The sequence below is a fragment of the Phascolarctos cinereus genome, unplaced genomic scaffold (genome assembly GCF_003287225.1).
Source record: "Phascolarctos cinereus isolate Bilbo 61053 unplaced genomic scaffold, phaCin_HiC Scaffold_9;HRSCAF=440, whole genome shotgun sequence".
Taxonomy (NCBI): Eukaryota; Metazoa; Chordata; class Mammalia; order Diprotodontia; family Phascolarctidae; genus Phascolarctos; species Phascolarctos cinereus.
This window is the reverse complement of record NW_027556402.1, coordinates 142339417-142483595: the sequence shown is the minus strand read 5'-3', so window position 1 is coordinate 142483595 and position 144179 is coordinate 142339417.

Genomic DNA, 144179 nt, shown 5'->3' with positions numbered 1-144179 from the left:
AATGGAACTTTGGTAAATAGCTGCAAAAAGTAGAGAGTTATGAATTGGGGAAAGGTAAATAAGTTGTATTTATGAATGTAATAGAAAGTTACTCTGTTGTTAGAAGCAATAAGCATATTGAATTCAGAGAGACATGTGATTACTGATATTAACTGATGCAAATCACAGAGAACAGAACCAGAAAAATTTCATATATATATATATATATATATATATATATATATATATATATATATATATATATAATTACTATAGTATGAATGGAAAAAATAATCATAACAAACAAAGTGAAAGCATTAAGATTATGATAAACAAAGCTTGTCCACAAAGAAATTATATGGGCAGTCTCCTCTCTTACTTCTTTGGAGATTTTTTTTTAGTATGGGAGGGAGAAGTGTGAATGTAGGACACTGCATATAATGTCAGACCTCTTATATATTGGCTAGTATTACTACCTCTCCATTTTTTAAATTTTTTGTTATAAGGGATGTATCTGGGATGGAGAAGAAGAAAACAAATTGCAAATATTGGTGATGCAAAAACAAAAGATATCAATAAAATTATTTTAAGAACCATTGAAAGAATAGCTTGAAAATATTCTAAAATGGACAATGCTTGCCTGGTAAATAAAAGGTTCTTTCAAGAACAAATGTTCATTTCTTTCCTGAAGCATGTCATGTTGGGGAGTCTTTTTCTGATCCAAATAATGTAATTATCACCTTATTATAAATACAGATTTCTTTTGCATCTAACAAAAAGGCTTCATTGATTGTTTAAAGCAAATATAAAAAAAGGGGAAAAAAAGGAAATCCCCTAATTAGTTAGGTTAGCCAGGAAAACAATCAAAATTGAAACTATCTACTGAGGATTCTGAAACACAGCTTCCTAACCCTGAATCCACTTTGCCTTCTAGCCATTTGGCAGGTCAAAAATATTATTTCCTTGCTCCTTGGAAAGGGGGCCTTTTGCTCATCACAATAACATATTTCCTTTCACAGTTTTCCATTGATGCAGACACCTGACACATCCCTAGCATAATTCTTTTGAGGTAGTTGCTTAGACATGTATTCAACAAATATTATGAAGTGCCTCCTACATCAGTCACTGTTCTAAGTCCTGGAGGAATTATAAAGTTAAGTGTTACCTGCCCACATGGAGAAGAGGTAATGCTGAATTTTTAGAGACTAAATAGAACACAAATTAGACTCTGTTAAGGACATAAAAAGAGATTAAAAGGCAGTGGTTTATAGTGGATGGAGAGTTCAGAATATTTGGGTTCAAATCCTGTCTCTGACACATGTTGGCTTTGTGACTATGGGCAAGTCACAAAGGCACAGTAGATAGAGCTCAGGAAGATCTGAGTTCAAATGCACTCTCAAACAATTACTATGTATGTGTGACCCTGAACAAATAACTTAACCTCTCTCTGCTTCAGTTCTAATCGAAAAGTGGAAATACTAATACCCCTACCTCATAGGGTTGTTGTGAGGATTAAGCGAGGTAACATCTGTGAAATACTTGGCACACTGCCTGGCATATAGTAAATGTTTAATAAATGCATGTTTTCTTCCTTCCTTTCTTCCTTCCTTACTTCTTTCCTGTCTTCCTTCCTGCCTTCTTTCCTACCTTAAACCTTCCTATATTCCACCTTCCTGCTTTCTTCTAGGCAATCCTTTAAGACTACAAATTACAATGAAGCTGCTAACTTTCATTCATAGAGGGAGTTTCCTTAACTGGGAGCTCTCTATGAATGGAAATTCTAGGTACAGTCTCTATTTCTATATCCAGTCTCACTATTTCTAAAGGCAGACCAAAAAGAGAGAGAACATACTTTCAAATGGAAAACATCAAGAATGACTTCATAGAAAAAGTGAATTTGGGCTGAGACTTGAAGAATGTGTAGGTTGTCAAATGTGGTGGGAGGGGAAAGGTCATAGAACCCTTGACTAAGAGCTGGGAGGGACCTCAGAGTCTATCAAGTCCAACCCCCTCCCCCTTTTTGTTTGCAAATGAGAAAACTGAGGCACAGAGAGGTTAAGTGAGTCAATTGGTCTCTAAAGATAAAGTTTTGTAGAATTTAATTTAATAAAGCCTGCTTATTTTCTTCTTGATCATTTATCAAGGTTTCCCTGGATGCATGCATAGATTATTCTAATAAACCTTTTTCCCCCCACAGAGATTAGAAAGTAGCATGTGGTTTGGTGGTTATTGATATTTTATCACTAACTGTTTTTTTTTAGTTAACAATGCTGATTTTTTTTTCTGTTTGTCAAACTGTTTTCATGTATCTTGAGAATAATTCTTCCCATGTTATTAAAACTTGTTTCACCTCCAACTCACTCCTCTCTGTTTACTTGCAACTATTGTAACTATTGCCACTATCTTTCTTTTATTTAGTGTTATTTCTACTATATCATGCAACATTCTCTGAAATTGGAGTTCAAATGTAATAACTTCATTGACATTGATAGTGTGGAGTGTGGGTGATTTATCAGAGTAAAGATTTGGCAAGACCTTTACAATTTTTAATTTGTTTTCCTTCTAATTTTATTCTCAAACTATACTGCAAAAATATGAATTTATTTTGGTCAATTGTGAAGCTTTCTTTAAACATGTTTAAATTTGTTTTATTAAATGTGTGCTCATAATCATGTATCATCTTCCCATGTAAGATATACACACAAATAAACAAATGAGTTTATATTCTAAGTTTACATTAGTTTTGGCTACTACGTCTTTTTGGAAGAAGTTCTAATGTTTTATGGTTGAATAAATTTCTGGTATCTTTTGATATTGTCTATGCAATAATTGATTTATGTTGGTTAAATTTGTTTAGGAAAAGATAATCTCTGTAAGCATCTGGTTTTCTTTAAATATGTAAGATTTGAATACCTTAACTGAGCATCAAATATTACTTTTATTCTTTCTTTTAATTCAATAGATTTTGTTCTTTGCTCTAACAAATTGATGGTCTGACTATACACTTACAAATGACATTCCATCTAACAGCTTTGTGCCTTTGCACCAGACTAGTCCCTATGCCTGAAATTCATTCCTTCTTCCTCTTTATCTCATAGAATTCCTAGCTTCCTTCTAAGCTCACCTCCCAATTTATGTCTCAGTTATGCTAAATATTTTTTCATTCACCATGCAAGCATTGCTTACTGTAACATTCTTATATATTTTTAGAACATATGATTGAGACACAGTGACTTTCTCCCCAATTAATAGTATTTTATTATTTTCCAAATACCTGTAAAGACAGTTTTCAACATTCACTTTTATATGATTTTGAGTTCCAAATTTTTTTTCTCCCTCCCTCCTTCCTATCCTTCCTCCCCAAGACAGCAAGCAATGTGATATAGGCTATACATGCAAAATCATATTAAACATTTTCCCATATTTGTCATGCTGTGAAAGAAGAATTAGAACAAAGGGGAAAAATAATGAGAAAGAAAAAGCAACCAAAAAAAGAGAAAATAGTATGCATGCAGTATGCATCTGCATTCAGACTCCATAGTTCTTTCTCTGGATGTGGATAGCATTTTTCATCATGAGTCTTTTGGAATTGTCTTAGATCATTGTATTGCTGAGAAGTGCTAAGTCTATCAAAGCTGATCATCACACAATGTTGCTGTTACTGACATAGTGACTTTTGACATAGTTGAGTGCTAAACGTGGTTTCTTGGGGGTACGATAGCAGCCATGTTCATTGCGGTGTATTTCCCCCCCTTCCCTAAAGTTTTAGTTGCTTTTTAGACAAAAGAGAAAATGAAAAATTTTGTGATTAATAGTTTAAGATAGTAGCCAATGAATGGATATACAAATGCTTATCTTTACTATCCTTGCCCTTAAATTAAAGCATGTCACCCCAGTCCATGAGCTCTTTTGTGGGGCATGTTATCACAGTTATGGGGTCTACAAGCTGTCTTCCACCTACATTAGAAAGATGGTACATGTGAATATCACTGAACCTTTGAAGTGGTGCCAAGGTCCAATCAATCATCCAAAGGTGAATAAATGCTTTGCTATTACCTAATATGGTCAATTTTGAGGGATTCTTTGGCACAGCTTGTGTCAGTGTCTATTATCTCTACAGAAACCTTAAGAAATCTCTATAGATTAAGACATTTTCTATACCTATAGAGACAAAAATGGTCACTTGATCTTGAATTGCAGGGATGTAAAGCAAGCATGAAATCAAATCAATGTTTGAATCATTATTCTTTAAGATGAAAAAAATCTAGAGTTTGAAGCTGTCACAACAATTGCCTAATTTTCCTCATGGGAGATATAGGGGAAAGATTCTGGATAATTATCTAAGGCAAGACCAGTTGAATTGAGACAATTGGAAATTTACACAAAGTCATAGAATTTTCTTAGCAAAATAACAGCTGACAGGAAGCAGCCATGAAAGAGGTAGAGAAAATATCTATACCTACAACTTCCTCTAATGTTTTGGTATAGAACTAGAAGCATATCCCCCAACCTGATTTATTTATAAAGCATCTCGGAGTACAATGTGAGTGATTGCAAACTTCTCTTATTTGATAGATGTCTTCAAATTTCTGTGGACAAAAATTCCATCATCTTGCAGCCAACATGGTGGCTTGAAAAAAATATTGAATACTCTATAGGTAATCAAAAACAATTTTAATAACAATAATGATAAAAAAAGGAGAGAGTAGAAATAGCACAAGTGACAATGAAAATCCTTTAGGACAACCCCTTTCTATCTCTCCATGTATTACAGGATATCTCTCTCAATTTATCAGATAGAAATAAAGTACAGTCTAAACTGGCCTCATTCTACCACTCAATTGGAAATGTATCCATCAGAGACATTTCCTTCTGTTTCACATGCATACATTCTGTGAAAAATGTAATAACCATAAACTGGGAGAAATGGTATTTTGCCTCACATACTAAGGTCAATATCTCTGGCTTTCAGATAAAATATGCTTTCTGGCAGAATTATCATTTCCAGGACATGATAAGCCTGAAGCCTATGACTATAAATGTCTACATACCTAGTCATCCTTTGGAACTAGTCAAAGATAAGAAATATGCTAATAACAATAACAATAGATAAATTCAAAAGGGTACATGGAGTATAACTACTCTAAAATTTTAGTTTCATGGATGATCTCTTTGGGCTATGATGAATGAATGAAAATGCATTTGTTAAGTGCCTGGTATATACCAAGCACTGTAGTGAGTTGTAGGGACATACTGTTCCCTTCAATAACAGGAGAAAACACAGGGAGGAAGTAATATCCAGGGAAAATAGTTTTGATATGGGGGGGTCATAACACTGGAACCATAGGCAGTTATTAACATGTTTTTCAAGAGGCAATGTTAGTAAAGATTTGGTTAACAATAATAATAATAATAACAATAACAATACCTGGCAATTATAAGGCCCTTTAAAGTTTTAAAACTATGCATATATATATGTATGTAGATAGATAGATAGATAGATAGATAGATAGATAGATAGACAGATAGATAGATAGATAGACATAGATACCCTAAACCTTGTGAAGTAGGCACTATTATTATCTCCATTTTACAGAGGAGAAAACTAAGGCCAAGTTGACTGAAATTAAATGACTTGACCAGAATCATATAGTTAGAAATGTGTTGGTAGGATTCAGACTCAAGTCTTTCTGACTTAATGTCCAACACTGGATTTGTTGTGCCACTTAAATTATAGTTCTCAAAGCAAGAGGTGGAAAAGATGGACATATGTGTTGCCAGATGGCAGGAGAGAGAGAGAGAGAGAGAGAGAGAGAGAGAGAGAGAGAGAGAGAGAGAGAGAGAGAGAGAGAGGAAGAGAGAGAGAGAATGGATTGAAGAAGCATGATCCCAGGGCAGGAGTTGAAGGTGAGTGGCTTAGCATGATCTCTGTAAGTCCTGTGTGGAATGAGAGAACAGCAGCATCAGAAGGGCTGAACAGAATTGAATCCCACTATGCTCCAATCTTGGTTGGTAGTAATTGGCTTTTTAGAGTACTTTAAGTTTTTCATAATCAAGTATGTTATCACATTTAAGCCTAACAAATGGAAAACATGCAAAATCTTTTGTAAACTTTAAACGGCTATATATACAAATAGTTGCTATTGACAATAACCCTGTGGGATGGATTCTATAGGTGTTATTATTCCCATTTTATAGATAAAGAATGTAAAATTTAGAAAAGTGAAAGCAATTTACCTATGGATTCAGTGCTAATAAATCAGAGAGTTGGGATTTGAATCAAGATTTTCCTTACTCCAATCTATCTCCTGTCTCCTTAATTTGGTCATAAATTGTCTGGGAGAAATGATGCCTTGTACCCTCTTCTGATACTTATCTCATCACAGACGTGTCAAATTATTTTGCAAAACTTATCAAATTATTTTTGAGGAACTTGATAGATTAAAAAAATTAATGTGGGGGTAGAGCCAAGATGGCAGAGTAAAAGCAGTGGCTTGCTTGAGCTTTCCCCCAAACCCCTCCAAATACCTGTAAAAAAATGGCTATAGACAAATTCTAGAGCAGCAGACCCACAAAAAGACAGAGTGAAACAAATTTCCAGTCCAAGACAACCTCGATGATTGATTGGAAAGGTCTATTTCACCGTGGTGGGAGAGGAGCACAGCTCAGCATGAGCGTGCAGGCAAAGACCAGGCCTCAGCCAACCTGGAGCAGACCTCAGGGGACTGAATGATGGGCAGCTGTGGTGGTTTCTAGAGTTCTCAACCCACAAATGCCAAAGGCAACTTAGAAGGTCAGTAGGAAAGGTCTGTGACTGTGATGAGAGAGAAGCTCCATCCCAGCCCCAGTCCTGGCACTCTCCTGGGGCTGTGACTGCTTCCAGAGCTCTGGGCCCACAGGCCGAGGGGGAATCAAGTGGCTGATCAGAGGGGGATTGCAGGGAGCTCTTTGCTTGTCCTGAGACAGAAATCTCTTGTTTTGTCCATGCCTGGATCTGGGTCAAAGTTCTGGAGGGTGGTCCTGGGGTGAGGAGGAGCACTAGCATGGTGTACCTTATAAGTGGAGGTAAAGATGGAATCCTTCTCACAGTTCCAAGGCAGAAAAGAGTACTTGTGGTCACTCATAGACCAGAGCACAGGCCTTGGAAGAACTGAAAATTTACAGGTCCCTAGAAATATCTCTGAAAATAGCTGCACAAAACCCCAGAAGCTTGGGATACTACATTCTCCACACTGGGAGCAGACCCACTACATTAACAAAGAGTTTAAAACTCAAGTAACTGGCTGGGAATATGAGTAACCTGCACAAAAAGTCAGACCATAGAATCTTACTTTGGTGACAAAGAAGATCAAAACATACAAACAGAAAAAGACAACAAAGTCAAAGCTCCTACAAACAAAGGCTCCAAGAAAAACATGAATCAGTCTCAGGCTATGGAAGAGCTTAAAAAGGATTTTGAGAAGAAAGTAAGAGAAGTAGAGGAAAAGCTGGGAAGAGAAATGAGAGTGATATAAGAAAATCATGAAAAACAAGTCAAAAGCTTGCTAAAGGAGACCCAAAAAAATACTGAAGAAAATACCACCTTAAAAAATATCCTAACCCAAATGGCAAAAGAGGTCCAAAAAGCCAATGAGGAGAAGAATGCCTTAAAAAGCAGAATTGGCCAAATGGAAAAAGAAGTCCAAAAGGTCACTGAAGAATATACTTCCTTAAAAATTAGAATGGAGCAAATGGAAACTAGTGGCTTTATGAAAAATGAAGACATTGTAAAACAAAACCAAAAGAATGAAAAAAATAGGAGACAATGTGAAATATCTCTTTGGAAAAACAACTGACCTGGAAAATAGATCCAGGAGAGAGAATTTAAAATTATTGGACTATCTGAAAGACACAATTAAAAAAAAAAAGCTAGACATCATCTTTCAAGAAATTATCAAGGAAAACTGCCTTGATATTTTAGAACCGAAGGGCAAAATTGAAATAGAAAGAATCCACCTATCAAAGAGATCCCCAAAAGAAACCTTCTAGGAACATTGTAGCCAAATTCCAGAGTTCCCAGGTCAAGGAGAAAACATTGCAAGCAGCCGGAAAGAAACAATTCAAGTATTGTGGAAACACAATCAGGATAATACAAGATTAGCAGCTTCTACATTAAGGGACAGGAGGGCTTGGAATATAGTATTCTGGAGGGCAAAGGAGATAGGATTACAATGAAGAATCACCTGCCCAGCAAAACTGGGTATAGTCCTTCAGGGGAAAAAATGAACTTTCAGTGAAATAGAGGACCAGAACTGAATAGAACATTTGACTTTCAAATACAAGACTGAAGAGAAGCATGAAGAGGTAAACAGGAAAGAGAAATCATAAGGGAGGTTGAACTGTTTACATTCCTATATGGAAAGATGATATTTGTAACTCTTGAGACCTTTGTCAGTATTAGGGTAGTTGGAGGGGGAAAATTACATGTATAGATAGATTGATAGATATAGGGAACAGGGTAAGTTGAAGATGGAAGGGTAATATCTGGAGAATAAAATTAAGGGATGAGAGGGTTATACTGGGAGAAGGAGAAAGGGAGAGGAAGAATGGGGTAAATTATAAGAAAAAGCTTTTACAGTGGAGGGGAAGTGGGGGAAGGTGAGAGGGAATGAGTGAATCTTGTTCTTATCAGATTTGGCTTAAGGAGGGAATAACAAACGCATTCAATTGGGTATGGAAATTTATCTTACCCTACAGGAAAATAAGGGAGAAAGGGATAAGAGAGTGGGGGGATGATAGAGGGGAGGGCAGATTGGGAAGGGGGTAATCAGAAGCAAATACTTCTGAGGAGGGACAGGGTCAAAAGAGAGAGAGAATAGAATAAATGGGAGGACTGGATAGGATGAAGGGAAATACAGTTAGCCTTTCACAACATGACTGCTATGGAAGTATTTTGCATGACTACATAAGTATAACCTGTATCAAGTTGCTTGCTTTGTGGGAAGGGAGGAAAGGAGAAAATTTGGAACCCAAAGTTTTAAAAACAAATGTTAAAAATTGTTTTCACATGCAACTGGGAAATAAGATATACAGGCAATGACATATAGAAATCTATCCTGCCTTACAGAAAAATAGAAAGGGAAGGGGATAAGAGAAGTGGGAGGAGATAGAAGGGAAGGTAGATTAGGGGCATTCAGAATGGATACCATCTCAGGATAGGGGGAGGGATGAGATAGGGAGAAAATTTGGAACTCAAAATCTTGTGGAAGTGAATGTTGAAAACTAAAATAAATGAATGAATAATAATAATGAAAAGAAAAGAAAAGAAAGGAAAAGAAAAGAAAAGAAAAATTACTTTGGTAACTGAGTGAAGGGCAGATTGGAGTAGGGAGAGACTTTAGGCAGGGAGACCAATTAGAAGACTATTGAAGTAGTTCTGCCAAGAGATTAAGGAGGGCGTGAATGAGGGTGGTGGTTGTATGAATGTAGAGAAAAGGGTCTGTGTATAAAAGAAGTTGTAGAAGTAGAAATGCCACTTGTCAATGGAATAAACATGTAGAGTGAAAGAGAGTAAAGAGTCATGTATAGTAATGTGGCTGTGAACTTAGGTTATTAGTGGGATACTAATGCCTTCAACAGGAACAGAGAAGTTCTGATGAGCAAAGGGTTTGGGGAAAAGATAGTGAATTCTATTTTGGATATGTTGAATATGAGATACCTATGGAATATTCATTTAGAAATGCCCAATAGGCAGTTGGTGATGCATGAAAACATTTCATGAGAGGGACTATGGATAGGCATACAGATATGAGAATCATCTTCATAGAGAAGTTCATTGATTTTTTGGTAGCTGATAAGATTACCAAATTAGAGAGGTTAAAGTGAAAAAGGAGAATGGAACCCCAAACAGCCTTGGGGCTCTACAACCAGTGGACTTGGCAAGACACAGTTATTTAGCATCGCTGGCAAAGTAGATATTAGTGCTATTGTTGTCCTTCCTACATCTTAGTAAATAATTTTCAAAGAGATTGCTCTGGCCATCCTGGTGATGAGTTTCTATAAGCTTTTATAAGCTAAGATGGCTCTCAGGAAATAGATCTATAGTTCATCACTGAACCAAACTTTAAACTCGCCAGCTTCACAGTATCTGTCAGAACTTATGGCCCATTGGCAAAGCCTAGGAGAATTCAGGGTCAGGTCAATGCCACCATGAGGCAGCCAAGTAGGACTTGAGTGGAATGAATCTCCTTAGATCTATTGGTTTTAATAACCATTCTGAATTCAAACTTTGTTTTATGGTCATCAGTACTCCTATGCTTTTCTTGAATTGTAGGGTATATGTGGAGTATCTGGTACTCTAATAAGAGCCATAAGGTGATAATGACCTCAGGATAGTCAGCTTATAATTAGCTTCATGACATAAGGAAGAGAATAAGTATTCGTTAATTACCTACTATGTATCAGCTGAACAGCTAGGTGCTGCAATGGATGGAGCACTGGGCTTGGAATCAGGAATATTCATCTTCATGAGTTCAAATCTGGCCTTAAACACTTCCTAGAGGTTTGACACTGGACAAGTCACTTAACCCTGATTACCTCAGTTCCTCATCTGTAAAATGAGCTGGAGAAGAAAATGGCAAACCACTCCAGTATCTTTGCCAAGAAAACCCCAAAAATGGGTCAGAGAGAATCAGACGTGACTGAGATTACTCAGCAACAACAACAACAACAGAAAATGTGCCAGGCTCTGTGCTAAGAACTTTGCACATATTATCTCATTTGATCCATTTGACCTCTGGGAAGTAGGTCTTATTAATATCCCAATTTTACAGTGCAGGAAGCTGAGGCAGGTAGAGTTTGAGTGACTTGTTCAGGGTTACACAGCTGGGTGGTGTCTGCGGCCACATGTGGACTTGGGTCTTACTGAGTTCAGGATCAGCTCTGTGTTTCCTGTGCCACCTCGCTGCCTCTGTTTTCCTCAGAAGGGAGGTCTATGTGGAAACCCGGTATAAGAATTCTCTCTTGGCACAAATAAATAAACAAAATGACCATAGGGAAAAACCAGATCCTTGCAAACTGGGCATAGTGGGTAACCAACAATAGAAAGTTCTAAGAAATAAATAGGTACACTGACCCTCAGACTGCTCTTCAGGACATAGGATGTTACTTTGGGCAGTTACATGGAATTCCTGTCACACATTGCTTGACAACCCTGACTTAATAAATCCTCTATGTTGCTCCCTAATAACCAACTCACTGCTATCCCCTCCATATTCTGCTTAAAGAGAGAAAAACATGAATCCCTGAAGCCCATTCCTGAGGCAGCTAGGTGGTGCAGTGGATAGCAGGCTGGAGTCTCAGATATTTCCTTTGCTGTGACAGTGGGCAAGTCACTCGACCTGTGTTTGCCTGGTTTCTCAACTGAAAGAGATAGCACCTACCTCACAAAGTTGTTGTGAGGATCAAATGAGATATTTGTGGAGTACTTGGCACTGTGCTTGGCACACAGGAAGTACTTACTAAATGCTCATTTCTTTCCTTCCCATTTCACCTTTACTGTATCCTTCCTCAAACCTGAACCTTGTGGAGAACACCTGGAAATTTAGATTTGCCTTTGGAATGAACAGACACTTATATAATAAATATAACCTAAGAGAAAAAATAAAGTAAGAAATGTAAGAACTTATTTACACAATGAAAACTTGGAGTCTGAACATATTTTAGATGAATCACCAAAGTTTTCTGTTCCATCTCTAATCCTATCCCAATTTGCTTAAAGACAGTCACATATTTTAACAATAGTGGTCCCTCCATTCTGTACATTAGAGGGAAGAGTTTTCATTGCTTCCTCTGTGTTATATGTCTTCATATTTTCTAATAAATTGTAGTGGAAGAGGTGTTAGGGATAGAAAGAGAGGATAAAGGGTCTCTATCTCTACGTACAGGTTACGCTTTCTGTCCTTTGAAGGTTAGGGACGTTAAGCTTTTGGTTACCAAAACGTCCATAGGGTTTTAAGAGACTCTGTGACAATCTCTCAGGGGCTAGCAAGGGACAGAGGTCAAATTGAAATACTCCAAAAGGATATAAGAGATTTGGGTCCTCCTTGCACAAGAAATAGTGATTTGAAGGTATAAATGATGAGTATGCAGTGATCACTTCTGCTAAATTTTAGTCAGAAGATAAATAGAAACCTCATAACACTGAACTCTGTAGGACAAAATAAGAGGTCCTCTAATGCCCTCTTGAAAGCTACATTGGAACCATTTTTCATGTACATCAACAATATTTCCCTCCCATCTCAGAATAATTAGGGAGAGTAGAAATCATTATAACGTCAGCCCTCCCCATTATTGAATTGTACCTACTCAATATGAAACTGCCTAAAGCAATCTCTGAATGTAATGGTTCCAAATGTGTCTCCTTTGGAGCCCACAGAACCATCCCACTGTAGCCCGCAGGTTCAACACAAGGCCCTTTCCTCAATTAGGATTTAATCACCTTGGAGAGCAGCTGAGAATTTCAATCATTATTTTTTCTGAGGCCCCATCAATCTTGTCTATTGAAGTAATTTGATTTTTCCCCTTCCTCTAAAAGAATACTAAATCTTCTTAGTGGTGAAAAATGTGGTGTGGGATAGTGGTGGAAGAAACTAATTTTCTTAGAAAATTTAAATACAATACCAATTTTTTAAGGTAGCTCCATTTTGCCTGCACCTGAATGTCAGCAACAGACAAGGGTACTTCTACTGATAATAAAGAATTATTAGTGTGAATTGCTGCTGTTCAGGCCAAACTTAGCTTGCAATACACATTTTCTGCTTGGTTGCCTATGACACACCAATATTCTACCACTCCGGGTTTCTGAACATGGTTGATGAGGTAAAAAAAAAATATTAAGAAAAGATAAACTCTTAAGGATGAATACCACTCTAGGGGCAGCTAAATTTAATTCCATTTTTTTTCCCGTATGAGATCAAGGAAGAGGGTTAGGAATACATAATGTTAACATAGATGAAATAAGACATTTTTTTTTTATTCATTTAGGTTTGGGCAAAAGTTCAATTACAACTGACCATTAAGTCCAATAATTAATTCATTGCTAGTAGTCATGAACTAGTGAAGGTCAAAAATGTCCATTGAGCTCTCTAAAAGGCCTCATCTATTCTTTGAAGTCACACAGGTGATGCAATACAACACCAATCTTCACAAGAGAGTCTAACAAGAGTGAAACAATCAGGTTTCATTTTAGACCATCAGGAACTTTAAGCCAGTAGATTCCTACAGTAAGATGGAAATTTAAGAGATTATCTGTTTCATCTTCCTAAATTGAAACAATTCTGTATTTAAATCATTCTGGACAGAGTGAAGCCCAACAAGACTTATAAGACTTATAAGGAGGGAGATTCTGTAAACCTAACTCCATGATTAGCAGTCACTGCTTGTCCTAACCTAAATCCCCCCAGGCTTCAGTTGAAATCAGTCTCCTCCCATTCAAGTCCAGGGGTAGGGTACCTAGGGCCTCGAGGCCCCATGTGGCCCTCTAGGTCCTCAAATGAGGCCCTTTGACTGAACCCAAACTTGTATGATGTTTCCTGGTTCTGCTTATTTCACTTTGCATCAATTCATAACAAGTCTTCCCAAGTTTTTCTGAAATCTGCCTGCTCATCATTTCTTATTGCATATTTCTTATTGCATTGTATTCTGTTACATTCATATACCACAGCTTGTTCAGCCATTCCAAAATTGATGGGCATCCCCTCATTTTCCAATATTTCACCCTCATAAAAAGGGCTGCTATAAATATTTTGTACATGTAAGTCCATTTCTGTTTTTTATGATCTCTTTGGGATACAGACCTAGAATTGTTCTCCAGAATGTTTGGGTCAGTTCACACAACTCCACCAATAGTGCATTAGTGTCCCAATTTTCCCACATCCTCTCCAACATTTATCATTTTCCTTTTGTGTCATATTAGCCAATGTGATAGTTGTGAGGTGGTACCTCAGAATTGTTTTATTTTTGTTTTACTTTGCATTTCTCTAATCAAAAGTGATTTAGAGCCCTTCTTTATATGCCTATAGATAGCTTTGATTTCTTGATCTGAAAATTACCTCTTCATTTATCAATTGGGAAATGACTTGTATTCTTATAAATTTGACTCAGTTCTCTATATTTGAGAAATGAGGCCTTCATCAGAGACATTTGATGTAAAGATTGTTTCCCAGCTTTCTGCTTTGCTTCTAATATTGGTTGTGTTGGTTTTGTCTGTATAAAAGCTGTTTTTAATTTAATATAATCAAAATGATCTATTTTATATTTTATAATGCTCTCTATCTCTGGTTTGGTCATGATTCTTCCCCTCCCCCTAGATCTGACTAATAGGTAGGCTATTCCTTGCTCTTCTAATTTACTTATGTTGTCACCTTTCATGTTTAAATCATGAACTCATTTTGTGAGTTGTTGGTCTATACCTAGTTTGTGTCCTATTGTTTTCCACTTTTCCCAGCAGTTTTTGTCAAATAGTGAGTTATTTTCCCAAAAGCTGGGGTCTTTGGGTTTGTTATAGTCATTGTCTACTGTGCCTTGTGCACCTAACCCATTCTACTCATCTACCACTCTATTTTTCAGTCAGTACCAGATAGTTTTGATGATTACTGCTTTATAATATAGTCTGAGATCTGGTATTGCTAGCCACCTTCATTTGTATTTTTTCTTATTAATTTCCTTGATATTCTTGACCTTTTGTTCTTCCAGATTAATTTTGTTGTTATTTTTCTATCAGATAATTTTTAATTAGTTTGATATCTATGACACTGAGTAAGTCAATTAGTTTAGGCAGAATGGCCATTTTTATTGTATTGGCTTGGCCTACTCATGAGCAATTGGTATTTTTCTAATTGTTTAGATCTGACTTTGCGTGAAAATTATTTCGTAATTGTATTCATAATTCCTGAGTTTGTCTTGGCAAGTAGACTCCTAAGTATTTTATGCTATTTACAGCTATTTTAAACAGAATTTCTCATTCTATCTCTTGCTACTGAGCTTTAATGCTCACATAAAGATCACATTTCTTTTGAGGTACTGCAATTCTGTTTCAGGCATTGAGCACAGTGCCTTCTTTTATGTGGGCGTGCCATACTGGATGGTCCTTTACCAATGTCTGCCACATCATGCAATCAATTTGAAAGTTCTTCAGAGAGAACTTGAGAGTGTACTTTTATTGCTTCTTCTGACCTACTCTGGCATTAAAGTTACCCAAAATCATACGCTTGTCCTCTTTCAGCACATTGATGATGGGAGTCTCCAGGTCTTAATAAAAATTTTTTTTGACCTCATCAGTGTTTGTTATGATGGGAATGTATGCTATGATCATGGTGGCATGGCACTTTCCTGCAAGTGGCAATTGCATTGTTAGGAGCCCGTCATTCACTCCTTTTGGTTGGCATACAAGCTTGTTGACTAGATTAGTTTTGATTGCAAAAGGTATGCCAGCTTCATGGCATTCACTTTCACTGTGGCCACTCTATAAAAAATGTGTATTTAGCTTTGACTTTGGTAAGCTGGTCTTCATTTGCCAGCCTTATTTCGTTTAGGGCTGCTATTTGGAGGTGATACCTTTTGAGTTTTTGAGTTCAACGAGAGCTGATCATCTTTCAGGTCTATTGGATTTTGTGTTGTTCATAAGTGTGCACATATTCCATGTATCAATGGTGAGGGGAATCATTTTTGCAAAAGGTTTTATACTTTGTTTTTGCGTATTTTGAACACAGAGTGGGATCCCCACCTATCATGGTAAGCAGGCCAGGGTTGGGTGAAGCAGACAATTTTATGGCCCCTCTTCTGGCCCCTTCCTCATGCCAGGAGGTTAGCACTGTGGTCCTTCTAACAGGCTCCTCAGATACCTTCTAACAGATTGCCCATTACTACTGCTGCTTCAGTATAGTAAGAAGATGACCCTATGGCCTGGGTTGGCTGTTTTCAAGGTTGTGACTATAGCTCCCAAGGTATCCACATCTGCTGCTTTGTCACTTGCCTGTCACTGCAGGATTTTGAGATAAATAAAAATGGTAAAAATAGTATGAGTGATGTCTTTTGATTTGTGCATAAGTTGAATTTAAGTGAGGCAGAGTTGTGCAGTCATTAACCTCACTCTCTCTTCCAAAGTCATCAATGTCCAGTGGCAAAACAAAAGTCAAGATGTGTGGTGATGGCTTGGGATATAGTGGATGACCTTGACTGCCTCCATGTCTAATCAAGCTCTAAGTGTTCCACAGCACCTGTCTAGCTGCCTTCATTGGCATTAGAAAAATTGTCCTCATCTGCCCATTCCACAGGTTCAAGTCTTCACATGCTTGGGGTAGACAACCCCTTAACTCACTGGCAGGTTTGAGACCCCTTGCAGCCATAGCTGAGGTGAATCAGGTGGACAGCAACGGTGGAAAGTGGCCCTGAAAAGGGTTTGACAGTTCTCACATCAGAGGTTTTAGTCTTCCCTGAACACACCCTGCACCTATTCTACTTACTGCCTGTATGATCCTGTACAATTTAATCTTTATGGGTCTCCTTTTCTCCTTTAGTAAAAGAGAAACTTGTTTATGAGGAGCATGGTACAATGAAAATAACAATGTCTGCAGTTACAGGATCTGGATTCCAATCATACCTCTGATGCTTTCTACCTATGTGACTTTGGACAAGTCAATTAACCTCAGTAAGCCTCCATTTCTTCATCTGCAAAATGAGGGGGTTGGATGAGACATCCACTGAGGTCCCTACTAGCTCTAAGACAACACTTCTTATGTTACTAAACATTGCTATCTCAACTCAGTGTCTTCTGTCTAAAAAAATCTATTTACTTTAACATTCATTTAACACTTTTTTTTTTGCTTCTCCAAATCAAAGCAATAATTTCTGAGATGTTATCTCTATTGGGACCTGCTGCTAGATTGCCAACTACAGGACAAATTTTGTCCCTGGGTAAGAGCAAGATCAAGTAATTCATTCTGAGAGGGCAGGAGTTAAAAGGAAATTGATTACAGGGGTTTCTTTCCCTCACCCTTCCCTTGATCTGCGACATCTCCCTCCTCTGCTCAATAAGATCTCCTTAGGTTTGTTCAGTGGTTAGGGAATAGTGAGAAAAAGCAAATCTATGTTGTTTGCAGGGCTTCCGAAAGCTAAGAATGGAGGGTAAAAGTCAAAAGGCCCAAACTCAAATCTATCTATCTATCTATCTATCTATCTATCTATCTATCTATCTATCTATCTATCTATCTATCTATCTATCTATCTGTCTACCTGTCTGTCTGTCTGTCTATCTACCCACCCACCTACCTATCTAATTAGGAAGCTAAGGGAAGGAGGATATAAAATAATTATAAATTCCCTTTAAAATCATTATCCTAGGTTGTGATGAATATATGTGTGTGTGTGTGTGTGTGTGTGTGTGTGTGTATGCATAGATGTAATAAATATACATGCCCTACTGTAGCTGTAGTATTTGGAAATGAAAGTAGATCGTTCTTTTGGACTCCTCTGGTGGTCAGACATACACTAAGGTAAGGAGGGAACTGGAGACAATAAATAGCCTCTTACTTGCAGTCTAACGTTTCCCTAGCATTCAATAGTATTTGACATTTCTCACAATCAAGGTGAAGGGGGAGAGTGTAAGTGATGATGAAAGGTGAATAGCAGGTCAAGGTTCTGAAAATGACTTTAGCCCCTGGTTCAATACGGGTGGCTGAGATAGATTAGAGTTGAGGTACATGCTACAGACTGGCAGGCATTGATAACAGCATTTTGACTTACCAAAGGGCCAAACTACTCTCATCCCCGCACAGGGCAAAGCATGTTACTCATAGAGCTCAGGCCTCTAGCTAATGCCAACAACATCCTTTTCACTAATATGCAGTTGTGAAGTTCCAATATGAATATTACATGCTAGTCACAAACTGACTAATGCTGAGTGTAAAGGGAGGATTTATGTGTCCAGATGTCATACTTACTGTCCTCTGAGATTTCTTCTGTCACATAATTAACTTTATTTCGGTTAATAATTATAAGCACTGTAATCCATTCTGATGAACAGAGTTAGACAGAAAATCCAGAAAAATTAAAAGCTCTGAGATAGCCTTCCCAAGCACTTTATTTTTTTTATGTGTTTTTAATATCCATTATCTCATTTATCCTCATAAGTCATGTGAGTAGCTAATTTTTTCAACCTATCAAGGTTTGTGATTTCATTAATTTAGATATTCTCTCCACCAAGGCATACAACTTCCCATAACTTAATAGATTTTTAATGAGTTGCGGTGGGTAGAAGTTTTATTATGTTGTAGCTAACCTTCTGGAAATGAACTTCTCCCAACTTAGCTAGGCAGGTTTCCCCACAAGAAGACATAATGACTTTCTAACTTGGTAGAATCCATAACACCTTTCCAGAACAAGGCACATATCTTCAGAAAGAGATCTAAGACAGCACAGAGATGAGAGGCAGGATAGTATAATGCAAAGAGGATTGGACTGGGAGTCAGGAGAGACCTGGGTTCAAATCTCATCATTTATACCTTCCAGTTCTGTGACCATGGACAAGTCATCTACCCATTCTGAACCTCAGTTTCCTCTTCTATAAAATTAGGCTAACAATAGCACCTACCTCACAGAGTTGTTGTAAAGATAAAATGAAAAATTATGTATCATATATATGTGCACATGAGTATGAACACACGTGCATATGTGCATGTAAAGAAAAGCAACTGTGAAAGCATCTAGGTAGTGCAGTGGATAGAGCACTGAACCCGGATTCAGGAAGACCTGAATCCAAATTTGGTCTCAAACACTTATTAGCAAACATTAAAGCACTATATAAATGGTGCTACTACTGCACTACTACTACTACTACTACTACTACTACTACTACTACTACTACTACTACTACCACAACCACTGCCTGCTGGCATTCCCCATGCATGACATTCCATGTCCTATCTCCACAGGTTGGCCCCCTCCCCTGCCCCATGTTGGGAGGTACTTGTTCCTTACTTCCACCTTAGAGAATCCTTCCTTTTTGTCTATTATCACTGTACTTGCTATGGTACATCCTGAAGTACCTAGTGTTTCCTCCCCCAAAATATAAGTTCCTTGAGGATAGAGACTATTTCATTTTTGTCTTTGTGCCCCAAGCACTGAGTGTAGGGCCTGACATATAAGGGCTTGATAAATGCTTAGTGAATGACGTTGTTTTTAGTTACAAAAATTGGAAACTCTCTGCTTTAAGGAAAGCAGGTTAGAGAACTATGGAACGCTTTTCAGAAGAGAAAAATGAGTCCTAAAATGTTTCCTAGCACAAGTGAAGGGGGCCAAGCATGCAGACTTTCCTTTACCATTTTACACTCTCTTTCCAAATGACAGGTTTGATTCCTTTGTATGAGTGAGTTCTGTAGGAATTCAGCAGCAAGATAGAGAAAACTGTCAGAAAGAAGACAATTGAAACTATGATCTTTGATGATACCAGCTATTAAAAGTACAACTACTGGACAGTGAATAAGTAAAGGAGCAATTATACTTGAAGAGAAGGATGAGGCAGAAGACACAGGTTTGACCTCTCACTATAATTTCTATGATTCTAGAATAGACTGTTTCCCTGCAAAAGCATCCTCCCTGTTTGCAGCCCTTTACCAAGGAGCCACAGAATGAAAGCTAAAATAACAGGAACACAATTCTCTATACCTGCTAAAGAGGAAGAGGGTGGATTAATTTAAAAATGAATACTCTATCCCTCCAAGGTGTATGTTTGGAAAGGGGAAAGAAAGGGGGAAAGCATCCTCAATCAAATAATTTTAACAAATAATTTGTTCCTTTTATAAAATGCATTTCATTGGTCTTTTGTTTTAACCTATGCATCCTAGTAAATAATCCTTTGTGACAAAGAATAAAATATATGGAAAAAATTAATTTAGATATTCTATAGTCAATCTAAACATTATATAAAAAAGGCTGATGCTTTATAGTCTATTTTAAACCTATAATGCCCCTGCCCTCAACCCATGCACATATACACACACACAACAAAGATACCAAGTGGTTTGTTGTCATTTTTTCATTTGCATTTTGCAGTCATTGTATATATAATTTTTGTGGTTCTGCTTATTTCCATTTGCATCATTTCATATAAGTCTTCCCATGCTTCTATTTATTCATCATATTTATTGTATCTTATGATAAGTAATACCTAAAAGTTCATGGGTAGCATCTAACTCTCTCTGAGAAGGTCAATATAGAAACCGGTACTATATGACGCCAGCAGATTTCTAGGCAGTCCTAGACAAGCATGGAGTACAGAGTAGGCATTCGTCTACATGGTGTGATCTGAAAATCTCCATAGGACTTGGACAAATCTTTCTCCCTTTGGATGTCCTGACATTCTGGCTACTAGTATCACCTTTCCCATTAAGATTGTTGCAAAAATTCAAATGAAAAATATTTATTAAGTTCCTTTTATGGGTTATAGAAAGATACCAAATCCCAACCCTTTCCCTTAAGAAGCTGACATTCTACTGAACACATGTTATATAAAATACAAATACATGATTACCTGGCAAAGGTAGTATAGTTTGGAAGCCATGGGTAAGAGTAGTATAGGCTAGGACTACCCAATAGCACAGATTAGCAATAATAAATTTGGAAATCATAGAGAAAGGGAATAAATATATGAGAGATAGGAGAACTGGAAGAGGGAAAGCCTGGAGTCTGGCCTGTTGAGGTCAAGTTCCAAGGAGTGGGAGGGAAGCCTGAGAGCACTGGGTGCTTGGGAGCTAAAAACAAATTTCTCCCACTCTGCAATTTTACTTAAGTTTAACACTGTCACTGGTGTTCAAAACTGGTTTAAACAAAATATTGTTAACAAGTCTATTTGTAGAATTTTTTTTCTCTCAATCATCTAAATCATCACAGATACCTCATGTCTTCTGTCAGGTTGTTCTATAGGAATGAGAAATTGGGAAGAAGTATATTATTCATATTCCAGACTGATTCTGAAGGGAGGAAATAAGCATTTATTAATTACCCACTATATACCAAGCAGTATGTTAAATGCTTCACAACAACCCTGGGAGGTTCTATTACCCCCATTTTATTGTTGAGGAAACTGAGGCAGACAGTTAAATAATTTCCCATTGTCTAGGATTGGATTTGAACTCGGGTTTTCTAAACTTGGCCCAGCACTCTATTACTGTGCCCCCAGCTGCCTCTGAAGTTGAGCACTTTTATCTCTTGCTTCTCTAACACTGAGTATGTTCTGTGTGGGCTCTCAAGTAGTAACATCAAAGCCTGGTCTTCCAAACTTTTGTGGCTCCTATTGGAGAGATGCAATGACAAGGTTGGGGAGAATCTGAAAAATCTAATACATTATCTATGATACTGCATCTTTACCTTTGCTCATTCAGTAAGAGAGCAGCCTGCTCTCAGCCTCAAAGATGATTCATTGATGTTGCATTGAAACACTGCTGCTACCACAAGACCTACTTGTCAGCTGGGCCACAGCATCTCATGGTTACTGAAAGATGCAGGGAATGTTCTTCTAATGAGCGGACTCCAATGTATTGTTTAATCTCCCCCAGGAAGATCATATTTTCAACCCTTGACTCTCATACATGGGGGCAGGCATTTTCTTTTTAAATCTGCCTTTGAAAATCTTCTGAACACTTCAAGGGAAGCCTACTGTAACAAGTAAATAGATAATTCTTTGGCTATTCTTTAAAAAAAAATGAAGGGCTTGTCTGTTTCAATTTGCTATTAAAATCCTGTAGTTTAATTAACATACACCCAGGTAGCCATGGTATGATTTGTGGAGAAAAACAAACATTATTCTTAGTATATTTCTTTTAAAAAACCCCAACAGATTAAATTCATGTAACTTTCTTACAATTATGCATACTTGCATCTATAATATTCACATGTGTGCATATAAATACTTATATATGCATAAATATAGAGGGAACCCCTTGAAGAATATTTTTAGCACAAGGAATATTGAGTTGAATTGCAATTTACACATATAGCTCACTGAATCAAGTCAGGATTTTAATTTTACTAGAAGGAAAGGAATTTCAATATAAGAGAATTCGTTAAGTGGTTTCTACTAGTCTTACTTCTGCAAGCATATAATAGTAGGGTTATTCAAAGCCACAATGTTATATTAGAAAGCTGGTGTGGGAAGTGTGATTTAAACATCTGGGATTTATGTCTTATCTTTTGTGTAAATTTTAATGGCCTCTTGTCACTGATTTTGTCTGTATGAAGGAAGGAAATTCACAATAAGCCATGTGATTTTTTTTCTTGGCCTGTTTCTACATCTGTAAAATTGGGGAGGGGAGTTGAATAAATGAATGAAATAAAATGCATTTATTAAATGTTTACTATATTCTGAGCACTGTGCTAAATGCTAGGGTTACAAACAGAAAAAAAAAACACAACAAGATGGTCCTTGCTCTTAAGGAGTCTTACTGGAGAACAAAAAGAACAGAGGGAAGTTTATCTACAAGAAAGATGGAAATTCCCAGAGGTCTTAAAGGTGCAATAGTAAGTCAAATAACAGTGTCAGCTGACTACAATACATAGAATAAGGGCAAATAGTCAGTCCTGAAAGATTTTAGGGAGCAAAAATCTGGGAGGTGAGGTCCTCTCATTAGAAGGTAAAGGATTGTTGATAGAAATCTCACCCATGCCCTGTGGGTTGTCAAGCAGCCTACTGGAAGTGGGAAGGGAAGGGTGAGGGTGCATCTATAGTGGCTGCTTTTCTAACCACCTGAATGTGTTCTGGGCTAGGCCCATGGCTTGAGGAAGATGTAAGGAAATATCTTTGGAGCATGGTCATGTCTGATATGTCTATCCAACAATCTTCATTGGCTCCCTGTTGCTTCTAGAATAACATAAAATTCTTAGTTTGACATTCGAAGCCTTCCAAAATCTTACTTCAACCTATTTTTCCAGATATTTCATATTACTGCCCTTTATACACTGTCTTTGACCCAAATTGGATTATTTGCTGTTGTGTGAAATCAGATTTCTATCTCTTATCTGTCTTCACGTAATCTGTCTCCAATGCCTGAAATAAACTCCCTTCTTCTCCCTCCCTGTCAAGATCTTTAATTTCCTTCAGGGTTAAATTCAGGTACTTTCTCCTACTCCAAGCCATCCCCAATACCCTTAGTTGCTAATTCTCTTTCTGTCTTCAAATTAAACTATATTTACTTACTGTTTATGTAGGTATGCTGTATCTCCCCTGTGGGAAAAAAGTAATCTCCCTGAGGTCAGGAATCAGGTTATGTTGATCTTTGCATACTTGTTGCCTGGCACAGTGCTTCACATATAGTAGATGCTTTATAAAACAGGTTTCAAATGAATCTAAGACCCCCAAATCTAGAACCCAACTCTGTAATTTAGGAACCAAGTTTTTTTTTCTGTTTCAGTAGAAAGCAAGCTAAAAAGTGGTAGTGGGGTAGAGAGTGGAGTTGGGAAATGTTATTATATGGTATTAGTAGAGACAGAAAAAGGCATATGATGAGAATAGCCAGCATTGGTCACATGAAGCCACAAGTAATTTTTTACACAATCAGCTCTTGTTCACTCACCATTGATTAGCAAGTGTATTATTCCATGAAACTGCGTCTCTGATGCTATTTATCATGAAGACTTTCTGGGTGTTTCATGATGTCCTATCTTTCTTATTCTTCCCTGTTAATTTGTGTCTGAAAGCTAGAAATGGCAGTAATCATGGTGGCAGGAAGAGGGCTTGGCTGTATGTATAATATTTTATAACATGAAATTATGCATGTATATAAATATAATTTATCATTACAATTATAGTTGACCACGAGATGGGCAAATGACTCAACCTATAGAGATGTCAATGGGTAAGAAAATACTATGCCCTAGACTTTGTGCTAAGCACAAATATGTGTGCTAAGGACATACAAGGAAAGGCCAAATTCTCCCTCTGTAAAAAAACAAACAGATAACAACAACAACAACAACAACAACAAAACAACCCAGTACCTGTTCTCAAGGAGCTCACAGTCTAATTGGAAGAGGAAACATACAAACAACTATGTACAAATAATACATAAAAAGGCTAAGTTAGAAAATCTGAGAGGGAAAGCACTAAGATGGAAGAATAGGAAAGGCTTCTTGCAAAACATAGGACTTGAGCTGAGATTTGAGGGAAGCTAGGAAAAGCAGGAGGTGGAAGTAAGGAGGAAGAGAGGTATAGGAATCACAGATAACCAATATATGAGTGGTAGAAACTAAAATAAAAAGTTGAAAAAAGAATAAAGAAATTGCCTCCTAGCAATGTGACACTGAAATAGGGATCCAGCTTATATAGTCTCTCCTCAAAGATTTTTTCTTTTTCTTTTTTTTTTTCCCAATTCAATGAATATCTATTATGCGTAAGCTTAACAAACATTATTAAACACTCATGCCTGTGCTAAATGCTGGGGAAAATATAAAAATTAAATAAGAAATGGGTCCTGTCCTCAAGGAGCTTATGATCTAATTGGGAGATACTCCCAACCCTGGTATTACTGTCAATGCCTGGAGAAAGGCATCTTGGCTTCACCCCTGATTTTTTTGGGAAGGCTTTTAGTTTGTCCCTGTTAGAGATAATGCTTGCTGATGGTTTTAAATAAATACTGTTTACAATTTTAAGGTAAACTCCATTTGTTCCTATGCTCTCTAGTGTTTTTAGTAGGAGTGGGTATTGTATTTTGTCAAAAGTTTTTTTTTCTGAATCTATTGAGAGAATCATACTATTTCTGTTGGTTTTGCTACTGACATAATCAATTTTGCTGATCCTTTTTCTATTATTGAACAAGCCCTGCTTTCCTGGTATAAATCCCACCTGGTTATAGTACATGATCCTTGTGATATATTGTTGTAGTCTCTTGGCTAGTGTTTTATTTAAAATTTTTGCATCCACATTCATTAGGGAAATTGGTCTATAGTTTTCTTTTTCTGTTTTTGTTCTTCCTGGTTTAGATATCAGCATCATACTTGTGTCATAAGAGGAATTTGGTAGGACTCCTTCTTTGCCTATTTTCCCAAATAATTTATATAGCATTGGGATTAATTGTTCTTTAAATGTTTGGTAGGATTCGCCTGTGAATCTATCAGGCTCTAAGGATTTTTTCTTACAAAATACCCTCTAATAATTGCTTTTAATTTCATCTTCATTAGTAGTCATTCTTTTCATCTTTGGTACTAGTAATTCAGTTTTCTTCTTCTTTTTTTTAAATCAAATTAACCAATAGTTTATCTATTTTATTGTCTTTTTCATAAAACTAATTTTATTTATTGGTTCTATTTATTAATTCAATTTTTTTAACTTGCAATTTTATTGATCTCTCCTTTGATTTTCAGGATTTCCATCTTGGTGTTTAATTGAGATTTTTAATCTTTTTACTTTTTCTAATTTTTTTTTAGTTACATGCTTAATTAATCAATTTATTCTTTCTCTCTTTTATTGATTTATGCATTTAGAGAGAGATGTCCCCTAAACACAGCTTTGACTACATCCCACATATTTTGGAATGTTGTCTTTTTGTTGACATTCTCTTTTCCGAAATTTTTTTCCTTTTTTTCTTCCCTCCCCCCCTCCTTGCCCTAAAGAGGGCTACCCCGAGAAATACATATATGCGTGCATGCGTGTGTGTGTGTGTGTGTGTGTATGTATGTGTGTGTAGAATTGTTCTATACATACTTCTGTTTATCAGTTCTTTCTGTGGATGCAGATAGTGTCTTTCTTCATATGTCCTTTATAGCTAATTTGGGTATTTATAATAGTCAAAATAACTTATTCATCAAAGTCTTTATTAAAACAATATTGTTGTTATAGTATACAATGTTCTCTTGGTTCTGCTCATTTCACTCTTCATTATTTGGTGCAAGTTTTTCCATGTTTTTTCTAAAATCATTGAGCTCTCACCCCAGGAAAAACAAAATGAAACAAAAAACCCTGGAATAGCTGAACTAGAAGAAAGACAGGGAACAGTAGTACAGCAGCCCAGCAAATGGGTCTCCCAGCCTCACCAAAAATAAGGGAAGCAGCACTACAAAGGACCCCAAGCAGATAAGCACTCTGGAGCATTCATCTGAAAGGAGCTGAAGAAAGCAACCTAGAGTCTTCCTAAAGTCCCAGCCTTGCTGATGCCAACCCAACACCAGGTAAGCTGTCAGAATCCTACAGCCTCCAACTGTCAACCAGGAGGAGATCCTGAAGCCTAGGTGGTACAGCAGGCAAACACCAACACCTGGACCTCCTTAGTGCCTCAGTGAGGGTGGGGGAACCAGTTAAAACCAGCTCAGAAAACCACCATGTGCCTCAGCACTATACCTCAAAGGAATCTCCCAGTGCATTAGCAGAAAGGAGGGAGGCAGTATTGCAAGGGGCCACAGGCAGATAAACACCCTGTAGCACCCACCTAAAAGGAGCTGAAGAAAGCTAAAGGAAAGGAAAAGCAGGCAACCTAGAATTGCCTGAAAGTTCCAGCCTTGCTGATTCCAGCCCAACATGAGGCAAGCTGCCAAAACCCTACAGCCCACAACTGCCAACATAAGAGGCCCCAGCACACAAAGCCAGTGACCAAGACCTAGGCTCCCAACACAAGAAGCTTGGGTCAGTGCCCTCTGTCACCCAGCAGGAAAGCTCAATCTCTTTAAAGGCCAGGGAATAAAGAAACCATGAGTAAAAAGAAATGTACCATAAATTCATATTATGAGAAGAGTGAAGATCAAAACAGAAATTCTGAAGAGGACAACATTGTCATCTGCAAAATCAAAAGGGAATATGAACTGGTCTGAAGCCCAAAAAGCCTTCTTAGAAGAGCTCAAGAAGGATTTTAAAAGTCTAATGAGAGAGGTGGAAGAGTCCTTAAAAAACAAAATTGGCCAATTGGAAAAAAAAGTACACTGAAGAAAACAAGTCCCTAAAAAACACAATTGGCAAACTGGAATAAAAGTACACTGAAGAAAACAAATCCATTAAAAATACAGTTGGCCAATTGGAGAAGGAAGTACAAAAACTAACAGAAGAAAACGATCTGTTAAAAACTAGAATTGGACAAATGGAAACTAATGACTCTGTGAGAGAGCAAGAATCAGTCAAACAGAAATAAAAAAAATGAAAAAATAGATGAAAATGTAAAATACCTCGTTGGTAAAATAACCGACTTGGAAAATTGATCCAGGAGAGACAATTTAAAAATTATTGGACTACCTGAAAATCATGATGAAAAAAAGACTCTAGCGAGTATCTTTCATGAAATCATAAGGGAAAACTGCCCTGAACTCCTAGAACCAGAAGGTAAAATAACCATAGAAAGAATACAACGTTCACCATCTGACAGAGATCCCAAATTGACAATGCCAAGGAATATAATAGCAAAATTCCAGAATTACTAGATGAAAGAGAAGGTGCTGCAAGCAGCCAGAAAGAAACTATTTAAATATCATGGAACCACAGTAAGGATTACACAGGACCTTGCAGCATCTACATTAAAAGACCGCGGGGCATGGAACATGATATTCCATAAGGCAAAGGAGCTTGGATTGCAGTCAAGGATCAACTACCCTGCAAAAATGAACATGATTTTTCAAGGGAGGAGATAGATATTCAATGAAATAGGGGATTTCCAAATCTTCCTGATAAAAAGACCAGAGCTCAACAAAAAATTTGATCTTCAAGTACAAGATTCAAGAAAGACATTAAAAGCAAATGGGACAGAAAGATACAATATGTTGTTAATAAGGGCAGACTGTTTACATCCCTACAAGGGAAGATAACACACTTGCAGCTCTTGAGAATTGTATTGTTATTACACCATGTTAAAGAAGTATACATAAAGGGGGTGGATATTAGTTGACTTTTATGTAATGATAAAAAAAACCCTAATCAAATAGGTTAAATGGATCCAAGTAAGTGGGTTAGTCTGGTCTTAGCAAATATACTGAGAAAGGAAGAGGCAGACAAGGATAAATTACATTACAGGAAAAGACAGGAAATCCTATTACAGCACAGGGAAAGAAGGGAGGTAGGTGAGCATTGTTTGAACCTTACTCTCATCAGATTTGGCTCAAGAAGGGAATAATATAATAAATTAGGTATAGAAATCTAATTTGCCCTATAGGCAGCAGGAGGGAAAAGAGGAAAGAAAAGGGAGGGGGGATAGAAGGGAGGGAAGAAGCAGTAAGGGTAAAGGGGAAGAAAAGGGAAAAGGATAATAGAAGGAAGGACACACTGAAGGAGGCAGTGGTCAAAAGCAAAACACTTGTGAGGTGGGAAAAGGAGAAAGAAAAGCATAGACGGGGGAAAAAAGGATGGAGCAAAAGACACAGATAGTAATCATAACTGTGAATGTGAATGGAATGAACTCTCCCATAAAACAGAAGTGGATAGCAGAATGGATTTAAAACCATAATCCTAAGATAAATAAATAAATAAAATCATTGAGCTCATCATTTCTTATAGCACAGGAGTATTCCATCATAATCATATACCACAATTTATTCAGCCATTCCATAACTGATGGGCATCCATGCAATTTCTAGTTCTTTGCCACCACAAAGTGAGCTGCTATAAACATTTTAGAACACATAAGTTCTCTTCCATTTTCCCTAATTATCATCAGAAAAAAGACCAAGTAGTGGTATTACTGGGTCAAAGGATATAGGTAGTTTAATAACTTTTTGGGCATAATTCCAGACTGTTCTCCAAAATGATTAATAAGTTTACAATTACACCAACAATGAATTAATGTCCTACATTTTCTACATCCCCTCCAACATTTGTCACTTTCTCCTTCTATTATTTTAGCCAGTCTGATAGGTATTAAATGACATCTCAAGGTTTTTATTTTTCAATTTCCATTTCTTTAATCAATAACGATTTGGAGCACTTTTTCACATGACTATAAATTGTTTTGATTTCTTCACTGGAAAACTGCCTGTTCATATCTTTTGACCATTTATTAATTGGGGAGTGAAGAACATTCTTATAGATTTGATAAAGTTCTTTATACATTTTTAGATATGAGACCTTAATCTGATAAACTGCTTATAATTTTTTCACTAAATTTTTTGCTTTCCTTCTCATGTTGGCCACGTTTAAGTTATTTGTACAAACCCTTTTTTGATTTAATGCAACTGAAATTATCCATCTTACACCCAACTTTGCTGTCTATCTCTTGTTTATTCATGTTTTTCTCCTATCCATAACTCTTATAAGTACTGTTCCATGTTCTTTTAATTTTCTTGTAAAAAGCTCTTATAAAATTTAATTTTCTTTTATTAATTATGGATTTTATGATTTGTTCTTTGATCCTCTTGTTCATTAAGATTGAATTATTTAATTTTTTATTAAATTTTAATCAATGCTTTTATGGTCCTTTATCAAATGTGATTTTTATAGCATCAATGAAAAGGATGTATTTAATATTTCTGCTTTTCCACATTTAGTTATGAGGTTTTTATGCCCTTATATATGGTCATTTTTTGTGAAGGTGTCATGTACAGCTGAGAAAAAGATATACTCCTTTTTATTCCCACTCAGTTTTCTCTAGAGGTCTCATATTTAACTTTTTTTTTTTAAGCTTACATTCTCTTTTAAAAATTAATTTATTTTAATTTATCAACAATCACTTCCTTAAGCTTTTGAGTTTTGAATTTTTCTCCCCCTCCCTCCCTCCCTCCCTCCCCAAGATGACATACAATCTAATATAGACTATACATATACATTCCCATTAAACATATTTTTCACATTAGTGATGTTGTAAGTAAGAATTAGAACTAATAGGAGGAACCACCAGAAAGAGGAAACAAAACATGACAGAAGATAAAAATAGCAAATAGTATGCTTTGATCTGCATTCAAAAGTCATAGTTCTTTCTTTGGATGTGGATAGCATTTTCCATCATGAGGCTTTTGGAGATGTCTTAGATCCTTGTATTGCTGAGAGGGGTTAAGTCTATCAAAGTCAGTCATCACGCAATGTGTCTGTTACTGTGTACAACATTCTCCTGGTTCTGCTCACTTCGCTTAGCATCAAACCATACAAGCCTTTCCAGGTTTATCTGAAGTCTGCCTGTTCATCATTTCTTACAGCACAATAGTATTCTATTACATTCATATATCACATTGACAATTGTGATTACTGTCTTTCTCTCCATTCTCCCCCCCCCATTTATACTTTTCTTTCTCCTTTCTCCTTTTCCCTCCTCACTAATATTTTGCTTTGGGCTATTACCTCCCTCAGTCCTACCTCCCTTCTATTAACCCCCTCCCTGTTCTTTCCCCTTTTCCCTCCTACTGCATATAGGGCATGTTAGATTTCTATGCCTAACTGATTATGTTATTCCCTTCTTGGGCCAAATCTGATGAGCTAAGGTTCAAACTATACTCATCTCCCTCCCTTCTTTCTCTCTGCTGTAATAGGATTTTGTGCCTTTTCCTGTGATGTAGTTTACCCTTGTCTGCCTCCTCCTTTCCTTTTCTCTCAGTACATTTTCTTAGTTAGATCAGATCAATTCACTTACTTGGATCCATTTAACCCACTTGATTAGATTTTTTTTCATTATTACATCAAAGTAAATTTATACCCATCCCCTTTATGTACCATTTATTATTATTATTATTATTACACCTTTAACATGGTGTAATAACAATACAGTTCTCAAGAGTTACAAGTGTCATCTTCCCTTGCAAGGATGTAAACAGTTTGCCCTTATTAGCAACATATTTTACCTTTCTGTCCCATTTACCTTTTTAGGTCTCTCTTGAATCTTGTATTTGAAGATCAAATTTTCTGTTGAACTCTGGTCTTTTTATCAGGAAGTTATGAAGTTCTCTATTTCATTGAATATCCATTTCCTCCCATGAAAAATCATGCTCATTTTCTCTGGGTAGTTTATCCTTGGTTGTAATCCAAGCTCCTTTGCCTTATGGAATATCATATTCCATGCCCTAAGGTCTTTTAATGTAGAAGCTGCAAGGTCCTCTGTAATCCTGACTGTGGTTCCATGATATTTAAATTGTTTCTTTCTGGCTGCTTGCAGTATTTTCTCTTTGACCTGGTAATTTTTGGAATTTGGCTACTATATTCCTTGGCATTTTCAATTTGGGATCTCTTTCAAGAGGTGATCAGTGGATTCTTTCTGTGGCTATTTTACCCTCTGGTTCTAGGACCTCAGGGCAATTTTCCTTTATGATTTCCTGAAAGATATAGTCCAGGCTCTTTTTTTCATTGTGATTTTCAAGTAGACCAATAACTTTTAAATTGTCTGTCCTAGACTTATTTTCCAGGTCAGTTGTTTTACCAATGAGGTATTTTATGTTTTCATTTATTTTTTCATTCTTTTGTTTTTGTTTGACTGATTCTTGCTCTCTCATAGAGTCATTAGCTTCAATTTGCTTAATTCTAATTTTTAACACATTGTTTTCTTCTATTAGATTTTGTATCTCCTTCCCTATATGGCCAATTTCATTTTTTAGGTACTTGTTTTCTTCAGTGTATTTTTTACCAGTTGGCCAATTGTACTTTTTTAAGAACTTATTTTCTACCGTTAACTTTTGTCCTTCCTTTTCCAAGTTATTGACTCTCCCTTGCATACCTCTCATGTTTTTCCCATTTTTTCTTCTACCTCTCTAATTTGACTTTTAAAATCCTTCTTGAGCTCTTCTCAGAAGGCTTTTTGGGCTTCAGACCAGTTTATATTACCTTTTGAGGCTCCAGATGTGGGTTTGTTGACAATGTTGTCCTCTTCAGAATTTCTGCCTTGATCTTCACTCTTCCCATAATAAGAATCTATCTTATGTTTCTTTTTGCTCATAGTGATTGCTTATTTCCTGGCCTTTAAAGAGATTTGGCTCTCATGTTGGGGAGCAGAGGGCACTGACCCAGGCTTCTTATATTGGGAGCCTAGGGCCTGGTCACTGGCTTTGTGTGCTGGGGCCTCCAACGTTGGCAGTTGGAGGCTGTAGGATTCTGGCAGTTTATCTGGTGTTGAGCTGGAATCAGCAGGCCTTTCCTTCCTTTTGCTTTCTTCAGCTCCTTTCAGATGGATGTTGCCAGATGTTTATCCACCTGGCGTCCCTTGGAGCACCGCTTCCCTTAGTTTTGCAGAGGCACTGGGAGAGCCAGTTGCTGTAGTGCCGAGGCACCTGGTGGTTTTCTGAGCTGGTTTCCATCAGTTCCCCTGCCCTCAATAAGGCACTTGGCAGTCCAGGTGTTGGTGTTTGCCTGCTCCCCCATGGGCTTCAGAATCTCTTCCTGGTATGTTGAAGTAAGGCTTTCCTCTAGCTTGCTGGAGGCCTTCTGTTCTGTACTGCCCCCCTTCCTGCAAGGTAAGAGGGGCCTTTCCAGTTAATCCCTCAAGATACCTGGGCTACTGGGATGCTGCACCCCATCTTTCTTCTGGTTTAGCTGTTCCAGGGTTTTCCTGGGGTGATATTTTCTGGGGTCTCAGGGGTTCATAGGGGAGGGTAAGAGAGACTAACCTCTTACTCCACCACCTTGGTTCCTGGAACATATTTAACTTTTCTAAGATCCTATTCATCTCTTTTCTTATTTATTTTATGGTTAAGCTTACCTAGGTTTTTTTGTTTTTGTTTTTGCTTTTTGTTTGTATTTCTTTTGGCTAGTCAATGGGGTTAAATGACTTGTACAGGATCACATAGGTAGTGAATGTTATGTGTCTGAGCCTGGATTTGAACTCAGGTCCTCCTGATTCCAGGGCTGGTGCTGTATCCACTGTGTCACCTAGCTGCCCCGAGTTTACCTAGTTCTGTGAGGGGAAAGTTGAGTTCCCCCCCTAGTATAATTTTACTCTTTATTTTCTCCTGTAATTCATTTAACTTTCCTTCAAGAATTTGAATGTTATGCCATGTGGTGCAAATATGTTTAATATTGATATTACCTCATAGACTATGTTTCCTTTTTAACAAGATGTAGTTTCCCTGATTATCTTTTAATTTTTTAAATTAAATTAAATTAAATTAAATTTTTTTTTTGCTTTGGCTTTATCTGGGAGCATGATTGCTAATCCTGCCTTAAAAAAACAAAAACAAAAACAAAAATAAACCTTATCTATAGCATAGATAGATTCTATTCCAGGCCTTTATTTTAATTCTGTGAGTCATTTTGTTTCCGTTGTTTTTGTAAATCACATATTATTGGATTCTGGTTTCTAATGCATTCTTCTATCCATTTCTGCTTTATGGATGAATTCTAATTCACATTCACAGTTATGATTGCTAACTCTTCATTTCCCTTCATCTTATTTCCTTCTGTTTGTCCCTTTCTCTTTCTCTCTCTTCTTATTCTGTCCCTCCTCTAAAGTCTGTTTTGTTTCTGACCATTGCCTCATTTTATCTGCCTTCCCCTTTAATACCCTCCCTTCTCTTATTCCATTCTTCTTCTATTTCCCTGTTGGGTAAGGTAGATTTCTATTACCAATTGAGAATGTGTGTGTGTGTGTGTTGTGTGTATGTGTGTATTTCTCTAACTCTTTGAATGAATTTAGATGTAGGAGGTTCAAGTATGGCCTGACCCTCACAACCACCATTTCCCCCTCCACTGTAAAAACTCTTCCTTGCATGTCTCTTTTATGGGAGATAATTTTCCCCATTCTTCTTCTCCCTTTTCCCTTCTCCCAGAGCATTCCTCTTTCTTGCCTATCTATTTTTTTACATTATCCAAACATAATTGGCTTACACCTGTTCCCTGATTTTTATTTAGGATCCTTCTAACTGCTTTAATAATGATAAAGTTCTGAGAGATTGCACATATCATTTTCCTATATAGAAAGGTAAACAATTTAACCATATTGTATTTCTTATGATTTCTTTTTCATTTTTAGCTTTTTAATGCTTCCCATGAATCTTGCATTTGAAAGCAAATTTTCTATTCAGTTCTGGTCTTTTCATCAGGAATGCTTGAAAGTCCTCTACTTTTTAAAATATCCATTTTTTTCTCTAGAAGGATTATACTCAGTTTTGCCGAAGATATTATTCTTGGTTGTTATCCCAGCTCTTTTGCCTTTCAGATAATTATATTTCAAGCCCTCTTCTCCTTTAATATGATCACTGATAAATCTTGTGTGATACTGACTGTGGCTTCATGGTATTTGAATGATTTCTTTCTGGTTGTTTGAAAAAGTTTCTTTTTGACCTACAAGCTCTGGAACTTAACCATAGTAATCCTGGGAATTTTGTTTTTGAGATCTCTTTCAAGTGGTGATCTGTGGATTCTTTTAATTTTTATTTTACCATCTGGTTCTAGTATATTAGAGCAGTTTTCCTTGATAATGTCTTGAAATATTTTATCTAGGCTCTTTTTATGATGATAGCTTTCAGGAAGCCCAATAATTCTTAAATTATCTCTTATTAATATACTTTCCAGGTCAGTTGTTTTTCTGTTGAGATATTTCAAATTTTCTTATGTATTTTCTTTTTCATTTTTTTGGCTTTGTTTTATTGCTTCCTGATGTCTCATTGAGTCATTAACTTCCAGTTTTCCAATTCTAATTTTTAAGGTATTATTTTCTTCAGTGAGCTTTTTTTTATCTCTTTTTCCATTTTGCCAGTTCTACTTTTTAAGGAGTTAGTTTCATTAGTGAATTTTTGTACCTCTTTCCCCCTTTGGCCACTTCTGTTTTTATGGTGCTATTTTCTTCAGTGTTTTTGTGCTTTCCTCTTTTTCAAACCAAGCTGTTAATTCTCTTTTCATAATTTTCTTCCTTTGCTTTCACTTCTTTACCTAATTTTTCCTGTGATGTTTAAAAAGGTTCAAGAGATAAAATTTCTGGGTAATTTAATCATTTTATTAAACATGCCAGCATGTTTACTAATCAAAGGATGCTCATTTGGACTTCTTCCTCTTAGAACAAAGACGATCATGGCAGCAGGCTACTGCTTATTTGCCCATTAGAAGAGAGTTGTTGCTGAGGGTGGCAATCAACTCTGATTGGTTAACAATTAATGAGAGAAGGAATATTACAATGAGGGGCTGGACCTGAACTTTGATTATGTCATTTACTACTTAAGTTCCCCCCCCCCCCCCCCCCCCCCCCCCCCCCGCAATCTATTGACTGAATTCATTCCCACCCAAATCTGAGTAAAGCACAATGGCTTCCCCACCTGGGTGAGGACTGAATAAGAAAGTTAGGCTTTATTTTAAAGCTGTTTGGTGGGGATGTTAGAAGGACTCAGCTGAGTGCTTTCTCTACTTTGCCTTTTTGGCTTCACCCTTGGAAGTCTGCTCAAAAATTTTCAATTGCATTTGCTATCTTTTGTGTGACTTGTTGACTCATGATAAGTTTTTCTTTTCTTTTTTTTTAATGAACTGATTTGTTTTTGACGTAAGGTTTATGAATGAACTGAGACCTTAGAATCTATCCATATATATCCTATTTGTTTATCCAAATGGAAAGTCATGTTTACACATTAATGATATGAGGACACTGCAATCAGTGGCAGAATGAAAGTAATAACTTTACCAGTCCTAATGGAATTGAGGCCGAGTTCAAAGCATTTGCAGAAGTGCTAGAACCAAGGATACAGTCAATGTATTCAAGCCCCACTCTTTTTTTTGTATACTTCAAAATATATAATTCAAAGTCAGCTGGAAGTACTTTCAAAATATGGATCAGTGAAGATTCTGACATCTGGCAGAAGGGCAAAGAGGTGAGATACCTTGTTGATTAGAAGTTATGTTTGAGGAATAAAAATTTCTGTGTTGAAGACTGAATGTAGAGTCTGATGAGAGTGAGGTTAGAGGAGACACAGTAATAGAGCTATGATTCAAAATTTTTTCTTTCAAAACATAACCTAGAATGTCATAAGGTGTTATACATTGTTAAAAAGTTATTGGTTTCTTTCCCAGAGGGGCTTCAACTCTGAGATGGGTGAAGTTATTTCTGTGCATGTCTGTGAAGTGTCTTTGGCCCTTTGGGGGATAAAAATCCAAAAGATCATGAATGTGAGACTTGAATCAAAAAGTCATTTGTGTTCTTCCAACTTGATATGTGGAAATTTGACCTTATTTCTTGCCAAAAGAAACATTCAGTTTCATTAATATTTCAAATAAAATACTTTATAATAATCCCTAGCTTTTTAAAGGTGTGCAAATAATTTCAATCATTGTCTCATATCCAGACAGTTTAAAACACACCATATTGCTAAATAGTAGTATTTGCTCTCAGTAGGACAGGAAGGATGCTTTAAGGTTCTACTTCAACCATGTGTTCTGTGTTTGTTGGGCCCTATCATAATTCTCTTATTCCTCTCTTACTTTCTTCTCAGAGGCTGCTGAGTAGTGCAGTGCATCCACATGGATTTGAATCCTGCCTCAGGCACTTACTAGTTGTGTGACCCTGATCAAGTCACTTAAATCTCTCAGCCTCAGTGTTCTCATGTGTAAAATGGGGATAAGAGCATCTGCCTCAGAAAGTTGTGAGAATCAAATGAACTAGCATATATAAAGGGCTTTGAAAATCTTAAAGCATTATATAAATGCTAGCTCCTCTTATTGTTATTATCATTTATTATTTTTATCATCCTATTGTTTTCTCTGGGCTCCTACAGTTAAGCAAGACAAAATTAGAGCCCAAAGGTGATTTCAGCTTGAAGATAAATATATTGAGAATGAAAAGGGCAACTTTGAGGGAAAGAGAATAGAAGAGGGAAAAGGAAGAAGGGGCAAAGGTGAAGCAGAGATAAGACAAGGATAAATGGTAATAAACATGGTAAAGAAGGTGAAAAGGGAGAGGTGAGTTACAGATTGGTGGGGGAAGAGGAGACTATAAAAAGAAAGTGATGGTCATTGTGTTCTCATCTTTCCCCTTTGCCTAATGCCAGAGATATCTTTAACTACACATAGTTGTTCACTCTGTTCCATGACTGGCTTCCCACATCATGGTGCCTACTGAAATGTCCACAGCACCTTGCTTCTCCCATGATTCCCCAGCACATATAGATACCTTATTACATGAGGACATTAATTTTTTTTTCATTTAAATAAAAAGTAGGCTTCAAACAAGACCTCAAAGAAGGACTGAAACAGGGTTAGCAATCTGAGTTGGCAGATAATATAACTCACAAACTACAACCAAGAAAGTATCAATTATGAAGTTAGGCAGTTCAATTGTCAAGGGAGAAAACCTATGAGAAAGTTCATCTATATTGAAATGTCTCTCCTCTGAAATTACTCTAGACTTTGACTTAATTCTATAATTAGTATGGGTAAGGGGGTCTGTGGAAGTGGAGGGGGATAACTGGGTAATCCTCTTTTGTGTTGCCTCTGTTTAGAGTCCATTTACTTTCAAATATTATTATCTGAAACCTAAAGAAAGTAAAAATGTGACTTCTAAACCCACAACCCTTGTAATTATCAATGGTAAGATCATTTTATTTTCTTTTTCATTCTCACTGTCTTTTACTTAGAAGTCAAGAATAGTCTAGAAGCTCCTGGCTTTTGGGAGCCAGAGGCAGAAGGTGAATACAGCTGGAGACACAAACCAAATGACATCTCTAATTCAATATGTGCAAAACAAAACTTCTCCAAAATCACTACCCCCTAAACTTCACTGTTTCTATTGAAGACACCGTCATCCTTACCTGGATTATTGTAACAGCTTTCCTTTTTTTTTTTTAAAGTCCATTTTTAAAAACATGCTTTTCTTTTTAAATTTTGAGCTCCAAATTCTCTCACCTCTTCCTCACACATTGAGAAGCAAAATAATATCAATTATACATGTGTAATCAAGCAAAATATATTTCCATAATTAGCCATATCAAAAAAAAGCAATAGATGAATAAGTAAACAAATAGATAAACTAATACATATATAAATAAATAGAGTGAGAAAATTATACTTCAATGTGCACTCAGAGGTCATTAGTTCTCTCTTTGGAGGTAGATAGCATTTTTTCATCATGAATCCTTTGCGATTGTCTTGGATCATTGCAATGATCAGAGTAGAAAAGTTTTGCACAGTTGATCATCATGACAACACTGTTATCGTTGTGCACAATGATCTCCCAGTTCTTCTCACTTCACTTGGCATCAGTTCATATTGGCCTTGCCATATATTATTTTTTCTGCTCTTATCATGTTGTTTCCACGATTAAAAAAAAAATTCACGAGCTCTTATTTTATTCTCGAATAAAATATCATCTCCTCAACCTGATAGCTAACGCACTTCTTTCATTTCCAATCTTATTTCCTTATTTCCCTTCATAGACTCTATGTTCCAGCCAAACTAGACTACTATTTATTCTTCAAGCCCAAACACCTTTTCACAGAGAGTCATAGAAATCATCTGAATGGACTTTCGTGGTCTTTGCCTCTCAGAAATCTTATCTTCCTACAAGACTCAATTTGGGTGGCATCTCTTCCTTAAATCTTTCATGATTTCCCTAGTAACTTTTATTTCTCAATTTACCTTGTATTGTATTTATTTGTATATACATTGTATTGTATTTATTTGTATATACATTGTATTACTCACCCTTCCTCCCTTTCACCCTCCCAGTAAGCTCATTGAGGGAAGGGACTGTTTTATGTATTTTTTCATTCTAGCCGCTATACCTAGAAGACGGTCTCACAAAGTTGGAAATGTTTATTGAATTATTATTATTGTTTGCTGAAATTTATAGAATACTTCAGATTTTGCAAAGCACTTTACACATATTATCATTTGAAACTTACAATGATTGTATGAGGTCAGTGTTATTTTTATGTATGTTTTATGGATGAGGAAACTGAGGATGGGAGAGGTTAAGTTACTTGCCCAAGGTCACACAGCTAGTATCTGAAGTAAGATTTGAACCCAAGTCTTTCTAATTCCAAGTTTGATCTTCTATCTACTACAGTATATTGCTTCATTAGATTGAAGAGGATTTGTTCCTTTGATGTTAAAAATTACCCTCTTTAAGTGGTCATTTTCACTGCCAACTATATAACACCCCATTTGAATAAGATCATCAGCAATGGTAAGGATAATAAAATTATTTTTTGCACAATCTTCAGGAATTCTTTATTGTTCAGATTCAGAGAAAGGAGACTTGTAAGGATATGATGACCAGGGAAAATAGATAATGAAAGGTGTAGATGTTCTGGAGCTGGTTGGGGGTGGGGGGAAGCCCCGTATGCCCCAGGTCATGCCATGTTTATGGAACCATACATACTCAACCCTGGTGCTGAGTCTCTGAGTCTTCTTTCTCTGGTATGGCACCCTCACACTGCTTTCATGGAGCCCACAGCCTTCTCTTATCTTATCCCCACGCTGATTTTTGTGTGCTCCTAGTCTCTTTCTACTAATCAATTACTGTCTTTCTTAGATGACACTGGCTGAGGGTAGAAAGCAAATAGAAGGCTCGTCAGCCATTTCATTGTCTCTTGGGTAACTTGCCACCCCTGCCACTCTGTTGAGGCTATGTCCTTGGGTGACGACCCTGATTCTATAGTGTCCCTCTCTCACTGTGTCCTCTCTATCACAAGGTAGTCAGACATAAGGGGTATTAGAGAAACACAACTTTGAAATCCACCAAATCTTTTCTATGAAGGAAGATAAGGCACTGTATTATATATAAATTGCTAAGTTATCATTTCATGTTCTCATATTATTCCTAACTTTCATCCAGCCTTTCTCAATCCTGTCATTCTTTAAGCATCTGAATATCCTCAGTAAACTGTTGGAGTTTGAAAAAAGGGAAAACTGGCAGGCCTCCAAGAGTCTGCTTGTGTGCCTGTATCCGAATATACAAAGTATTTTTGCACAGGTATCCCTATGTATGCAATTCAGTAGGCTAGAAATACAGTTTTGCAAATAGGCTGGTCTCCTTCCATTAAAGTGATAGTATTATCTCTAGAGTCAAATTTCATTTCCACAGTCACTATGCAGTTGGTTATACAATCAAATTTTAAATCATTAAGGGAAAACATGATAATTATTAAAAGACAATGGTGTAACTTCAAATTGTTTAGGTTAAATGCTGTCTGCCATCTTATTGCCAAACTGTTTGATCTTTTTGAAAAAAGTGGTAAATAAATGGAAAGCCAGACTTCAATGTGTATATACACACATATATAAATATACATAATATGAGCTATATACACATATACATACACACATAACATGTGTGTATGTATATGCATGTATATATATGCGTGTGTATATATATATGTATATATATATATATATATACATATATATGGTATATATTCACATACACATATATGTTCATGGTCTTACAATTAACCAATAGAGTAGAAATAAGTGAGTGATAGTGGCCACTAGAATTAATTACATTATATGAAATCATAGAATTTTAGAGTTGGAAAGGTTCTTACTTCACTTCTGGTCCTACTCACATCTAAAATACAAAACACTCTACAACATATCTGTCACATGTTTATCCAGATGTTGCTTAAGCCTTTGTTGAAAGTTGACCACCTGTATCCAAACACAGCTTATATAATTTTGGACAGCTCTAATTGTTAGGAAGATTTTCTGTATATCAAGTCTAAGTGTGGCTCTTTACAATCTCCGTAGTGTTCTTAGGTCTGCCCTCTGGGATCTAGCCCTCTGTGATGGCCTCTGGGATCTCCCAAGTTTAATGCCTCTTCCAGCTCAAAGTCCTCTAAGCTAAACATTCCTAGTTTCTTTAAATAACATTTCAGGGGCAAAAAGTGGGGATCCTAGTTAATCTCTGTGAATTGTTTGCCAACTTATCAATATCCTCCCAAAATGTGGTGGTCTGAACTGCATATAATACTCCAGTTTGATAGACCAGAGCATACTGTATTTGACCATCTCCTGTTCTTGTAAGCTATACCTCTCAATGCAGTATAGCATCTTATTCACATTCCTGGAAGACATAACAGATTTATTGAATTATATTGGACTTGAAGCTTACTGAAATTTGAGTAATAATAACTTCCCCTATCTTTACTTATGAAGTTGATTTTGAACCCAAATGTAAAATTTTATATTTATCACTATTACATTTCATCTTATTAGAGTTATCCTCAAATACTTACTATTTGACCATGGGCAAATCACTTAATTTCTATTTGCCTCAGTTTACCCAAGTATAAAATGGGATAATAATAGCATCTACCTTAAAGGATTGTTGTGAGGATCAAATGAGATAATATTTGTACAGTGTTTAGCACAGTACCTGACACATAGTAGGTTCTTAATAAATATTTGTTCTCTTTCCTTTCACCTTATCACAATGTTCTAACCTGCAAGATCTTTTTGAACCCAACTCTTTCATCCAGTCTGTTATCTATCTCACCCAGCTTTGTGTCATTTACAAGTTTGATAAGTATGCCATCTGTGTGTTTAGTCTAATAATTGATTTTAAAAAATATTTACAGATTGGGTGATCTTTTAAAATGACTTTTAAAAATCTCATTGTAGCAAATGTAGTCTTCTAAATAGCTGCATCATTTATGGAAATGGAGGCACTCCATTTTTTCTTCTTCCTGCAATCATCTTGAATCATTTGTGGAGGATTTCTTTCTGGATTTTTTTGGGGGGGTGGGTAGGTGGGATTGGGTCATATATTCAACCACAAAGCTTTAATGATAACAACTATTTGCCCTTAGAATATGTGTAATTTCAGTCCTAAAGCCATTGATATTGCACTCCTCTTCTTATTGGTGCCCTTATTTATGCTCTGCCCATTCTTGAGGATTTGGGAAGAATTGGTGAGAGTGGGAGAATGTAAAGCTCTTCTGTTTTCCTTGAGATGGTCTTTGAGTTCTCTTCAAAACTCAGGTCACTTAGGGCCTTGCAGTTTTGAGTGCTTCCAGTTTTGAGAGGAAGGGTGGTTGATGCCAACTCCAATTAGGACACTGAAGGAAAAGATTGTGGGAAGACATGATGGAGACTTTTCTCCTTTCTCCTGCTGTCACCAGCTCCTCCCTACCCCTCATAATAGGCAAGGCATTTAGCTCCACCAATAAGAATAGAGTCCCATGATAATGGGCTTTGGATTGGGGTCATATAAGCATAGAAAGAAACTGAATTAAGAAATTATGGATAGTCAGGAATACTGCTGGTGAGCTTCAAAAAAAGAAAAGAAGCTAATCATAGAAGTTTCTGAAAAATGTCAAAGAGGTGAAGCCCCTTTTTGTGAGTCATTGAATCATTGAATCATTGCCAGGGGCTGTACTCTCCAAGAACTATAGGAGACATTTCTTCTTTATGCCAAAAGGTGAGGATCATGCGATGACAGTGTTCAGGCAAAAATTGTTCTCTACCACAGACTCCCCAGCCATTGGCAATTTGCCTCTAACTTGGCAGCTGGATGCTGTTTATCCCTCTGCTTGTCCTGACCTCAACCCTGAACTCAGTCTTATTTTTTTGCTTACTCTGTCCTAGCCATTTCAACTCAGTTCCATCATGATCTCAGACCACAATTACTTGTGCTTCAGACTTTCTCTCTTTTATCTAATCCTTTGGTGTCATTGCATTAGTCTCCCTGCTTCCTCTACACTTGAGCTGGATTTTGCTGTAGCTGGTCCATGGGCCTGCCCTTTCTGGAGTTCTTCATATCACAGCTGAGTGAAGTTGGCTCACCCCTGGTCCTTAATGAGGCCTCTTGCTGCTCTCTACTGACATCAGTGAAATCTGTGTGATGCTCTCTACTCTGATAAATTCTGGTTAATTCTATCTGCCCCAAACTCTGTTTCCAGTTATATCATCTGTGAAAGAACAGTGTGTTGCTGAAATGGCAGCAGTGGGACTCAGTAGGTCAACTTGCTGATTTATTAAGAATTTCACCAGAGATTTTTTGTGAAAATCTTTATTTGAGAAAGTCATTGTTGCTTATGTGGAACTCAGAAACTCACTTTTTTGTTGTTTGTATATGATAAAACAACATAAAATTATCAGCTAAGGTGAATTAGCTGATTAGCTATTAGAATAAGGAAGCATCTTGTTTTGGAATATTACATATAATACGCACCTCCAAATGTGTGTATATTGACACATACACATGCAGACACACATTCATACACACACAAAAAAGATAAATATTTAGGAAAATCTAATTAACAAGATAAGGTACTATATGGGGAGTACTGCAGAGAGAAGTAGCCATCAGAGTTCAGAAGGAAGAGAAATTACTAGGGAGGTTAGGGAAAAATTAATAGGTGGGGGGGCTTAATCTGAGCCTTGAAGTATGGGTAAGATTAAGGTGAGAGACCTGAAGGAATCATTCCAGGCAAGAGAATGAAAGAGCCAGAGATAGGACTGCTACGTTTAGTTAATTCTGAGTAGTATATGTAGTCAAACTGGAGAAGGGACTACAATAATTGGAAGGTCCATTTGGGACAAAAAGTTAGTGTCTGATTGTGTAGGCAAACAGGCTATGAAGTCTAAGTTTTGTCTCCTAGGCAATGGAGAGCTCTTGTATTAATAGCATAAGTATTGCAAGATGATACAAAACTATATGTTTAAAAAAAATCACAGGATTGTGCAAGTAGTTATTGATTAGCTCCTGCTATAGTCATAGCTCCAGAGAAACAGGGTCACTTTGATGGGTTATTATATAAGTGGTTTCATAGTCACTGAAGTCCTCCTAAGGATTAGGTTAGCACATTTCAGGTATGATCCAGCTTTGTTGAGTCCAGTAAAATGCCATGCACTATTCGATACCACCAATAAGCATAAAAGTGCCACTTCCTTCTTGGGTCTTTGACCTATCCAGCTCACCCCCACCTCCAGTTATAGAAATCTTTCTTCCTTTTAGGCATAGGTTTGAGACACATGATTTCATTAGTATAAGGAACTCCTGGGTGAGGAAACTTCCTCTGCCAATGTAGATCAGCACCTTCTCATCAATTTATAAAGAGCTGCTTAGATCATTGAAGATATAAGTGATTTGCCCAGGGTCACACAACCAGTACATGTCAGAAGGGGGACTTGAACCCAAGTGTTCCTAAGTTTTAGGCTACTAAATATTGCCTACTAGACATGTTGACTCTCTTCTACCTTATATACCTTTATTATTAGGGAAATTAAATTCTTTTATTACTGCTATTTCCTTCGTGCTCAGAATAATGCATTACTTCTTAGCATAGAGGTCTAGGTTGAGGCAGGCATACAAGAGTGATGGACCTTAGTAGACAGGTAAATTTACAAATGTCTTGCTTGTTATAATTTTAACTATGAGAAAGAAGTCTCAATAGTGATAGGAAGAAATTTTCCCACACAAATTCAAATACTAAGATATCTGTCTGATGGGAACTTTCCTACTCCTAAATTGTGAGATAAAGCATTCCTTGAAAAAAATGGCAATTGATCACAATGACTATCACATATCTACTTTTACTTACCCCTTTCTGGGCTATTTGTAGTCTAGAGCAGTTACCTAATGCCATAAATCTGATTGGCCATATCTCCTCAGAGATATACAAAACTCCAAGGAAGGATGTTAGCTATTATGGACACCATTATACCCACAAACAAAGAAACAAACAAACAAACAAAAGAAAGCAGCCTAGCAGTGAGTATGATAGAACAGAAGAGAGTAACTCTTTCTTTTCTGATCATTTGATGGAATTATAGTAAAACTCTATAGGGCATGTGAGGGTAATTGATAAACCACCCTAACATTATTGGAGTCTTGGATAAAATATATTGTCAGCTTGTGAATGACCTGATATGAAATCTTTCTAGAAAATCCATGTATTTTTTTCCCAAATAACTGAGTTGAGCTAGGCTTTAGGGTTAGAGAAAATAGTTCTACATTCCCTGGTAGCATATGCGTATCTTGGGAATGCCTGGTATTATATGTTTTGACTTAATTATAAAAACTGGAATGAGGGTTTGATAATAAGATACTGGGCAATGTCCCCAAAGTGTCAGACCTTGAGGCACAGACAGCCAAGAGAGGTAAGACCAGAGAAAGCCAGTCAGTCAGTCAACAAGCATTTTTAAGCACTTAGTAGGTGCTTAAATATGTCAACAACTGTGTACGAATAATCTATATACAAGAAAAAAAGAAATAATTAACCAAGGAAAGAATTAAGAATTAAGAGGGATTGGGAAAGGCTTCCTATAGTAGGTAGGTTTTTAGTTGAATGAAGCCAGGAGAAGGCAGGTGGTGGAGATGAGTGTGAAAACATTCCAGGAATGGAGGACAGCCAGAAAAAAATGCCTGTAGCCAAGAGATAGAGTGTCTTGTTCATGGAATTACAGGGAGGCCAGGGTTCAAGCAAAAGCTGAGTGTTTCATCATTCCATTAAGCACAGAATTTCATTGTCCTGAGGATAGACATTTAGGAATGCAATTCTGAAGGAAATCCAATAATTGGGGGAAGAGGGAAGAAAGTAGTGAAAGAAAGAACAAGAGATATGGGACTATGTATGATGCGCATGACATCCATTTGTTGAATTTAATTAACATGTAATATATAATATGCCTATCTAAGCAACAACAAAACAGATGGTCAGTAGAGGTTGGAGAAGATCAAGAGCTGGTATAATCAGAGCCTCAGTTTGGAGAGAACGTGGTATGAAAAACTCTAAATCAGGACAATGCACCAAAGGCCATGATTTTACCTACAATGACCCTCAACTCGGAATCTCAAGCTGTAACTTCCCTTCTGAGCTCCAGATGTATATCCCCAATTGTTTACAGGACATCTCTACCCCAATGTCTAATTAGTACCTCAATCTCAATATGTCTGAAACAAAACATATTTTCTTCTTTCCCAAATGTTCTTAATTCATGCCCAAATTCTTAATTCTTGATTATTGTCAAAAGTACCAAGCTTCACCAAATTTCATATGTTTGAAATCTTGGTGATTCGCCTGAATCATCTTACTGATCTCCATCATGGAATGTTTCCCAGTCCTGTTGATTTTAGTTCTGCACTGTCTTTGGCATGTATTACATCCTCTGTATTCTCACTGCCACCACCCTGGTAGAGGTCCTCGCTGCTATCACTTGGACTATTGAAAGAGGTCCTTTTTACCTCATAATATACTACCCCCAATAAAAATTTTAGATTGCAAACAGAATAATATTATATGTAAGTCTGCTCATCTATTTAACATATATTTATCAAATGCTTACTATTTTCAAGACTGCATTAAAAATAATAGTTATATACTCTCAAGGATCTTACATTGTACTTGGATGGGGAGGTAGGCGGGATGTCATGTAAACAGACATTTATAATAAATAATAGGGGATACTGAGATGAAGAAAGGATCTAGATAAAGTGTTCTTGAAAAATCTGATGACGCTTTAAGTTGGAGGGATCAGAGAAGGTTTGTAAAAAGGAGGTGGCATATGAGATGAAGCTTATAAGAAAAAGGATTCTGAAAAGTGGAGATGAGGATTCAATGTAATCTAGGCATAGAACACAGACTCTTCGAATGCAGAGGCAAAAGATAGTATGATGAATTTGGGTAATTGCTAGTAGTGCGTTTTGGCTGCAATGTGTGGTATGGCAAAGAGAATAATATAAAGTAAGGATGGAAAGGTCGGTCAGAGCCAGGTAGAAGGGAACCTTAAATGCTAAGTTAAGGAATTATTATTTTATTCTAAGGACAATAGAGGGATATTCAAGGCTTATGAGTATGAGAGTGGCATAATGAGACCTTTATCTTAGGAAGATGATTTTGACAGGTATGTGAAAGATGGTTGAGTGCAAGGGGGATGGAAGCAAAAAGACAAGTTAGAGGGCATTACAAAATATCCAGTTAAGAGATGATAAGATTTTTTCCCCTTTTGTTTTGATTCTTATTTCACAACATGACTAAGGTAGAAATATATTTAATATGCTCATACATGTATAGCCTATATCAGATTGCATGCCGTCTTGTGGAGGGGGGAGGGAAGGGAAGGAATTTAGAACTCAAAATCTTATAAAAGTGAACATTGAAAACTAAAAATGAATAAATTAAATAACTCATGAGAGTGATGAGGACCTGAATTTAGGTTAGTATGAGGGGAGAGGAAAGGATACAAGGACCCAAGCAATAGTATGTGGGAAGGATCAACAGTACTGGAATGAGATTAAATGTTGGGAGGATGTGAGAGAAGAAATAAAAGCTGGAAATTTTAAAAAATCTGGGTGATTACAAGGATATAATGTTTCACTCAAAAATATTGAGTAGTTGTTTATTACCTATGAAATAAAGGTCAAACTCCTTTTCTAATGTCTCCTGTAAGGAAGTGCTCAAGTACTGAGAAGTAATACTATTTCAGTGGGTGTGTCTGAATACCTTGGTCCTACCTGAATTTAAAAAACAAACAAAAAACCTTATTTAATCAAATTCCTCACAATCTGAACTCTTTGACTTCCTTCTTATCAAAGGAATAATTGGTTCTTAAGGAGAAACTTAATCAAAATTCAGGGAGGAGCCCTAACTAGGGCTATTCCTCCTTTTTGGAAGAAAATCAATGATATCAGGAATAAGGGATGTCTTGACTAGCACATAAACTGGATTGAAGTGAATCAGAATTGTACAAATAGCTTTACTCTCTCTTCCTGAGTCACTGACAAGTCCAGTGGCAAGACAAAAGTCAGGGCCACTGGTGATGGCCTGGGATACATTAGCATCTTCAATGTCTTACCAAGTCTAAGCATTCCACAGTGCTTGCTTCAGCTATCTTCATGGCTATTGGAACAAATTTTTCTCATCTGTCCATTCCACAGAGAGTAAAGTAAAGTAAGAATCATTGCCTGAGCATTCATAAAAGCTCTTCACTATAGAATTATTCCCTCCACTCCTTCCCCCAGACTCTAGAGTACGGAAGAACAAGAGCACTAATACAAATGCTTGCTGTGTGACTACTTTCTGGTATTCCTTCAGATTCCTGATCACAGTTTCTTAAAGCTACCAACCTTTCCAAGTGAACATTTTCCCGGGTGAATACACCCATATTCCAAGAAATTAAAATAAATCTATGCCCATTGAACATGACCACAAGTTTTTTTTCAAATTTTTGTTAATTACTTGTTTGAGCAAGACCATTTTGGAGAAGACACAATGTTTATCTACCAAGTGAGAATCTTGAACCACAAATAGTCTTACTGAAAGCTGAAAGTTAAAGTAGAAAAGAACAAAACCTTGTCCAATAATGAGTTACAAAAATATTATGACTACAGACAAAAAAGCCCCAAAACATGAACAATTTTACAACTAAATATAATGATTTCCTTTCTTTTGCCAAAACAGTATCATTTTTGTACTTTTGTCTGCTTAAAATTCTATAATTTTTGTCTGTCTTTCCCTCTTTTTTGCATTTTTCTTCTTTTTCCTTCCTTCCCTCCTTCCCTCCCTCCTTCCCTCCCTCCCTCCTTCCTTCCTTTTTTCCTTCCTTCCTTTCTTCCTCTTCCTTCCTTCCTTCCTTCCTTCCTTCCTTCCTTCCTTCCTTCCTTCCTTCCTTCCTTCCTTCCTTCCTTTCTTCCTTCCTTCCCTCCTTCCTTCCTTCTTTCCCTCCCTCCCTTTTTCCCTCCCACCCTCCTTCCTTCCTTCCTTCCTTCCTTCCTTCCTTCCTTCCTTCCTTCCTTCCTTCCTTCCTTCCTTCCTTCCTTTCCTCCTCTGTTATAAATATTTTGGTAAGCACATGAGGTCTTTGTTTTTATCACTGATCTTGTGTTATATGCTTAGTAAAAAAATTTCTGTGCCAAAAAGTATGAGCATTTCAGTCATTTTCTTCCCACAGTGGCAAATTACTTTCCAGTACGGTTGGGCCAATTGCAGTGTATTAGTGTGTCTTTCTTTCTCAGCCCTTCCATCATTGGCTACTACTATCTCTTATTATCTTTGCCAATTTGCTGGGTGTGAAGTAAAATTTTAGATTTGTTTTGATTTTCATTTTTCCTATTATAGTTTACCTGGATGATTTTTCTTGTTTGTCAATAGTTCATAATTTTTTAAAGAACTTTTTGTTCATATCCTTTGACTACATGTCTATTGGGGAATGACCTTTGTTCTAATATATTTTTGTTTCACATATGTCTTAGATATCAAAACCTAATCAGGGATATTGGATAGACACATTTCCCCCCATAGTTAACCAATTTACTTCTTATCCTAGTTGCATTAAATTTATTTATACAAAAGCTCTTCAATTTGATGTAATTGAAATAATCTATTTTATCTTTTAAAATCTCTTATATCTTGTTTTTTTTTTTATTAAGAATTCACTCCATACCCATATATGTAAAAGGTAATTGGTGTGATTGTCTTCTAACTTTCTAATTGGTATGCTCTTTAATATTTAAGTAAAATATCTATTTAAAATGTATTTTTGAATAAGACATTAGTCTAAATATAATATCTGCCATGCTGCTTTACAGTTTTCTAGACATTTTTGTCAAATAGCTCTTTCTGAGGTAATTTCTGTCTTTATGTTCATCAAAATTTGGTTATTAAGGTCAGCTATTTCTAATTCTTTCATTTCTAGAATATTCCACTCATCTACTTTTCTACTTTTTAGCCAGCAAAAATTTTGGATGATTACTAACATAGTACAGTTCAAGGTACAAAATATTTATAGCAGCTCTTTTTGTGGTGGCCAAAAATTGGAAATTGAGAGGATGCCCATCAACTGGGGAATGGCTGAACAAGTTGTGGTATATGAATGTAATGGAATACTATTGTGCTATAAGGAATGGTGAGCAGGCAGGCTTCAGAAAAACCTGGAAAGACTTGCATGGACTGATGCTGAGTAAGATGAGCAGAACCAAGAGAATGTTGTACACAGTAACAGCCACATTGTGCAATGACTAATGTTGATAGACTTAGCTCTTCTTAGCAATGCAAGGATCTAAAACATCTCCAAAGGTCTCATGATGGAAAATGCTATCCACATCCAAAGAAAGAACTATGGAGTTTAAATGCAGATTGAAGTATGCTATTGGCTATTTTGTCTTGTTTTGTTTTCTCTTTCTTGTGGTTCTTCCTATCAATTCTAATTCTTTCTTATAGCATCACTAATGTGAAAAATATGTTTAATAGGAATGTGTATGTATAGCCTATATCAGATTGCACACCACCTTGGGGAGGGAGGCAGAGAGTGAGGGAGGGAGAAAAATTTAAAACTCAAAAGCTTATGGAAGTGAGTGTTGATAAATCAAAATAATTTAATAAAAATAGGCTTTTTTGTTTGTTTTTATTATGAGTAATTACATTAACTTCCTAATGTACATCTATTATTCTATCTCTGGTAGAATCCAACTTGATCACAGCAAATGATTTTAAACTTAGTTATAGAGGGTTTTTTTTTTGAGGGGGTCAGATTTTAAAATATTTGAATTAATATTCATTAATTATATGGGTCTATTATTCTCTTTTCTTCATTATTTTTAGTTTAGGTATTATGGTTGTACTCACGTGTTTTCATTCTTAATTTTTAAGAGTAAGTTTGCACAGGCATATTGTGCCAAGTTGGACAAATTTCTTTTTAAAATATTTGGGCAAGCTCTGCCTCCACCCTAGTCTACCACCCCACTTCTTGGTAGCTCCTTTTCAGGAACTTTTATGAAATTGTATCATTCAAGTTTTCTACTTAACATTATATTCATTGGGGTATTTTATATTTTTGTTAATAATCTCTATTTCTTGTGAATTTTCAGTTTTGTGGTCATGCAACTGTGAAAAGCATGTTCTAATAATTCTTCTTATTTCTTCTCTATCATGATTTCATTGTGATCACATGCTCTTTTATTAATTTAATTCTCCCCCTCATGTTTTTAATCAAGTTGAGTAAAAGATTATCAGTTTTTTTATTCTTGTCAAAAAAGAAAAAAAACCCAATAACCCAGCTTTTAGTTTTCATTATTGATCATATAGTCTCTTTGATTTCAAATTTATCTCCTGTATATAAGAAAAAAATATTTTTTATGTTTATTTTATGTTTCTCTTGGCTTTGTACTTTTCATCACTTTGCAAACTTTAATGTTAAGTAAATGATATTATTATTACCATTACTATTATTATGTATTGTATATCAATTCATTAATCTTCTTTTTCTATTTTAATGCATTTTTATGGATATATTTTTTCCTCTGAGGACTGATTTACATATTCTATAAAAAATTTATGTTACCTCATCATTAATATCACCTTTCATAAAATGCTTATGATATCTTTGATTTGTTTAGGACCAAATAATTATTCAATATTTCATTATCAAGTGTACATTTTATATAGTGGTTTTGGCATGTCATCCCTTTATTGATTACTATTTTTCATTGTGTTATAATCTATAAAGTATATGTCTAGAATTTATCATTTTTATATTTATTTGTAATTTCTATGTGCATGAATACATGGTCTATATTTGGAAACAGTACAACATAGTACTAAGCATACATACATATATACAAATATAAACACACATACATATACATATATATTCCCATTCAAAAGATATCATAAATCTTTTAGCTCTAAATTCTCTAATAATTTGTTTAGTTCTATATTTTTCCTTTTATTTACCCTTTTTATATATTTATCTAGCTTTGAGAAATGAATATTAGTTTTGTTCTATTATTTTTTTATTCTCTATTTTTAAATTGTTATCATTTCCTCTCTAAATTTAGGTTTTAATGCTATTTGGTGAAAATGTCTTTAATATTGATAATAGTTCATTTTCTGTGATTCTTTATGATCTTATAATGTTTTTATTTGTGTCTATTGATATTGAAATTATGCTTTGCTAACACCATTACAACTCTTTCTTTTTTGGATTCACCACTAGTAAAATTTCAATGAAACCACTCTACCTTATCCTTATTCTACTTTATGTTTAATGTGCCACAATTTTCTATAGAATAAGCTCCACAAACACATAATTTGCTCAATTCCTCTTCCCCTATTAGAATCCAGAGGTTTACATAATTGCAATGAAGCAAAGTGGACAGAGAGGTAGACTGGGAGTAATGAAAATCTGGCTTCTAATCCTGCTTACTCTGAGCAAATAAGTTGTCTTTCAATCTCAGTTTCTTAATCTGCAAATGGGTGATAATAATTGAACTTAACTCACAGGCTTGTTTTGAGCTTCAAAAGTACCTGACAAACTTAAATTAAAGCCCTATAGTAGCAGCAGCAGTAGTAATAGTAATATAATGATAGCTAAAATTTATATAATGCATGGAAGTTTGAAAATACATTACATACAGATATATTATTAAGACACCAAGTAAAATGTATATACCCATAAGACCTGTGCCATTATTAGTATGTAAGAACATGAAACATCTATATTATTGTAATAATAGCTCATATTTATATAGTGCCTCAGGATTTCCAAAATATGCTACTTATGTTATCTCATTGTGATCCTTACAAAAGTTCTGTGAGGTAGGTGCTATTAAGATCCCTGCTTTACTGATAAGAAGTGGGGTGTTATAGAAAAAGCAAGTATCTTGTGCAGAACCACATCGCAAGTGTCTGAGGCAGAATTGGAGCCCAAGTTCTCTTCATTATAGTTCACTGTTACTAGTACAGCTTCATGTACATATGGAATTCTTTTGTTTTTAAATTTATTTTTAATTTTCAACCTTCACTTCCACAAGATTTTCGGTTCCAAATTTTCTCCCCATCTCATCCCCGTCCCAAAATGGCATGCATTCTGAATACCTCTTCGGCTATTCTGCCCACGCTTCTATCTCCCCACCCCTTCCTTTAACCCCTTCCCCTGCTATTTTCCTGTAGGGCAGGATAGATTTCTGTACCTCATTTCCTATATTTCTTATTTCCCAGTTGCATGTGAAAATTTTTTTGACATATGTTTTTCAAAACTTTGGGTTCCAAATCTTCTCCTTTCCTCCCTCCCCACCCACTCTCATTGAAAAGGCAAGCAACTCGATACAGGTTATACATGTGTAGTCGTGCAAAACACTTCCATAGTAGACATGTGGTGAAAAAGTAAGTATATTTCTCTTCATCCTATCCCTCCCCCCATTTATTCTATTCTCTCTTTTGACTCTGTCCCTCCTCACAAGTGTTTGCTTCTGATTACCCCTTCCCCCAATCTGCCCTCTCCTCTATTATCCCCCTGCTCTCTTTTCTCATTCCCTCCTTATTTTACTGTAGGGTAAGATAGATTTCCAATTGAGTATGTATGTTTTGTTTTTTGTTTTTGTTTTTTTTGGTTTTTGGCTAGGCAATGGGGTTAAGTGACTTGTCCAGGGTCACACAGCTAGTAAGTGTCAAGTGTTTGGTCTGAGGCCGGATTTGAACTCAGGTCCTCCTGACTTCAGGGCCAGTGCTCTATCCACTGTGCCACCTAGCTGCCCCACACAGTTAGTAAGTGTTATGTGTCTGAGGCTGGATTTGAACTCCTGAATTTAGTGCCAGTACTCTATCCATTGCACCACTTAGCTGCCCCTTGAGTGTGTATGTTATTGTCTCCTTAAGCCAAATTCTATGAGAACAAGATTCACTCATTCCTTCTCACCTTCCCCCATTTCCCCTCCACTGTAAGAACATTTTCTTTTCTGTTTTTTTTGTGAGATAATTTACCCCATTCTACCTCTCCCTTTCTTCTTCTCCAAATATAATCCCTCTCATCCCTTAATTTTATTCTCCAGATATGACCCCTTATTCTTCAACTCACCCTGTGCCCTCTATCTATCTATCTATCTATCTATCTATCTATCTATCTATCTATCTATCTATCAATCTACACACATATAATTTTTTCCCTCTAAGTACCCTAATAGTGACAAAGGTCTCATGAATTACAAGTATCATCTTTCCATGCAGGAATGTAAATAGTTCAGCCTTAATAAGTCTGTTTGATTTCTCTTTCCTGTTTACCTCTTCATATTTCACTTGGGTCTTGTATTTGAAAGTCCAATTTTCTATTCAGTTCTGGTCTTTTCATCAAGAATATTTGAAAGTCCCCTATTTCACTGAACAACCAATTTTTCCCCTGAACAATTACACTCAGTTTTGCTGGGTAGGTAATTCTTGGTTGTAATCCTATCTCCTTTGACCTCCAGAATATTATATTCCATGCTTTCCAGTCCCTTAATATAGAAGCTGCTAAATCTTGTGTTATCCTGATTGTGTTTCCACAGTACTTGAACTGTTTCTTTCTGGCTACTTGAAATATTTTCTCCTTGACTTGGGAACTCTGGAATTTGGCTACAATATTCCTACAAGTTTTCCTTTGTGGATCTCTTTCAGGAGGAGCTCTGTGGATTCTTTCAGTTTCTATTTTGCCCTCTGGTTCTAATATATTAGGGCAGTTTTCCTTGAAAATTTCTTGAAAGATGATGTCTAGACACTTTTTTTGATCATGGCTTTCAGATAGTCCAATAATTTTTAAATTCTCTCTCCTGAATCTATTTTACAGGTCACTTGTTTTTCCAGTGAGATATTTCACATTATTTTCTATTTTATCATTCTTGTGGATTTGTTTTAAAATGTCTTGATTTCTCATAAAGTCACTAGCTTCCAATTGCTCCATTCTAATTTTTAAGGAAATATTTTCTCCAATAAGCATTTGGGCTTCCTTTAACATTTCACCAATTTTCCTTTTCAGGACATTCTTCTCCTCATTGGCTTTTTGAGCCTCTTTTGTCATTTGAGTTAAGCTATTTTTTAAGGTGCTATTTTCTTCAGTATACTTTTGGGTCTCCTTTAGCAAGCTATTGACTTGTTTTACATGATTTTCTTGCATCACTTTCATTTCTCTTCCCAGTTTTCCCTCAACTTCTCTTACTTGTTTCTCAAACTCCTTTTTGAGCTCTTCCATGACCTGGGACTGATTCATATTTTTCTTGGAGGCTTTGGATGTAGGAGCTTTGACTTTGTTGTCTTCTTCTGGTTGTATGTTTAGATCTTATTTGTTACCAAAGAAAGATTCTATGGTCTGACTTTTTTTGCTCCTTTGTTTGTTTATTTTCCCAGCCAATTACTTGAGTTTTAAACTCTTTGTTAAGGTAGGTGTCTGCTTCCAGTGTAAAGCTTTGGGGGGTCTGTGCAGCTGTTTTCACAGATACTTCTAGGGATCTGTAAATTTTCAGAGGTGTTTGCTCCTTTCCTGGCCTGTGCTTTGGTCTGTGAGTGACTACAAGCACTTTTTTCTGCCTTGAAAGTGTGAGGAATATTCCCCCTTCATCACCACTACAAACTCCACCATGCCAGCACTCCTTCTCACCCCAGGACTGCCACCTAGAACTGTGACCCAGATCCAAGCATGGGCAAAGCAAGAGAATCCTGCACCAGCAGAGAGATCCCTACAATCCCCCTCTGATCAGCCACTAGATTCCCCCTCAGTCTGTGGGCCAGAAGTAACCGCCACCCCGGGATAGTGCCAGGACTGGGTTTGGGACTGCACTTCTCTCTCAATGTAGTCACTGACTTTTTTTTGGTGTTCAGGGGTTGAGAAGTCTGGAAACCATTCCTGTTACCCACAATTCAGTCCTCTGAGGCCTGCTCCAGTTTCACTCTGACCTGCCTTGCCTGGGTGCCCACGCCAAACTTTGCTCTCTTCCTGCTGGTGTGATAGGCCTTCCTTTTTGATCAACCATCCACGCTGTCTTGGATTGTAAAGTTGTTTCACTCTGTCTTTTTGTGGGTTCTGCTGCCTTGGAATTTGTTTAGAGCCATTTTTTTACGGGTATTTGAAGGGGTTTGTGGGAGAGCTCAAGCAAGTCACTGCTTTTACTCTGCTATCTTAGCTCTGCCCCTCCTACAAATGGAATTCTAATGAATGATATTTGATACTATTGTTATCAAGGATTAACACATACCTAGACCACCAAAATTCTGTTCCCCTCATGGAAGATGTAGGGGACCAATTTCCTAGAGACTGTAGAACTAGAGCGTTTCTGTACAGTTTGAATTGGCCTATATCCGCATTAGAGCAACCTTTTTTTCACTGACTTCATAGCTGGCACTGTTTGCATCTTAAAAACTTTCTAGTTGAACCCCTTTTTCCTACCTTCCCAGAGAGTTCTAGTTAAACAGCTGATGGAAAAAGGCTGCTACCCAGTCTGGTGGTAGCCCAAAGCAGAATGTCTATGCATGTATCAATTCTCCAATCTCCTAGGAGCATTTCCTTCAGTCTTTTCCATCTTAGAGGAAATGCCATTACAATGTATTTTTCCTTCACAATTTTTTTCAACTTCTTACCCCCCTTTTCCTTCAGCATACCAATCTAGCCCCCCAACTAGCTTATTATACGTGCCTTTTTACTTCCATACATTGAGTTTCTGTATACTTCAATCCATCTAACACATCACTAGATTAGTCCTGAAAAAAAAGCCCTTATTTTAATTGAACTTAGCATGTTGGAAAGGTTGAAACAGGTTTTAGTAGGACTTAAAGCTCAGATTGAGGAGTCTGGAATCTATTTTACAGCTAATAAGAAGGCATTGGAGATTTTTGAGTAATGGTTCCACAAGTCAGGCTTTCTTGTACATATTTTGTCTACTTTTAACTTCTATTTACTCTATTCCTTCCTTTTCTACCAGGCATTCACATTATATGAATATCCCTTGCCTACTTTAAGGCTCATTTCATGCAGCATGATATCCTAGGACTGTTTGTTCCTTTTCCAAATGTGTCCATGAAATTGCCTACCTTCTACAAAACAAAGTTAACCTTATTTTATCTTAACTATCAAAATTGACATCCTTTACTATACATTTCATTTCATTTTTATCTCACTAGCTTTCAGTTAGAATGACTCTTTCCTAACTTTAAATAAAGTCAATAAAGTCAATAAAATAATATAATATAAAATAAAATAAAAAATAAAGTATTTTTAGACTGTAACCTCCCAGAAGACAAGAAAATAAGGAAGTATGTAGTTATTTTAGAACTAGGACTAGGGACCAAACCTATGCTTTTATTTGTGTAAGGAATTCCTAGATGAGGAAACTACCAACACCAATGTAAGTTGTCACATTGTCCAAAATATCTAGTCTTAAAAAGCTACCTAGAACGCTAATTCAGAGGCAAGACTTTGACCCAGGTTTTTCTAACTCAAAGATGAGGTCTTTAACCATCATCATGAATTGCCTCTATGACTGTTTTAACTAACCTTAAATAGGTCCGCATAGGTGGGTCAACAGCCTGCCCATTTGGATGGAAGGTTTTCTATGCCAACTAGAAGACAAAACACATTTGTCAGATGCAGTAGTGAAAATACTGGACTAGGATTTGGAAAATTAGGGTTTTGATTCCACCCTAGATTTTGTTATTAGATATTGATCAAACCTCTTACCCTCTCTGGGCCTTACTTTCCTTATTTGTAAAGTAAGAGGACTTGGATTCATGAGTTCTAAGTTTCCTCTTGACTTTAAAATCTTATGATTTCCATGTAAGGGACATGCTATTTCCCAAAGTAATTTATGGTTTCCTCTTTGTTGTAGACTGACTTTTAAATAGCAATCTTACTCTAGTCATTTACATTAACATATGTCCTGTTAAAACTGTTCTTTTTTGCAGACTATTTTTAAAGAGCGTGTCATATAAACACCACTTCTAGTCTTAGAGGTGAAGCTGCTTTGAGCATTAGGTTGGGGTCTTTCTGAATGGGAAGGTTTTAAATGGAGGACATTGGGATGTTAATCTAGTGATCACAGAGCTGCCCCTTCAGAGATGGTTAAGGTGTTTGTGGCCAGAGGAATAAACAGCTTCCTTTGTACATTAAGCCCCATTCAGATTTTGCGTTCTATGTGATGCTTACAGTGACACCTTAATATAAATTCTCACTGGCTTTGAAAGCACTTCAGTATTCTTTTTCATTGAAATTCTCCAACTTGGATTAAAAAAAAAAGTTCTGAGCTAGTTTCAGAAGTATATAATAAGTCAACAGCCCCTCCCAGTTGGCTCAGAGCAAGCAATGAACATGACTTCAGTGAGAAAAGAAAGATTTCAAATATTTTCTAAGTGCTTGCTACATTACCTATATCAGCAACACAGCTGGAGGAAATTGCTGCAGAAACAGGGTAAAGCCCAATAGTACAGAGAGCTATCTGAAACTCATTGGCCAATAGTTCATGCAAGCAATATCATCCATTCCAAGATGAAGTAGCCCTGGTAGGGAGAATATTATTGAAAGCAGACAGAATCATTATACCTGTATCTATGAAAAATGAAAAGCTTAGATGGAGAGCCCATCAGGGACAGCTAGAAATGAAAATATCTAAAGATTGCCTCATGAAGCTGTTTACTGACCAGACATGAATAAAATATTGAACAGATGATGGGCTATTGTGATGCATGTCTTAAATATCACCACAACCAATAATCAGAGTTAATGGTGGCAAAAGCAATGTCTTCCTATCCATGGGGAGAGGCAGAAGTGGATTTTTATACAGTCATGGAAAGACATATTTGTTAATTATTAAATAAAGGGTTTTGTACCAAAATAATGTATGCAAAATCTCCAGCTTTTCATAGACTTTCTTAAGTAAGAATTCCAAGAAAAAGATCTGCTAGAACAAAGGAGATGGACCCTTGAAAGTACTTTCCCTGCATAAGTATGTGCCTTCTAAACCTGACCAATCCCCAGGCATAGTTGTTAGGTACATTCAAGCACTGGAAAATAGCCTCTATTTAGTCAAATTGGCCTTTTGTGCAGTGTCTTTAAAAGATTTTTGTCTGTTGCCAGATCATTAATGGGACATGAATTATGTACTCAACTTCTCTTGCACCAATAAAGAAGAAGCCAGCAGTGAGAGCTGGCTTGAGAATAGATGCAATACAACAATAAAAGCCATAAACATTTTATTTGGAAGCTCTATTAAGAATTAGGAATAATTCATGTTCAGGAGGTTGGTATGAGAGAGAGAATATGTAATGTAAGGGTTTGCAGTTTTATTTTTTTTCTTCTTTAACAGGCAAAAGGAGAAGAGGCTTGGAATTGAAATCTTGATTAGTAGATACTAGGATGGAATCCAGTAACTTTTTATTTTTTTATACATTAAATCCTTCGGCTGGGAAGAAAGAAATTTAAAATGGGGAGATTATAGACATATACAATTCAACAAAAATTCACAATTGTAGAGTACACAGTTTGCATTTCATATTGCTTCCTATTCTCCATGAGTCTATCTGGAAAGAACTAAACAGGTTTTATTGTTGTATGAGTTGGACTAGAAGGCCCCTCTGCATACCTTTAAACTCTCAGGTTCTGTCTTTCTACATTATGTGAAAAGAAATTCTTTCCATGTCATATATGTATATATATCCAAAGATGATCCTATGGATATTCTGCTTAGTAAGCTTCCTCTTGAAGAATAACGATTCTTTTGTTGGTCTTTTTTTTTTTTAACATTTGGGTCCCATAATACTTTGGCTCAAAGTATCAGTGCATTTATCTTCTCTGCATTCCATGTAATTGTTTCATTAATCACCCAGTGAGAGGCATCATCTCATTGTGGATAGAAAGATTGCCTCAGAATTAAGGAGATCTGTATTCCAATCTTACTTCTGACAGAAAAGGTCTGGATTTACACTGTAGAAGAAGTTCCTTACCAAGATCTACCTATCCTGATGTGATCAGTTCAAAAATAAAAATCAATCAGCAATTAGGCTCATCCCTATGGTAGAGAGTTTAGGGGTTTATAATAAAATACAGTATCTTATAAATTATAAAATACAGTATCTTCAAGAATCTAACAATCTAATCATTGAGAAGAAAAGACTAACTTAGAAGATGTAGTGAATAATGCTAACATACTAACACTGAGTTATTTGGTAAAGACTTTATAAGTACTCTAGGAATTCAGAGCAGAGTGAAATAAGGGTTTAGTGTAGTTTAGGAAAGATTTTTAGAGGATCTGGAACTTGAGTAGGATTTTAGAGGACAGTTATTGTTTTTGTTTTTGTTTTTTTTGCTAAGATCATAGAACCACAAAACCTCATATTTGGAAGGGACCTCTGAGTCTGCCTAGTAAAACCCATTCCTGAATGAGAATCTTGAGGATCAAATTTGCTGCTTTAGAATCTCCAGTGAGGAAGAACCCTCTCTATCTCTGATGAAGATCAAATGATTTTTAAATAGTTGTTATTGTTGCAAAGTTCATCTTTTCATCAAATCAAAATTTGCCTCTTTATAAATCCAATCTATTGCTCCTATTTCTCTTTTCTAAGACCAAGCAGAAAACATCAGATCCTTCTCCCAAGTGAGAATCCTTAGAATAGTTAAAACATCAATCAAGTCCTCATAATTATGATGTTGTTTAGGCCAAAAATCACTGATTTCTTCAAATGATCCTCATCCAGCATGATTTCAAGGATTTTCATCTTGGTTAAACTGCTGAATGACATGCTTCCTGAAATGGAATGGCCAGAACTAAACAAAGTAAAATAGATGTGGTATGACCAGAGAAGGGTATAGAAGACCTTTCATTTCCCCAATACTAGACATTATGCCACTCCTTATGAACCCAAAGATTAAATGAATTTTTGCGGCAGACATATCATCACCATTGACTCATAGAGTTTACAATTCACTGAGACTCTTAGATTCTTTTCCTCCCAAAGAAATGCTGTATAACTCCTCCTGTCTGGTGCTTCTGAATTGATTTTTTGAACCCAATGATAAAATTTTATATTTATTGAAATAAATATTATTTGATTCAAGTTGTTGTTTTATTCTGTCCTTAAAATATTTTTGGACATTGAATCTGTCATCTAGTGTTTTAGTTATTCTTCAGTTCTGTGTCATCTGAAAATTTGATAGGCCATCTAGGATTTTAAGCCATTGCAAATAATCAATGCTGGGCCATGCAGAAATCTCTAAAAATATTTCACTACAGACCTTCATCCAAGTTGATAAACCATTAATGATTACTTTTTTGTGTCCAGCCATTCAATCAGTTTTAAATCCAGTTTAGTTCACATTTTTCATGTGCTCTGTGTTCCAGCCTAACTTAATTATTCTCTATTTTCCAAACCCCACATTCCATCTTCTGCTTCCAGGGTCACAGAAATCATATCCCTCATGTGGAATTGACTCCCTCATTATCTTTGCCTCTCAGTATCCTTCTTTTCCTAAAAGACTCAGTTTGCTGACATCTCTGCCATAAATCCTTCTTGGTCTCTTTAATAACTGTGTTTTTTTTCCCCAAATTTACTTTGCATTTTATTTATTTATGTTTATTTTGTGTTCCCCCTCCCTCACTCACATAGCAACCCTGTTGTGGAAATTATTTAGTTTTTGTCATTGTCTCGCCTGTGCTTAGGAGTAACCCTCACAAGGTAGACACTTGGGAAATAATTGTTGAATTAAGGATAATGATAATAAAAGAACTGAAATTTATGGAATACTTAAGGGTTTTCCAAGAATTAAATACACATATATGTATGTGCGTGTGCATACATGTGCATGTAAAATCTCATTTGACCCTCATAATTTTATGAAGAGGAAATTCAGAGTAGAAGTGGCAGTAAGTTATTTAAGACACAATGAAAAGGCCAGGGAACTTAATACTTCCTTGCTGCCCTTGGCCATGTTTCATTTGAGAAAGATAAAAATTAATTAGTAGAAATAGATAAGGAGCAAAGCAAAAATTAGGGTGGGGATAGTATGAGATAATTCCCTGGACCTTCTTTACTGTCTGACAACTTCTCAATTTCTTTTGCTAATTCTTCATCCAGATCATATCTATTAACCATAGGCATACCCCAAGGCTCTGTCCTGGGCCCTCTTCTAATCTCCCTCTATATTATTTCTTTTGGTGATCTCATCAGCTTCTATGAGTTCAGTTACCATCTCCATGCAGATAATTCTCAGATTTATATATTCATCCTTAGTCTCTTTCCTGAACTATAGTCCTATGCCTCCATCTTGAATTGGATGTGTCATAGACAACATCAAAATAGAACTCAGTCTTCCCCAAATATTTCCTCCTTCCAAACTTCTTTATTATTATCAAGGGCACTACCACTATTAACACCTGCAACCTTGATGTCATCCTCAACTACTCACTTTGATCCCAAATATCAAATCCATTGTTAAATCTTGTTTCCACCTTGATGATGTCTCATATAAATCCCTTATCTCCACTCATTCTGTCAAAAACCTATTTTAGGTCCTCATCATTCATTGCTTGCATTACTGCAGTAAACTCCAAACTGTCTCAAGTCCTTCCCTAATCTATTCTTCACTCAACTGCCAAGGTGATTTTTCTAAAGCACAAGGTTTGACCATATGATCCCCTCCTTAATGTTTTCCAATGGTTCCTTGTTACCTCTAGAATAAAATATTAATTCTTTCATAACTTAAGCCCTTTCTACTCTTGCATTCTTCTTAAATTTTATTCCTTTCCACATACTCTATATCAAGCCATAATGTCCTAATTACGGGTTCTAGAACACCCTCCATCTTTCATCTTCAGGTCTTTGCACTGGTTGTCCTCCATGCTTGAAATATCCCCCATGCTCTCATTTCTGCCTCTTAGTTCCCCCAACTCCTTTCAGGACAGCTGAAATCCCACCTTCTCTAGGAAGTCTTACCTGTCAACATCTTCCCCTTTCACATAACTGTATACTCAGTAGATATCGTATTTGTACTTACTAATATATTATCTCTTCCATTTGAGTACACACTCCTTGAGGAGAGGGATGTTTTTGCCTTTCTTTGTATCTCCAGTCTTTAACACAATTCCTGTATCATAACAAGCACTTGATAAAGGTTTATTCAATAACTTTTTCAATGAAATATCCTCCCAAACCCACATTATGATATTGCCAACCACTTCTTAGTAAACCTTCTTCTTGAAATGTAACAAAATGCACTAATTTCAGCATCATATTTCCCACTTTTCCAGGGGAGATACTATTTAACAATATTTAAAAACAGACAAAAGAAAAGAAGAGAAGAAACAAAGAACCAGAATAATTCATCAAGTGAGTAACCAATCCCTGCACAGCTGAACTGGTTATAACATGAAATAAATACCTTTTTAAATTTAGAATATAGCATTTATACACAATACAGCAGGAATTGATTCTCAAGAATTTCATTACAATGGCATCAGGAGCAAAGCTTTTTTTTATTTTTCCTGCCTAGGATGGTGACTACTAATATGAATTGATAATATTTTGGAAATAGAAGAAAGGTTATGTGGAGCATGCACATTTGCAAATAAATTTGGCCAGGTGATTTGAAATGCAACTTAATGTCAGAGCAAATAGTTTATAAAGATAGCAGTGATCTTATTGATACAAAGGTGGGGATATTATTAGATATGCTCTATGGTTGTATTGTTCTCACTCTGATCCCTCACATTACAAAAATAGGATGTAATTAGTTACATTTCTTTTACCCCCAAACCATCAGAATCTAAAGTTTATATAGGTATAGTTTAAAAACTTATAATTTTGTAGGGCTCTTTATTCATCATTATAGATGTAGTTCATTGTAGGCCTCATTGATTGGCAAGATGACATTTAATGGGGGTCAGCAGGTTAGTAAATAATTTGTAGGCACAGTAGTGTGCACTTAGTTTTATACCATTCTACTGATTCTTACTAGTGATTGTAATATCAAGGAGAATTCATTCAAGGACAATCCACTTGCATGGATTGATTGGTTAAATAATCCTCTTCTGCATTTTACATGAGACACTCAATGCAAAAACACATTCCTGACCCAAAGTGGAGAGGGTATAATGATGAAGGCAGTCTTATTTTTGCCACGTTCAATGTACTGTTAATAACTAAAAGGGTGGCCATAAGGATAATGAGCAGGCGCAGACTTTTTTTGTTGTTGTTATTTTGCTTTGTTTTAGCTGATGCCTTACTTCACAGGGAGCCCATTCAGGTTTTAGTGATTACTTTCTTCCAAACAGGCACTCTTCCACTGCTAGCCTGGCAGCTACTAGACCCTCTGTGCCTGGCACATACCATTAGGTTTTCCTTCCAGCATACTATGCTGTGTGTGCCAGTACCAGCTTTCAATGGCTCATTCTACCCTGGAGTCTCCAAAGCATTTTTTGAAAATCAGTGGCTTCATCTTTAATTACACATTGACAGATTCAATTTTATTCCAAATACAAGGATTCTTCTCCAAAAGGTGCAGAGGGAAAGCAAAAGATAACAATATATTGGTATGTGACTGCCTTTTTGTGGAGGTTATACTTTATCAATGTAAAGTGTAACACAGGGATGTAATATAGCTAGAAGTCCTTTGCACCTATCTTTATGGTAACTCCATACAGAAGAAGAGAAGGTTTGATCATTTATACAGCCATCTTGACAAAGAAAATAACTTAGAAAGTAATGGTTGGGAAATATTTTTGAAAACTAGGAGCCTTCAGATTTTTATTTTTTTTTTAATTTTAATTATCTTTTTAGGCAATTGGGGTTAAGTGACTTGCCCAGGGTCACACAGCTAGTGTCAAGTGTTTCATCTGAGGTCAGATTTGAACTCAGGTCCTCCTGACTTCAGGGCCAGTGCTCCATCCACTGCACCATCTAGCTGCCCCCAACCCTTAAGATTTTTAAAATGCATGGATAGACATGGAACTATATGGAGTGATTTTCTCTGTGGCACTGTGTGGAAGTAGGGGGATGGACTAGGTGAATTCTTGTCTCGCCTTAGGATTCGCTTTCAAAACTTAGCTGAATGAAATAGCATTTCCTTTTTTTTCTAACCCTGTGAATAACTTGTTTTTCTAGCTTTATAATGTTTGATGTGGTGTTGAAACATCAATGTGAAACAGAGTTTAATTCACCTCCTTTAAATATTTACAATTTTTTTGTTCAGACTTAAAATCCTGTATAGACTCTGTTTATTAAATAGCATCCTCATGTCCCAGAATCTCATGAAGAGGAGTCATATAACCTGGCAATAACCCTTATTTTAGCCTCATTGCATCTCTTGATTTTCAGCCAACTATCCCAGCTGCTTGATTTCCACCAAAATGCTAAAGCTTCTGTTTCTTCCAAGCCTATAGTCCACAATTTCAACTGCATATTTTTTCTTAAGCCTCTCATTAGAAACCCATCATCTACAATGGCCACCAAGAGGAAAGTTTTGGACAAACTGTGAGCCTTGGCTAATATACTTTCACCTTGAGACTCCAACTCATCAACATTTTGAATTTTTTTATAGCTAACTTGATATTATGCAACTTCCTCTCTTCATTTCCTCTGAAATTGGGAAATTAATGGTGCTCTATTAGGCATCATGGGAGTGTAAGCGAGCTACCCAGTAGAATAAAAGCTTTTTAAGATTAGGGACTGATTTGTTATTAAGTTTGAATCTTCAGCATTTAGAAACCTAATAAATGATTGAGGAATTAAATCACCGTAAGGGTAGGTCAATTACACTTGAAAAATAAAGGGTTATTCCTCCAGTCTCATAAGAAAAGACAAGATTGTGAACAACCTTCTAGATACTAATTAGGTGACTTTATTTTGAGTTCTCTAGGGAGAATATTTCAAGAAGGTCTGAGAAAACAGAGTAGTCCAGGAGTATGACAGATAAACAAGGAAAGAGGAATGAAGATTGAAAATACACTACAGAAAATGTACATTATTTATTGCACAATGAAGCGTTTATTCTTTTTTTTTTCAGCCAAAGACAAGGTTTATTAAACATCTGCCATATTGGCCAGACTCTTAAGGAATCTAAACATCTGTGATGCTTATATTGACAAATGGGTTTGAGCGAGTCTTAGCTCATGACTACATTTTAAGGATCTGAGCATTTGTATCACTAATGCAAGTGGGCCAGATTTTAAAGAATCTGAGCACTTGGCTAGACTCTTAAGGAACCTGAGCACATTAATGGAGGCCAGATGGACCTTATATACAGAAAAACTGTGGGAGGAATTCAGGAGTGGCCAAGTAATCTGGAGTGACTGGAAGAGGGACCTAATAAGGATCTGGATGGGAATGGCCATAAGCTGGGTTGACTGTGAGGCAACATATTTTTTGTAATGTATTTTCAATCTTCATTCCTCTTTTCCTGTTTATCTGTCATACTCCTGGACTACCCTGTTTTCTCAGACCTTCTTGAAAAATTCTTCCTAGAGAAATCAAAGTAAAGTCACCTAATTAGAATCCAGAAGGTTGTTCACAATCTTGTCTTTCCTTATGAGACTGGAGGAGTAACCCTTTAATCTTCAAGTGTGAGTGACCTCCCCTTATGGTGATTTAATTCCTCGATAATTTATTAGGTTTCTAAATGCTAAAGATTCAAAGTTAATAACAAATCTATCCCTAACCTTAAAAACAAAAAGCCCTAGACTTTCCCACCTGGCCAAATCTCTGGCTTTCACCTGAGGCTATAACCCTATCAACTGGCCTTTCATTATCACCCGTATCCAATCTCCCAATTCTCCCTTATGGTTAACCTAGCCTAGCCCTCCATTGTCTTACCTCCCTATGTCCCCAGGTCACTTCCCACCCTTAATTGTATCTAGGCTTCATTCTCCCCTGGCCGTGTGGTCTAGATAGGATTTTTCTTTTTGTGGTTGAGATCCCCAAAGACATGGTCTTTTCTTTTTAGGGGTTCAGATCCCATCCTCATTATTCCACCTTCAAACAAATGGGACCCAAATTCTTTTGGGGTAAGAGGCAAAGGTCTTGACTTCTGAAAATGCTTCCTGCTAGCAACAGGTGTAGAGCTGTCCCTGTCTCAAGGGTGTCCCAAAGAGGAGGTTGACTGGAACTAGCACAGGCTGCATTCAGGGGATGATGGGGGACATTGGCTGATACTGTTTGCTACCTACTGTAGGTGAGTGGCTTGTAGCCTGGAAGACACAAATCTGACAGAAAAGACTGCAGGATCCAGATATAGGCAGAAGTAAAGGTGCAAGAGCCCCATTAAAATCATCTACATTTGACCTGCAGTATTATCTGATCTTGTTACTTTTTCAAAAGTTCAAGTACCATTTTTGCAGGTAGAAGCCCTCCACCCCTAGGTTCAATAGTTACACAAATGAATTTGCCAAGAGATTGACTTTCACTTCAATTATCACTGAAATTGTCCTTCCCAAACCAAACTTGAGATGTTTCTGACTTAATTTAAGTTGTTTGGAGGTATTGAATGACTACATATTTGGGTGAAAAGAGCAAGATCTCACATGCTTGCACTGTGCTTATATCTTTTGCCATCCATTTGCTCTGACTATAAAGATTTGTTATAATAGGATAAAGCAGGGACAAGATTCAGGGCCCAAATATTTCAGGATGAAACATCCTTAGCTCTGCTTGAATTCAGATAATTTACAGTTTTCAAACCATGCAGTATCACATCCACCTCATAGCCAGACTCAGTAATAGCCAGGTGGGTAGCATTCCTTTTCAAAGGAACATAATAGGGAAACTGAGCCAGAAGGATCACAAAGGCTAAAACTGTCCTCTCAGCTTTTACCAATGCTGACGTCCTACCAGCATCACATTCTCTGAGTAGCTTGTGACATTTCTTTCAGATGGTGGATTGTTGATTATTGATGGGTTGTTATGATCTATCAGACAACTCAAAATAAGATCCTATGAGCTTTTATCTCACACAGCAAGTTTCACTAATCACAGCTTAGGAAAAACTTTTCCAGGATTTACATCTCAAACTTAAATTTGTCCAGGTGTGAAAAGCCAATTGTTAGAGATTATTTCCACATACTTGCAAATTGTCAGCAAGCCATAATCCAAACAAACTTTTTGGAAAGTTTACATATTAAAACAATAACCAACAATAGCCAAATTGTTTTAGCTGTAACCAAATTATGAAAAGTTGCTTGACATAACTGATACAAAAAGTTAAATTTGAAACTTGAAACAAACCCATTACTAATCAGATGACTTCAGTTTTGTTAAATGTATTTCCAAATTACTTTACACAGAGAATCAACCTCTTATCATTAACAGTTAAAACTACAACTTTAAAAGAATGGGCTTACGGAAGTTCAGAGACTGTCTAGCTTCTTTACCTCCACCCTTCCCCCTTCCCTCTTCCTCCCACACCGATACTGGGGGTTGAAGTGGTGGGGAGTGAGCAGGATGTGCTGAATCTGGGTGATGCTTGCAGGCAAAGATTGCCCCAGGGCCCAAAGGCTGTTGCCAGTGGAGCCTATGCTGTAGCTGCTACCCCTTTCCTTTTCTTCCTTTGGCCAAGTGGGGGAGGGTGAATTCAAAGGTGGGGGGGAGGGTGAAACTCTCTTCTCCTATGAAGGGGCTTGACAAAGATATGCTCTTGACTCAAGGGAAGGGAGCAACCAGGTGAACCATCTATTCTTGTCAAAAACTTTGTACCCATTGGTTCCCTAAATATTTTATGATGTGTATTCCCACCTGGACTCTTTTGCTCATGACAATTAGGTCTCTAAAGTCCATTCCAGTTTTAAATCTATGATTCTATGACTATATTTTAATACAAAAGTCTTTATGCAACAAGGGTGCAGTAAATTCTGTGATTTTGTGATGTAAGCAACCTCTGCTTGAATCTCTTTTAGGCCAAATGATCTAAAAGTATTTGAAGGTGGGTGGATTGATAATAGATTGGTCAATTTGCCTTGTCTTAACAGGAAACTAAGTAAGTAGTTCCTAAATGGGAAATAGTAATGGGGCTCCTAGGAAACTGATGACTATAAGAAAACTATATTAAATCTTTTTCTTAAAACTAATAAACCTAATTTAATAGACCAATTAATCAATGAACATTTATCAAGCACCCACCTTATGCCATGCACTGTGCTAGGTGATGGGGATACAAAGGTAAAAATAAAATATGTAATCCATATCCTCAAGGAGCTTACATTCTATTGTGGGAAAAAAATAATTACATATAATTCTATTTAAGATACATAGAAAAGAAATATAAAATTATGGGGGTAGTTGATAGCATTTGGAGACATAAGGAAAGGCATTATGTGGTGTGGTCATTCCTTGACACTACATCTGGCTACAGGGCTGGCTACATCTACCCCTCAGAGATCCAGGAGTACCCCTCAGGAGCATTCTTCTCTAATGGTAACAGCTTGACATCCTATTCTAATGTATTCTCTTGCCTCCTCTCCCCTCTTAATTACAAATGCTTAATTCTCCAGTTCCTTTTAATAAATTAACATCAATCAACTTTTACAAAGGCATATTTATTTTGCAGATATTGCAAACTTAAGTACCAAGATTTCATTCCAAGACCTGGGGGCAAAGACCTATAACACCTTGATGCCTGGGGACAGTGACTTCAGATTTAACAGGGTTAAAACATAGCACCGATCCTTCCAAGTTAACATTCTAAAGTAGCATAGCCATTGGATGAGTCCATGTTCTAGCTACCACTAGGCTGGGTCCTGAAGGTTATTCCTGAGGGTCATAATATTAGACTGGCATGGTGGGTAGATTTGATATTTTGTTCCTTACTCTCTCATTTCCAGCAAATCTCAGGGTGGACCCTGTTTATAAATCTTTAATGGCTGGTACCCTGATCTTTCAGGACACAAAAGGTCATAGCCATTTCCAATCTCCTTCATCTTGAAGGAATAAAGAAAGGGCACTACTAGTAGGAAGCAATAGTAGAAAAATGTGCTCTCTGGCTTCTATTGAGAGATGTCAGAAGCCCTTCCACAATCCAGAACCCTCAGCAGCTCATCCTTTGACAGCAAGTCCAGAAAGAGCCCATACTTAGAGAATCATCTCTACCTGATTAGTGAGTGCATCCCAATTGTGGCTCCATAGTCAACCAAAGATGCTTCTCTTACATCATTAATTAATTAATTAATTCACTAATAAATAAATAAATAAAAACAAGTTAAAAATTATTGAAGACTCCTATATATTCTCATTATGTGAGTTACAGGTATTAATATTTACCATGTTAGAAATTAAAGCTGCTAACAATTTTAAAATATTAATTTACAGTCAGTAACAAACTCATTGCATGCTAACACAAATAACATTTTTATAAAACCATAACTATATTTTCTCCCCCAAAATTGTGAAAAGTGGCATTGTTTTACATTTTTGCAAATTTCTTTAATTCTTGGCTTAATAGAAGAAGACAACTGGATTCTCATATCTGTTTCTGCATTCATTTTTTTGTGATATGTTGTTTTGGTTGAAGTATTTGAAGAAAATCCAGCCCTCTCTAAGTATGTAGTTGGAAAAAGGTTAAATATTTAATAATATTTTCAGATAATTGTTGATAATCTTTTTTGATACTGTATCTAACTTCAATAAGTGGCTGGTTCTTAAAGGTTAGTTGCAATGCGGGATCTGAAACCATACCAATGAACTGTCTGCACTCTGCTATATTACAACCCATTGGTCTGACTTGCTCCTTGAATGGATATTTTATTTTGTAACATCACGCATTGGTCATTCAGAAAACATTCATTAAACTGAGTTTTTCAGAGCTCCCAACTCTTAGCATATTTTATATGTAGTATCACAAACTACGTTCGTTGGTATTATCATCAATATCACCGAAAATGCCTCCAAGACCTAGGAAACTGTCAAGCCCAAGGTGACAGGTACAGGTTTTCCAAAATTCTAATTTTACTTGAAAGCTCAAATTTTACCATCAGCAACAAATACTGTCAATTGTTTTCCTTGAAATATGTTCATTTCTTGAGCACGCATCTGCTAAGTACCCAAGTCTGAATAACTGTAGCTTGTTTGTCAATTGTTCTTTCAAGTAAAAATGATGGTCTGTGAAAAAAAGTCACTAGTTCAGCTTCCAACTCAATTGCCAAAAGGCTTTTCTTTAGATAAACACTGTACTTCCATATGCAACAGAAATGCTTTATATGGACTTCTCACTTTGTCATTCACAGTAATAAAAGACATCTATTCATGGGTTGAGATTTCATAAAATTAATAACATCTGTTGCTTCATCAAAAACATTCTTAAATAAATTTTGCTCTTTTTTTCTTGTATGGAGAATATGACTCCTAGTACAGTTTGGTGCCACTACCTTGATTCATGCTAAAGAGTCAGCTGTTTTACCCATCATAGCTTTTGTACCATCAGTGCAAATGACATTTTTTTCAGTATAAAAATTTTTTTTAAAGTCATTCAATGTTTAGAATACTTCAACACTGCTTATGTTTGTTGCCAAGTGTTCACATAAAGAATAGTGGATGGATATTAGTGGATGGATATAAGCAAAACCAAATGTCTAGCCACCTCTTGTCTATTTGTAGGACAAATGTACAAATCTTTGGATGAAAAATTAACTCAGACTGAGTTCACAGAGCCTTTCTAGTGTTGGCCACAGACACTAGACATGTGACCCTGGGCAAGTCACTTAACTCCAATTGCCTCAAAAAAAAAGCATTCTAAAAGGAAGCTGACATTTCACAGATCCAATCATGGTGAAAAGGGAGTTAATGAGGTCCTAAACTAATTGTAAAATATTTCTACTCCTTTTGTGAGGCTCTAATTATTCTCTAAAAAAAATAATTTGGAATTAAATCTTTAACTTACCTCTGGATGATAATCTCTGGAAAAGCCCACCATACATTCATGAAATAATGAGAGAGAAAAAGGCAAATAGACTCTTAGTAATATTATGAAAATAATTTTAATTTTGTGGACCCTGTAAAAGGGTCTTATTCACCCCCAGGGGACCAGAGACCACACTCTGAGAACTGCTGTTCTAAGGCATATAATAAGGATATAATCTTAAAAAGTAAAAAAAATAACCCAGAAAAAAGCACAATATGTGCCTGACTGATAGCTTGCAATGAGTCTTTAAAATTCCCCTGAAATGTCTTTAGTAACAAACTGAAAACTTCTGTGGGTTAGTTGTTGTTGTTCATTTGTTCTTGAAGAAGACCAATGACATTAGTAGGGCGGTGTCTTGACTTGTGTGTGAATTGGATTTAAGGGAGGCAGAACAATGAAAAGTTATCAGCTTCATTCTGTCTTCTGGAGTTATAGAAGTCCAGTGGCAAGATAAAGGTCAAGATGATCTGCAATGGCTTAGGTTACAACTACATTCTAGTCATTATGATTTAATTTTGGCGAAGTTAAGTACATGTATAAGAAACCATAACATTATTCTTATTGAACACTATTATAAGTGTATAAACAACCCATGCAGGTAAGATAATAAAGTACTCTTCTGACTATTAAATAGCAAGGCACTAGTTTTTCTGACTTACTCAGACCTAGTTAATTCTTCCAGTTGTTGATGTTATTAGATAGATAATCTTTGGTTTTTTGAGTCAAAGATTTAAAACGCCTGACACTCCTGTCTACTGGGTGCAAAAGTTAAAGTTTATATTAAATAAATTGGGGTGAAGTTGTAATACCAAGACAGAAATTAGAATAAAAGGGCAGCTAGGTGGTGCAATGGATAGAGCACGGACCCTGAAGTCAGGAGGACCTGAGTTCAAATCCAGCCTCACACCAAACACTTGACACTTACTAGCTGTGTGACCCTGGGCAAATCACTTAACCCCAATTGCCTAAAAACAAACAAACAAACAAAAACAAACAAAAAAAAGAAATTAGAATAAAAGCAACCATTTTTGTTTTAATGGGAATGTCAGTCCAAGAAGGAACAAAAACAGAAGAATCAGATGCTCTAGTTAGAGAGAAAATAAGCAAAGGGTGTGAACAAATTGAGCAAAGGGCATCTGGAAAGGCCCTCATTCATCTTCTCAGTCAAGTGCAAAAAAGCTATACATCTTTTAGGAAGTTCCTGTATGAGCTTGTATTATAAAAGAACATACAGAAAAGAAAGAAGTACAGGTTTGTAATAGAATGAATGTGGAAATTCTATAAAAATGGTGTTAGGAAAGCTAAAGCCGTTAAGGAGACGAGGCTTGTGAAACATTAAGAACCACAAAAAGAGTATGTTAGCCATGTTGTGGGCAGAAAGAATAAACAAGGAATAATAGCTCTGCTGCTCTAAGTAGAGTGGAAGACCATTACTGGTGAGAGTGAGAAAGTAGGGATAGTGGTGGTGGTAGTAGTAGTAGTAGTAGTAGTAGTAGTAGTAGTAGTAGTAGTAGTAGTAAACAACTTTATGTTATGCTTTAAGGTCTACAAAGCCATTTATATAGATGTCAATGGATCCTTGAATCAATAGGATAAATCAAAATTTCAGGGCAATTATTGAACAACACAGAGAGAGTCATCATGGCACAGTAAAGAGAGAATTGGCCTTGGATAGAATCAGGAAAATCTGGATTCAAGTTGTCCCTGACACATAGCACTATATACAGGTTACTTAACCTCTTGATGCCTATGAAATTCACTCTGACTGTAAGCTGCAGATGTGTTGATGATTTCTATCAGTGGAGATTGTATGCCCACCAGAAGTCCCTCCACAGCTGAGGAATTATAATACTGGGCCATAAAGAAATTAAAAATTAAATTCCTTCAAAAATTATTTATTGTGAAAATATTAACAAAATATGGTGATGTAAAGAAACATACTTTTGCCTCATCGGATTTATTTTTCTTCTCATCTTCATTCTTTACAATTTGTAATTTGATAGTTTAATAGTTCATTACTACTAGGTTCAGTCTTGATACCTTGAGAGCAAATAAACTTTTCTTTTAAGAACTTTTACCTATATCTCTTTGCTAATTTAATGATCTCCAAGTGAAGTTTTGGCAAAGATGAAAGATTAAAAATTTTCCTCTGAGCTCAACCTTTAGAATTTTTCACAAGTTTAATTAAGAGGGGTTGGGGGCTTATTGCTTCTTTAAATGGAAAATCTTCAGTGAAACATTTATATATGGATGAATGGTTTCTTTAATCACGCTCCATAATGGATAAAAGATCCTCTCTTAAATGATAAATGAGAAATATCAATGTTTTAATGTATTTATGTAAGCGTTTTGTATACACATACATGCACACAGATTAGAATAGTTAGGAAGATAGGAAAATTGGAGGCATTTACCTGAGACAGCATCCAAAGGATAGTTGAATGGCTTCTCATACTTCCTAATAAGAACCAGCAAGCATGCAACTGTTTGAATTTGCATCAGTTTTTTTTTTCCTAGGAGACAGAAGAGGCAAATCCCTGGCTTTACTATATAGTGCTATAAATAAAGAGCTGACCAGATGGTTATATTTTAAATGTACATATCTTTTATATTTGACTTTATTAAAGTTTAGTAATCTAGTGAGTGTTCTTTCATTTGATGCATATAAACCTAGGTTATCTTCCTTCCTCCATCTTCTTCTCCCATATCTCCCTCTCTTCTTCCTTTCCTCCCTCCTTATTTCCTTCTTCATACTTTCACCCCTCCCTTCTTTCTTAGTAAGGGGAGGTGGGAGAGAAAAAGTGAATACTTCAAAATTGGAAAAAAGAAAAAAAATTCTGTTCATATGTGTTGACCATTTATCTATTGGTAAATAACTCTTATTCTAATATTTTGTGATAAGTCCTATATATCTTAGATATTATATATTTATCAGATAAATTTGCTCTTAAGATTCTCCCCCCCAGTTAAGTTTCCCTTGCTAATCCTAATTGCATTGATTTTGTTTGTGCAAAAGCTCTTCAATTTTATTTAATCAGAGTTGTCCATTTTGCCCCTTTTGATCCTCTCTAGACTTCTTTTAAGAATTTTTAAGAATTCTTTAAGAATTTTACCCCACCAAGAGTTATAAAAGCTGACATCTCCACTTTTTTAAATAATATGACCTTTTATATTTAGGTTGTGTTTCCATTTGGAGCATATTGTGGCATTTGGTATCTGATATTGGTCTAAATCTAATTTCTATCAAATTGCTTTCCAGGTTTCCCCAAAGATTTTTACTCAGTAGAGAATGCTTAACTTCACAAGCATTTTTGGTTTTATTAACACCATGTTGTTTTTTTTAATTTATTATTCCTGGGTTTTGTTGACCAGATACCTTGACTTTCCAGTAGGACACATGTTGAGTATATAAAAGAGTTGATTAGTGTTACAAACACACTCTTTAGAGCAAAAGGACAATGGGTTCAAATCCCAGCTCTAACATTGTTTACTTGTGTGACTTTGAACAAGTCAACTTCTCTAAGCCTTAGCTTTCCCATTTGTAAAATGAAGGGTTTGGACTTGATGACCTCTGAAGTTCTTTTTAGTTTACTTCTATGTTCCCTTGATCTAGTTTAGAGAAATTACTGTTATGGAGCCAGATGGTTTGGCATCTCTATCTGTGTTACCTCCCACCCTCTTCTATTAGTGAATTCTTCTTAGTGATTTAATTAATTGGCAATACCTGGATTCCTCCATAAAGGTGAGTTTATTTTTGTCTTATCTGTATCTTTAAAGACAAAGGAAAGATGCAGATGAAATGGAATCTAGAAGGTTTTGTTGCCTCTCTTGGGCCAAATATAGCAGTCCTCATACTCATATTTCTGCTTGAGAAGTAATGAAGACTCTAATTAGTACTTCTACAACATGGAATTTCCTGAGATGTATTTTGAACCTACCCTTATCCATTCTGCATATGCTTCTCATTTACGTCTCCTGTAGATTTCTGCTTGAGTCATGTCAATTAGGAGGACTGGGAAAGTAAAAGATAAATAACTGTTACCGCTCTTTTTTTTCTGCTGATGAACTATATAAAAATCTGTATCAAGAGACTGTTAAGGGGACCTTTCCTTCAGAGGGGTAATCACTTAATCAGCAAATACAGCACCAACTATTGTAAGGAAAAGAATGGCAAACATGCCCAATTCCTCTCATGAAAATATACTAGCTAAAATGGATATGTTTCAGATTAGCATATGGTAATGCAGAGAGCAGGGAGTAATTTGACAAGGTAAATTTAGTTTGCTGACTAGGACAGAAACTGTGATCTAACAGCTTTGGTTTCTTTTCCACGTTAAGATTTGGATAGCATTTGCCTTCTTTCTTTCTTTCTTTCTTTCTTTCTTTCTTTCTTTCTTTCTTTCTTTCTTTCTTTCTTTCTTTCTTTCTTTCTTTCTATGTCATTAGGACTGGAATCAAGCAGATATGTGCTATATGAAAGAAGTCTTTAAGTAAATAATTTACCAATTGTCTACTCTGTGCTTAACACTTTAGAAGTTAGATTTGTAAACCTTGAAAAGGTCAATCTTCTTTTCTGGAAGTACTTGCATTAATCATGGTTTAGGAGAATAACCCAGGCTTTTGGGCTTGGTTGTTTCCAATAATAGCAACAGTTTCAAATATGAGATCTCTGTATTCAAAGCATGATGGGGAGCATTTGGGGAAGAAGAGAAGGGAAAAAACTTCAGACACAATAACATTGTTGAAAATAGATAGATGGAAAAAATAGTTGAGAAATTCCTGATACAGATCACAAAATGGGCATAAAAGAAATATAGAGTAGTCATGTTATATACCTAAACATCTCCTAAAAGTCTCATTCTAGGCCAAATAACGATAGCTTCTATTCGTATAGGACTTACATATATTATTCCATTTCATCTTCACAATAAGTATGAGGGTATGGGTGCTATTATTATCCCATTTTTACATTTAAGTAAGTTGAGGCAGACAGAGGTTAAGTGATTTGTCCAGGGTCACACAGCTAGTAATTATCTCACACCACATTTGAATTCAGATCTTCCTAACTCCATGTCCAATGCTCTATCCACTGAACCACCTAACACACTTTATATGACATGGGAATTCACTCTGTTTGTGATAATCATATGCGACCTTGGGTAAGACACAAACTTTACAGTTTCCTTGTAAAGTGATGAAAGGAAGGAAGGAATGATAAAGGGAAGGAAAAAAAGGAATGAAATAAAAGAAAAGATTTTGAATTAACTATTTAAATAAAATAGAGGAGATTAGAAGGAAATTCAGAAGGAGACAGATGAGTAGGTCAAGTTTTTTCTATTGTACTAAATTCAATATTTTTTTAAAAAGTATGTAATTGAACTTCATAGTTTCATATGAAATCCTTTTTTTCTCTTTTTTACATCTTGAAATATTTGTTAACATTTTAAAGTTCATATTAAAATTAAATTTAGAAGTGAGTGTATTGGGTTAGATGACAAGAATTAATATTTTTATAAATTTATGAGGTTTACAAATTTGAAAACTGAGGGTCAAAATGGTTAAATGAATTATGTAAGCTAACAAGCATGAAAGGCTAGATTCAAAGCAAAGTTATCTGTTTCTAAATGCTTTATGCCACCACTCAATTTGGGTCATTTCTAGATGATTTTGGAGGTTCCTTCAAATTCCAGAAATATTATAAAGGCAGACTCTCTTGGCATCATTTGAGGATGGTAGCTTGTTAATTCTAAATGAACAAATGCTCTCTGCAGCTACTCCTTCCTTAAACCACCCAGGGACTACATTCTGCATGTTTAAATGAGAGGAGATTGTAGTCTTTATATGAGTTTAGAAAATTAGCATGTATTCAGGGACTGAAAATGCCTGAATCTTTAAAGATAGGCAGCATAACACTGTGGTGAACCCTGGCTTTGGTGTCTGGAGATCTATTTGAATCTTAACTCTGATATGCATTAGCTATATAACTATGGGTGAGATATCCTCCTCTCAGCTTTCTTTCTTTTAAATTGAGAATAATAACAATTACATCTCCTAACTCAAAAAACTGTTATGAGTAAGGCAGTATGTAAATATTAAAGTTGATATAAATGTGAATTATAGTTAAATGTATTAGTAAAATTGTTATTGCTATTGTCTTCTTCTTCTTCTTCTTCTTCTTCTTCTTCTTCTTCTTATTATTATTATTATTATTATTATCACAGCCCTTTCCCTTTAGGAATTTTTAAGCCATATTGACAATAGAGAAGACAAAGAAAAATAGAACAAAAATATTGGCTACATGTAGAGATGAAAAGTATTCATGTCATTTATGTACATGTTCTAGTAAGTAAATTTTAGATGTAGAAATTAAGGGTAACTGTAAAACCTACCCAGCACTTCAATGGGGACAAAGGAGAATGTGCAGTGGAAAAGGGAAAATTTGACTTTTGACATGAGATAAAAATGGAAGAGAAAGGAGGAAAGATGCAAAGAAAGGAGGACTGCTGTGTACTAAGAGCTAAAAAGATAGATTTGAAGCCCTTCCTAGAGAAGAGAGAACTGAATGCTCTAAGAAAGAAGTATCCACTTTTCCAAGAAAAGATAGAATCACAGAAGCTATCAGGTGTAGGATCAGAGAAAGATTTTTTTTAAAAGGAGTGATTATCATGTATACTCAGGTAGCTATTTGTTTGACTTAATGTGCTCCCAAGGCACATTGCCAATACATATTGAAGAACCTCCCAAGTCTTATCAAAGATGACCACTATCCATTTCTGGTTTTAATGTGCTTTAATTACAAATGATATTGACAGAAGGAAGCTAACAGGGATTACCTTCAATAATGAAATTGTAAGCAAGGAACTGATGATGTTAGTGACGTAGTTTTTGTGTTCCTAACTGTTGTCTATAGAAGGGAAGGAATATAGAAAAAGAAGGGAAGGGATGAGAAAAAAGAAGTTTACATTGGCTAAGTTGGCGTCTGAGAACAGGTTTTTGGACATCCGGTCCAATGCTTAAAATATAAGGATGATAGATTTCTGTTCAGGGATAGTGTACCTAAGATAGACTGGTAAGAATGTTTTTTTTTTGCATTGGGTAATCATTGCATCGCGTGTCTTGCAAATTTATTCAAAAGACAATTAAACTAAAAAAATGAAGAAGGGAGGAAATTTGTCTATGTAAAGCCACTAATCTACATAAGGTGGAGAGTAATTGTGGAGGTAGAAGACTATCATTTTAGATACCCAGAAATTTAAGGTAGACAAAATCCAAGAAAAGAACCAGTAGTGAAATCCATGTGCACAAATTTGCCCCAAATTTAGCCAATAACAAAACAATCTAGAAGCCTTAGTGCAAGGAAGCAATTTTTATCTATAGGTGTCACCAAGGCTTGGGATAAAACAATGCATTGGAATGAGTATGATTTATTGTGAAAAAAAATAGATAAAAGAGGAATAAGTATGGGTACAGTTTTGTATATTAGGAAGGCATGCTTGTGTGAAGACATCCAGGAATTAGGAATGGGAATCAGAGTAGAGAGAGGATTTCCGTAAAGATAATAAAGGAAAACAGAACTAAGTTAGTCATGAAACCAAGTGAACAGAAAGAGGAACTATGTAAGGAATTTTGGAAACAGATCATGAATCTGGAATAGAAGCATAATCCAGTTGTGATGAGACACTTCATTTATCTTCATATTTTCTGGTACTCTATGTACCAAAACCAGACTATTTTTCCTTGATGATTTCATCTTTCAAAAGGTAGGTAGGTGAGTCAATTCAAGAATAGAGAAGAACTGTTTGCTGTAGTGGAAATAATGCTAACCACAAAAGGAATTGAGCACTGCCTCCTAGAGTTTGTGGAAGAGGAGAAGAAAGTGAGGTAGTTATATGCATTTTAGGAACTTTGGGAAAGCTGATTTTAATAGCTTAAATAGCAGGAAAGGATAATATCCCATGGACTAAAATTCTGCACAGACAGAATGGAAACCTCTCAATAGGGAAATTCTGAATTCACAAAAGGAAACAATTCCTATGAGGAAATAAAAGTAAGTATTATCTGAAGAGATGGATACAGATACACAGGGAACTCATTAAATTGTGCATTAAAAATATACAGAAGATTGAAGCAAGGGCATAAAACAGGAAAAACACAAGAGCATATCTTACGGTTTTTTTTTCTTTTAAATTGTATTAGGAGTATTGAAGCTTAGAATGAGCAGAAAGTGGTAAAAAAAAAGTCAAGGGCAATAAAAAAAAGTTTTGTTTTGTTTTCTTTTTAATTCTATTCAAAAGAGCAGGATTAAGGAAAAGATAAGATCACTCCTTTGAGGAGATGAGAACACATGTACTTGATGATAAAGTGAAGGCTAACCTGCTTGATTCTTGTTTCTGTTTCCTGCGGCAAGGAGAATAGTTTTTGCACTGGAAATGATAGAATAAGGCACCTAGCTGGTACAGTGGATAAAGCATTAGACCCGGAGTCTTGCTGATCAGATTTCATATCCTACCTCAGACACTGATTTAGCTATGTGCCTCTGGGCAAATCACTTAACTTCTGTCTGCCTCAGTTTCCTCATCTGTAAAATGAGGGTAATAATAGCACCTAACTCCAAGGGTTGTTGTGAAGATGAAATAAGATAATATTTGTAATGTGCTTTGTAAGGCTTAAAGCACTATATAAATGCTAACTTTTATTGTTAAATATGGTGGCTATCAGGGAATGGATACCCAGGTTAAGTAAGATGATAGGAAAAGGGCAGCAAGTTGTTCTTGATCATTTTAAGCCACCTGACCCAGATGAATTACATCCTCTGGTACTAAAAAAACTGGGGGATGTTAGGGGAGAAAAGGGAAGTGAATGGAGCCTACAAATGACAGGCTAGTGAGTTTAATGTCACCCCCTGAGAAAATTCTAGAGTAGATCATTAAAGTGGTTGTCAGTTAACATCTAGCTGAGGAAAAGGCAATTTAACAAAGCCAGCATGGTTTCAAAGATAGGTGGTGCTTAAATAAATGTACTTCATTTTTTGATCGGGTTACTAAAAAGGTACATCAGGGAATGTTGGAGATACAGTTTACTTAGATTTTATCAAAGAACTTAATAAGGCCTATTGTTATGGAAATGGTGGAGAGACCATGAGCTAGAAAGTAAATACAATTAGATAGAAAATGAATGGTTGAATTCAAGGAATAGTTATTAGTGGTTCAATGTCAGTATAATAGAAATTCCCAGCAGAATGTCCCAAGTATCTGTATTTGGTCCTGTGCTGTTTTTGTTAGTGAGTTGGATAAAGTAATAGATGGTATGATCATACAGTGCTAGGAAGAATATCTGACATACCAGATGGCAAAATAAGGATCCCAAAAGATTTTAACAGGTTAGAATGTTAGGCTGATTCTTCAAAAATCACATTCAGTAGGGGTCAACTTGCATTCTTGCATTCAAAAAACCAACTTCACAAGTACAAGATAGGGAGTCCTGGTTAGATAACATTATGACTGAAAAAGATCTGGGGGTTCAAGTGGACTGAAAAGCTCAGCATTATTATGTGATAGTCAAAAAATGAAAATGAAACGAATCCAAACAAACCAATTTGACTTTGAGCTGTGGTGACAGGTATAATTTTCAGGAATAAGAGGAGGTGGAAAAAGGCCTTGAGTCTATATCATGAGCATAGGTTGAAGGAACTTGGCATGTTTTGCCTGGAGAAGACAAGACTGAGAAAGATATATGCTATATGTCTCAAATATTCAAAGGGCAATTATGTGAATGAAAAGTTAGACTTGATCTGTTCAGGCCTAGAGGAAAGAAATAAGAGCAGCAGGTAGAAGATGCAAGAAAGCAAATTGATATTTGGCTTCAGGAAAAAAACAACAACTTCTAACAATTAAAACTGTTGAAACGTGGGGTATGTTGGGACATGGGGTAAAGAAACCCGAGCAATGGCAGATTCTTTGGCCAGGAACAGGAAATGGATGCCTTGTGTCAGAGACACAAGAACAGAAATTATCTCACTCAAGAGAGAGCAGCAGCCAGGGTGCTGGATGGTAACTAAACAGTTTGGAAAATAAAGTGCATAAAATGGAGTAATATGAATGAAGACTGGAAAGGTAGGCTGGATTCAGAGAGCAGTTTGTACTTTATCCCACAGACAACAGGAAGTCAATGAGGTTTTTTGAGCAAAAGAACAATAATGTCAGATACATACCTTACAGATATCAATTTGGCAACTAGATTAGAGAACAAAAGAAACTGAAATCAATAGACTTCAGTTTTTAAACCTATTCTCCACACCCGATGCTGTGGTTGGAACTTCTTCATCTACTCAACTGACTGGACCTATTGCCACAACAAAAAGTTTGGGGGCAATGTAAAGAGCAAATGTAGAATAGTGATGTCAAACTCAAATAAAAATGGGAGACACTAAACTATGCATAAAGATCCTTGCACACTTCATAATGACTGTTCTAAAATATGTTATCTACATTTTATTGAGTTTTCATTTATTTTGTTAAATATTTTCCAATTACATTTTAATCTGGTTTTGGCCTTACTGGGGAGTGTTGCCTACTGAATTTGTGACTCAATTTTTGACACCTCTAGTGTAGAGCACTGCTTCTAACTTGGAAACTAAATGGAGGTTAGAAGAGACTATGTCATTTTGTAATATTCTACCATATTTATAGATAAAAGAATATAGATGTGTTGGGATGGGAGAATGCAGAAATGCAGCTCATTAAATCAATTAGTTTGATAGAAAAGTCCTGGAGGTAACTATAGAAGAGTAAAAATGATTGGGGGGGGCATTTCAAAATACTCAAATAATTCTGTAGTCTGATTAATGTGGGTATTGCATCTAATGATGATGATAAAAAGAAGATCCATTCTGGGCATCAGCTCTCATCCCTGTTCTCCCATTAGTTTACCAAAAGAGACCTACTTATTTAGCTGCTATCACTTCTCACCTTTTCACATCACCAAGATGCCAATGGAGCACATGGACTTTCCACTGGATATCCCTCACTCTTGTCATAATCAGTCCATCTTCCTTTTTACTTATGTATATGTTGATGAAAAATTGGAGAAAATACTTAGCTTTTTTTAAAAAAAGTAATTCCAGGGTTGATACATATTATTTTCTTTCTGAGTACTACTCTTATGATCTTTAAATTCAGTGAAATAATTTTTCTTTACATTTTCTCCCTTTGAAGTTGAACCTTCAGTTAAATGATGTGTGCACAAAGACCTTGGCTTAGAATAGGGAACAACATATCACTTTAAAATCTTATTATGTCTAATATATTTCTATTACATTCCAATGGCCAAAAAATATGCTTTTAATTCCAATGACTCTCAACCAAGGTCTATTTAAAGTGTCTGACTTATATTTCAAAGATATTTTGCTAAAAATATTGTTTAGATTATGCATATTTTATTAAGTTATTCATGTTTTCCTGTCTCAGTAAAAAATGGCTGAAAATATATTTTAACAGTCATAAATATTCTTTTCATTGAAATCTCCAAACTTGAGCAAACTGCAGTCCCAAGGCATCTCATTGTCTTAAATTTAATACTCACCCATGCAATTATCTGAAGTTCATTCATCAGTTTTGATGATCCTATTCTCTTTCCTGTTACTTCATGAATGATGATCATCATTTTATTGTCTTCTGCTTCACCTGATAACATTTTTGATACCTGTTTTGAAATCATCATTTCCCCCTTATTTTCTCTCTTTAAAAGTGTGTGTATATTTCTTAAATATGAATCTTAAGTTATTCTACTTTTCTGCTACTATGGAGAATAAAGGTTTTTTCAACTTCCAGTAACTTCTATTTCCAGTAGAAGTTATAATTTTAAGGAGAAGGGAAACTTGAGAGCACATTGGTAATTCAGATACAAGAAAATGCCAAACTCTTTCATGCTATACACCAGCATGAGTTCCCAGTCTGTAGATGAGATGGGCTAGATTTTCATTCTCCTAAAGTAGAGATTCTTAACATGTGGTCTGTAAACTTGTTATAGGTACATACAGATAGACAGATAAACTGACAAATTAGTATTTCAAAATGACGTTTATTTTAAAATCCTATGTATTTAATGCTTGTAAAAAAGATTGTTTTCTTAAGGAATCCATGGGCTTCACCAGACTGAGGAGTGAGTCTTGTGTGCCTAATACTTAAGGAGTTCTACCATAAAGTTTTCCTTTTGATAACTATGATTAGACAACAGACATTTATTCAGCGCCCACTATGTGCCTAGCTTTATGTTAAGTCCACCAAAGGGGAAAGACAGTGTTTTCCTGCCAAGAAGAAAGGATACGATAGAAAAGAACATGCAAACATTAATTTTCTTGGAGATTTAAATGTACTGGTTGGACCCCAACTTCTCCCTCCCAAAATATACTATTATGATTTAGAACAAGTCCTGAAGATACTTGATGTAAATCAGGAAAATGTTATCTGACTGCTAGCCCACAGATTTCATAGAAAATAGTAAATGGCATAATAAGCCGATTGGACAATCAACTCTTTAGAAAGCTGAGAGGCCAAAAGATGAAAAAAGCCAACTCAACTAGGAAAACTATAGGTCATCCCTATGCCAGAAGAGTCCAATTAAAAAGGGGAGTAGGAGTACTGAAGAGCTTGCCCAACAGGATGGAGGAGCACAAGATTGATACTTCAGTCAATGCAAGCTAAAATTAGAATAAAAAGGAAATTGGGGAAAGTATTTAGAGCAAGTTTCTTTAATAAAAGTCTAATTTTCAGATATATAAGGAAATGAGTCAAATTTATTAGAATAAGAGCCATTTCTGAAATGATTACTGGTCAAAGGATAAAAATAAACCATTTTTAGAGAAATCTGTTTTTATAAATAGCCATATTAAAAAAAACACTCTAAATCACTGATAATTAGAAAAATGAAAATTGAAATGACACATTTTGACAAAGTTGACCAAGAAGGAAAATGACATGTTAGAGGGACTGTGAAAAACACAATACATTAATGCAGTGTTGATAGATCTGTGAAGTAGTCCAGTCATTATGGAAAGCAATTTATAATTAAATCCAAAAAGTATTAAACTATGGATACCCTTTGACTCAGAAATAGTGCTACCAGGTCTATACCCTAATGAGATCAAAGGAAAAAGGTAAAAGACCCATGTGAACAAAAATATTTATAGAATTTGTGTGTGTGTGTGTGTGTGTGTGTGTGTGAAAGAACTGGAAACTCAGGTGCTGTCCATCAATTGCTGACAGGATATTCTTGTTCTGTAAGACATGTTAAAGGGGATGGTTTCAGAGAACCTGAGAAGATATATGAACTGATGCAAAATGAAGTGAACAGAACTAGGGGAACAATTACACAACAACAATAATATAAAGATAACAAAGTTGAAACAAGTTTGAAAGACTTAGGTACTCTAATCAATACAATGACCAGCTGCAGTTCTAGAGGACTCATGATGAAGTATGCTATCTACCTCCTGACAGACAGGTGATGAATTCAAAGTATAGAATGAAACATTTTATTATGTTTTTTACATGACCAGTGAAGAAATTTGTTTTCCTTGACTATGTATATTTAATGTAACAGATTTTGTTTCTCTTACTTTCTCAAAGGGAAGGAGAAGTTGGGAGGAAGAGAATTCAGAACTGAAAATAAAATAAAATTCAATTAACAAATGAAAAAAATGGAACCCAAGATAGAAGTCAATGATCAGGTAAATGTAGGGGAGTTTTGCTTCCAGAAGCCAAGATGGCAGAGTAAGAAGTAAGTTGCTCTCACTCTCCCTTATTAACCTCTGAAAGCCCAGAAAATATCACCACAGGAAGAACCCTGGAGCAGCTGAATTAGCAGAAAGATGGGGTGCAGCAGTCAGGTAGCCCAGGTAGCTTGAGGGATTAATGGGAAAGGCTCCTCTTGCCCTGGGGAAAGGAGAGCAGTACAGAATGAGAGGCATCCCAACAAGTAGTGGAAAGCCCTACCTCACCATACCAGGGGGAGATCCTGAACCCCAAGTGGTGGAGCAGGCAGACACCCAACACCAGGACCCCTGAGTGCCTCAGTGAGGAAACTAGCTTGGAAACCCACCAGGTGCTTCAGCAACTGGCTCTTTCAGTGCCTCCACAAAACTAAGGGAAGCTTAGTTTAAGGGAACTAAGTTTCCCCCCTCCCTACCCCTGTGGAGAAACATCCCATAGCAGTGAAATACCCATCTGAAAATAGCTGAAGAAAGAAAAAAGGAGGGAAAGGAAAGACCAAGTTGAACAGGCACCTCCAGGGACCAGCCTACCCAAACCTATCCCTAGAGTTCCGGTGTTGCTGATTCCAGCCTAATACCAGGTAAATTGCCAGAACTCTACAGACTCCAACTGCCAGCATTGGAGGCCCCAGCACACAAAGCCTGTGACCAGGTCCTGGGATCCCAACACAAGAAGCTTGAGTCAGTGCCCCCTGCTCCCCAGAAGTAGAGTTTAATCTTCTTAAAAGCCAGGAAATAAGCAAACACCATGAACAAAAAGAAACATACTATAGATTCTTATTATGGGAACTATGAAGATCAAGGCAGAAATCCTGAAGAGGACAACAAATGCACATCTGGAACCTCAAAAGGGAATATGAACTGGTCTGAAGCCCAAAAAGCCTTCTTGGAAGAGCTCAAGAAAGATTTTAAAAGTCAAACGAGAGAGGTAGAAGAAAAATTGTGAAAAGAAATGAGAGGTGTGCAAGAAAGAGCTAATAGCTTGGAAAAGGAAGGACAAAAATTAGCTGTAGAAAACAAAGATGTAGGGCAAAGGTTTTTAGTCTTAGCACAGTGCCTGGCACATAATAGAAACTTGATCAGTGTTGGTTGATTGACTGATTGTGTACTATGACAGCTTTGGAATCTGGTAAGACCCAAGGATCTTTTATCAGAATTGTGTCAATACATAAAATAAAATGCATCGCATTATGAAGGAAACATTTCATTGAAATAGAGTTAACATTCTAAGACAGTTGTGGAAACTTTTATTATTTCATATTCCTAGCACCCATGATCTTCTTCTTGGTTGTTTCTTTCACGTACCTGTGCCCACACATTGGGCTAACATTTTTTTTTTCCATCCATGACATTGACTTCATGAGTTTTCTTGTCTCTCTCCTCAATTCCTTGCAAAGGTGCTGGAGAGAAGGAAGAGATGTAGACAAATACTGCTGCCTTACAGCTCTTTTATATATGTGCTTCATAAAAAATCAAGAGCAAAATATAAAAAAAAATGTATAATCTTAGGGAAGTAGCTGCTTCAATTTAAAAACTTGTTTTCTCAGTGGAGATCACCATTTTAAAATGCATATTTTAGATTATGAATGTACCCATGCCTCTTTTATTAAAGAAGCATTGATTTTTGTATTTTGATATAAAAAAACAACTCTTACAGTCCTTTTGAAAGGTTCCAATTTACCACCAGTCAGATTTCCAGGCAGATCTGAAATGTTTTCTGCCTGTTGGCCTACAGCAATATGTTCAGATGAAAAATTAAAATGTTTACTATCATTCCTTGTTATTATGTAAGAATTCCTCTAGACCCCCTAAAGAGAATCATGTCTTATAGACCATATATATGTATATGTATATATGTGTGTGTGTGTGTAGATATATGTATATATATATCTCATATGTTATAGAGAATGATTTATCCATGGTGATTTTTTTACCACAAGATTCATGGGAAAGATATGCCTCTGACTTTATGCACTGTTAGAGTTCTTCATGAAATGATAATAGTTGAAATAAACTCTCAGAGGATACATGGAAAGAAAAACTTACCTATAGGAGTTTCAATATTCAGCATCAATTGAAAATTTTCTTTGTCATAATCATGTTATGTTTTATTCACTGAAGAACTGCAATAATCTAGCCATTTCTGGGCAAGGGGATTCACTTGATTATGTAGTCTTGGATATTTCATTATCCATTTCTATAGTGGGTTGATTAAGGGAGCTTGTTCAGCCTGAAGATACAAGCACATTGTTAGGGATTTTGAATGGCTATGCATCTAAGATAGATTCAATTTTCTAAAGTAATTATCTTATGTGACCAGCAGATATCACTGTGAAGTTAGGTTTGGTTGGGTACTGCATCTTTTTTTTTTCCCTTCCTTCTCTCCTTCAACAGAGAAGGGTAAAGCAAATTCTTCTTTTTTCTCCTCTGGCTGGGTGGCCCTGTGGTATGCATTTTCCTTGGTCTAACTTTCTACACCAACCTCATAACTCTGAGAGAGATATTCCTGAGGCTCCCAGTCTAATCTAGGGCAAATGAAAATCCCAAATTCAATTTAGTTCTACTTTTTTGAAAGCTTATAATCTAGTGGAATTCTTATTAATTTTAACTTGTCATTCTGTAATCCTTGATTTTCATTTTTTCCTGCTTCTAATTAGTGTACAGACGTACAGCACCTAGGAGTTATGATTATCAATCTTTTATATGAAATAAAATCATAAAATAGAAGTAGCTCAATGAAATAATGAGAAAAACCACATAAAAACACTTGCTAGTAGAAGGCCTCAAATAGAGTTTGGGTGGTGGTAGAGTTAAACATTTTACTCTTTTTCTCAATTCTTAGAGTGATGATGATAAAGAGAAGCTTCAGTCCCAGTTCTTTGAGTGTAGATTTGGCCACACAAACCAGCTTCCCACACAATCCCTAGTTCCTTTATTTACAAATGAGATCTGATTACCATCCTGTTGCCTGTGAGTGTCTGTATTCCATTTAAGCCAACTTTCATTTGAAATCAAAGCAAAAGAAAACAAAAGCAAAGCTTCACACTTAATAAGGTTGCAGTTTTGGCCTCTACTTTCATATAAAGTACTTTGAATTCAATTTATCTATATTTCTTTTAGCATGTTTAGAAATGTAGAGTTCTTGATCTGGGGAGTATGTGGAGAGGCAGTGTGGAAACATCCTTGATGTCCAGCCATGAAAAAGGGAATCACATGGATCTATGTCTATGTCTGTATCTATATCTGTATTGTGTGTGTGTGTTAGGTGTTGAATAGTTGCTTATTGTCTCACTGATGTTCAGGTGCTTGAAATGCCATAAGATAGAATAAACTTAACCATATTCTTTTATATTCTTTTACTTAATTAATATTTTGCAAATGCTGTCAATGTTTATACCAAAACTTGGTCTGAGGTATTATCACCACAAATGTCTTTCAGTCCTTGAACTCTCCTCTGAGTCATCAATACTAAATAATTCTACAGCAATGGTTACCTCATCTCTTCGCTGTTTGTGAAATTGTCATTTTGCAAATAAATAGATGTTTATTTAGTTATTTAGCTGAATATGTCTCATTGACTGTTCCTATCAATTTAATGTGGGTTTTTACCACTTTCACATTTAAGTGGGGTAACAATAATACAATGAGTTTTCATGGTTTATAGTTTCTGAAAAAAATAAAATCTCTTAACATACTGCTGGAACTATAGCACCAGTTACCTTATAGCTTTCATTGGGCTTTTTCTCCAAATATTAAAAAAAAGTAGGCCTTGGGGGAAAGAAGGGATCTGTGCTGTGAAGCGTCTCCTGAAGGCAAAAGGATGGTAACTCTGAGAAAGTTCTTTCTGTTCATGAAGAGTCAAATAAAGTTATGATAGGTTGTTTACTACTAAGGAATAAATAATGGAAAGTTCTGATAAAAGCAGGTGCTTGATACTCTAAAATTTTACCTTTCTTGACAAATACTGATGCTTGCTCATTTCTATGATTTCTTTGGTCTTTCCCTCTCTACCCTTCTTTTCTACCCTACAACACTTTTTTTCTATTCTTCTTTTATGCACCTATTATTTTTTATTTGGTATCAAAGTTATTTGTATAGCTATTGCATACTCAAAGTATTACCACCATAAGGATGGGGACTATGTCTTCTCTAAACTTTGCATCTCCTCTAATATCTAGTCTATCTTTCTGCATATGTCTAGTGCTTAACAAAAGTTTGCTTATTTGCATTGGATATGGGAACATGCTTAAGTTGAATTTTAAGAAATTTTTTTTCATAGACATTAACTTCTCAGAAGGAATTGCAGACCACTGAACTGGCAAGTAGATATCAAAAATAACTGAGTTAAAATATTATGAATCCTAATGGCTATAGGTCATTCAAGTGATGAAGACAATTATTTAATATCAAGGAGATTCTAATGCCTTCTCTCTGTTAATTATTTTCTGTTTTTCATAGAGAGAGAGTTTGCTTTGCATATATTTCTTTTCATTATCTCTCCCATTAAATTGAAAGCTCCTTGACAGCAGGGGCTGTATTCTGTTTTTCTTTGTATCCCCAGTGCTTAGCACACTGGCTGGCACATAGTAAGTACTTAATAAATATTTATTGATGAATTTATTGATTGAAGGAGAAGATGAAGTATCTGTAATTTTAGTATGGAAAGTACTTGACTCTGATTCTGACTTTCTGGACTTTGCGACCATGCCTATGCTGCTCATGTGCCCAAATTCTATTCCTTCTCCAAAAAAATATCTCTGCAGACTGTTTCTTTAAAAATAACAACACACTTATTAACTACCCTGTCTGAACTTTGTTTCTATGATGTTACAATTCACCCACATATTCCATGTATTTCACTTTGGGGATATTTTATATTCTTTTCTTCCATTTTATCAAGCTGTAACTTCTTAAAAATTGTAGCTAATGAAAAACCACCAACAATAAGAATAAAAGAGATATGTTCTAATCCCATAAGGCTTTTCTAAACCAAGCGTATTTCATAACTTTAAGATTACTTCTTAGGCCTTTCACAGAAAGGATGGTTTTCTTAGAAGAGTTCTGCCTATATAGCAAGTACTTGAAGATTAGATTGTTTTCTGCTGTCTCATCTATAAACAATTTCTGACAAGGAGATTCCAGGCAAACAGAAGAACCTTGATGTCCTCAAATGGTGATGAGAAAGATCTTAAAATATGTGTTATAGCTCATGCTTTCTGAGCTGTCAGTTCTCTGTTCACTGTTTATCATTGTGATTCATACCAACATTACTAATGAGCAGCCAGGATGGTACAATAGCTTGAGAATCTGTGCCCGCCCAATCTGAGTTAGAGAACCAGTACCTTAGTAGTCAGAACAAATATCCTTTCCTCAATTCACAAAAAAATTAACATTGTTTTCAGTGTGTGTAAGTACTATGACCAAGAAAACCTTTGTAAATAGGATGCAACTAAAGTTCATTAAAAGAATTTTCCAAGATAAAAATTCCCCCAAAAAATTCCCCCCAAAAAATTCCCAACCTGGAAGATGACAAGGTGTGAAGAGATGGACTTCCTGTCCATTTTAAAGGACCTCATCCAAGAAATACGGGGATTAGGAATTAAGTAGTAATGGCATACAATTAAAGTGACTAATTTTGAGAGGCAGAAATGTAAAGGATCTTGCTAAATATCATAAAAAACTATTTTTATTTAAATGGAATGCCAGAAAGAAAAATTGTCATCATTGTGCTATAAATTAGTCATATTGGACTCTATATATCTCTTTCATTATACCTTTGTAATAGAATCCCTTCTAATTCCTCTTGGTTTTAAGGAGGAAAAAAAATATCCAACTTGAGGTCTCTGCTGTCAAATAAAGAACATCCCATCAATTCACCAGATATCAAAATTTGTCCAATCGTATTTTCAAAATAATATTACTAAAGAGTCTCTTTGATTTGTTCTTAATCCTTATTATGATGGACTGTTTCCATGGAGTCTTAAGAGTAAGCTAGACATTAAATAACACAGAGGTTAGATATGATTTTAAAATTTATGTGGTTATCATTCAAAGGAAATGGATAGGATATGAACATGAAGAATAAATATATCATACATACATACATACATACATATAAATGTACTTAGATACATACATACGAATATATTTCTCTGAAATGAGATCTGCGATCTCATCAATATGATCTCATCAATCCCTCCACCATGCAGATAGTATCGCATACACATTTTATCTGTATAATTCTTGTTAATGTTCCCACTCCCTCCCCCAAATCTTCTGTAGAGGCCTGTTGAGTATTTTCTTCTAGATCTCTTGACAGTTCATAGGTATTAGAGTGGCACTGACCTAACCAGCTGGTATTTTTCTTTCCTGATACATGATTAACCCACCTCCCTTTCTTATCATAATATACTATATGATATCCAATTCATTTCTTCTCATACACCTTTTCTTTTCTTTTTAGATACAATAGACATTGGTTTAAAATGCAAACAGAAGAAACTTAATGATTGAAAAATGCCTGTTGCTTAGCATGTGACATGTGTTCAGACTATTCAGTTTGTTTGTCAGTGTCCTGGATAGGCACTGGGCAATAACTGGGCAATTGCAAGGAAATAGTGGGTTGGATTTCACTTGAGAGATTTTACAGTGCCTTAAATGCTCCCCAGCTGCTACTTCATATAATGGCTATTTTAGTAATATGAATATTCTCCCATTAATTTATATAACTGAGTAACATGGAAAACCATACTTTTGCAAAGATCCCATCACAAAGGAAAATGGAGAGATCATGTTGGACATAACTAAAGCACATCATGTCACCACTGATATATTAGGTTATAAAAAATTACTTATCACAAATGTAAGCCATTTGGCCTTTTTTCTCTTAAAATGATAATTTTAGCTTTGAGAATAATCTGATGGCATAATTACAGAAAAAAATAAAATAATACATTTTTAGTATCAAGGCTTATGATGTAACTGTATTTTTGAATAATTCAGGGCTCCATGATTCTATTAATGTATTTCAATACAGATTGTAACCCATTCCACACTAGATGACCTTTCATGTGTTATTATAAAGGAAAAATCATGGCAGGGTGACCAATATTTTGGTAATGAAATTTTTTGAAATTAGGCTGATTCTTGAATTACAAAAACACAGTCTTTTATTGGCCATGTATCAGAAGTCCTTCTGATTTACTAAGACCTGTCAGAGTGTACAGTTTTCTGTAGGGTAATGTCATGACGAGGCATCTGAGAATGATTTTAATATAATTGGATCATGTTCTGGTATTTAGTTGGTGTGAGACTCCACAAATGTGCTATAACTTATTAGAGAGGTTAAATGTCTTACCCATGGTCACACAAATAATGATTTTCAGATATAATATTTAAATCCTTATCTTCCTGAATCCAAGTCACAGGACACCCTAGCCATCTAGCCATGTCTTAATAAAATCAAGAGAATAATAGAATTCAAATATGCATGAAACTTCAAGGTATAAAACTTTTTGTCCTTTTTTAAATTTTGGGAATAATATTAATAATAGTTAATTTACATATCAGTTGAATATTACAAAGCACTTGTATATATATTATTTCATTTGAGCTTAGAACAGCCCTATGAGATACCCCTGTTTTGCTTCTAAGGAGGACACTAAAGCTCTGAGTTGTGTCTTGTCCATAGGCACATATATGGACTTGAAACCAATTCAATTGACGTGTTATCTAATGTTCCAACCCACCGGGACAGAGTTTTGATCAAGCAACAAAAATTCAGTGGAAATTCAGTTCACTAAGTAGTTACTATGCATCTGCTCTGTGCCTAAGCACCGTTTTAGGTGCTAACTATACAAAGATATCAATAAGATTGAGTGTTCGCTCAAGTAGCTTACATTATACTCAAGGAGACATACAGCACGTACATAGAAAAGCTAATACAAAGCATTTAAGGAAAAGTAATCCGAGACTTAGAGAGCAACAATTGGAGGAATCAGTAAAGATTTCTTATAAATTGTAGCACTCCAACTGAACTTTGAAAAGAGCAGGAGGATCCAAGAGGCACTTGTCATGGAGGAGTGTATTCTAGGTAAAAGAGGTAATCTATGAAAAAGTGCAAAGGTCATTGATGAAGTACCATGTTTACAGAAAGCAAAGAGACCATTTTCTCTGTTATCTAGAGTCCTTGTACTCTGTGTTTGTGGGGGTGGGGTGGAAGAGGTGTAAAGGGGTAGGTCATGTGTAATCATTGTGGAAAGATAAGCTGGTGTAAGATTCGTGATTCCACAGGAATGTAAATTCCATGATGATAAGGACCATTTTTCCTTTCTTTAGATCCCAAGTAGTTAGCACAGTGTCTGACACATAGTAAACACTCGCTCCTTCCTTGTTGATTTGTTGATTGATTAGAAAGTACTATGAATGCCAGATGAGTCAATATTTTATTCAAGAGGAAATAGAGAATCACTAGAAAAACAAAAGAGTGGCATGCCAAATTTCTGCTTTAGAAATATTTTTTGTCAGCTCTGAGGAGAATAGACTGGAGAAGGGAGAGGCTGAATATAGGAAGAAATATCATAAGACTATTACCATAGACTAGATAAGAGAGGCTGAGAGCCTGAAGGAAGATGGTGGCTGACAGCAGGATGCACTAGCAGATATTAAAAAAAAAAGTTCTGGAAGCAGAAGCATTAAGACTTGGAAAATGATTGAATGTGATTAATGAATAAGAGTGAAGAATCAAGGCTGACCCCCAAGTTGGGAATCTCAATGATGAAAATAATGGTAATGGCTTCCATAATAATCTAGAATTTGGGAGGACAGATAATATGTTCACTTTAAAAATGTTGAATTTGAGATATTTATGGAATATCTAGATAGAAATGTCCAAAAGACAGTTGGAGATTCGGAACTGGGGCTAAGGATATGTAGATTTGTGAGTCATCTCTATAATGATTACTCATTGTACAGGCTTGGATGGCAGTATATTCAAGCATTTCATTCTTAAAGTGTTTCTTTCTATGAGGCAGTTTCTAACATTCATGGATCCTGCATGTGGTAGTATGACAATTCTTCAGTTCCTCTGACAGCAGCAATGATGTTGATTGTTAAAACAACTGAAATGATCTGATGATCATCTGTGCACAGATGGACTTGATTAAAAGTCTTGAATCATGTTTGGAGTTCAGAGAGACTTGTGAAGATTTTTATGAGCTGATACAGAGTAAAGTAAGCCAAACCAGAACAATGTATATGATGACTGCAAAATGTAAAGGAAAACAATACTGAAAGACTATGGAAATAATCAATGTATTGACTGATCTTCACTTCAAAAGACTGACCATGAAGAATGCCACTTTCCTTTCATCATGCAAGTGCTGTATTATAGGTAGAAGGTGAGGCATACATATTCAGACATGGCTAATATAGTGATTTGTTTTTTCTTGAATATAATTATTTGTCATATGAGGCAGTTCCTTTGAGGGAGATGGACCTTGTGAAATGAAAATCCTGTTAATAAAAGATGATTAATAAAACATTTTTAAAGAAAAGTCAAAAGAAGAAAGGAGGGGAAATGAATGTTGATAACTTTTCTAGGATTTGGAGGTGAAAAGGGAAGAAAGATTAGAATATTATCTAATGACAATGTATGTTGAGATTAAGAATTTTTTTAAGGAATGGGAAGATTTGGAGATGTCACTGAAAAACTGGAGAAATTCAAACTCCTTGGTAAAGAATATCTCTGAGTGATGTGCTGATATTTGTCTGATCTCTTTACACTTCTTCCTTTATGTTTCATTTTGTGAAGAAGGCAAAGGTAGAAAGTAGGATGTGTTCTGAAGCATCACTCTAACCTTGTCTCTGAATTTAGGACTGAGTAGTTTCTCATGAGGGCAGCTAGGTGGCTCAGTGAACAGAGTGCTGGGCCAAGAGTAAGACCTGTGTTCAAATCCAGCCAGTTTCTAGCTGTGTGACCCTGGGAAAGTCACTTAACTTTTTCTGCCTTAGTTTCCTCACCTGTAAAATCAGCTGGAAAAGGAAATGGCAAACCACTCCAGTATTTTTAGCAAGAAAACCCATGAAAAGTTAGACATGACTGAAAAATGACTAAACAAAAACAATAATGTGTCTCATGAAGGTCATCCTTATTTTGAAATACATTAAATAGCTTTGGATAATATGTAACTGAAATGAAACAAATTGTTAGTGCACTTAAACCACTATTTCCTGAGCCTGTGAAGTGACTCCCTCTGTGGCAATATTTTCATTTACACTTCACCCTCCTTTTTGATGTCTAATGACATTGTTCTCTCTGTTTTGTCTGCCAGAATGGATTGGGGCCATCCACAGAGAGATGGATATTAGAACCAGCAGAAGGTGATTATTAGGTGGCATCTGGCAGGAGTCATTTTCTCTTATGGCTTTGACATGTCATTCCTGGTAAATCAGTTCTATTAGCTATCTAAAGGTACCAGATGCACCATAGGAGATTATGCCTATAAATCTTCTGTGGATTTTTTTTTCTTTTTACTATTACTGATTCATTCTAGTTCACACAACCTTAAACATTTTCATATAGAATAGGATTCCCATTTGACCTCCCAATGTGCTGTCATACTGAATAAATATTTTAGAAAGTAGTGCCTGCCTCATATGGGAAACTATTAGAGATTAACTGTTATCATGGACTTAACCTTACTGATAATCAATTTTATCCCCTGAATTTTAAATATCCCTATGGGGTATTGACTTGATGCCTTCATGAAAGCCTGCAAATAGACATAGGAGTGTCAGATTTTCAAGATTTTATCAGGATGTGATTTGAAAGAGAGCTTTTATTTACCAGAGTTATTTGTGAAGCTAAGGATGGTGTGTTGTGTTTGTATGCCTTCCCTTATTTCCTTCCTGTAATACAAGAAGTATGTCCCAGAGTGGCAAGAATAGGGCCACTGGAGAAGAAAGTAAGTGCTTGTCCTCTAAGAAAGAATGACATGATCTAAAAGACCTGTCAAGGGAGAGATCATCCAATGAAAGATTAGAAGAAGAGGAGATTGGAGATTCTTTGCTGAGAGGTACTCAGTTATTCTATTATTCTTTGGCTTGACTATAATGATAGGGAAATATGGTCTCTTCCAAGGGCATGTAGCCCAGACTCAACAGAGAGCTGCTTAAGGCCTGTCATATCTGACGATTATTATTCACTTCCTGTGAGTCACATAGACACAAACAATGCTATTAGAAGGAATATAAAAAGCATTACAAAGGATTGTAAATTATTGAGCAAGATACTGAAGACTTGGGAGGCCAGATGGTGTTTCCTTTACTGCTGCCAATTGAAGGTAAGGATTTCAGGGGAGAATGGCATGTTTGGGAAGTGAACAACTGGTAAAGAAGTTGTTATCTGACAAAAGATTATTATTTTTTTGAACCTGGCTAAAAATATAAGTACAGAAGTCTCTTGTACAGAGATGGAGCATATCTAATAAGAACTGAAAAATACATTTGCCTAAAATCTTGCAGATAAAATTAAAAAAGACTTTAAGTTGAAAAGGAAGGTTGGGAAGAATATGTATGTGTGAGGGGTGGGAGAACAGTGTTAATGGAGTCTATAAATATCCACTAGCTAAAACACCAGTAAATAGCCACAATTGAGGAAGAAAAAGCCACGGCAATTTCCAGAAATCCACAAAATTCAATATCTAAGAGATAACAATAAAATGCAAGGCCTCTGTCAAGCACATGAATTCACAAAGTCTGGGTAATGGGCAAAGTGAACTAGAGATACAAGGATGCAAGTCTGACTTCATGGTTGGAAAAAGCTCTGGAAAGGCCATATTTCATTGCTGCTTTGTTTAAAAGGAACCATATAGGTAAAGCGGGATATGGGTGGATTAATTTCGTGTGTTAAGGACATATGTTAGAAAATACAAGAACTAGAGAGGGCAATTAGGTGAAGAACAATGGAAACAGAATTAGATGTGATATTCTCAATAGAGTATTCTGTAAAATAATTAAATAAAAAGGAAATAGATAAGGAGCTTAGGAAACAAATTACAAACCTAGTAAAAGGGCATGATAGTAATGATGGGAGACATATTACTCAGACATGTTTTGGACTTTACTCTCTTTGCCCATTGCAGAGTAAGTAATAATTTCTTGTCTTGCTTTAATTATAGTTTCATTAGAATTAAGATGACGGAATCAACATGGGAAATGTCTACTCTTGACCTGTTTCTCACCACTAAGGGGGATCTGCTTGCTGAAAGAAAACTGATTGGAATCTTTGAGTGAACATTACCACTCAATGTTAGAATCTGTGATGCAGAAGGAAAACAAAAGTACAGAGAAGCTGACTACTAGATTTGGTGAAAATAGATTTTAAAGGGTTTAGAGAAAGGTTTGGTTGGATCCTGTGGCCTAAAATTTTCCAGGGGAAGTCAATAAAAGAAGAATGGAAAGTTCCTAAATACTAAATTCTGAATTTGCAATTTCATTTTAAATATCCCCCACCCAACCTTCACAAAATGTCTATGATAACAAATTTAAGGAGCATTTAACATATTTTAGTAATTTGACCTTCTAGCGCAAGTAAAGGCTGGCAAAGTGAGCCCTGGGCCTATGGAAGCCATCCAACACATTGGCCATATATGACATACCCTTATACCCACGTAATCCCCACATCTCCAATTAAGAAAGAGAAGCTGGGACCATTTTTAAGTTACCAGCTAAAAACTACAAGATGTCTTCAGTCAGTCAGCCAACATTCATTTATTAAGTGTTTACTGTGTAATAGGCACTGTGCTAAGTCCCAAGCAAATGTAGGCAAATATATGGTCTCTAATGTCAAGGAACTGACATTCTAATGAAGGAAATGACATAAAAACAAATATGTACACACAAAATATATACAGAGTAGATAGACGATAATGTCAGAGGAAAGATATCAGCAGTGAGGAGGTAAGAGATAGTACAAGAAATGCCTCCTATGGAAATTCAGATTTAAACTGACTCTTAAAGGACATCACAGGTACTAAGAGGTAGAGGTGAAAAGGGAGAGAATTATAGGTTTCAGGTACAACCAGTGAAAACAGAGATAGAAGATGGAGCATGATGTCCCAGGAACTTTTGTCAGGCCAATGTAGCTGGATTGTAGAATGTGTGGAGGAGGGAAAAGTGTATGACAGAAAAGATTGGAAGGGCCCAGGTTGTGAAGACCTTTCAATGGCAAACAGAGGACTTTGTATGTGATGATAAATGTAATAGTAAGTCACTGGAGTTTATTGAGTAGGAGGCTAGCACAGTCAAACTTGAACTTTAGGGAAATCTGAATGAACAGTGGTTTGGAAAGGAAAGGGATTAAAGGCAGGAAGACTGACTAGAAAGGCTATTTCAATAGCACAGTCAATTAATCAATATTTATTAAGGACATACTATGTGCTAGGTGCTGAACTAAGCACTGAAAATACAAAAAGAGACAAAAGACAGTCCCTACACCATTCAAACGATATATATATATATATATATATATATATTATATATATATATATATATAATATATATATATATATATATATATAATATATATACACATAAGATATTATATATATATTATATATATATATATACTAAATAAGGCACGTAGTATAATAGAAATAGAGAAAAAGACACTAGAATTAAGAAGGGTTAGGGAAGGCTTCTAGTGAAAGGTAGGTTTTTACTTAGGACTTAAAGGAAGCTAGGGAGGTCAGTAGTCAGAGATTAGGAGGGAGAGCGTTCCAGCTGTGGGGACAGTCAAAGAAAATGTCTGGAGCCAAGAGATGGTATAGCTTGTTTGTGGAACAGCCAGGAGATCAGTGATGCTGGATTGAACAGTATGTTTGTAAGAAAATTGTAAGAAGACTGGAAGGTATAGGGGTGGTAACATAATATTTTATATTTAATTCTGAAGGCAATAAGAGTTTATTAATGAGTGGGGTGACATGGTCCAATTTGCACTTTAGGAAAATCACTTTAGTGGCTGAATGGATGATGGATTAGAAGGAGAGATGCTTGAAGAAAGCAGACTGACCAGAAGACTCTTGCAATACTCTAGGTGATGAGGACTTATACTAGAGTAGTGGCAGTATCAGAAGAAAGCAAGTGATGACTTGGGGATTGGTAATGCCCACAAAAGTAAAGTGAAATTTGGAAGGGGGAGGAGAGATATTGAGCTCTATTTTGGATATATTGAGTTTGAAATGCAGGTTGGACTAGATCAAGCTATCCAAAAGTCAATTGGTGAGATAAGATAGGCATTCAGGAGAGAAGTTCATGTTGGAGATATATATATATCTATATCTATATATCTATATATCTATATATATATAGATATATAGATATATATCTATATATATATAGATATATAGATATATAGATATAGATATATATATATCTATAGATATATATATATCTATAGATATGTATACACACACACATATGTATACATACACACACAGATATATATATATATGCACATATATACATATATATGTATATATGTATGTATTATATGAAATCATCTGTGTAGAAATGATAATTGAACCCATGGAAGCTTGTGTGATGACCAAGAAAGATAATATAAAGGGAGAAGGGAAAAGAAACCAAGGCAGAACCTTGAGGACAATCATATTTATTTTTCATGGACTAGAAGAATATCAACAAAGGAGACGAAGGAGTTATCCAACAGGAGAACTATGAGAGAACAGTTTGACAAAAACCTAGAGAAGAGGGAATATCCAAATGAAGAGTGTGGTCAATGTGTAAAAGGTTAAAGAAAGGTCAAGAAAGATGAGGATTGAGGAAAAATCATTAGATTTGGCAATTAAGAGAACTGTTGACTTTGGAGAGAGTTGACCTATTGGAAGGACTAGACTGGAAAACAGATTGTCAAAAGTTTAAAAGCTAGCAAAAGGAGAGGAAATGGAAGAGTCTTTTGTAAATTTTTCAAAGGGTTTAATTGAGAAGAAAGGAAAGATAGAGAATGACAGGGAGAAGGGGTAGTAAGATCAAGTGAGGACGATTTCAAGGATGGGGGAGGCATGGAAATATTTGTAGGCAACTAGGAAGCAGAAAGTAGATAGGGAGAACTTGAGGATTAGAGAGAGAGTGAGGATGATAAAGGGGATTATCTGCTAGAGGATACTGGGGAGTGTGGGATCAATGATTATGTATAGATGCTTGCCTTGGCAAGAAAATAGGCCATTTCTTTGTTAGAGATAAGATAGAGGAGATAGTAGGGTATAAACAAATTGATATGAAATGAGGGGGAAGGAAAAAGAATGACCTTATTTATGTATTTAGTGAAGTAGGGAATGAGCTTCTCAGCTAAGGAGGAAGAGGGTAGGAAGAGAGGTCCAGTGGAATGCTTGAGAAGGGATTAAAATGTTTAAAATAGCTGCTGTGGTAAGTGGTTTAGTGAATTAATTAGGGAGGTGTAAAAGGATTGCCTTGCTGCCCTGAGTTCCAAGTTGAGATTATGCAACATAAACATGTAGTAGATTCTGCCAATATGATTTCTGTGACTTTCTCCAGCTCTATTCAGTAGCAGATGAATAGGAGCAAAGCTGAAAGATGGTAGGAGCAAACCAAGGTTGGGTTTGGCAAGGCATAATTGGTACAAGGAGGCAAGAGACTAGAGTGCAGAGAACAGTAGAGATTTCATGATACACACCAAGGGTTGATGGATATGATTGCCATCAAGACGAGAGCAGAGTGTAGCTAGTGCACAGATGATGGCCTAGGAACATACTAAGAAGTGGAGGTGTTTAGGGTAATGATGAAGATAAAGAACTGGTTGGGATTTTAAGGCAAGGAGAAAGAATGATAAAAAGTTACTAGAGGAATTTCAGAGTTCATGAACACGGAAGTGGACTGCTCGTAGATGTTGGCAAGATTAAGGGGGTATGTTCATTTCTGCGTTTAACTGAGGAAGAGTGGAAGAGTATATCATGATAATTGAATGGATTGAGCACCTGGAAGATTAAAAATATTTAAGGGAGTGGCAATATGTATGTTGAAGTCTTCTAACATGAGGTCAGTAGTTGGGCTGGAGCAAAAGATTGTTAGCTAGAATTTGGATTCATGACGGGCAAAAGAAAAGTGTCTTCTCTGGTGAGGGTATTAATAGATAATGGCCACCAGGATTGGGTGATAATTTGAGTAGCATGAACTTCAAAAGGGGAAATGTAATGGTGGTAAAGGCAGAGTGTTGAAGTGGCAGTGGGGAAGCAAGGAATATTTTGATTCCACAACTACAACCAATGATTCACAGATATAATTAAATTTTAGCTAGTGGTAGAAATGGCAGCCAGGGAGGAAGTGTCTCAGTGAGGAAGCCAAGCATCAGTGAATAATAGAAGATAGGAATGAGAAGGAAAAGCTATAAGATAAAAGAAAGTTTGTCAATTATGGATCAGGCACTCTGGAGAAAACAGTGAAAGAGGTGTATGGATCTAGAGTGGGATATTTAAGGGTAGGAGTAAGGGGGAGAGGAATGAGGAAGAGGGCTGTGGGGATAGGGACTGTAATTTGTATGATAGCATCCTTTCAAAATCCCTGGGATGGGGAGAGTGTATGAGGGGAGGAGTCTGCTAAATATTGAAGAATGATTCTAGGCAGAGTATCAATGTGTAACTGAAGTGAGTTGAGGAAGATGGGTAACAAACTGTTTAAGGTACTCTTATAGGATGCCTGCTGGCAGATGGTTACATGTCCCATGAGGCTTGGTACACCTTTTAGATGTTGGGATCAGGTAGAAGTATTGCTTAAGAAAATTCTGTTAGGAGGCATGAGGTGGTAGGGGAAAGTAGATCTTGTAAGAGAAAACATCTAGAGGCCATGGAGAAGGCCTTAGAGCATTGCAGATGGACTGATGTCTATATGGGTGTGGGAATAAAGAGGCCTGGAGATGAATGGGCTAGATGGGAGCTGGCTCATAGCTCTCTAGAGATATCTCACAGGGAAGAGGCCAGAGGCAGGGGAGCTTAATGCCACATGAAACACCTTCAGTTTTCTTGCTGTGTATATTTTATAGAATATAGATAACAATAATTTTATCATGTCACTTTTTTTATAAGGACCAACTTTATTTTTCACCTGCTTTTAATTTTTCATTTGTTTTTCACTTCTTTTCTTAAATATCTGTTGAGTGCCTTCTGTTGCCCAGCATGATAATGGTAAGGGTTGCACAGATGTATAAGACAATCTCCTTGGAGAAACAAGCTATTTATACATGAAACATAACAATACAAATAAGTGAAGGTTTGGGTGCAAAAGTCATTTGTAAACTTTAACAATGCTATAAAATGTTGCCTTGGTGGTCACGGCATGGTGATAGTTGTTATTATCATCCAAAAGTTCCACATGGGTTTGTAAAGGGAAAGACACTTGGTGAAGACACTGAAAAACAATACCTGTACCAAAGTTGAGGTACTTCCTGTAAGATTGTGAGTTTCTTATCACCACAAGTGTTCAAACGGGCTAGACTCCCGTATGTTCACAGACGTTGCAGAATGTCTGGCAAAAACACAGAATCACAATTTTTAAAAAGTCCCCCGTTCAGAAAAAAAAATTACATTCTAATGGGAGGCATGTACAGAAATAAGTGTAAATGAAACACAGAATAAATGCAAAATAGTTAAATGCAAAGTAGCTTGGGAAGGAGGGCACTGAAATTTTTTTTTGTGGGGGGGAATCAGCAAAAACTTAGAAGATGGTACTTGAGCTGTCTTTTGAAGGGAGTCTGTGGAAAAAGGATGAATTTTAGGCATGGAGGAATACAAAGTAGAAGGCTCAGAGACAGTAGATAAGCTTACAGCATGTAGAAGGGGATGCAATATCCTACAGGAAAAAATATATGTATGTATATATGTGTGCATTCAAATATACACATATGTGTACACACACACACACACACACACACACATATATACATATATATATGTGTGTGTGTGTGTGTGTGTGTGTGTGTGTGTGTGTGTGTGTTGTATATATGAAAGACAGGTTGTAACATACTGTAAAAGCCAAACAGAGGAGTTAATTTGGATATTGATGGATTTTCATGAGACTTGATTCTATGCTCATGTGATTTGAATATTTGATACTAGATTAGCATTTATTCTAAGATTATTATGTGAATTGTAGCATCTTTTTGCAATCCTCACATTTTTAATTTTGATGCTCTTGGGATATACAGATTCAATGAATGCTGGTGTTTTGGACAGGTAACAACCTAGCACCTAGATGTCCGTGCTGAAAACAAAAATGTTAGGTGATTTAAAGGAGCTGTTTCATAATTAACATAAAGAGCAGTTCTGTTCTTTCCCCTAGAGCATCCATTGTTCTTTCCCCTCATTCCTCAGAAATTCCCTTGGCTTGCAAATTCCTGTTGTTCTTTCACTCTTATTCTGCCATTGGTGTCAACTAGCTTTTCCCGAAAAGAACAGAAGTGGAAAATCAGACTCAACTTAATACCTGCAGGGCATAATGTTGCCTTTGTCATTATCGATTCTGCAGACTTATGGCCAATCCAAGGAGTTTCTCCTTTAGCAAGGAGTACAGCTCCCTACTCACAGAAAGTTTTCTAATTTTCAGGGAAGCCATCATTTTCCAGTCTGACTTGCACTTTCAAGAGTCAGGACAAAATGCTCTATCATGGTTGCCCTCTCCTCAGCTTTCTCCCCTTGAAAAGAATCGTGGAGCTTGCTGTCATATTTTAAGCTTATGATATGCTGATGCATGAATAAACTGGCTGATGATGGTTTTATGATGTCAGAGAAACTTCCTTATTACTGAATCTGACACAATTCATTTTCCCCCTATAATTGTGTCAATAGCATTTTGTGTAATTTAATATTAAATCATTTTTACAAATAACAGACTGAGCATCAGTCTGCCTTAGCCTGGTGTCTATGGGAGGCCTGCCAAGGATATGGCTGATAAAACGCAACCTTAGACAAGCTCCATCTGTCCCATTTAGACGATATACAGTGTCAGATCTCTGTGGTAGAGGCAATAATGGCATGAGGCTTTCCAGAGCAGACAGCGAGAGAGGGCCACTGATCACACTGATTAAAACAAACAAACCCTCCGGGTAGGTTGTAGTTGGTATAAATTTAAACTGGATAACTGCTTTTAGACATACCTCTTTGTATTTTGGGCCAGTGCCATGTAGGGAAATGAAGGAAAAGTGGGGCAAATCATGTAAAAATTGTGTGTGTGTGTGTGTGTGTGTGTGTGTATATATATATATACATATATATGTATATGCATATGTATATATATGTACATATATATGTATGTATGTATGTATTAGTAGAAGTATATGCTGGTTTCATAGATTTTAGAGCTAGAAGGTACCTTAAAGGTCATCCAGTCCAACTTCTCCATTTTGCAGATGAGGAAACTGAGCAGCAGAGATTAAGTGATTTGCCCAAGGTCACAAAAATAGTAAGTGGTGGAGGAACCCAGATTTGAACTGACAACAAATCTTTTCACTTTAGCATAATGCTGTCCATCTCCTCTCTTTCTCTCTCTCTCTATATATATATGTGTGCATATATATGTATATATATGTGTGTGTGTGTGTGTGTGTGTGTGTGTGTATGTGTGTATGTACATATATACACATACATACATATATAGGCTTATGAATTCTCTTGTGAAACACACACGCATACACAGACACTTGCACACACAGACACACATGCTTCGAGTTTGAGCTTTTTTACAATTTTTTCTTTCAGTCAATAAATAGCATATAGCTGTCTAAAATGGTTCGTAATGACCCCTGAAATCAGTAGACATGCTTTTACTTTCCGTTCAAGTAAAGGGAGCTCATGATTTCGACCACTTCCTCTGAAAAGTTGCCTGGAGCAAAGTCCATAAAGGAGGTTTTTATCTGACACTAGGCTGGACATCATATTAGAGACTCTGACTGGTTTTGCGCCTCAAATTGGCTGTGATCTTTAAAATTGTTCTGAACTAACACTTACAAGTCTTATTGGCACTAGGTTTCTTACAGAAACAAGAAACTTTTGAGTTGTGAATCCCTAACTCAGCCCTAATACTTTCTTTCTTTCCAGGAGGATGTTTTCCAGCTCCTAAAAGTATTGACTAATGGGGATATGCTCTTGGGAAAGTTTGTTGGTGTATTTTTTCCAGCATGAAATCTAGAGATTTACAAGTCTGAGTCAATACTTACTATACGCTTTAAAAAAGATCAATCTGATCAATTTTTAAATTTTTAACATCCTGTCCCTTTTTAGAATGAAAATTCTTTGAAGGTTGAGACTGCTTTGCTTTTTGTCTCTGGCTTTCTGTTGCTTACCAATGTTTTTTGGCACCTAGTAGGCAATTTAATGCTTATTGATGATTAGGTGATTTCTCTGGTGTATATCACAAGTTATTTATTTAGTTCTAAGAGAGAGGAATGAAACTTCAATTGCCATGTAGTGGGGGAGTAAATGGTGGAGGGAGGAATAAGTTTAGAAGAAGGAACTATTTCCAAATGAATGGATCATTTGTCCTACTTCATAAAACCTGTTTACCTAAATATTACTAATTTACTTCTTGGGGGTGTAACAAGACTTAGTTTTTGTTTTTTATACCTCATCATTCATTTAACCAGCAATAATGTAAGGATTTGGAGCTTGCTCCAGGCCACTAGTTCCAGTGATCCATTATTATCTTTAACCAACAGTGTGATGAAAATTCAGAGCCAGAGCACATGATTCTTGAACAAAAAGAAGCTATAATTGCTCTAAATAGTCAATAAGCCTGATGTGGTAATAGAAAAAAAAATCTTTTTGAAGGAGGGAGGTAGAGCTCTGGATTGGATGATCACTCCAGGGGTAGGGCAGGATACCTTATCGTTATGATTCCTAGATAAAATATCTGAAAGTATCTGCATAACTAGGTGGTACAGTGAGCACTGGGTATGTGATCAGGAAGATCTGACATTCAGATCTGGCCTCAGACACTTACTAGATGTGTGAACCTGGGCAAGTCACTTAATCCCTTTTTATCTCAGTTTCCTCATCTGTAAAATCAGTATAAGCATCTGTGTCCCAGGGTGTCATGAGGATCAAATGAGAAGATAATTATAAAGTACTTAGCACAGTACATAGAATATAGTAAGTGTTATAAATATTAGCTATAACTATCATTTAGCAAATCATTGATATTACTGTCCCTGCTTTTGCTTTATTTTATTTTCATTTTTACTAGTATGCTGTTTTTATATCCCCTGAATTTCTCAATGTGTGCTTCCTAGAGAGTTGTTTCTTTAAATAAAGAATAAGAAAAAAAGAAAAAAATCATCAGAATTAATCAGTACAGATGATCAAGCATGATTGACTTAGCTCTTCTCAGCAACACAGTGATCCAAGGCAATTCCAAAAGACTCATGTTGGAAAATGCTATCCACACTGAGAGAAAGAACTGATGGAATCTGAATGCAGATCAAAATATACTTTTTTCATCTTTTTATCACTTTTGTTCAGTTTCTTCTTTTATAACATGACTAATGTGGAAATATGTTTTAAATGATTGTATATGTATAACCTTTGTCAGATTGTTTGCCATCTTGGGGAGGGGACAGGGGAAGAGAAAAATTTGCAACTTAAAATATTTCAAAAAACATTGAAAATTGTCTTTACATGTAATTGGAAAAAAATACTGTTAAATAAATAAAACCTAAATAAATGAAGTAATAAATCAATAAAAACCAAAATAAAACCAGAACTGTTTACAGTGTTCCATACTTACTATCCATCCTCCTCTCTGACCTCTGCAAAGTAGAGGAGGTACTTTCTCATGTCTCTTCTTTGGGATCAAACTTGTTCTTTATTTCATCATATTCAGTTTCAATTGTTTTGCTATTGTATATTTATATTGCTGTAGTCATCATATCTTTATTGCTTTCTTGGTTCTGTTCATATGGATATAAATTTGGATGTTTAGCTCTCCATTCACTGTTTTTAGATCACACTTAGCTTTTAAGTGACATACAGGTTTGGTGACAGGTTTCAAGGAATAGAAAAACATACCCACCTCTAATCTAAAGACTGGGTTAATTCATAGAATAACAGAGGATAGGTGGAGCATTTATTCACACACAGTAAAAGAATATAAGGAGACATACTTTTTCTGCACAAGATTCTCCACCTTTTCACTGTACATTTTCATTGACTGTCTCACATGCCTGGACTGCTCTCCCTTCTCAACATAGCCTTCTGGCTTCTCTCAATTCCTTCAGATTTCAGCTAAAATCCCACCTTCTGAGGGAAGGCTTTCCTAGTTAGTCACTATTAGTACTAGTGACTTCCTTCTGAGATCATGTCTGATTTAGCTTGTATATATCTTTTTATGTATATGGCTGTTTGCATGTCGTCTTCTCACATTAGATTGTAAGCTCTTTGAAGGAAAGGATTTTGTTTTTGCATTTCTTTGTATCTCCAAAGCTTAGCCTAGAGCCTGGTATATATCAAGTGCTCAAACCCTTGTTGACATGACTCCTGTCTGTCAGCCACCCTTGGGGCCCGATTTTATTCTCCCAGCCAACAAATCTGTGGATGAATAGGTGTTGTGATAAATGTTTACAACTGGCTGTCTGGGTAAAAAATTTTTAAAAAAAGGTACTTAAGATATACCTGTAAGTTTAATCTGGGTTATTTACGTTTTCTCCATCACTTTCTTAAGTCTAGACAATCAACAAAGCAATAAATTAAGCCCTGATTTATATCATTTGATGATTTCTGAGGTACAAATGATGGCACTGAAAATACAATTGATTCTCACAGGCCAGTATGAGCTAGTTTCAGCACACCTCTGCACATGTAAACAAAACCCAAGAAATCAGCTGTGCCTACTAAATATACTAAGAATATTGGCCAAAGGTGGGAAATTCATATGGATGCACCAATCTGGGGCAAGTTAGCCCTAAGAATTTTTGAGTACGTTAATCAAGAGCAAGCCAGATAAAGATTAACACTGGGACTCACAAAATTATTTCATTTTCAAGAGCTGCTTAGAGACACATCAGTCTTACAGTTGTTTCTATCTACCTGTCTCCTCTCCTCTGCCTGGAGGAATGAGCTCAATCTCACCAGACTGTATTGCCAAAGTTATTTTAATGCTTTGTGACTAGAAAAGAATATTGTGAAATTTGGAATGCAGAATTATTCAGGCTTTGCAGGCTTTACAATGGTAGCATTGCTGCTATATGACCGTGGGTAAGGCACAATTGTTCTGAACCTCAGTTTTCTCCATTTGTCAAATGGAGGGACTCAAGGTATTTTGTGAAGCTCAAATGAGATGATATAAATAGAACTTCTCTTTTCCGAACTTTAAAATGTTATGTAAATACCAGTTTTTATTAATACTGTCACTGAGTTGTTTCAGTTGTGTCTAACTCTTCATGACCCTGTTTGGGGTTTCCTTGGCAAAGATACTTGAGTGGTTTACCATTTCCTTCTCCAGCTCATTTTACAGATGAGGGAATTGAGGCAAACAGGGTCAAGTGACTTACCCAGGGTCGCATAGCTAGTAAGTATCTGAGGCCAGATTTGAACTCAAGAAGGTGAGCCTTTTTGACTTCAGGCCTGGTGCTCTATCTACTGCACCATCTTAAAATAGCTGTAGTAATTACCAAAGTTCTTCACTATTTTAAGGCATATAGAGTTATGGAGGAACCAAGGTACAATGTAAAGAGAGCTGGATTTGGACCCTGTGGACCTGAATTCAAATCCTGGTTCTAGACCTTGTGACTTGTGACATTGTAAGCTGTATGATTTTGGTCCAGTCACTTAACCTCCCTGGGCTTCAGTTTCCTCAATAATAAAAATAAGAGCAGTGAACTAGATCAGCTCTGAGGTTCCCTCCATCTCTAAATTTATAATCCTATGAAAGCTAAGATGCTGGGAACATTAAACTCTTGAAAGCTAAAATAGCTTACTGTAACTGAGGGACTGACTTTTTTTCTTCGTTCTACAAATACTGCATTTCTACCCAATTATTATTTGCTTTATTAATATGGTAAAATGCAATCCACACAGTATCTTAAAGGTTAATTATGCCAAATAGCGTATTTTAGTTAGAGAAGCAAAATGGTATAGTACAGAGGTATCAAACATTGGACTCCTGCTGGCTAAAATAAATTAAACTGTAATTAAGAAATATAAAAAAAAAATAAAAATACAATAGAATATAGGTAATGCTAATATTTGGTGCTCTAAGTCAATATGTGGCCTGCAGGGATTCTTATGAATGGTTTAATGGATCTCCTTTCTATTTGATTATGACATCAGTAATGCAGTGGATAGAGCACTGGACTGTTAGGGATTTGTTGGTTCAAATCCTATCTTACATGCTTACTAGTTATGAGACCCTGGGAAAAACACTTAACTTCTATCTATGTGCGAGTTTACTCATCTGCAAAAAGGAGGTGGGGTTGGGTTCTACCAGATGGCCTCTAAAGTCTCTTTCATCTATAAATATATGATTTTATGATCCCATTGTTAAGTGTCTTTAGTGAGGCAAGGGGAAAGACAGCAGCTAGAACTCATGCTTTAGAATAGTGCACTATTTCCCACTACTGTTTTTTTTAAGTCCTAGAAAATAGATTAGATTAGTTAGTTCCCACTGTTGTTTTTAAAAATGTACATTACTACATTCACACATAGTTGAATTGATTTCACATTCCCCACCTAAAGCATTAACATTCCTAGAAGAATTTTTTTTTTCCCTATAGAAGGGACTTCAGGGCATGACATGGTCAAACAGTAAGTTCAGCTTTCCTAAAAATTTAAAATGGTAAGCTATAGGGGGATCTCAAGGAAAAGGGCTTCCTCTATGGACAAATTAAGAAAGTTGAGTGATTATGTTTTGAGAAAACATTGAAGATATATATTCTTAAAAGATCTCAGAGTCTTTGCTCCCCATATTTATGAGGTCTTTAAATCCTTCTGGTTCTTTATAGCATTTAGCACAGTGCTTTGTACTTAGTAGGCAGTCAATACATATTCATCAAATCTAACAGAATTGAATTAATTCACAGAAGGTTCAAAAATTGCCTTTTCTCAATCCCCACAGATGATGCTAAACTGGAAATTTCAATCATTTTTCATACCTGCCAACACTTAGTAACCTCTCCTCATTAGCCTCCCTTAAAACCATCTCACCCTTTAACCAGTCTAAAATATTGTATTAAAAATGTTAGGGACACTCCATTGACAAGCCCTGAAGCATATTTAGTTCATTTATTTTGGATTCCATGGTCCTCTGCCAGGCTTTCCTGGTATGCATCATATCTTTCACCACTCCAAATCTCCCACTTGCTGCCTTTGCTCTTTCAAATAGATAAACTCTAGCTTCTTTTTCTCACCCTTAATCTCCCTCTCCATGTCCTGCATCTTTGGTGTCTGTAGCACATTATTCCTCCATCACCTATCCAGCTAGTTCTTTCCAGTTACTCAAGAACTACTCAAAGTCTGTCTCACTAATGAGAGGGCTTTCTAGCCTATTTGGGTTACTGTTACTACCTCCCCAAAACTTTTCTGGTCAAACTGTGTTCTGGGTAGAGCAAGTAAACCCTAGTGCCTGAAATTAGCCTAGAAATGTATGTGTATGTATGTATGTATGTATGTATGTATGTATGTATGTATGTATATAATGAATATAGTATAATAATATGATATATGTATAATTATACACACACACACACACACACACACATATATATATACATAATAGGGGTGAATCTGAGGAAAAGGACTAAACTCCTTATATTTGTATGTAGTTAGTTATCCTATTTAAATGTTTTATTGATGTTATTTTCATTACATTATTGTCCCTTAATTCTGCATCCCTCATACCTCACCAAAGAACCCTACCCTGAGCACAAGAGTACAGTTAAGAGCAAAACAAATCCAACATATTGGCCTTGTCTGAAAATGTATTCATCTTTCTATATCTATGCTCCAACCCTTCTCTACTAAAAGGTAAGAAGGATGATTTACCATCTATCCTCTGAAGTCTGGATTGCTCATTGTATTGATTGAGCAGTTCTGAAGCCATCCAAAGTTGTTTTTCTTTACATATTTATCACCATTGTTTTTCAAGTTATGCTCACTTCATTTTTTTATCACCTCATATAAGCCGTGCCAAATTTCTCTGAATTTTTCATACTAATTCATTTATAGTAAAGCATCATTCTATTTATATTCATACAACACAATTTGTTTAGCCATTCCCCCATCATACAGAACTTATTTTCTACCCAATCCTTTGATGTCACAAAAAGCTCATATATTTCTTTATTCATGAGGCCTTTAATGCTGTCTTTGATTACTTTATAACATATGTGCCTAGTAGTTGTGTCAAAAGATATGTACAGCTTAGTGATTTTATTTATTTTTCATTATTTTTATTATGAGTGATGTGGAACATTTTTTTCATTTTTTTTTGTTTATAGCTTGCATTTCTTCATCTGAGACCTTCCTGCTCATATCCTTTGACCACATATATATTGGGGAATGCCTCCTATTCTTATATATGTCTACATATTTGCATTTGCCCTATGTATTTTAGATAACAGACCTTCATCAGAAATATTTGCTATAAAGGTTTTATCTAAGTAACTGCTTCTTTTCCAATTGTAGTTGAATTGATTTGTGTCTACTCAGTTTTATATGTTCTGATGTACACATATTGTTTCAGCCAACATAATGCAAGCCCTTGAAGTGAGAGATGTTTTGGGGTTTTTGTTGTTTCCCTAGGACTAAGGCTTAACATAGTCTCTATTACATAGTAAGCTTTAATAATTATTTCCTGTTTGAGTGTGAAAAATATTCTTACTTTTATTTGCCAAAATTGTTCATTTTGTCTTCTAATAACCTCTATTCCTTGTTAATTTAAGAGCTTTTCTTCTCTCATAGTTGTGTAAGTAGGGTTTAGCAAAGCTCCCAGTACCTGGACTCAGATTAAAATGTTGTCAGTTTATAATTTGTAGTTTATAATTTGTAATATGGTATTTATGTATTGTTGTACATTGTATATTTATATGTAGATTTATAACAAAATGTATTCAGCCTCTGTACAGATCATTTTTATTTGAGTTTCACATCACGGGCATAATCTACTTCTTTCCATTCTCTTTTCTCTACTTATTAAATGATGTGACTTTTCAAGCTCAAGTCATTTGTTCATTTGATGTTTATTGTGATATATGAGATCAGATGTTAGGGAAAACCTAATTTCTACCAAATTCCTTTTCTTTTTGCTTAGCAGTTTTTGACAAATACAGAGTATTTGATGAATTATTTGGTGTCCTTGGGATACAAAGGCAATGAAATAGATTCCTGTCTCTGCCCAATCTATGCACATATAAGTACATACAAACACATTCTCAAAAGCCCTTCACTTCATCAATCTATCCACCCCTACTAGCTGTCTTCTCATATCTCTCCTCCCTTTTATGGCTAAACTTCTTGAGAAAGCCATCTGCAATCTACACCTCTCCTTGTTTTTCTCTCATTCTCTTCTTAACTCTCCACAGTTTGGCTTCTGACCTCATCATTTGACTGCAGTTTCCAAAGTTATCAATGCTCTCTTAATTATGAAATCCAATGGCCTTTTCTCAGTCTTGATCCTTCTTGATCTTTCTGCAGCCTTTGACCCTGTTAATTACCCTGTTCTCTCTAGGTTTTCATGACATCACTCTTGTTTCTCCTCCTGCCTTATCTGACCACTACTCTTTCTTACTTTCCTTTCCTAAATCTTCATCCAAGCCCATTAACTGTGAGTATATCCCAGTGCTAAGTCTTGGATTCATTTCTCTTCTCCCTCTATATTGTCAATTGGTGATCTCATCAGCTCCCATGGATTCAATTGTTATCTCTATACAGATGATTCTTGGATCTGCTTATCTAGCACTAACTTCTCTCCTGACCCCTTTTCTCTTGTGTCTCCTATTGGTTAATGGATATCTTAAATTCTACATGTCCAAAACTAAACTCATTTTCTTTCCTCTTAAGCTCTCCTACCTTTCTAAATTTTTTATTACTGTTCCTTATCCTCCCAGTCACCCATACCCCAAACCTAGGGGTCTTCTTTGACTCATCATTCTTTCTTATAACTCCCAAATCCAACCTGTTGCTAACTCTTTTTAATTTTATCTTCATAATATCTCTCATATACTCAACTGCCATGGTAAAGGTCCTCCAACCTTGCTGTTTTTGTTATTGAATCACTTCAGTCAGGTTCAACTCTTTGTGACCCCATTTGGGGTTTTATTGGCAAAGATACTGGAGTGGTTTACTATTTCCTTCTGCAGCTCATTTTATAGATGAGGAAATTGAGACAAACAGGGTTAAGTGACTTCCCCAGAGTCACACAGCTAGTAAATGTCTGAGGCAAGATTTGAACTCAGGAAAATGAGTCTTCCTATCTCCAGATCTGGCACTCTATCCACTGCACCCTCTGTCTGCCCCCATATCACCTTACACTTGGTCTACTGCAATAACCTTTTATTTGGTCTCCCTTCCTCTGATCTCTATTCACTTTAGTTTTTCCTCCACTCAACTGTCAAACTGATCTTCCTAAAGCTCAAGTCAGAAGATATACCCTCCCTCCATTCATTAAATTGTAATGGCTCCCAATAAACTCCAGCATCAATATAAAATCCTTTTTTTTGACCTTTATAACCTGGTCCCCTCCTACCTTTTCAGTATTTCAAGTATGTGTTGACTTACTAACAAAATAAACTAGAAGTAACTCTAGGAGGATACTTTCTAGGTATGATGGACAGCCATTATAAAGGCAAGGGACCTGAACATAGAATGTCTCATGTAAAGAACAGCGAGAAGGTCACTTTGTCTAGAAGACAGAGTATGGTATAGATTGCAATTTATGACAACACTAGCATAGTAGGCTAGACGTAGAGTCGTAAATGAGAGAGAAAGGAATAAATAAAAGGGGTACTATGAAGCTAAAATTGACATTCCTTGGCATGTGGATATGTGGGGTGAGGGAGAAGGAGGTGTTAAGGATGAGTCCAAGGTTGAGAATTTGGTTGAGTGTTCTTCAACAGAAATGGGAAGTTTGGAAGAGGGATAGGTTTTTTGAGGAAAAGTTAATGACTTTTGGTTTTAGATATTTTGAGTTTTGGTTGTATTGTTTATAGAATAAAAATATTAAGCAACCTTTACTAAGACCAATGAAATAAAAATTGCTAGGTGAATTTGAAGAAGGAATTCAGACAAATGGAGGCTAATAAGAACTCCAAAGAACAAGCAGTAAAAAAAATCTTAGAAGCAATAAATGAATTTATTGAAGAAAGGATGATAGTGAGATAACACAGCCAAACTTTTTGAATCCTGTCAAAACAGTTTTTGAGGGAAAATGTGTCTTCACAGGGAAAAAAGAAAAGATCAGAGAATTGATCATAAAACTAAAAAAGAAATCAGAAATCAAATTTTAAAAACTTCAAATAAGCACAAAAATAGACATTTAAAAATCAAAGTAAATAAAAATTAAGCTGTTTGTTTAAAGCATTATGAATCAGACAAAATTTTAGTCAATATAATTAGAAAAAAGAGATGCATAAAGTACAAAGCAAAATGGAAACAGATTCACAGCACATGAAGAAATAAAGAAAATTATTAGAAAGAAAAATATTATATCAACAACACTGCAAAATTAAATGAATGGATAATTACAAAAATTGTAGGAAAAAAGAATTTCTATTTTGTAGAACTTGCAAAATTTTTTTAAGCATATAAATTCACCATGTACTTTCAAATCTACCATGCTGGTCTCTGATTCCTTCAGGCCTTCTTTCTATTCTTTTATTTTTTGGATGATGTTGGTGGTTGTAAGGGGTTGGAACTATATAATTTTTTCTTCCACCCACGTATAATCTCCTCTTCTCCAATGGAAAAGAAAAGCCTTTATGACAAATATGCATAGACAAGCAAAATTTCACCTTGGCCATATCCAAAAATGTATGTCTTATTCTGCTTTATAAGTCTATCACCGCTCTGTCAGGAGGTGAATAGCATGCTTCATCATTAGTACTCTAAAATTGTGCATGATTCTTGTATTTATTAGAGTTCTTAAGTCTTTCTGAGTCATGATTACAATGCTGCTATTGTATAAATTACTTGTTGGGTTCATCTCAATATCAATGCATATATTTCATTTCTTTCTCTAAAACTATCCTTTTTGTCATTTCTCATAGCAGAACAATATTGTATTAACATTCATATATTAGAATTTGTCCAGTCATTCCTCATTGTTTTTCCTCCAGTTCTTTTCCATAACACAACAACAACAACAACAACAACAACAACAACAAAAGCTAAGACATATACATACATACACACATATTTATATGTGAATTTTTTCCTCTTCATTTGGTCTCTTTGGGAGTATAGGCCTAATAGTATTATTGCTGGGTCATTTGTGTACCTAATATGTTCCACTCATCAACCTTAATTTTTTTAACAAGTATTAAACAATTTTAATAATGTGTTATACTTTGTATTATAGTATGAGAACCTACTTACTTTTTTAAAAAAATCCCTGAAGATTCTTGACTTTGTGTTCTCCAGATGAATTTAGTATTTTTTTCTAGGTTTATAAAAAAATATTACTTTGGTAGTATGGCAGAGAATAAGTAAATTAACAGGTAGTATTTTCATTTTATTATACTGCCTACTCTTTAGCAATGAGCATTTCTTCACTTATTTAGGTCTGTCTGTATTTCTGTAAAAAGTGTTTTGTAGTTATATCCAGCTATTTCCAGACATGTGTTGTATGTATTCTGTAGATTTTTTTTTGTTATGCAATTTTCTTTTTTTGTTTTTCCTGCTCTGTTTTGCTGGTAATATATAGAAATGATGAATTAAGTGGATTTATTTTATATCCCGTAATTTTCTGAAGTTATTATTTCAATTCATTTTTAGTTAACTGTCTAGGACAGCAGTTCCTAACCTGGGGCACATGAACTTGTATGTGTGTGTGTGTGTGTGTGTGTTTGTGTGTGTGTTTGGGGGGGAGCTAAAACATGTATTTTAATATAATTGGTTTTCCTTGTAATCCAATGTATTTTATTTTATGAATTTAAACACATTGTTCTCAGAAGTGATCTATAAGCTTCAGCAGATTGTCAAAGGTGTCCACTACACAAAATAAAAAGCTTAAGGGTCTCTGCTCTAGTATTCTCTAAGTAAACAATGATGTCATTGGGAAAAGTGATAATTTTATTTCATTTAGTCTGATCTTAACTTTTCAATTTATTTTTCTTGTCTTATTAAGAGTTAGGATTTCTGGTGCTATATAAAGTTATATTGATAATAATGGATATTCTCTATTTAGCTTGATCTCAAAGGAAAGGCCTACAATTTATTCCCATTACATATAAAGTTGGCTTTTGTGTTTGAAAAGATACTACTTATCATGTTAAGGAAAATAAATTTATTCCTATGCTTTCCAGTATTTTTCATAGAAATAGATTTTAAATTTTGTTGAAAGCCTTTTCTGAATAGGTTGATATAAGCATATAATTTTTCTTATTCTACTATTAATTAAATTCTTATATTTTTCCTAGCATGAAGTACCAATTTTGCATTTTTATTATAAATTCAGCCTTGTCATGATATATTTTTGACACACTACTACAGCCTTTTTACTAATACATATTTTTAATTTTTACAATATATTCATTAGGGATTTTAGTTTTCAGTTTTCTTTGTTCTTTTTTTTTCTTTCTCTAGTTTAGATATCATGACCACAGTTGTATTGAATAAGGAATTTAGTGATGTTTCCTGTTTTCTTATGTAACAAAAAAAATTCATGAAATGTTGAGGTTAATTTCTCTTTGAGTTTTATATAATTTTCTTGTAAATCATTTAGTCATTCACTGTGGCTTCTTCAATTCTTTTTTTCCTGAGACTTACTTAAGTACTCCATTTATTATTTTGTTAACCTGGGCATTTCTTTTTCTTATAAAGAGTCATCCAACTCTTAGTTTTTTGGAATATAGTTGGACAATACAATTTATAATAGTTACCTTTATAAATATTTTTCATTTCTTGTGAATTTTCATCCTTTTATTTTTGATGCTGGAAGTTTAATGTTCCTCTTTCTGTTGTAAAAATCAAATTATGTAATGTTTTATCTATTTCATTTAAAATCCTTTCAGATTTATTTATTAATTCAATTCCTTTTTATTTTCCATTTTGCTAATTTCATCTTCGAGTTCCAGAATTTCTATTTTGGTTTTTCTTTTAAAATATCTGGTTTTCTAGTGTTTTGTTTGTTTTTAGTTGCATGCCAAATTTATTTATCTCATCTTTCTGTCTTGTTGATAAAAAAAAGTCTGAAGATCTGTCTATCTATCCATCCATACATGTTATTACATTATTCTAATTTTCTTTAATTAAGTTATCTAATTTTTCTATGATTTGGTCTTTGACTAACTCTTTAGATCTGCTTTTTGTCTCCAGATAATTTTTACCTCTTTCTTAAATTTCTTTAATTATATTGCGAATATCAATTTTTTTTTGTTACAATGTGCTAAGTAAAACATGTCTTTGATACCCCTGCTTCTTTGTATTTGTAAATATAGATAATATTGAGAAAATATTGGCATTGCTTTATTTTCTATGCTTCTTTTAATGTAGTTTCCCTGTTTGTCTTTTACCATGTCTTTTTCACAGTTGCTTTGCTTGATGTCATGATTGTCAATTCTGTTTTTTTCAGATTGAGCTGAGGCATAATAGATTCTAGTCCAACCCCTCCTTTAACTGTATGAATCCTTATTTTTTTTATTTTATTAATTTTTTTTGATTTATTGAATCCTTATGTTTTAAGTGCATTTTATGTAAAGATTTTCTTCTCGAACTCTTGTGTTTTTCTTTTGATGCATTTTTCCACCCTCTCATTTTATGAGTGACTTTCTTAGTTATGGTTGTGATTGTTAAATTTGTATTTACCCTCCATTTCATATTATTTGCCTTTTACACCTAACTTCTCAATATTCTAAATAGTCATCTAAAACTATAGGTTTCAGAGAAGGTAATGACTACCATTGGCACAGGTGGTTTCCTTACCCAGGAATTTCTCAAATCTACAAAATCAGAGGCCCAATTTCTATCCATACCTTTATGTTTGGGTGTCCTCTCTTTGCCTACTTCCTTATTTCTTGAATTAAAAGGAAAAAAATGTTGGAGAAAAGAAAGGACAGGAGTCAAATACTAGTAGCTTGTACTTAAAAGCTTCACAGCCCAGTCTTCATTACCAAGTGCACACTCAGATGACTATTCAATTTAGTCATGAAATAGACAGTTGTCATGACCTCCTGACAAGGAAATGTTAATGAAGAGGAGATTATTTTATTCACTTTTTGCTTAGGATGGGACTTTGATGTCTGAACTGTGTATCCTCTGAGGATTTTGTATTCCTTTGCCATTCTTTTTTTTGGGGGGGAGGAATTTTGTTTCCTTATTCCAGATATTTGCCCCTTAATCATGGACCCTCTGCCCACTGAGCCCTTCCTTCATAACAAGGAAACAAAATCTTCACTTTTATTGTTCAACTTCCTCCCCTCTTCTGGTGGTATTCAACAAATCAAGTTTAGATGACTTTAGAAGTTCTCAAGTGAGCTGGAATGGGAATGAAAAGAAAGTGGTAGCATACTTATTTATTTGATGAGTAATAGTACCCAGCAATATTGGTAAACCCAGAATTGAGTGGCATTTGGTTTATGTGTTTATGTGTATGTATCTCATTTCTATAACATATTTCATATTCCATTTTGTCTAGAACGTTTGGAGAAACAAAGTATTCCAGTTAATTAACAATTTAAAGGAATTGTCTTTTAAATTATTTCATGATTCAGTAAAGTATCACTCTGCCTGGCTTAGATTTTATATAATTTGGCAACTTGAAATTTTGAGGAAGGAAAAAGGAAGGGAGAATGAAGCAGTTCCTTAGATTAAAAGATTGTTAATACAGAATGGGCTTCCATTATAGGCGGGTAGTAGTGGGTTTGTGGGATCTTGAAAGGAAGTGAAAATTCTTTGTCTACTTCAAAATGCTTTCACTTTCATGTTCTTTTTCAGGGTATGTTGACTTAAGTTTGGTTGCATCTTTAGTGTAATCTTAATTGCATAATAAATCAGATACTTCTACTCATTATTATTATTTTTTTGTTCATGCTAATCTGCCAGTGCTATATCCTAGATACATTCCATTGCATTTAGCATCTGCTTTTAGTAATGGGACAGATGAGAATCTTCCCTATATAATGCATGATCTTGATCTATATTCTTTAAGCAAAGATTGATTCATGCTCCAGATCTCAAAGAAAAAAAAAACATAAATTACTCTTATTGAAATGTTTTGGCCTAACATGTTGAAACTAAATTTGAATGATCTGATCCCACTTATGTGTCCTCTTTTTCTATCTTTCAGATCAGACAAGGATTGTATTCCATATGTAGTTAGGACTATTACTAGCATTGATTTCATATAAACTAAATTACTTTTTTAGTCCCAGATCCCTCCCAAGATATTCAGGCTAGGAAAATGATATAAAGAAAGGCTATTTTACTTAAAAGCAGCTAGCTCTTGGATGAGGGGAAGAGGCTGGTGATGAAAAGGTCAGTATTCTGTTCTTTACTTTTCCTTTCTTTTTCTTTTTTCTCTTCTTTCTTGTTAATCTATGTTTTTACTTCCCTCTAAAAATACTCCAATCTGATTCATTTGTTTCCTAGCCCATTCTGCCAACTCTGTTATTGGCAAATTCCCCTACATGCTTGATTTTTTGAACTAACATCCTTTGTACTTTCTCACTTTGATGGAATTCTGGCTTTCCTCTGAACATAGAGCTACCATATTTTTTACCTTCATCCTCCCTGGAGATGGTCATTTCCCACTCCCCTTGACAAAGGATAGGATCAGTCAAGTGGTACAGAAACATTTTTAGTGCTGAAATTTGTGTGTGTGTGTGTGTGTGTGTGTATGTGTTTGTATGTAAGTTATGCTGCTCGTTAATCCTAAGCCATAATGAGGAGACCCAAGTTAATAGATCCACTAGCTATTACAATAGACATTCCTTGTCTCTCTGCTCTTTCAACCTACCCAACCTGCAAATTGTCATCCTTAGGCAGCCTCCACTATTCAGTTTCTATGGTCCTATTACAGGGCTACTGAGTGTTGCTGAAGAAAAATCAGAAAATCAAGAATCCTCTGTATATTTATATTACAGATCAGGAGTTCTTAACTTGTTTGAGTTATGAACCACGTTGGCAGTCTAGTTAAGCCCATGAACATCTTCACAAAATTTTTTATAAAAATCATAGTTGCAGAAAAAGCTACATTTTTATTAAAGGCTAGTATTTATGGGCTTGGGGTTCTGTTGGGGGGGGTGTAAAAAACTTGAATCGAGGTAAAGAACCTTTGTAATAGATCCTTCACTGGACCTGCAGTTAGTTTTTAAAAACTGGCAAAAATATTATCTCCTTACTCTACCCATATTAACAATTGCCTTCTCTCTAGTAGTCTGTCATTCCAAGCCCTTTTTTTCTCTTCTCTCCACTAGCCTTCTCTCACAACCCATCCCAATAAGAAACAAACAATTTTAATTCCCGGAGAAGATTGAGGCCTTTTGGCTAGCTCTTCTGTAGACCCCTTTCTTTGTTCTTCAAAATGTATAAGCATTATCAACCACTTTTTCCTCTTCCTCTGTTGGAACAGAAAAATAGATAATCCTACTTCTCTCTAAGGCTAATCCACTTGCCTACATTCATTTCTTTCTATAGATCCATAATTCTTATAGATTGCTAGATCCTCTGTCATCTCTCCCCTCCCTCTTCAGAAAATTCAATGACTCTCTATTGTCTCCTTCCTGTCTGCTGGCAAACAAGGTCAGAACTCATAAACAAACAAAAAAGCAAATTAGCAAGAACAACAACAGCAAATCCCAAGCCCTTTTATCCCATCTACCTTCTAATCCAACTTTTCTTTACTAAACTCATTGAAAAAACTTTCTATATCTGGTTCCTCCAATTCCTCACTACACTTCCTCATGTTGTATGAAAACTTCTGCCTTAACCATTCTACCGACATTGCTTTTATAGAAATCACCTTTGAGTAACCACATCCAATGGCATTTTTTTCTCTCCTCTACTTCTCTGCAGCTTTTGACCCTATGGATGACTGCCTACTGGTTAATGTTCTGTCCTTTCTTGACTTCATGCGGCATATGTTCCTATTTCTCACCATACTTTTTGAACTAATCTTTCTTCTTCACTGACTCTTCCTCCTATTCCCAACTCCTGTTTCTCAAACCTCTCCTCTGCTTTCACTACATTTATTATTAAGGGTTTCAAAAACCAAGCACATGAGTTTGTATGTGGTCCTGGAAATAAAAGGGAGCTGCTGGAGCTTATTGAATGGGGCAGGTAATATGATCAGGTCAGTTGGAAAGCCAAATGGAGGATGGACTGGAGTGAAGCTAGATCAGAAGCATACATTCGATTCCATGCATATCTTCTAAATTCTACCTTCCCCCCAACTTCATGTAAATACCAATCCCATGTCTTGATATCCCATGAATAAAGTTGGTTATGGGTTCTTGAACACTATATCAGTGAAATGCTAGCTCAGGAAAATTCTATCAGGGAGGAAAGTCTTCAAAAATAGTCCTGGTAACCCATAAACCTTTTCTATGAATCATTCTATTTTGAGGCAGACTCATCACCAGCAGATTAGTTATGAGGTGATCAGTTTTTATACATGTCAAACACTGAAACAGCGTGCTAAAATTTTGAGTTATTGGTAACAACTATAGTCTTGCTGAATAGAAGTTATGGCCTGAGGATATATGTTTGTATTGAGACACATTTCCCAGGAGGTTAATATGCTTATTAGGCCTGGGATGAGATGGAAATGTACCTATGATTTCATTGGTACAAGGAAGTCTGATTTGAAGATGGCCTCTACCTATATAGATGGATTTTGAAATTAATAAGCTTACTTAGAGGGTTGGTTGGGGCACTGAGATGTTCACTTATACTCCCAAAGTCACCTAGGCAGTATGTATTAGAGGTGAAACAAGGACTCTAAGACCATCATGCCTATGTCTATTTCCTGGCCTTAGTAATAAGACTTGGGCCTTTGATTTTGTTGGCGTAGAGACCTCCCAGTGAGGAATTTGCTCTTGCCAGTGAAGGTAGGCAATTTATTGGAAATTCATAGTCTTAGCTTTCTAGAGTAATAAGAATGGCAAAATGAGACAAATCTGACCACTGATTTAAAAAAAATCCCATCTTTTGAAGGTTTTTGGGGGGAGAGAGAGAGAGACAAAGAGAGGGAGATTGTGTGTGTGTGTGTGTGTGTGTGTGTGTGTGTGTGTGTGTGCGTGCTACGACTCAGGACCAACATTACAGTGACCAAATGGAAAGGATCAGGGCTGTTGAAATGAAACCCAGAATCGCCTCCCATGATTGTTTTCATTAAACAAACAAACAAACAAAACCACAAAGGGACTTTTGTAGTGTCATACAGAAAATAACATACTCCAGGCTGGAACACATAAGTTTTCTGATTTCAAGTCTAGTGCTCTGTACATTTATCCATGGTCCCCTGTGATTAGAAATAATGAGGCACAATGAAATTAAGTGCTGGACTTGGAATCTGGAAAAATTGAGTTCAAATTCTGCTTCTCATCTTAGGAGCTATGTGACCTTTGTCAAATCATTTCACCAATTTAAGCTTCAGCTTCTTCTCTGGAAACACAGTGGAAGTAATTCTTGTGAAGTGTGTACCTCACAGAGTTGTCAGGAGACTGAAGTAAGATAATGCATATAAAGTATTTTGTATACCCTAATGCCCTGTATAAATGCCACTCTCTTTACCATTACGTCTCCCCAGTGCTGTGATAGGTGCTAAATTGTGTCCATAGTTTGACATTGTATATTCTTCAGTTGCCAAGTCTCTTCAAAACAAACTGGGAGTGAAGTGTTAAATTAGCCCTTGACACTTACCCTGCACTTATTTCCTAGCATAGTGAAATTGATTCAATTTTTTATAGGTTAATTCAAAAATGAGTGAAATTCACCAGAAGCTAAGTACTCACATATCCTGTCCAGGAGCTTTGAGACCTGACCTTTATTTTTTTTTTTTCAGTCAATGCAATCCAAAGTAATTAGCAAAATTCTTTTCACATGCCATGGTAGCTCAGGTTGCCTAGATTATTATCAGCACAAAGTGCTTTAACATTAAGAGTATTGCAATAATTACTAATGTAATACATGAAAGCCTATAATAGCTGACTAGCAATAGGTTTTGCAGTTTTTAAAAAAATGTCTTATTATAGAGTATAATAGGTTGAAAGAGATTGCATGTTAAACTGAGTACATTTCCCCACTGTATTATACTTTTGTAAAAGTACAGGAAAGTAAAAATTTTAATTTAATTTTAAAAAGGTTGGCCAAAATGTTAACAAAATATTAGGGACTTGTAAGGCTCCCGTCTCTAAGGAAACCTGAGCCTATTCCTTCCTCTTTGTTCCAAAATTTACAGTTTTCATGTAGGCCTTCATTAGTACCCACCTGGAATATGGCAGAATCATAGTCATAGAAATTGGGGCTTAGAGGACACCTTAGAGATCATTATTCCAACTGCCTTCACCTCTTCTAGTATATAAACTTAGATCTGGATATAGTGGCTATTCATTACCCTATCTTCTGGAAGTCTGGCTGTTACCTGCCTCATAAGTTTATTTACACAGACAGAACATTTTATTCTTTGTTTCAGAGCCAGTCACCTGCTGTCTTCCTCTAATGCAGGGCAGCTAGGTGGCACAGTGGATGGAAAGCTTGAGTTCAAATGAAGCCAGCGAATGGTCTCAATTTTTAGAAATAAAATATGAGGTAAGGTTCTCACTGAGAAGATGGAGGAGGGGAAGCCATGAGAAGTTTGAGGAGGGATGAAAAGGTTTGGAAAAACCACTATGGTGAGCAGAATAGTGAGTTAATTAGGGAGATGTAAAAGGATTGTCTTGGAGAAGGGAAGGCTTAGTTGATGTTATATAACAAAAATCTATAGTGAGCCCAGTCAGCAGTTTCTTTATTTTCTCCAGCTTTGTTGAGCAGCACTTGTATAGGAGTGAGGGTATTAGCCAGTGGAGGTGATAAAAGTCTGAGACTTGGCAGGGCAAAATTGATAATAAGGGAACGAAGCAAGAATCTCAAGCAAACAGACCAACGTGGAGTTGAACTGTTTCACCAAGAGATCAAGACATGGAAGGAAGGAAAGTGTAGCTAGCATAGAGCCTGGGAAATTACTGAGGGGTGAAGGGATGGGAAGTCACAGTGAGGATGAAGAACCTGGTTTAGGATTGTAAGGCAGAAGAAGAGGTAGAATAACAATAAAGTGTGACCAGAGAAGGGAATTTTGGAGCTTGTGACCATGAAAGTAGCATGACTATGGGTGATGACAAGGTCAAAGATAAGACCATCGTAGTGTGTGACTTAGCTGGGGTGGAAGAGTAGTTTATGTGAAGTGGGTAAGTTGAAGGATGATAAGGTTAGGGTATTTGAGGAAGTATCAATCTATATAGAGATTACTGAGTGATGGTGGTAGAGGGAGAACCTGGAAGTGGCAATGGGGAGCAAAGGACAATTCACTGGCTGCATTTGAGCAAAGGACCATTCACTGGCTGCATTTGAGCTCAAGCTTTCCATCCACTGTGCCACCTAGCTGCCCTGCATGGTAAGATTAGAGGAAGACAGCAGGTGACTGGCTCTGAAATGAAGAATAAAATGTTCTGTCTGTGTAAATAAACTTATGAGGCAGGTAACAGCCAGACTTTCAGAAGATAGGGTAATGAATAGCCCCTATATCCAGATCCAGCCCTGGGTGCTGTTACATAAAGAGAAACAAGGTCCATATTACATGCGGAGGCCTTGTCTTCTTGGAATTTCCTCCATTCAAAAAAATGCAACAGCAGACAGGGCACTCATTACCCCTGACACGGACATATTACAGTAAAGCAACACTTGGCCAGTAAAGCAGGAGGAATGAGTGAAAATAGAACAGGTGCTAAAAAGGGAGGCCAGGAAGGCTGTGTCATCAGGAGAGAGCCAGGACTCAGTGAAAGTCAAAATATGGGAGGGAGTGTGAAAAGAAAATATTTAAGATGAAAACAAGTCTATTGCTTATGGAGCTGACATTCTAGGGAGTGCCATGAAAAAGACATTGCTTTAAAATGGAACATGAAGGGGTGGGGTGTTGAGGGGAAGGTGACTAAGGGATTCAGAAATGGAGGGAAGATAGAAAATGAGCCTTAAATGATGAAATCAGGGGGTTCAGAATCACTGGGATGTGGAGAGAATGAGAAGGGGAGAGTTTGTTAATCACAGAGGAATGAGTTCCAATGGGGGTTTGATCGCAAGAAGCAGTTGGGGTGGCTTGATGCAGGGTTCAGGCAGTTCATAACAGGATAAATTCTGGGACCCGAAGGAAAGGTGATTCTCCTCTTCTCAAAGCAGGGTAGAGGTGGGATTGAAAGTCAATGGGGAACAATTTGACTTAGGGTTGGAAATTCTTTGAAACTACCATATACCTGCTTATGGTGACGCTTTGTCTCTGGAACTCATTTTGAGACTTCTGCCCAAAAACAAAACAAAAGAACACATAGCAGGACTTTGTGGAAGCTTTTGCTTAGAATTCCACTTAGCTTCCAAGATCTTGTCCAATTGATGTTTAAATGCTGTTTAATAAGAAGAATAAATTCAAGGAAAATACCTTCATTAACCTCCTTTTTCGGTCCCAAGTGCCTGTTGTTCTTATCTATATCTGCCAGCAACAAAGTCTTTGACTTTTATTCTGTTTTCTGCCTAGGAAAATCAGTGTGAAGGGAATAAATGGACAACTACGGGAATTCCTTATAACACAGCACCTAAAATGGGTAAAAAGAAAATCTGGGAATGATACATGATTATTTAAGTATATAACTTAATCTCTAGGATTTTAAATCTGAAACAGATAACTGATTCCTTTACAAGAAGTATTATTTGCTAACACAAGGTTCCTATCACTTTTTTCTCAGAGACTGAACCCATCCTCCTAATCCCTTTCATTTGTGTCCTATATATATATATTCATTCATGGTCATTTCTACCAACTTCAGGTATAATGCAGCAGATAGAGTTCTGGGCCTCATGTAGGAAAGACTTGAGTCTAAATCTAGGCTCAAACACTAGCCGTGTGACCTTGGACAAGGCACTTCAGCTCTGACTGTCTTAGATTGCTCATCTGTAAAATGTGGACAATAACAGCACCTATCTTCCAGGGTCGTTGTGAGGATAAAGTGAAATAATATTTTGCAAAGTGCTTTGCAAACTTAACGCTTTAGCATTATATAAATGCTAGCTATCATGATAATGACAATGATGACAATGATAATTTACATTGTGTGTAAAGGTGGACCAGAATACATTCCATCTCATTCCTACTCTTTAACCGAAATAAAAAGGGCCAATGCCAATCCTTGTTCTTGGGTTTTCAAGTCTCATTTCAGGAACTTTGATACATTGTTTTCAAATGAGATCATGATATTCAAATTTAAAGTTAAAAAGTTAAGGGATATAGAAATTGGCTGAAGTCAAATAAATGCCTAGGCCACTGAATTATTTCCTCTACCCAAGGCAAAAATACCAAACCAAGACAAAAAACAGAATTCAAACTCTATATATCGCATGATGTTTGTATTGAAGAACAGTTCATCCATAGGCTTTAATATTTAAATTAATGGTTTACAAATGCTATATAACCTGAGGCTGTTTTGGTTTTCATTGATTCCAAGACAGCAGTATGTTTCTAATGATGTTTTATTGACATAGCCCTTTACCTTCATCATAGAACCTTTTAAAACATTCTGAATATTTCAACTGCTGTTGTGCAGATTCAAAGAAAATAAATAAATAGCCTACTCCAGAAAATACACATGCTTCACTTTAAGGAAAGCTATGTTCAGAGGTTGGAATTTCAAAAACAGACGCACTAGGGGCAGTGGCATGGTGGATAGAGAAGCAGCCTGGGAGTCAGGAAGAACTAGGTTTAAGTCCCACCACTGATATGTACTGACTGTGTGACCTGAGGCAAGTCACTTCAACTTTCAGTGCCCTGGGCAGCTGTTGAAGAGTATAAATTTTATCCAAGTTGCTGTTCCCGATTGCTTTAGTGAGAAAAGTTTCCACAAAAGGAGCTCCCTGCCTTCATGCCATCACAGGCCTGGACCAACATGTGTGTGCATGTGTACATATATATACATATATACACACACACATATATACACATATATGTGTGTGTTTGTATTTGTATATGCATACATACGTACCTACATATATACGCATACATACATACCTGGCTAATTGACATTTCCAGAAAGGATTTCTCATTTTATGAAAAGATTTGCTATAGATTCACTTTAAGTGGTGATCATCTTTAGAACATTTTAATTGCTTTTGCTTATAATAAAGTCAATTTACACTGACTTCTTAGAAACATGCTGATTATATCTGTAAAAAGAGAAAAGTCAAAGCTCAGCTTTTATTTTGAAGTTCTGATGGCATTAACAAATCAGGAACCACCTGAAGCTGTTCAAAAGATTTACAATTGAAAAGCAGAGGCAAGAATTTTTCATTAGTTTGCAGTGAGCAAAACCACACTTGAAGACCAGATTATTCTCATAAAATATATTTGTTTATTTTGGAGCAAATGCTAGGGAAGACTTTCTATAAATTGCAGTCAATCACTGAAGGGCATCTTTGTTTACCTTTCAGGTATAATACCAATGATTATTTACATGCAAATCCATCACTAGCTTTAAACAGGTTAAATCTTGATATTGCTTTGTAATCCTATTAAATATATTTAAAGTTTAAGCGTTTCTGACAAGTTATTTAATTTTTTAATATTTATTTAGGCTTCATTAACATAATGGAATAGTTTCCTTCCTTTTTCACACTTTATCTGGAGTAAGAGATATGTTTTTATTTATCTTATTATATTTTATTTGTTATTATATAAAATTCATATTATTTCAAAATTTCCATATGAAACTTCTATAGATAGCTACTAAATATTACTGCATTAGGGGATTTATTATTAAATCTACTCATGTCACTAGAAGCAAGTGGTTCTAAAAGATCTAACTCAGGCAAAGCAGAGATTTGAACACCATGGACATTCACAGGTAAGGAATCTGAATCCTACAGATTTTAAGCAACTTGCTCAATGTTACCCAAATAGGAAGAGATAGTACCTGGATTTAAAGTCAGGTCCCCTGACTCCAAATCCAGCATTTTTTACCTTGCCCCACACTGCCTCTGGAAAAAGGGTCAATTACCTTTGACAAGGTAATTGGGGGGGCGGCTAGGTAGGGGCAGTGGATAGAACATGAGGCCTGGAGTCAAAAAGACCTGAGTTCAAATTGGGCCTTAGACACTTACTAGCTGTGTTACACTGGGCAAGTTACTTAACCTTGTTTGCCTCAGTTTCCTCATCTGTAAAATGAGCTGGAGAAGGAAATGGCAAGCCACTCCCAATATCTTTGCCAAGAAAACACCAAATGGGGTCACAAAGAGTTAAACATGATAAAAACAACTGATAACAACATTTTACAAAGGGAAAATTAACTTGAAAACATATAAAAATTTCCCCACCACCATAATTGCAACTAAAGCATCTCTGTCTGTGGAGAAAGTAGACTCAGACTTATAGTTTCTGCAAGTTCATGTCAATTGCAGCATTGCTGCCAGCTGGGTCCTATCTCAGCTAGCATTGGTTTTGGTCTCAAAGATCATTTCTCATGCCATGAGGTACTGATGATGAGCTTGCTACAAAACCCAGCATGGACTTGATCCTTGGACACCCTTACTTTTGGGTGGCTCACTCTTTGCACCTATTGAAGGTCATCAGGTTGTATCCTTCAGATTCTTTACCTGAAAGGAAAGAACAAACCCAAAGCAAAGGAATTAGGCCTCTTTTTACAAAGGCACATACTAGCCTACAAAAGAGAGGGCCTCTCATAGTATCTTTCATTCCATTCCATAAGCCCAAGAAGTCGTAGGGAATGAATGAGTCAAAACCAGGAAACAGTACTCGGTTAAATAATGCTTTTTTGAATGCACCCTGTGTTCACACTACACTGGGACATGTTATCAGTTGCCAACCCAGACTTCATAAATCAGATGCTGATCCTAATATAAGTCTTATTTAAAATACACTGTGACTGCTCCTTGCTGTAAACAAGGCAAGGGAAGGGAAGGAAACCTAGCACTGAAATAGTGAAGCCTGGATAAAAAAGAATAAAACAGCCACCCCCACCCCTACCCCCACCTCCCACTATGCACAATTACACTGTATTTTTATACTCAGACAATTCCTGTTTAACAGATGAGGACAGAACCCTATTATTAATGCAAATATAATTAGCCTACTTTCCCCTTGATAATTTGTCCCTTTCTTCACTAGTTCCTCCCCAAAACTTCCAAATCAATTCAGATTTATTGAACACTTTGCTGTTATGATTTCCATATTTCCTAACAAATACTAATGATAACCTATAGAAGACAAATGTCAAACTAGTAACTTTGACGTTAAAGGAGTGACTGGTTGGTTTACAATGAATCCTCTGTTATTGTCTGAGAAGGCAACCATTTAGATTTTCCATGTGATTATGAGAAGTGAACAGTTTATCCTCCACCAAAAATGCACAGAGTTGGAAAATATATATAATAGTTGGAATCTATGTTTCTATATATGCCCTTTCCTGTCTTCTATTGGTCACATGTAAGAAGGTTTGTAGAATCAGCATTTACATCGCCTAGTGTTAAACACAATGATGCAGTCCATTATGATTTTTTTTTTATCGTGCAAAAAGATGGAAATTTTGCTTGCCTGTGATAACAACATAATTCACTGTCTTGAACACCCCAGCTACACTACTGCTTCTCATATCAATAGACTCATTAAAGGGCTAAAGATTTTTCTACTTGACTTATTGTTCTCTCTTGAACAGTCAATGAAGCCTTTGGCAATTCTCTTGATCTAAACAATTTGCTTCTGTATTTCTAAGGAATGCACTAGACAAATTGCCAGAGCTTGAAAGCCACTGCAGCTACTTTGAAGAAACAAAACAAAACAGAAACAATGCAAAAATAACATTTTCTTTGCCCTGTTACTCTCTTTATTTGTCACCACCAAGTGACTTTTTAAGGTTCTCTGAAGCCATGGTAAGCATCCAGATGACTTGTAAACAAAAAATCTTGGTAATGTTAAAGGTGTATAACCTACCTGTGTTCAGAGGGCCTTTTGTTTTAAGGCACAATGGTGTTTAAAAAAAAGTTTCTTAAATTTGTGACTGAAATGGCACTTACAAGTTTCAATTAATGGTAGGACAAGAGAAAACCTCTTTGATACTCAAGAAATGGATTTACCATCTTCCTTTTTACTGATTTGGGAAAGAAAAAACTTTATAAAGGGCTTCAATTACTGCTGAAAGAGCACAGCTGCTCAGAAAACACCACCAGTCACTGGATTCTGTAAGGGATATGTCAATCTACCTATCAACAAAGATTTATTGCGTATCTGCTAAGTGCATGGCACATGCATTGGGTTCTGTCAGTGGAGTCTGGCTTTAAATAGAACACACGAAATGCTAAGCACATTAAAATGCAGGCAGAGTCACTTTACAAGCTCTCTATGAAAGTTGCTCCTTTTCTTTCTTTCTATGGGTGTGCTTGTCTGTGCTTCAGAGACAGAAAACACTGCCTTTTTTCCTATTTTCTCCATGTAAGCCTTCTGTGAGATGGCAGGAAGACCACAAATGGTGCTGAGCTGGGTGTCAGCCAAGTACAGTGGTATTCGGTTTGCATCATGCCAATCTCTTTGTCACTTGTTAAAAATTCAGTGTTATCTCCTCTCCCAAACATTGCTACCATCTGCCTACACATGACATTGACAATGATTGTGTGGTAATTGCAGCTGTGTCTCTGATACCAATTATTATGCTGTGGAATGGCCAAAACAAATTCATTTTCAGTATCAATCTTTTGATTCTTCCCACATTTCTTGCCCTTTTCCTTTTCTATCCCTCTGTCCATTGCATGTACCCAAGCACACAAACTCATGGAGGCAGCCCATCTTTTTTTGCAATCTTACCATTAGCTTAGGTGATAGTCATCCTTTCAGCCACCTGAGAAAATGGGAAGGACACACTCTTGACACCCCCTCCTCCCCTTTCCAAATTAAATTCATTTTTGCAAGACAAAAATGAAAATGTGATGTGGACCAGGCTAAAAGTGTGCTCAGCTTAAATAAATAGAACTGAGATAATGTGATAATCAAACAGTTATACTTTCCTAACTGTACTAACTGAAGGGTCAAAGTTTCCTTCAGGGATCTTAAACTACCTTCAAAGTTCTAGGCATGGGAAATAAGATCCAGTGTGAAATCTAGCTAGCAAATTCTGTCTGTGGTACTATGGCTTGTTCCCTGCCATGACAAACTCTGGAAATAGAAGCTTTTTTTTTCCTTCAATATTCAACTATACTGGTTCTCCCTCCCCTTTCTTCTCACCCTTCTGTAACAGTGAGATTTGAATTGCTGCTTTGGCAGCCTGTTTCATGATAATAAATACTTTTTCATAGGTTTGCCTTTCAGACAAGCATCTGCAATCACATAACAAAGCAGAAGCCACACTTCCAGCAAGTTTCTGGCTGTACAGTTGGTATATTTTCCTTTAAAATCTGTGAGTGCACTATAGGATTTGAACCATTTGAAATATAAGAAGGGTGGTAGGTAAGACTGGATCTCATTTGCCAAGGAAAGGAAATCAGAGGGATTTGGTAGAAAAGGCCCTCCTTGTTTCTCTTGGCCAGGCTTTGTAAGTAGCCTGAGACAGATATTAGGAAGTACTCTATGAACACATCAGTGCCATGTATAATAAAGACTTACATTTATCAAAATATCACCTAAAGGGGCAAGGCTAGAAGTATTATAATTCCTTATCACCTATTCTCTTTACAATACACTTCAGTTTCTCCCTTCATTCCAAATAGTGCCTGTGATGTTTTCTTTGAATGCCTTCCCACACTAAGGCCTTCCAGTTTCATTCTAGAAATGAGTTTCACTTTATAAAGATGTAATCACTGAACTGTATGTATACACATTCATTGGTATTTGTTAAGAATTTTAGTTTAGGGCCCTTGCTCAGTAAGATCCCATTGACTTTTTGAATCTTTCCAAAACAGAAATTACATGTAGAGATAAAGAAATTTCAACTATCTCTATGATCTATGACGCCCAGACTCCAAAAAGGAGGTTAACCTCCCTAAAACACATGCACGCGCATGCCCGCGTGTGCACACACACACACACACACCCCATGAGCTAAAGCTAAAGCCTATGCTGAGCTCACTTAGCCCTCCTTCCCCACCAGTGAGAATGTGTTAGTAGACCTAAGGATATGACATCATATAAGCTTGCAAAGATATCCAACCCCACACTCCAGTCCCCTCTCCTTCTTTCCAATGCCACAGAGATCCTGGCTCCAGGCTATGGAAGTCTGTTCCAGCTATGACAGAGGGATAACTATCTAGCTGGGATGGCAGTTCCTCAATTGCAGAAGCTTTCTGGGGCCACAGCATAAAGCCAGCACCCCAGCTGCAGCATGCTATGCTGTAAAATATTTCTGCAAGAAGCATAAAAACTGAGGGAACAGGACAGGACACACACATCTGGCCTTAAAAACTGAGGTCAATGACCAACATGGCAGAGTACAGGCCAGGACCCAGCTGAATTCTCCCAGGATTTCCCTCAAAACAATTTTAAAAATAATACCTCGGGGAGCCAAGATGGCGGAGTGAAAAGGTAGTTGCTCTCACTCTCCCCTGTCAACATCTGAAAACCAGAAAATATCACCCTGGGAAAAAAGCCCTGAAACAGCTGAATTAGAAGAAAGACAGGGAGCAGTAGTGCAGCAGCCCAGCAAAGGGATCTCCCAGTGCCTCAGCAAAAATAAGGGAGGCAGAACTAGAAGGGGCCCCAGGTGGATAAGTACCCTGCTGCATTCATCTGAAAGGAGGTGAAGAAAACAACCTAAAGGCTTCCTAAAGCCCCAGCCTTGCTGGTTCCAGCCCAACACCAGGTGAGCAGTTGGAGACCTGCAGCCTCCAGTTGTGAAGAAATCCTGAAGCCCAGGTGGTAGAACAAGCAAACACCAACACCTGGACCTCCCAGTGCCTCAGTGAGGGTGGAGGGAACCGGTGGAAACCAGCTCAGAAAACCACTCGACTGCAAAGGAATCTCCCAGTGCAATAGCAGAAATTAGGGAGACAACACTGCAGGGGGCCCCAGGCAGATAAACACCCTGCAGCACCCATCCAAAAGAAGCTGAAGAACGCTAAAGGAAAGGAAAAACAGGCAACCTAGAATTGCCTGAAAGTTCCAGCCTTGCTGATTCCAGCCCAACACAAGGTAAGGTGCCAGAAACTTACAGCCTCCAATTCCCAGCATAAGAGGCCCCAGCACACAAAGTCAGTGACCAAGACCTAGGCTCCCAACACAAGAAGCTTGGGTCAGTGCCCTCTGTTCCCCAACAGGAGAGCTCAATCTCTTTAAAGGCCAGGGAATAAAGAAACACCATGAGTAAAAAGAAACGCACCATAGATTCATATTATGAGAAGAGTGAAGATCAAGACAGAAATTCTGAAGAGGACAACATTGTCAACAAACCCACATCTGCAACAACAAAAGGGAATATGAACTGGTCTGAAGCCCAAAAAGCCTTCTTAGAAGAGCTCAAGAAGGATTTTAATAGTCAAATGAGAGAGGTAGAAGAGTCCTTCAAAAATACAATTGGCCAATTGGAAAAAAAACACTGAAGAAAACAAGTCCCTAAAAAACACAATTGGCCAATTGAAAAGGAAGGACAAAAACTAACAGAAGAGTCACTGAAGAAAACAAGTCCTAAAAAACAAATTGGCCAATTGAAGAAGGAAGTACAAAAACTAACAGAAGAAAACAATCTGTTAAAAACTAGAATTGGACAAATGGAAACTAATGTCTCTATGAGAGAGCAAGAATCAGTCAAACAGAAACAAAAAAATGAAAAAATAGATGAAAATGTAAAATACCTCATGTAAAACAACGACCTGGAAAATCGATCAGGAGAGACAATTTAAAAATTATTGGACTACCTGAAAATCATGATGAAAAAAAGAGCCTGGACAGTATCTTTCAAAAGGAAAACTGCCAAAGTCCTAGAACCAGAGATACCAAATGAACAATGCCAAGGAATAATAGCAAAATTCCAAAATTACCAGATGAAAGAGAAGGTGCTGCAAGCAGCCAGAAAGAAACAATTTAAATATCATGGAACCACAGTCAGGATTACACAGGACCTTGCAGCTTCTACATTAAAAGACAGGGCATGGAACATGATATTCCATAAGGCAAAGGAGCTTGGAATGCAGCCAAGGATCAATTACCCAGCAAAAATGAGCATCATTTTTCAAGGGAGGAGGTGGATATTCAACGAAATAGGAGACTTCCAAACTTTCCTGATAAAAAGACCAGAGCTCAACAAAAAATTTGATCTTCAAGTACAGGACTCAAGAAGGACTTAAAAAGGTAAATGGGACAGAAAGATACAATATGTTGTTAATAAGGGGGGGGCTGTTTAAACCCCTACAAGGGAATATGAGACTTGCAACCCTTGAGAACTGTATTGTTATTACACCTTGTTAAAGGAGTATACATAAAGAGGGTGGATATTAGTTGACTTTGATGTAATGATAAAAAAAATCTAATCAAGTGGGTTAAATGGATCCAAATAAGTGGATCAATCTGATCTTAGAAAATGTACTGAGAAAGGAGGAGGCAGACAAGGGTAAATTACATTACAGGAAAAGACACAAAATCCTATTACAGCAGAGGGAAAGAAGGGGGGAGCATTGTTTGAACCTTACTCTCATCAGATTTGGCTCAAGAAGGGCATAACATAATCAGTTAGGTATAGAAATCTAACTTGCCCTAGGCAGTAGGAAAAGGGGAAAGAAAAGGGAGGGGGAAAGAAAGGGAGGGGGAAAGAGGGAGGGAAGAAGCAGTAAGAGTAAAGGGGAAGAAAAGGGAAAGGGATAATAAAAGGGGGAGGGACTGAAGGAGGCGTGGTCAAAAGCAAAACACTAGTGAAGGGGAAAGGAAAAAGGAGAAAGAAAAGCATAAATGGGGGAAAAGGATGGAGAAAAAGACACAGATAGTAATCATAACTGTGAATGTGAATGGGATGAACTCTCCCATAAAACGGAAACGGATTGCAGAATGGATTAAAAACCATAATCCTACAATATGTTGTTTACAGGAAACACATTTGAAAAAAGTGACACATACAGGGTAAAGGTAAAAGGCTGGAGCAGAATATATTATGCGTCAGCTGAAGTAAAAAAGCAGGGGTAGCAATCCTGATCTCAGACAAAGCAAAAGCAAAAATAGATGTAATCAAAAGAAATAAGGAAGGAAACTACATCCTGCTAAAAGGCACCATAGACAATGAAGTAATATCATTACTAAACATAGCACAAATGGTATAGCATCCAAATTCTTACAGGAGAAGTTCAGGGAGTTACAGGAAGAAATAGACAGCAAAACTATACTAGTGGGGGACCTGAACCTCCCCCTCTCTGCACTAGATAAGTCTAACCACAAAATAAACAAGAAAGAAGTTAAGGAGGTGAATAGAACATTAGAAAAGTTAGGTATGATAGACCTCTGGAGAAAACTGAATGGGGATAGAAAGGAATATACTTTTTTCTCAGCAGTACATGGCACATACACAAAAATTGACCATGTACTAGGGCATAAAAACCTCACAATCCAATGCAGAAAGGCAGAAATATTAAATGCATCCTTTTCAGATCATGATGCAATAAAAATTATATGTAATAAAGGGCCATGGAAAGATAGACTAAAAAATAATTGGAAACTAAATAATCTAATCCTAAAAAATGATTGGGTCAAACAACAAATCATAGAAACAATCAATAATTTCATTCAAGAGAATGACAATAATGAGACAACATACCAAAACCTATGGGATGCAGCGAAAGCAGTTCTTAGGGGAAGTTTTATATCTCTAAATGCTTACATAAATAAAATAGAAAAAGAGGAGATTAATGAATTGGGCATACAACTAAAAAAACTAGAAAAAAACAAATTAAAAATCCTCAACTAAACACCAAATTAGAAATATTGAAAACCAAAGGAAAAATTAAAAATTGAAATTAAGAAAACTATTGAACTAATAAATAAAACTAAGAGCTGGTTTTATGAAAAAACAATAAAATAGATAAACCTTTGGTTAATTTAATTAAAAAAAAGAAAGAAGAAAACCAAATTACTAGTATCAAGAATGAAAAGGGCGAAGCTACCACCAAGGAAGAGGAAATTAAAACAATAATTAGGAATTATTTTGCCCAACTATATGCCAACAAATTTGACAATCTTAGTGAAATGGATACATATTTACAAAAATATAAATTGCCCAGATTAACCGAAGAGGAAGTAAAATACTTAAATAACCCCATCTCAGAAAAAGAAATTGAACAAGCCATTGATGAACTCCCTAGGAAAAAATCTCCAGGGCCAGATGGATTTACATGCGAATTCTATCAAACATTTAAAGAACAATTAATTCCAATACTATATAGACTATTTGGGAAAATAGGTGAAGAAGGAGTCTTACCAAATTCTTTTTATGATACAAATATGGTGTTGATACCTAAACCAGGAAGAGTCAAAATAGAGAAAGAAAATTATAGACCAATTTCTCTAATGAATATAGATGCAAAAATTTTAAACAAAATACTAGCAAGTAGATTGCAGCAACTTATCACAAGAATAATACACTATGACCAGGTAGGATTTATACCAGGAATGCAGGGTTGGTTCAATATTAGGAAAACTATCAGCATCATTGAGCATATCAACACAAAACCAACAGAAACCACATGATCATCTCAATAGATGCAGAAAAAGCTTTTGATAAAATACAACACCCATTCCTATTAAAAACACTAGAAAGCATAGGTATAAATGGTAGTCTTCCTTAAAATAATAAATAGCATCTATCTAAAACTTTCAACAAGCATTATATGTAATGGGGACAAGCTAGAAGCATTTCCAGTAAGATTGGGGGTGAAACAAGGATGTCCATTATCACCACTGTTATTCAATATTGTACTGGAAACCTTAGCTTTAGCAATAAGAGAAGAAAAAGAAATTGAAGGCATTAGAATAGGCAAAGAAGAAACAAAGCTATCACTCTTTGCAGATGACATGATGATATACTTAGAGAATCCTAGAGAATCAAGTAAAAAACTACTTGAAATAATAAACAACTTTAGCAAAGTTGCAGGCTATAAAATAAACCCACATAAATCATCAGCATTTCTATATATTACCAACAAAGCCCAACAGCAAGAGATAGAAAGAGAAATCCCATTTAAACTTACTGTAGACATTATAAAATATTTAGAAGTCTACCTCCCAAAACAAACCCAGGAACTCTATGAACACAATTACAAAACACTTTTCACACAAATAAAATCAGATCTAAATAATTGGAAAAACATCAGTCGCTCATGGGTAGGCTGAGCTAATATAATAAAAATGACAATTCTACCTAAGCTAATTTACTTCTTCAGTGCCATACCAACCAAACTATCAAGAAATTATTTTATAGAGTTAGAAAAAATAATAAGAAGATTCATTTGGAAAGAGAAAATGTCCAGAATATCAAAGGAACTAATGAAAAGAAATGCAGGGGAAGGTGGCCTAGCAATTCCAGATCTTAAATTATATTATAAAGCAGTAATCATCAAAATGACTTGGTACTGGATAAGAAATAGGGAGTGGGATCAATGGAATGGGTTAAATACGCAAGACACAGTAGTCAATGACCATAGTAGTTTATTATTTGATAAACCCAAAGACCCCAGCTTCTGGGATAAGAACCCACTCTTTGAAAAACACTGCTGGGCAACTGGAAAAGAGTATGGCAGAAACTAGGCATAGACCCAAATCTCACGCCACATACCAAAATAAAGTCAAAACGGGTTCATGACTTAGGTATAAAGGCTGATACCATAAGTAAATTGGCAGAACAAGGAATAGTTTACCTATCAGATCTATGGGGAACAGAAGAATTCATGACCAAACAGGAGATAGAGAACATTATGAAAAGCAAAACGGATAATTTTGATTACATTAAATTGAAAAGTTTTTGCACGAACGAAGCCAATGCAACTAAGATTAGAAGTAGAAAATTGGGAAAGACTTTTTACAACCAGTCTCTCTGATAAAGGCCTCATTTCTAAAATATATAGAGAATTAAGACAAATTTATAAGAACACAAGCCATTCCCCAATTGATAAATGGTCAAAGGATATGAACAGAGAGTTCTCAGATGAAGAAATTAAAGCCGTCTATAGTCACATGAAAATCATATGAAAAAAATGCTCTAAATCATTATTGATTAGAGAACTGCAAATCAAAAACACATCACACCTATCAGATTGGCCAACATGACAAAACAGGAAAATGATAAATGTTGGAGAAGATGTGGGAAAATTGGAACACTAATACATTGTTGGTGGATTTGTGAAATGATCCAACCATTTTGGAGAACAATTTGGAACTATGCCCAAAGGGCTATAAAAGTATACATACCCTTTGATCCAGCAATAGTACTTCTAGGGCTATATCCCAAAGAAATAAGACAAATCGGAAAAGGACCCACATATACAAAAATATTCATAGCAGCTCTTTTTGTGGTGGCAAAGAATTGAAACTTGTGAGGATGCCCATCAATTGGGGAATGGCTGAGCAAGTTGTGGTATATGAATGTAATGGAATGCTATTGTGCTATAAGAAATGATGAACAGGCTGACTTCAGAAAAACCTGGAAAGACTTATATGGTCTGATGCTGATTGAAGTGAGCAGAACCAAGAGGACTTTGTACACAATAACAGCCATGTTATGCGATGGCTAGTATTGTTAAACTGGATCCTTCTCAGCATTGCAAGATCTGGGACATCTCCAGAGGCCTTGGGATGGAAAATGCTGTCCACATCCAAAGAATGAACTATGGAAGTTGAATTGCTATCACTTTTGTTTCTCTTCTGTTGAGTTTTGTTTCATCTTTCTGATGGTTCCTCATATTGGTTTTAATTTTTACTTAAAACTTCACTAATGTGAAAATATGTTTAATAGGAATGTAAATGTAAAGCCTATATCAGATTGTGTGCCATCTTGGGGAGGGTGGGGGGGAGGAGGGGGGAGAAAAATTTTCAACTCAAAAGCATATGGAAGTGATTGTTGAAAAATCAAAATAAATTAATTAAATTTAAGTTAAAAAAAAAAAAAGACCTGAAAACAAATTTTGAAAAAGCAAAGTCTGCAAAAGGTTAGAGATTTTTCTGGCCTAAAACCATTTAGGAAGTCCAAAGGAGAGGTCTGTAATGACCCTGATCAAGGCAGGAACACTTGTGATGGGCCTTGGAGCCAACAGCAGCAGCAGCAGTAGTAGCAGCTTTGGAAGTTCTGAGCCCAGAAATATTAAGGGGGTCAGACAACTAGTCAGTTAGAAATTACAGGGGACCTTGTCTTAGCTTTAGGTATGGTTTGCGCTGATTGGCACCTCTATTGCCCACAAATAGTTCTGGGTCACAGCTCCAGGATGGAGAAGAGCATTTGTGATAAGTTACAAGGAAGTAGGGGGCCTGGTCAAAGTTCCAGGGTCAAAAGGAGCACTAGTTCTCATGGCTACAGGGGAGCAGTTGTCTTTCTTTGGTAAATGCAGGATTATAGACCAAGAGAGCAGTGACCACACCTTTCCAGGATAACACCACCTCAGAAGTCCTGAAGAATTACAGACTTCCAGAACTAGCTCTGAAAATAGCAGATAAAAAACCTAAAGCTTGGGACATTGCCTCTTCACCCCCAGGTGACCAGGATAAGTGGAAGCTTATGACTCTATGACACTTCAAGAGACAATGACATAAAGTCAAAAGAAAGAAAAAAGGGAAGAAAATGTGAAATATCTCATTGGGGGAAAAAACTGATCTGGAAGATAGATTGAGGAGAGATAATTTAAGAATTATTGCACTACCTGAAAGTCAAGATCAAAGAAAGGGCCTGGGATATTTCAAGGAATTATCAGGGAAAGCTGTCCTGATAGCTGTAGAATACACCGATCAGGTCAGAAAGGATCCCAGAATGAAAGCTCCCAAGAATATCATAGTCAAATTCCAGAGCTTCAAAGACTCCTTGACTTCAAAGTCAAGGAGAAAATATTGCAAGCAAGCAGAAAGAAATAATTCAAATATAATGGAGGCACAGTTAAGGATCACACACGATTTAATAGTTTCCATGTTAAAGGAGTTGGGGTGGGGTGGGGGGTTGGGGTGGAATATGATATTGCAGAAAGCAAAAGAGCTAGGATTACAATCAGGAATAACCTACCCATAAAACTGAGTATAATCCTTAAGGGTAAAAATGGATATTTAATAGATTGTAGGACTTTCAAGAATTCCTGATGAAAAGACCAGAATTGAAGAGAAAATTTCACATTCAAAAGCAAAACTCAAAAGAATCTGTAACTCAAAATTAAAAAGAAAGGGATATTAAAAATAACTAATTAAAGAATAGAGCTAAACCTCATACTCTTTCCCCTTCCCCAAGCCTCAAAGACCCAAGTTACAGAAATCAACCTTGTAGTACCAGTATGACAGCTCTCTGAACTGGTGCCAGGCCAGAGAACTAAGGAACCAAGGAACAGAAGGAGTGAGACAGGACACCAAGATAAGGCACTTTCTGTGTGTGGTGTGAGGTGTGTGGTTGTGTGTGTGTCTATGGGAGGTGGGTAGTCTGGAATTCCACTGAGTCTAAGGGAAAGAGCTCAGTTTCAAATTGGGGTGAGTTCTGGCACCTTAATAACAACTTTGGGCAGAGACCTCAGATGATGAATCATAAATTGCCCAGCGTGAGGTGGTTAAGATGCTTTGAAATCTGTCCACCAAGGAAACCACCATTAGAAGGGAGGAAGTCAGAAAGTGGGCAACAGATAAAATAAGGAAAATTAAAAAACAAGCAAACAGATAAAACGAAAAGCAAAAACACAAATCACCAATGATCTCAGGAAGAAGAAACCTCAAAGATCCTGATTATAAGCATATAAATCAATAGGGAGAGCATTAATAGGAAAAAAAATGGCCTCTGAATTTAATAAATGAGTTTAGCAATCTATGAATAAAAAAGTTCAGGAACCAAAACAAAGGAAAATGTTCCAACGCTTTATCCAATGAGCAAAAATTTTAATGTGATAGGGAGCAACTTTGAGAGAACTTCAAGTTCTGGCTAAAGAAGCTGTTCTTCAGCTTCTATCTACAGACTGATGAGGGACCATACCTCCTGCTTCTTGACAGAAAAAGAATGGACCAGAATCAGAGGGATAATCTAAGTAAAGAATCACAAAGATTGATTTGTTCTTCTTGACTATACATATTTGTTATATGGGAGGCCTTCTGTTTGGGAGAAGGTGGAGGTAGTTTACTGAGTAGTGATGGAAATGACATAGAAAGAAACAGAACAACACATGACTGCATCCTTTTAAGGAGCTCCTGATGAGGAATTTCCTTTGCCAATGCAGATATGGTGGGGAAAAACAAACAAACAAACAAAAAGACTGACTTATCTATCTCTGTTCCTCTACTCCCTCTTCCAATATTGCTACAGACAAAACTTGACCCAAGGAACTCCATCTTAATTTGGCATCCAGCACATACAAATAGAGATTTTTCCAGGCCAGCTTTCCCATAGGGATAGACTGTATCCCATTGTTTCATTGAAATACTTCTAATGCTGCTGATTGGCAGTGTGTGCTAAGCAGACCTAAAAAAACTACATCGATCATACCTGTGCTAGTTAGCCTAAGTTAGTACTGGCCTAAGCAGCCTACCTTGGAGTGCTAATAAATTTTCTTTCTTTTAACTACTCTTGATATGACATCCATTTCTATGGACCTGCCGGTGGGTGAGATTCTACTTGGGCTCTAAATTGCTTGATCAGTGACTTAAAGTTTTAGAAGGTTGTCTAGGGGCACTGAGAGATCAAGTGACTTGCCTTAGGTTACACAGCTAGTTGTGTCAGAGGCAACTTCCAGTACCCAGTTTTTTCTTAATTCTGAGGCCAGCTGTGCTAGGTGAAACAGTGGATGAAGCTCTGGGACTGGAGAGGAAGACCTAAGTTCAAATCCCACCTCAGAACTTAGTAGCTCTGTGATCTTGGGCAAGTCACTTAACTTCTATCTATCTCAGTTTCCTCAACTGCAGAATGGGGATCATAATAGCACCTACTTCCTGTTGTTATGAGGGTCAAATCTATAAAGAAATTAGCGCAGTGCCTGGAATATAATAGGTGCTTAATAAATGCTTGTTTCGTTTCTTCTAACGCCCCATTGCCTCTCTTAAAAACATTCACAGAAGACAACAACAACAACAAAAAAGTGCAGATGTCATAGTAATTTGTATTACCTTGTTAAATGTTCTCTTTAAAACAACAACTCAACTATCCATAAGACAAATTCAAAGTTTCTTATGCAATTATCTTTTTACATATAAATGTTTGTATTCAATGATTCTTAATTTTATGATTAAAAATTAAAAATAGGGATGAAAGTAAAAGAAACTGTCAATAAAAATGCCATCTGTAAGATGTGAATACAAGTTTTAACTTCCCATTGGTGGTATATCCTGTGCCATTCAATTAAATCCACCAAAATGTTATAAGTACTACTGACTTCCCTGGTTTCCTTTAAGTCTCAATTAAAATCTCATCTTTTACTGGAAGCCTTTCCCACCCCCTCTTAATTCTAGTGCCTCCCCTTTCTTAATTGCTTTCTATTTATCCTGTATATAGCTTGTTTGTGTATATTTGTTTGCATGTTACCACCCTCATTAAACTGTAAGCCCCTTGACGACAGGGACTGTCTTTTGCCTCATTTTGTATTCTCAGTGCTCAGAACGGTGCCTAGTACATAGTAGATTGATTGACTGAGATAATTGCTATGTACAAGGCATGACAGAGAGGAAAAAAAAGGGGAAAAAAACAGTCCAAGTCCTTACAAAAACAACATTCCATTGGAGAAATGTAGCTCATTTGTACTATAAGAATTGTACAAAGACAATTAAGGTGGGAGAGAACCCTAAAAACTAGTCAGATCAGAGAAGAATTCATGCAGGATGTGGCATCCAAGCAAAGTCATGAAGGAAAGCAAAGTTTCTGAGAGGTGAAGATAAGATTCCCAAGGTATGGCTATTGTACCATATAATTCCATTTTGCAATAACATTGTATAAACAAAGCTCCTCGTCAGATCAAGTTCTCCAGGTGCTTGCCCACTGACAGCATATCAAATTAGCCAAATCTTTTTTTGCCTAAGGTTGCATTTTTGTGGAGCCATTTAATCCCATAAGGCAAGGTGTACATGCCTGTATTCCTTATAGTAAACACTGCTTTTTTGTTTCTTTCCAGGTTTTCTAATCTCGTTTCCATAACCTACTACATCACTTTTTCAGGTACACATTTGTTTCCAACACTTCTCCAAGGTAGAGTCTTTTTCCTATTATTCAGCTGATCTATGGCAACACAGAAGTGCTGCTAGGAAAACTAGATGCGGATTTCTAGTTACTCTCCCTTTCACCTGTTAAGATCCCCCATGTTTTTTTGAAAGCACTTGGTTTCAAGCAACAACCAATCACGTGAAAAGAAACATCAGCTTTATTTGCCTTTTACTCAGGTAGCAATAAAATCCCTGGAGATGGGGCGCCAA